The sequence below is a fragment of the Emydura macquarii genome, unplaced genomic scaffold (assembly GCF_026122565.2).
Source record: "Emydura macquarii macquarii isolate MOO-44397 ecotype Brisbane River unplaced genomic scaffold, CSIRO-AGI_Emac_v2 contig_1070, whole genome shotgun sequence".
NCBI lineage: Eukaryota > Metazoa > Chordata > Testudines > Chelidae > Emydura > Emydura macquarii.
Window position 1 is genome coordinate 1,037,053 of NW_027131207.1, and position 130,544 is coordinate 1,167,596.

The 130,544-nt window shown below is 41.6% G+C and overlaps 1 protein-coding gene and 2 long non-coding RNA genes across 4 annotated transcripts; 2 read left to right on the top strand and 1 right to left on the bottom strand.

Moving 5' to 3' along the window:
- The first annotated feature begins 5,698 nt into the window (after positions 1 to 5,698).
- On the top strand, positions 5,699 to 105,411 carry LOC137151453 (uncharacterized). The gene is made up of 4 exons (XR_010919269.1): positions 5,699 to 6,181; positions 80,471 to 80,513; positions 84,039 to 84,138; positions 105,288 to 105,411. It is a non-coding gene; the product is annotated as an uncharacterized lncRNA (long non-coding RNA).
- Positions 48,378 to 78,475, bottom strand: CRLF2 (cytokine receptor like factor 2). Of its 2 annotated transcripts, none has more exons than XM_067545718.1 (9): positions 78,147 to 78,475; positions 77,760 to 77,951; positions 66,477 to 66,588; positions 65,338 to 65,513; positions 63,842 to 63,981; positions 62,678 to 62,840; positions 56,397 to 56,511; positions 52,301 to 52,385; positions 48,378 to 48,560 (listed from the first exon to the last, which is right to left on the bottom strand). In XM_067545718.1, the coding sequence occupies exons 2-9, from the start codon at positions 77,833 to 77,835 to the stop codon at positions 48,453 to 48,455; spliced, it is 975 nt and encodes a 324-aa protein (XP_067401819.1). In that variant the 5' UTR covers positions 77,836 to 77,951; positions 78,147 to 78,475; the 3' UTR covers positions 48,378 to 48,452. The 2 variants fall into 2 exon arrangements, with proteins under 2 accessions (XP_067401819.1, XP_067401818.1); XM_067545717.1 differs by having other exon boundaries at positions 48,427 to 50,770.
- A 1,136-nt stretch (positions 105,412 to 106,547) lies between the features above and the next one.
- Positions 106,548 to 112,229, top strand: LOC137151451 (uncharacterized). Its single transcript, XR_010919268.1, has 2 exons — positions 106,548 to 106,664; positions 108,610 to 112,229. It is a non-coding gene; the product is annotated as an uncharacterized lncRNA (long non-coding RNA).
- Positions 112,230 to 130,544: the final 18,315 nt, after the last annotated feature.

Here is a 130,544-nt window from a genome sequence, read left to right on the forward strand (position 1 = left end):
ATTACATAATAACAAGAACAAAATCAGCAGCTTTTCTTATGTATAGAGGTGAAAACAGTTATTTGGCCTTTTATCCTGCTTGCACATTGCCTGGAAGCCAGTCATGATTTTTACAATTTTGTTCACTATATTCACTATAATTCACAACAGATTTTTGGAAGGTATCTATGAGAACTGGTAAAAAAAAATCAAAATTTTGATTTATTTTGCTAAATATTTTTTAAATAGTTGGCAAAATATATTTGTTGATTTTCAACCACGTTATAGAATGGTGATTTTTTTTTTTTAATTAGACATTTTGACTTTTATTTTTTGACCAGCTGTAATATTTCGACCTAAGGTTTTTCATGACTGATGTGTAGTGAATATTTCTTTGAAGATTTAACATTTGGGATTGAGTGTGATTGTGTACTGAAGTCACATGGTATGGCTTCTTTTCCCTCATTAGAGAACCTAACCAAACCTTTAGAAATGGAGGAAGTGCCTGAAGAAAACATATTAGGAAGGTAGAGAAAAAAAGGAGATAAAATGGGCTAGGAAATTTTGGGACATTTAAAATCTCTTGCTGTCCTGTTTTGCTCAAGACATAGTTAACAATATAACTGAGCCCCAGATTTAAAAGTAGCTGGGTTCCTTGCTCAGCAGGGGATGAGATAGTATTGCTAAGCCAAAGCATTAAAAAATCGTGAGTCAGGACACAAGAAAATAAGAGATTTGTCTAAATACTATTTTATCTTTAAAAAATAATAAATTTTAGGTTCATCTTATTTGTCTTCTGCTTTTTGAGCTGCTAAGGTATAGTCAAGTCATCTTTTCAAGCTTTTCTCCCGAATTATGAAGACCAGAAACTTACCTTTAAAAAAAAAAAAACCCTAGGGTTTTCTCATAATCCTATGAATCCAGTAGCTGGGGCTTAGATAAAAACACCAAATCATGTCAGACAAAATCATGGCAGTTGGTAGCATGGGGGGATATGTCTGCACCAGCCACATATGTGGCACATTGTATATGCCCTAGCAATAGCATCTCAGCACATCTGTGACTGGCTGGAAGGTTGGTGGGTGGAGCAAAGGCACCACCCACCCCTTGTCCCTTCTTGTTCATTCCCATCTATATGAGCAAGGGTGGGGATGCAGCAGCCCTGTAGCGGGTTGCTCTTTTTACTCTCACTCCCATGCAGCTACTACTTGTCTAGGTAGGCAGTACAGAGTGGAAACGGTGGGAGGGTCTCATATCCACTTCCTCCACTGTATGGGCACGTAGGATAGGTCACACTCTGCTCCTGCATTCACATGACTAAGAGTTATTTCCAGAACAAAAGTATGACACAAACTGATTACAGGAATGCTTTCAGAAAAGTGAGTGCAAACAGGAGACCAAACACAGTCCGATCAAATCATGAGTCTGCAATTTGAAAGTGATTGCTATCTTTGTGTCTGTCTGTCCGTATGTCTAGATACAGACCTCATTACCACAGTCTCTGACTGCTGCCTATGGGCTTGCAGTGCTTTTGGGGCCGGAGGGAAAAAACACTGCCTCATGACAGTCTCGTTGTAAATAAGTATAGCAAACAATTGTTATTTCAGGTGGTGAGATTTCCCCACAGAAAATAACTTTAATTAATTTATTTTTCTAATTTATAAAAATGTGCCCAGGGTGACCTCTAGGCACATGTGTAAAAACTGTAAAACGAGATTCATGAATGAATTAATGAATGGACACAATATCAACTAATTTGGAAAAAACCTCCCCAAATACAAGCAAAACGCAAGCCGCCCTCAGAAATAGCTTTCGTAAATAGATAGACCTGGCAACATGCCTTGAAATTCATCAGTCTTGGATGGCAGAGAGAATGGATTCCATTGTTGAGAGGTCACTGGCCGTAAACACTTCCACTCTTTTTTTTTAATTTGAAATTTATTTCAGCCATATGTTGTCACTTTTTTCTTCATTTAAGCTTACCTCCTTTTCTCAATAATTTAAATAGAAAATGATAACATTTTGAAAAGTTGATTGGGAGAAGTAGTGTGATCTAGTGGAAAATGTGCTGGGCACTTTTTGTACAGGGACAGCTCAGTGCATAAGAAACACACAGGATGAGAACAGAGAATGTGGGGATAAATATCCACTGGTGAAACTAAGGGAGGGACACAGCCTGACTCTAACTCATAATACTCTTAAGTAACCAAGTTAACCCCTTGATGACCACTTTACTATAGCACTGGACCGAGAAACAATATTCTGCTTTCACAGTTGTGTTTTCATCAGAGCCAAAACATGGGAAAGTGTGGGTACAGAGACATACCATGACAGGAGCTAGCTCCAGTCAGAACATAATCCCATGATGCTAGGTCCTGTACAAACACAAAGTAGAAGACAGTCACAACCATGAAAAGTTTACAACCCACATTACTTAAATTTTGAAGTGTATAGCCTTGTGATGGCCAACTGTGCTTGGAGAGAAAAAGTATTTTCTTGCATATCATTTCTTATTCTTAGCCACATGAAATTTGCTATTCGGTAAGAAACAGCTTAGACTTGCTCCACAGGATGTGTATTGAACTAACGCTGGGTGGAGCGTATGAGAGGACAAAGAGTCACTCGCCAAACAATTGAGGTCTAGGCTGTGGAATTACCTCTAAAAGCTATTTTGAAACTGGACTTGAAAAAAATTCTTTAAGGCCTGGACTGCACTGTTGCTAACACCAGTTTGTCAGCCCTGCTACACTGGTAATGTACAGCCCTGCTACACTGGTAATGGCTAATCTCCTAGCTGTTGCCAACATTTTAACACCATGTCATGGAGTCCTGCTCCAAGCAGGCCTAACAGACAATGTAAAATTGCCCGAGGCCTGTCTATACCAACTCCCAATGTTATTAACACTAGTGTAGCTGAACCAGTGTTAGCAACCGTGGTAGAAGGGATGTAAGAAAGAGAGTGGTTATGGGTGAAGTGATCCATGTGGACCCAGTCTATCTTCCATTGAAGTCTACTGCAAAACTCTTATTGACATCATTAAAATCAGGTACTGTATACTTTACTTATTGCACAGAGGTCTAAGAGCTTTAAATAAAAAGTGCTATAGACGTTTAAATTATTATTATTTGACCAGCATCTGTAGGTTTTCTATTAGTACTTCCTTGTTTTGCATTAGAAAATAATGTAGCATGGCATACGTTATAAATAACCGTACGTGAAAACTTGTTGGAATTTCAGCTGCTATATGAGCCAAATTTTCAATATTAATAAAGAAAAGTTTGTGTCTGGACTTCCCATATAAACCTCTATTTATAACCTTCTGAGAAAAAAATATGCTTTGGGGCTGAAACTTAGTATACAAGTTTGAACAGACCAGGTTCTGTTTAACCTGGAGAGTTTCTGCTGAGATGAATGCAGATCAGTGCAAAATTGATCTAAACTTTTAGAGTAGGAGGAAATCTGTTTTTCCCTACAATTCTGCAAGAATAGATTAGAGACAATTTTTTGCTGCCTGAAAACAAAAAAAAACAATGGGTTTTGGTAGTTCAATTTTTCTTCTATTTTAAAAAGCATATAAGAATTTTAAAACAAAGCTAACTTGACAAAATTTATAAACTATATATATGCAGTTGGTCAGGATTGTGTAATCATACATTTACCACATTGACAGCTAACTACTTATGCTATACTATCTCTTCAATCTTGTATTTAGCTGTGGCACTCTTAGTACCTTTCCCCGACCTGAAGAAGAGCTCTATGAAGCTTGAAAGCTTGTCTCTCTCACTAACAGAAGTTGGTCCAATAAAAGGTATTACCTCACCTACCTTGTCTCTCTAATATCCTGGGACCGACATTGCTTTAACAACACTGCATACAACATAGACAGCATGGCATAATAATTGTTCAGAGAGAAAGAGAGATTTTATCTGTTATTTATATTTATCCCCAAATAAACATTTTAAAAAATTTAGCAATATTTGGAACTTAGTCCAACTCCATATCTTTTGCTGTTCATTAATAATATCAAAATACTGATACTGACGGCCATATTTTTCAGCAGCTGAAAATTTTATTTGTGACACATGGAAAAAAAGCATCCTTAAACATTCACATGCATTTTTGCACATGTGATCTGAATTTGCATCTGCACATCAAGTAATTGCATGTTTAAAGGAAAGGTACTCTTGTGTGCACAAATGTGAGTATATACATGCACATTTTTGTATGCCTCTTTAAAAGAAAAAAACCTCTCACATAGTGGCTGCTGTGCGTGTGTAGTGAAGGTATCATAGTATTTAATTAATCAAGGGGTTGAACACAAGATTCTTCAAACATTTAACTGGGATTGGACTGGTGCACTGTTAATGCTTCTCAGTTTCCTGTGAACTTCCTCTGAAGCCAAATTGACTTAGAAAAAGAGGATCCAATTGGAGTACAAAGACATCTGTAATCTACTAACATGATATAACCTGAGAAATATGCTCTAAAACTATTTTAAAATAATATAGAGCAAAGAAATGCACCAGTAAGAGGATAGTATATTTCCAGTAACACCTGAGACTCAATCAATATGTTTACCACATGCCTTAATAGTAGTGGAGGAGATGCAGGACGTTTTCCCCATAGCAAAGCACTTCTTTGCTGTGCATCACACTGTAAACACTCTTCTAAAGTTAGTGTTTTGCATAGATAGTAATTTTTGTGCCACGTGTTTGTAAATATGGTGTATGCTACTAATGTGTTACAGAAATCTCAGCGTATTCTAGCTACCTTCTTCTATCTTGTTAGCATCTGTTTGTGGTAGGCTGAGATGATGAGGTGCTAATATGATACAGTGAAGGAAGTATAATCCCTGAACATTCTGTGTCACATTTGTGTAATATACTACACTAATCTGACCAGACTTTCATGTGCTAGTACTCTAGGAATGCTATTCCAGCTCCCCCCTCGTCAGTGCCTTTGAACGTTTGTGAATGATTTCCTGTACATATTCCATGTAAGACTGTGTACACATTCTTTTCCTAGTCAACAAAGGAGGGTTTTCTATGGCCATTTGTTTTCAGAGTAATGACATTCATGAACGAATTGTGCTAAAGAGGAAAATGTGTTCAGTTTTGGTCTTTTTTTTCTCGGGGTCAGAGGTAAAAGAAACAAAAGGTGCAGACTCTTCAATATACCCAAAAATCAATTCAAAAAGCTTTGTGCAGACATGGGAGCAGACATTTTTTTTAACGTTAGACATGAATCTACAGGTTGCAGAACAAAAACACTAAGATATCTGAATTGACCTTGGCACATTAATTATTCAAGAAGCTGTGTAGACTAGTGGATTGCTTAGCAAACCGAGCTCTGGGAAGACCTGGGCTCTAGTCCCAGCTCTGCTGTTGCCTTGACCATAAGCAATTCTTTGTGCTTCTCTTTCTCATTCCACCCTTTGTTTGTCTTGTCTATTTAGAATGTAAGGTCTTCAGGACAGTGCCTGTCTCTTACAGTGTGTCCGTACAGGCCTTAGCACAATGAAGCCTTGTTCTTGGTTGGGGCTTCCAGCTGTTACTATAATAGGAATAAATAACAATAGAGCCCTAAGGAGGCTGCATGAAAAGAAGTCAATAGAAGAAGGACTGTGAGGAGTGGCCAGTCAGGGCCCAGCAGGCCCATATAAAAAGAGCTGCAGGGCAGAGCAGGGTGAGTAGTTGCCTGGAGCTGGAGTAGGAAAGACTGTGTCTGGAGTAGGCTGCAACCCTCTAGCAACTTGGACAGAGCAGTGCAGGAAGGAACCTGGGGATCAGAGGAGTTCCAGATGGGCTACTGAGGGGGGTGCTGTGGCAGCAGGGAAGTGGTCCAGGGAAAAGCAGCAATAGTAGAGGCAGAGGGGTGCAGCAGGAGGATGCAATCCTCAGGGTCCCTGCGCTGGGACCTTGAGTGGTCCAGGTCTCCACCTCACCACTGAGGAAGTAGCAGGACAATTGACTGAAGTCGCCACTGGTGATGTGGCTGGATTAGGAGCTAAACTCCCCCAGAAGGGGAGAACACAGACAGTAACACGGCCAAAGGCTGAGCCACAAAGAGGATACTGCGGTTCCTGAAGCAGCAAGAGAGACTGCAGGCAGAGGGCGATCGAGTGCTGACATGCAGACTGTGGTGGGGGTCGATGGCCTCAAGTAATCCCCAAGATGACCAGCAGGAGGCACCAGCCTTACAGTGAGTGATGCGCAGTGTGACATATTGGTTAAGTGTAAGAGCCTCATTCAACAACCTTTACTCGGGAAATGAATCCCACCTAAGAGAGGTTAAAAGAGACAGGTTTAAAACTTTGGAAAGCTTCTGCTGATTCAGTGTAGTGCTTTGGGGAGCACAGCCTGCAGAAGGTGTTCTGTGTGCTCCTCCTATCTTGCACGGGGCCAGATGTAGTGGCTGTACCCACCCTTACCACTTTGGGGGAGCTTTCCTTGACTACTCTTCTACTTTTTATCTTTTTATGTGAACAACTGGAATATCATTTGCCTGCATCTCAGAGCTCGGCATCTGAGCCCCTGCCTTTGTGCTTAAACATTACAGAACAACCCGTTCCCAAGAGAAAGTCACATGTTTACTTTGGGCCTGAACCTGCAAGATTCTGAGCTCTTTCCATTGCCATTAAAATCAAGAAGGGGTCTGGCAAAGGAAATCTCAGTGAGGTTCCATTATTCCAACCTAGTTGGAGGATGCAGTTTGCCAGCAACAAGAAAGGGTGTGGCCTCCACCCCCTTCTCCCGGGATTTGATCTTGTGATGTGTTCAGTATCCTCAACTCTCATTGGCTTCAGTGGGAGTTGAAGGGACTCAGCATCTTCCAGGGGTGCTCAACATTTTGTAGCATCAAGTCCACTTTGTGAATACCAGGCCCTAGAGAGATTCCTCTCTTCTGTTGGCAGCATCCCTTCGGGGCTAAAAGGTAGCAACAAGGTACAGAGTGGTACAGAATGCAGGAGCCTTGCATGACAATGTGTGGGGAGGGGAAGAGGTGATGAGGGGCATAAGGGTGGCAAGTCTGGAGAAAGGTTGGAGCTGGGGAATCTGATGCTGGGGTAGGCTCTGTAGAGTTTCTCTACCTGTGCTTCATTGTCTGGGGAGGAAGATTTCTCCCTTTGCCCCTCATAGCTGCACAGGCTTCATTCCAGCTACTCAGGTAGACTCTGGGATGTGAATTTCAGCTATGCTGAATAATTCAAGGAAGTTTAACGAAGTACTTTTAAGTGTTTTGGGGGGAGGAGATTGTTTCTTTTGATGTATTGAAGGTCGTCTATTGGATACTGTGGAAATAACCACACATTCTGGAACACCAGATGGAAGTTATCTCAATATCTTTGATAGGTCACTGATAACTTAATTGTTAAGCAAAAAATAATTGTATATTCTGTGTATTTTAAGAACTTTGCTTTGAAATGAGTTTGCTTTAAAATTAAGTAACAGATGGACTATAGTATATGGAGGCAAAAGGACAAAATGTAGTTGCTGTGGTTAAACCCAGGTTCTCTCCTCTAATTCTTTCAGCAATGATTCAGTCCTTAACTAGACTTGCCATAACAAGCAGTGCACACCTTTAATAACTCTCCTCTCAGTTCCGCAATTCTGGTCACTGTGGGTCACCAATAGAATTAACATATAATATGTCCCAATTATTTAAAAAAACACACAGAAGGCCCATACATTATACCCAGCAGCTAGATCTGACTTCAAAGTACAACATTAATTAATTAATTAATGAATTAATTAATTATATCACTGTGTAGCATATTTGGTAGCTGTGGAGCACTTGCTTTGGTCATTGAAGAAACAGCATATTAATAGCTGGGCTACCTGAGGTGTTATCACTGAATAATATGTGGAGGGGACTGGTAACATTAAGGCCTATGTTTGAACTGTCTCAGAATATTGATATTGTTTAATGTACACACACCATTTCACATCTGAAATGTACAGTAAACTTTGTTTTAAAAGTGTTGTATGTATTAAAGTTATTATCCTCCAAAACTAATTATTTGATGTTACCTGTTGATAGAAGTGAGCAGTGGACACATTTTGCCAAGTCCTGTCTGTTGTTCCAATACCACCTACTGTATTATAAGTGAGAAAGTGGATGCAAAAAGATACACACCTGAAGTTTTATTATCCAAGCTAACTGGGGACAAAGGTTATGTGATCTGTTTAGATAACCAAGTGCCAAAGAAATAGCTATTTTAATATAACAAGTAGGAAGTTTTCAATGTATACTCTGTAAATACATGCAAGACTTTGGAAATAGGTCTTATGGGGTCATTCCTATAATAGAGCAATCTAGATAAGTGAGTTTGTGCAGTAAATGAAATACAATGTAAAGGGATTGGATTGTAATGTATACAGTCTTTATTGGCATAGATAATGTCTGCTTGAATGTCTATTGATAGCCCCACATTGCCTATAGAAAAAGGGACTCATAATTGAAATTTACTGAGAGACAGTTCAGATAAGACGTTACCATGGCTTCCCTTAGAAACAGCTATATTGTGAAAATAGATAACAAAAACAGCAGTGGAGTGAACAAAACACATTTGTATTGTTCAGGCACGATAAGAGCCAGCCAGAATTTGCCCTACTTTCCAATCACAAAAAGAATACAAAAATATTCTGACCTAAGACTTAACACCCAAATGGCCTCCACTTATTTCCCACTTGAAAGCTTCTTTGTTTTTGATTCGATACAACTCCAGTTGAAGTCACTTGAAAGATCCCATTGAAATCAGTGGGAGTTGGAACAGGTGTCCCTACTTACTTTCTCACCTGTCCTAAAACCAACAGAAACTTGAAATAATGTTGTAATTCTTCAAACAAGTTGTAAGCCCTACAAACACCTCCCCACCCCAAACCTGCATGTTTACCAGATATATATTTAAAGTCTTACTTATTTTACAGAGAACCTTTAATTCTTGCATTTTTTTCAAATAGGAATACAGATGGAAATAATATTTCGCACACACTCAAACACATGTGAACACACACACATATTCTACTAATTGGCATACTTTTCTCACTATAAGAATGAAGATCCTGTAAAGAACAAAAGTTTGTGTAAGTAGGGTATATAATACATATATTACAAGGCCATAACATTGAAACTAATTTGAGGTAACCCAACAAGTCACTCAGACCATTTTACCTCTCTATTGTACATAACATAAAAGTAAAATCACAACTTCTTTCTTAAAACTTACTATTTTTTTAAAAAGCATGAGAGAAATAATACAGAAATTAATGAAAGATTTTTGTCTCATGGATGCATAGAGAATTTTAAAAAACAAACAAACATAGGCTTTCCTTAGCATTAAGTAACATTATGAAACTAATCCTCATTTATCATGTGCCAGAAACAAGGGCTCAGATCAAATGGAAAATATTTTTAATACTAAACAGGACTCAAACTGAAAGGGAGTTTGGGATAGCAGTTCACTTCTTACAGAGGTCATAATATTTTTTTCATGTATAACATGAGTGTGGTCCTGTACCCATTGAATCTAATGGCAAAGTAACTTTAATGAAAACAGGATTAGTCTCTCTGTGAAAGTACAAACTGGCCTGGAATTCTCAGAACAGGTTTATATATGTAATTAGTAAATGCATTTTAAAGATTGTGAGGTAAGAAAAGATATGAAGCCAAGTAGTCCCTTTCAAAGACAGTCTTTACAAGTAAATTTTTTTCTCATTCAAATTTCATTATTTTTGTTGTCTTAAATGAAACGACGACAGAGAAAAGGTTGCTAACGAGAAATTAAGGGGAAAATCCTGCCCATCATACTCAGGCAGGACATACTCTGTTGACTTAAATCGATACTTACCTGAATAAAGCAATCAAGATTTGTCCCTGACACACAGACACACACACATCAATTTTGCCCCCCGCAACCTTATCTGGTTTCAAGACATTATCTGAGAATTTCTCAATCCAGACATGCTTGTGCTGACTTTTTTCTTCCCCTGTCCATCTATAAACATTTTATTTTATCCACTTACCTAATGATTCCATTGACAGGTGACTTCAAAAGATTAGTATCAGTCTTCCTGTTGTAGAAGATGCAAGGGGATCCGTCACCCTCGGCTAGCATGCCTGCCATGAGCCATTTATCGCAACAAAAGACACTGTGTTAACGACACAGCTCATCATCAGTCAGTCCTGATGCAGGAGATGTCAAATCCACTGCTGGAGAACAAGGATAATTTGGTCTTTGCTTTTTGAAATGGAGAGATGGCAGGGGCTGTGAACAAAGTCATTGGTAAATTGGTTGATGATTCCCTGCTTCTCTTCACAGAAAATCCCTATTGCTGACCTCTTTTTTTGGAAGTCACATTGGTTTTAATAGACTTGGATATTTTAGTTTACTTTTACATGTAAAATTTGAAGAATATATATAAAAAATTCCTTGTCTTACTAAGAGATGCTGCCTTAATGACGCTGAAGTTTAAAGAGCTGAGACTGGGGAAACTGAAGATACTTTTATAGAAGTCTCAAAAAGCATATAAGTCTTTCTGCTAATGACCTATTTCCTTTAATGTTTTGGTCTTTCTTTTTTTTAACTTTAACACTAATGTTAGCAAGAAAGCAGCTGTCTGTTCTACTTGGAGAATGTAAATTTTAACAAGTACTTGAGTTTCACTATTCTCTAACTAGAGGTAATTGTACAGAACTCTCAAGTACTTTTTGCCAGTCTTTTTCCTTAAGGACCTTTTTTTAAGGTTATTAGTGTCTAGGTATTGGTAACTCCTTTGTTAACTCACATGTGCTTTCTTAATTGGATTACTGAACAAAATGGAACCTTATTCTCCATAGACTGTTTTGTGCTTTTTTTTTTTTAATGCATCTTTTTAAAAAAAACAAAACAAAAAAAAGGCCTGGGGCCTGATGCAAATCTCTGTAAAGTCAATAGGAGTTTTTCCATTGACTTCAGTAGGCTTTGGATCAGGCCCTGGATGCGTTAAACTTCCAGAGTTAATGGACCCATGCACAATAAGAACCCATGATTTATAGATCGGTAGTTGAATTACAAAATTAGGGCACAAACCTGCAAATGCTTACACACATGCTTTATTTTAAGCATGAGAAGTGCTATTGATTTCATTGGGACTTAAAGTTATGCAAGTCTGTATTTGTATGAAGGATCAGGGCCCTAATAGAAAGGGGATAGATGTAATATATTTGCATTCTGCTAAAGCATTTGATATATGCAATGCAGTTGTAGCCTTGTCAGTCCCAGGATATCAGAGAAAAAAAGTCCAATAAAATATATCAGAGAAGCAAGATTCAATAAAAGATATTATCTCACCCACCTAGTCTCTCTATAGCATTTGGTATGGAGTCTCATGAAAACTAGCTCTCAAAATTAATTCAATTTGCTTTGAATAGACATGCTGTTCTGTGGTTTGAAGACTATTCAAAGAGTATGATAAGCAGTAAAGTATCCAATATCAAGCCAGATTCATGTGTCTAGCAAGGTACCAAAGGGATCTATATTAGGTGTTATTTATTTTAAGGGTTATTAAAGATATCTAGAAGAGGGATTCTTATAGTGAAAGCTTATTCATGAAATGTTAAAGACCACATTTTAATTAAATTAGTAGGTGATACTACATTGGAAAAAGTTGCAAACCATAGTTAGCACAGAAAAATAATAAATAGACACATAGAAAAAAAGGTTCAACTTGCAAAAATGTGATACACTTGCAGTAAAATATTGTAATGCACAATATAGATGTTCAAGAAACCAGTAATGCAGAGAGGCTTTGGAGTGACAGAAGATAGTAAAAAAGCTCTACGCCGCTTTGTGCTACATGCACAGAAAGTATCATATCATGAACCTTCTTTATATGTTTGTGTGAGGACACCTTAGACATTTTGAGCATTTACTGGGATCTCTCAATCAGAATAATATTGATTGATGCACTGGGTGCACTTCAGGGAAAAAGAACAAAAGTGTTGAGAGGGTTCGAGGGACTTGTTTACAAGAAAAGATTAAAAGTTAAATGTGTAAGCAATGACTATAGAAGACATGATAATGGTTCACCAACATCTGAAGGAGGGAGGAGTATTATTTTGGGTAGTAAAAAACAACAAAATTGTGGACAATGGACAGAACTAAAGAGAGAGAAAATTCGGGCTGAGAATCAAGAAAACATACCTGATGGCAACTCTTTTTTAGGCTGTAGTAACTGAAGAAATGTGGAAAAAATCCCCATCACTTGGACCTGTAAAAATTATAATCCTATATTGGCAGGAAGTTAGATTACATTACTCCGCTTTAAAAGTTTATTCTGTTTGAATGATTTTACCTCTTGAGAAAATCCCACCAGCACCAGTAATATCTCTCAACACAGAAGAAACTTTTTAAGTGTGACCATATTTTCTCCCATCTGTAACTTCTAAAATTATTTGACAGACATAACTCCAGGTTAAAATGGCCTATATAGTCTGGATTATAGACTCAGTCAGGAGGCAAGAGTTTCAATGTTGCACTAATTCTTTTTTCTTTAGTCAACTGCTTGATACCACACTAGGTTTTGTTAATCACTTCCCTTTGGAGTATATAGAAGTGTTCCTCATAGACACCCTTGGTAGCTTAGGGGCAATTCTTGGCATCACTGTTCCACGGCATTGGGTAAAACAGTACAGATTTTAACAGAAAAGGTTCATCTTTAATTCTGTGCAACACACAACAGCGAAGTCCCTCAGTGTTGCCCAGTCCTTCCAAAGGACAGTACAATTCCTGCAAGAGATCTGTCTCCAGCTACAGAGTGGATGTAGCTGATGTCGGTGCATGTTGGTCACATCCTATTTTAGAGCTGTGGGGGAAGTTCCTACCAGTTGGTGGGTAGACTGTATTGAAGAGAAAGTATTCTATGCTCGCTTGTGCCTTTCTCGTTGCAGTTGGAAATGGTATTGATGAAAGCAGTTGGGTAACTTGCTCAAACTGTGGAGGCTGCTCTGTTGTCTGAATCCATGAAGAAAAGTGAGCCGAAAATTGAAAATAAACTGGCCCCATCGTGCCATAACCGGGATGAAGGGCCTCAGCAGGGGGTAAAGGAGATGACAAGACAGATCAGCTTCTCACACAGGATTCAGACAAAAAAAAGGAAGACATGTTTCCACTGATTAGAAACGTGACATCAGCAAGAACAGGGTTTCTTTAATAAGCTGCAGTCTGAGGGTCTATATTGTTACCAGACGATAATGGAGTAGGCAAACCTGAGTTCTGTCTCTGCTGGTTCTGTAAAACTCCAAGTGGCCATGATAGGCTGCACAGAAACATTGGTGAAGTTCCTGGTTGTGGTGCATTGAGGCTTGTGTTGGAATTGCCAGGGATAAGTTTAAGTGTGTTGTGTGGTCTTGGTTCATGGCTAGGGCGCTCTGCAGCGTGAGCAAAGCGTATGAGCTGTCAGGATGGAAAAAGGCAGCTTAAAGCAAAGTGGGGTGAGATGTGCCTCTCTTCCTTAGGTAGCAGCTTGTTTTCTCTTTCACCGTTTGGGGTTCTTATGGGCGCTCTCATTCCGAATTCTAAGCCATCCAGTAGAGTTACATCGTAACTTCCCAGCAAGTGTATTTATATTTTTTATCTAATTTCTGTGGGTGTGTGCTGTCAACATCACACAAACGAAGAGCTTTCTGCTGAAACCTGTTATGTCCAAAGCGGTGCTAGCACCTGATGGTCATATGACCAACACATAAACCAACATTTATAGGCCTAGATTTATCTAACCTAATTTTAATTAAGCTAGATTTCTATTTTGCTGTCTAACATTTTCTGGTTTTCTTTCTCAGTATCTAATTTAGTTGATCTTCTTACCACTAGGCACTTCTAATGGATCCAGTACTATATTATGTATGATGCCAGATACCATGGTGATGGGTGCATATATATGCCAGTTCTTCTGTCTCTTTCACTTAGGAGCAGACGGAAGTTAAAAATCACAATACTCCTATCTGCACAAATGGACTGGAGCTGTAACAAATTAAATGAGTTTTGGAAACCAGAAGTAAAGCTACAACATAGGAAGTATAATGTGGAATGTTAATTTGTACTTTTCCCCCCACCCATGCTGAACTGTGTAAAACACAAAAAGTTAGGATTCCTTGTCCCTCTCCTCTCCTCTCCTCCCTTCCCACCGAACCCCCCTCCACACACACACATTGTTGTGCTCATTTAACTTCCTAAGAGGCTTTAATGAGAATTAGAGGCACGCATTTTAAGGCCAGAAAGTACCACTGGATCATGTAATCTGACTTCCTGTGTATCACAGGATTAAAGTTGTAAGAAGCTCATCATTTTTTTTTTCTGGAATTTTATGGGGAAATGTTAATGATTTTATTTTATACATGTTGCAACCCCTCTCAGGCTTCAGTCAAAGAATTCTTTTTGCTTAAAGACATATAAGCTCATGAATTCTCATGTTTTCAATTCAAAAGCTATCTTGGCTTTAAAAAACTGGCCTGTTTCACACACATTATCTAGGAAACAGATTCTATTTTGCTATTTTCCATTTTCAATGGAAAAGGGGGCAGGTCAAAATACTCAGGACAGGGAGTCTCCAGGATACTGGGCCCATCTTCAAGTTCAAAACAAAATACAATACATCCTTGAATTAAAAACAGTTTTGTATTTAGCTATGAATATTTCAGCACTTCCGGTGAGAAGAAATCCATGTTTGTAGAGCACTCTGAAATCCTCAGATGAAAGACAGTGTTTAAGTGCAAAGTTTCATGCTACCAATAAGGTGTTAAAAATATTGCCATTGAGGTCAATAGAAATAGGATCAAGCCTTATTATTATTTGAATGATCTGTTGGATTCCTAGAGGCAGGACTGTGGCTAGCAGGAGTGCTATTAGTGGCTTTTGTTAGAAAGAAGTTGCTGGATGCCTGAAGCAGTACTGCAAAGCATAGCCTCATATCTTTTGACTTTGTTTAATAAGGACTCATTTGTAACTTGCTCTGTGAAAATCCATGGTAGGAAAATATTTTTTGCAAGGTTCCTCTTGTGGAGTTTCCTCACACATTCTTTCTACAGGGATAAGAAGGATAGACTTCTCTCTCTTTAAAATAACTGGGGGGTGACATCCAGATCCCAAGGATTCACTGTGATGGGGGGGAATCTGCTGGAGGAATAGAGCCACCCATGTGGTGTCCCTCTACTTCTGCATTGGCTCCTGATCTTCACTGGAGCTATCTTGGCAGTGACTCTTCATCCTGTAGTTGTTCCAGGACCTGTTTTCAGAGGGGTTCCCCTAAGTGGAGAAGCTTCAAAAGAATTTTAACACAGCTTCATTTTAGAGCATTCTCTGTGGGACTGGGGAATGATGATGCGAATTCCCTTGATGCATCTGGCCCAGCTTTTTTCCCTTCCAAATCATGGAGACCAGACCTGTGGCAGGTCCTTCATGGTATCTAGGGCCCAGGGGAACTGTAGCAAACAAAGATAGTCGTCCCCCTTATCATGGGTGGAGGATGCCTTGCACACATAGATCTAGGGGGTACAATTCACCCAAACTTCCCCTACCAAAAAAGGGCTTGTTGTAAATGTTTTGCAAATGCTCTTGATTTTTTTTTTTAATTCTGTTTAAAAAAAAAAAGTTTCATTAAACATTTCCCCCCTTAATTTAACCATTGTTTTTCAAGGGAAATTTAACTTGAAAAAAAAAAACCCATGTATTTCTTATTAAATGGAAGCAAGTGCTCTGCAAAGAAAGATTCCTGTGTGAAAGTAATTCTTGCCCTGCTAGTAGAACTACATTGAGGATAAAAAATAAAAATTAAAAATTTAGCATTCCAAAACATGTGTTTTGTCAGAACAGAATGAAACTTGAATCTCGAGAATTTGTGGGTCAGATCCTCCAAATTAGTGTAGTCCTATTGACTTCTAGAAAGTTACACTGATCTACAAAGGAAAAGGATCTGGCCTTATATTCTGTTCTAAATACAGAATTCATAATTTTTTCCCATAGGTTCTGAATCTGGCAATATGAATGGGCGGTCCTAGTCCATTTCCAATATCCTGAGTCAACACATCCAAGGTAGGACCTGGAAAAAGAATAAGGGTAAAGGCATTACATTTCTGATAATAGGATGAAAAAAAACCCCAAGGGACATACATAGGTGTGCAAAGGAGAGGAAGGTTGGACAGAATCCAGTTTGTGAAAACTGTGCCCTAAGAGTTAAGGAGTACAGCCACTAGAACTTGTCCCTCTAGAGCACATGTAGTATTTTGTACTGATGGACATATTATTAGGACATTGCAGATAGACTGTGATTTCTTTACACACACACAGAAGTAATTTACTGCTTGATTGATCCCATTTCAATAAGGTAGTATAACCTAGTGGCTAAAGCATTGGAGTGGGACTCAAGACCTTGGTTTTGTTCCCCGTTCTGCTACTGGCCTTCTGGATGACCTTCGTCACATCACGTAATCTCTCTGTAAAATGGGGCTAATGATGTTTATCACCTTTGTAAAGTGTTTTGAGACATACTGATTATTATTATAGAGCAAAGTGGTACACAAAGTGAATTAGGCTGTCACAAATTGGCCATTAAGTTGTGTGTGCTTTGTTGCTTCAGTGGGCACTCTGAAAATGTTTCCTTTTACCTTTTAACTCCAGGATAAAATATTACTGGTACTAACAGTATTCCCCATGCTAAGAACAGGGAACATCTGTTTATGCTAGTAATAGCTTATCCCAAAGCTAGAAAGGTAAAAGAAAACTTATAAAAATTATTCACTGCTACTCACATGCCTCATAGGACAGGAAAAAATCATCATTATATTGGGGCAGATAATGATACCATTATTTACATGCGGTAATACTATATGTCACAGTTCAGGAAACCTACATCTGCATTCCCACTCCAAGCTCCAATAATTGCACCCACTCTCAGACTTCCAGTTCCCCAGCCATCTCCTCTCTAGGGCAGAAACCTGTCTGTCTCCCTTCTGACCTGGGTGTTGCCAGGCTGCACAATTCCCTGCTCCACTGTGAATTCCCCAGCAAGTCAGACTGCTTGTGCAGGCTTGCTCTGCTTTTCTCCTCTGAGCCTACAAACAGTGAAATAACGTATAAGTTACCACACAGCTCTTTCTAAGCAAGTACATTTATTGTTAAGGTAAAAGCATTACAGAGAAAACCTATTAAAACAACAACAAAAAAGCCTATATGCATACTAGTAAGCTTACCAAAGATCACCCTCTCCACCCCTCTACCCCCTGCATCTCCAACATGGGCTCTGGTCTGTGTCAATCCTTCCAACCCTTCCCTAGGGATTGTGACCCTCCCCTTGGACGGAAGGTCCCGTCCATTTGTTGGATTAGAACAAAGGCCCTGAGTCAGTTTAAACTAAAGTAACTTATTCAAAAGTCCTTCCTTCGTCTGTTGGCCTCTAGAGAATCCAGTCTGAACCCATATATGCAAGTCTCTCCAGGTGGTGGGACCTCTCTGCAGGTCTTACAACCAGAGTGAATTTGCCTAATTACCCCCACTCTTCTTAGCCCCTGGAGGACTCTGGTTCCTTTCCCCCATGACATTACATACAATCCCTGACCCAGGGTGATACTCTGAAAATACAGCATATTCCCGATTATCTGAATAGCGGGGGCGAGAGGGGGGGACGGGACAGGACGGATTTTATTTGGGTGATTAGGAGTTCAGATAACTGAGCCATTCAGCAACGGGATGACTTTCCCCATGTCCAGAGGCCTGCCCTCTTCCTCACAGTCCTGCCCAGGGGTCTCTGCTCCGCCCCACTCACTCACTCCTGTTGCAGCAGGACTGCACTGTCACAGGAACAGCAGGGTGGCTTCCCACTTGACTGGGGCTCATCCCAGCCAGGAGTTTCTGCTCTATTATCTGAACCTCTGCATTATTCAAATCCTTTCCTTGTCCCCCAGCGTGAGGTCGTGCTGCAGGGGGGTGCGTATCTGATGCTGTGGGCCAAGGAAAGGATTCGCATAATGCAGAGGTTCAGATAATAGGGTTTTGGATAAATGGAAGTATGTAGTCCCATTGACTTTGGTGGGACTTTAGGTCGAGTAAGTTACTGCTGGAGAAGGGGATTGTAGTCAATTTTCAGTATTTCACAAATGTGCCAATGTTCTAGACACATGTAAAAGTAATTGAACATAACAAGAACATTTCAGGCCATCGTTCAAAAACAATAATACACTCTCCCAAACCTCCACCCTCTCTCTCAGGAGAAGCTTGGGAGAAAAAAAAATGAACCTTCCAATGTGACTTGAAGGTCAACAGATTTGGGCTATGATTAACTGGCTATTACCCACACAGACAGCACCCCACTTCTGATCACTTCATAATTAAACCAAAGGATGTTAGCTCTGGTGCCTCAAATGATTTCAATGGCCGTAATGTCAGATCGGGCAAGAGGCAAGGAAGGCAAGGAACAGTACCACATTCTACCACAGCAAAGAAACTGCAACCATGAAGGAAATCCATGTGGTTAATATGGCAGAAGCCATAATGTTGAATGTCCTGATTTTATATGTGTAAAATCTGAACCATAATATGTCATTAGCATAGATTTATACATTTAACATCCTTGCACTTTTTTTTTCTTGAAGAAAAGTCTCTGATCTCACACTCTATGTAATCACTGAAACAAAACACAGCTATATTTTTTCAGTATTGCCAACTCTTGTGATGTTATTCAGAGCTTTATGATATCTGGAGTTTTTCTTAAGGCCCCAGTTTCTGGAGTCGAGTGATAATTGGAGAATTTCAGCTTTTGTTTTTTTAACAATGTAAGCCCTCTTGGCTGAGGAAAAAAGCTTGAAACTGTGAAGCCTGGAGGCTCAAAAACCAGAAGGCAAATAAACAGCAAAATAGTTTAAAAATCATGAGAGTTTAAAAAAAAAAAAAAAAATTATCTCATGATGTTTTGGAGCCTGATTCGTGTTTCTGAGCGCTTGGTGTTAACAATGCTATATTGAACCTGCAATGCTTCAGACTGACTGAATGCACAGTGGTTCATACCTGCAACTTTGTACCTCATTATGCTGTTCAAATGTTAGTAGAGTGTAGTGCAATAAGCTACTCCAAATGCTTCTACAATTATTATTTATAAAGAACATATTTTTCAAATTTACTTTTTTTCACGAGTCTTCACTGAGTATTAAGCCTATGGCAAGCTTAAGTGTTTTCTGTCCGATCCTCATTTCTCATGAAGAATGTAATTGGAGTTAATGGAGCTACACCCAGTATAAAACCAGTGTGAGAGCAGAAGCAGGTCCCTAAAGACCATTTTTTGGAATTGCCAATGCGTGTAGATGTGGAGTGGGAACCAGATCTGCATAATGTCTTAACTAATGAAAAGCATAATTCCTTCCCCCTTCCCATTCTGAACTATTGGCTTGTGTTTTCCCTTTTGTTTGTCCTGTCTTAATTAGACTATAATCCCATGAGGGTAAGGACTATGTCTCTTTCTAGTTGTGAAAAGCAGAGTGAGAATTTGCCATGCTCTGATTTAGAATAAGACTACGGTTCGTGATTTCACTCAGATATCACAAAAACATGCATATGGAATTTCACCAAAGTCAGTCATTCAACCAAACAACAATAAAATCATTTGTGTGCTGTGAATAAACCGGAAAAATATCAGCCCAAGTGGTGACCATTTCAGAAAATTATTAATGTCTGAAAATAGGCTTTTGTAAAGAAGATGCTTGTTTGGCCATAATTATAATAAAAGGAAACAGTCAACATCCTCATAAACTTATACAGACATTTTGGAAAATGACAATGGGGAAAAGAAAAGGAATAATTACATCATTATCACTCAGGTCTGATCCAGACAGGTGCAGAGCACTCTCAGTTGCCATTGACTTCAGTGCGAGTTGAGAGTGAAACACACAACATCCCACAAATTCTGCCTGTAGCAGCTGTTTGGGATTTCTTGCATGCTCTAAAGAGATCTTTAACAACCCCAAATCTCTTCTATTCCCCGCTCTTCCTTTCTTCTATCTCAGGGAACAGTTTAGATTCCATTTTCCTTTCCTGACCCGCTAGCATTTTTAACCTAATAATGATGTTTACTCTAGCACAACCTTTTTCATTAAGAACAATCTTCTCCTGTTAATTATTCTGAAAGGTTGATCAATCTTCAACTACTGTACCTCTAGCAACTGCTGTTTTGCTTTGAAACGTCTGAGAATTTGTCTACATGTAACTTTCCTGTCTGTTTTGGTGCTTCTTTATGATTGTTCGCATTTTGCTTCTTTTAAATCGAGATGATATTTTATAAGGTTCAGCTGGAAAATTCTCTCTGAATTATTTTTTTCCTTCTAGCATCATTTAGGATAATTGATACCAGATAGAATCTATTTCTCAAAGATAGCTACAATCAACTAAAATAAACTTCTAAACTGTACTATAAGGAAGTTAAAAGACCTGAGTTTCTGTTCTCAGTTACAGCAGACTAGATCTGTATGGAATAGCTCCATTTAAAGGAAGGGGTGTTACTCCAGCTGTGTTCTAGTGTAACTGAGAGCAGAGTTTAGTCCAAAGGCACGGAGCGTGGAAAGACCTATCAGCAAAGCTACTCAGTATGATTGTCCTTTATATTGAGATTGATTTCTCTTACTTTCTCAAGTCAAACAAATGTATCAGGAAACAGTAACAAAGTTCTGAAGATCAACAAACTGGAGCCTCAAAGATTTCCTGGTATTGGATGTGTGGTAGGTGATGACATGGCTATGTGCCACCATTGGAAAACCGTGCAGTGCATTGTACATTTTAATGTGCTAAACCCTAACTGATGAATGAGAAAGATTTCGCTTTTACTACCTCGCCTCCCACTGTCCTTTTGATCAAGTTACAGTCGGTGTTCATTAGCCTTTGCTATTAGTTTTAGCCCCCTAAAACAATTCAACTTTCCCAAATCAGTTAGAAAAATTCAAACTGGAAGTAAGATATAACTTTTTAACAGTGAGGGGAAATTAATCATTCATACCATTTATCAAAGGATGTTGTAACTTCAGTATCACATGGAGTCCTCAAATCAAGCTTGGATATTTTTCTACGAGTTGTTCTAGTTTAACCATACATTGCTAAGTTTGACACAGGAATTGCTGGGGAAATAGCATGGCCTGTGTTATGCAGCAGGTCAGACTAGATGCTCACAATACTCCCTTTTGGCCTTAAAAATGTATGAATCAACATTTGGTGAATTGGTTTATTTCAAAACTAAGTAAAACAATCAGGAGCAGGCACTTCCCAGACAAACAAAAGTGGTTACCCCACATGAATATCACAGCAGTAAATCCATTTAAAATGCATTTTGACACATAAGCCAAACCTAGAGAAAGAAAGCTTCCCTTTCATAAATAATCTCCACCCTACACATTAAAAAAAATGTAGCCACAGAGGAAAGTTTCCCTTTTTAACAATAAACTATTTAGTAAATGTGGGTCCTTGGCTTCTCACCTTTACAGCCAAATAATTAATTATGACCTTTTTAGTGCAGTTATTAAGGTTTCCACCCCCCACACTTCAAATTATTTTCCTTTTCTAACAGAGTACCTTCTGTGCTGTTGACTCACAGGGTGGAGTAGTTGTAACTTGTAAGAAGCATCTACTGATCAAAAGGCTGGGGAAAACGTAATGAAAAGGGGCAATGTGTCAGATGAAGGGAGGGAGAGGAATGAAAATTGAACAAGAAAATTATGACTTCTCTTTCTTTGTTGCTGTTGATGGACAGGCTTATTTTGTGGGTTGCTTTGCATGATAGACACATGGAATTTATCTAAATTTCTGACAGGATCAAATTGTGCAAGCCTCTTCTTCCTTATGTTACAATGTCACTTTTATCTCTGGTAGCACTATCACCTCTGGATCAGAAGGGCGTGGGTTGATCTCCTAATGCAAAACTCAGACCTGATATAAATGGGTTGCACTGATCTCAGGGGAGTTGCACATGCTTGCAACAGGACTGCATTTTGGCTTAGGTCTTCATGCAGTTTTGGCACTGTAGTACGGCAGTCGGGGGTGCAACACAACTGGAAGCCTTGCCCTGAAGATGATGTATTAAACTGAGGTTTTCTAGTGGCTATCATGGTGTAAATTAAAAGATCCCATGTCTGGTTTTAAAGAATGAAGAGGAACTGGTCAACATTTCCTCTCTCGATAAAACAAGAGATCCACGCAGAAATTCTGTCTGACAGTCTGAATTCCTACAGAAGTTCTGGAGAGAACACGATTGAGTGGTGGTTTTCCCCCAGATGAAAGGGTGTAGCATGTGTTGTCCCCTATGCTGGCTCAACTTGAGTGCCACTAGCCTAAAAAAGTTTTTGCTCTCAGAGAGAGCAAAGACTATGATTGCAACCAGCCCCTGTGCAAGGGCTAAGCTATTTGTGCCCTCCTCCAGCCCTGTTTGGTGACTCATCCAGGGCCAAGCACATTCTGGCCCTATATCTGGGTAATGATCAATCCTGCCTGCTTAGCTTGATGAAAAATTATTTTTAGTCCATGGAATCTGCATGATTTTTGCTGAGGCCCAAACACTCTTAAAATAATGATATTGTTATGAGGAAGAGATGTGAGATTCAGCTTTTTAACATTTGGTTATGGGGTTAAAACTGAGAGATAATGTCCTTGATAAGTTAATTTTAAAGTTATGTACTTGTCAGATGACTGATCAGATTCTTTCTTTCTTAGTAATTGTGAAAAAAGAATCGCCTTAGAAAGAAAATGAGGCAGAGATCTGCTGCCACCTTCTGGCAGTTTCTGGGAAGAAATGAAAATGTACAATGTCATGTGGATGTGCATGTGGATGTATATATATAGTTTGTAAGAAGTTTGTGAAAATAGTTTGTGAGAACTTTTGGATCTTTGGATGAAAGATCATATAAAATGTTAATGATAATATTAAGAAACAGTGATTCTTGTGTACATAATACATTTCATGCTGAAAAATCACAACATTCTATATAAACTAATAATGCCCATTATCATCTATTGTTGTTATTTATTAAGAAACCGCGGAATTTGTAGGTTGTAATATTTGGTGTGTCAGAGGTGGAAAAGGATGTGTGTCTAATGAGGTATTCCTGTCGATGGACTTTTTTAATGTAAAGCACTCAGAATACTGTGCAGCAAAGTGACAGCAATAATTTTTTTTTAAGCTTGGAATTACTCTGGTGTGTAAATGCTGATAATAACTAATTATAATACATAGTGGCAACATACACATGCATGCACTGCAGTCATCAGTAGGGATAACCTCCAAGACCTTCATTACCAAAAGCACAGATCTGTACCAACTGAGCTAATGGCTCCTTGCCTTTAAGAAAGTAGCAAACTGAGCAGTCATTTCGACCAGCCACAAGAAGGATAGTACTAAATACTCCTCTATTAGACATCTGTATTGTCACCCATTAAAAACGCATGAGTCAGGCCCCCCACAAAAATACCATACTAGCTTAAAACTCATAGAGGTTTCCTGGTGCACTGTCCCCTGGAGGGCATTGGTAACAGGGCAAGAGTGCTGGGGAAGGAGAGGATGGGCCAGTCATTCTGCCCTTATGTGGATCCAGCAGCTATTGGCCCCCTTGAAATGGAGGCACTGGCCGTATAGAGGCTAGGCAAAATGGCTCTGTGGCCTTGTAAAGAAGATTTTCTCCTTCCAGTCTCAGTGAAGAAATCCTGGGCAAGGCCTTGCTGTTTAGACTATGGGGTAATTTACACAATATGGTCCAAATTGCAACTGCCACATGTTCTACACTGCCAATATTAAGTGATAATTCAGCTGGGGTGATTGCTGTTTCCTAGTCACCCAAGTGGAAAAACATCTTTTGGAAACAAAATCTGTTTTCCTGGTACTGATAGAGAGTTTATTACGGAGGCACAGATGGGTCATGGCTCCATAGTTAAAGATCAGCTGAACTGATAGAGACCAAGATTTTCAGTAGTGACTAATGACTTCTATGGGCTTCAATTTTTGGCCACCATCTTGAAATATCTTACACGAGCCTAATTTTGGGAAAATGCTGAGTGCCCACCCACTGAAAATCAAGCCCCTTTAAGGTGTCTCAAAGTAAGCCACCCAAAAATCACTAGTCACCATTGAAAATCTCAACCTGAGTTTGTAATGAGGGTTAATCTTATAACAAAGACACAAGTAATGATTTCCTATCGTCTGTAATATATGAATGAAGGTAAAGTAAATATTACTATTACAGAGTTACAGATTCAATTTCCTATTTCTTTTCATTAGGACTATTATAGGGAAACATTTGGGTTACCACATGTTTTACTTAAAAAAAATAACCCTAAACATCAGCAACATTTCCTTTTGAGGAAACTAGACATGTAAATGATTTAAAGCCTGATTCACAAATTGGCCCCACCTTTACTTTCAAAAGCAACAGGGGGGTTTGTGGCAAAAGTACATTGCACATTACCAGATTTCCAGGATTCTGCATTTTCTTACTCCTTAAACTTCACATTAAATATGCATCAGTTCTCCTCACACAGTTCCAACTCTAGGGAGAGTACAATCCAAATGTATTTTACTTACATTATTTATTATTTTAATTAATTTAATTACAAAAAATAACAGTCTTTGCACATGTTTGAAAATGTCATGCTGTACTCCTAAATCTTGAGTAACTGTTCAATTTCTTGCAGGCCTCCTGCTAGAAAGTACTGTTTTTCTTTAAAAGTGAGAACACTATTATATCCGTCAGTGGAAAGTTTACACATTGTATTTCTTCTTTCATATGCTGTTAAACATGAGACTCTTTCATTTCCCCCTTTCTTCAGAAGGCAACAGACCCATCTGGTAATATTCTGCACATCAGCATTTCTTAAGGGCAGTGTGATTTTAAGTGCTGGTTTTGTTGAAGGCAACAAAAAAGAAACTGATGAACCTGGGTACGAGTACTATGTGCTATCCTGTTATTAAAGTTATTCTGTGCATATGTCATGCCAAAGATGGAGTTGTCTTTAAACTGCAGAAAATAAGTAAGCAATATCCCTGCTAATTACTGTCTAACTTTGTGTTAGACCAGCAAGCAGCGAAAAATATCCACAGTTTGGCTGTTCTCTGGCTTGCAGCAGTTACCTTTGATCTGAGGAGAGGAAAATTGATTTGGATAAAATGTGTCTCTCTACACTCCTGTGTTTGCCCAATTTTGAAACCAAAATTAAAATGAATCTTTTTTGAGGTTCTGAAATGCCTGGATAACGCTTTTACTTCTACTGTCTGATTGGGACTAGATCCACAGATGCTAAAATATGACAAGAAAGAACTTTCCAGCTTCCTCCCGACTAAGAGAGGTCCCAGCAAACCTCCTATTTTATTTGTATTTTAACAATGTGCCCAGGACAAAGCATGAGAGAGATGAGGGCAAAGCCTTCTTTGTTGGGGAATGTGGCCATGGAACACTATGCCAGATGAGATCAGGCAAGTCCAAAGGCTGATCATATTTAGGAAACATTGCAAAACCTTCCTCTTTGAGAAAGCTTTTCCATTACAATTGATTATAACAATACCTTTTATTTCCAAACCCCTCTTTCCAAAAGGCCACTATCCATAGCAGGGTCTTGACCCGCCAACAAAAAGAAGAACCAGAGACTTTATGGAGTCTGCTAGAGACTTTGCTATTGCAAGTGTTTGGAATGTGCTCAGATGCTGTGGTGATGGGTAGCAGTGTAACCTCAGACAGATAGAACAAAATAATATCGGAAAAGTTGTATCAGATTAGACCAGTGGTCTTTCTAGTCCACATCCTGTCTCTAACAGAGAACTAGATACTTCAGTCTTGATTAATATAATAATTGTGTCATCCGCAAATTTTGTCATCTCACTCTTCAGCTCCCTTTCCCTTTTACTAAAAACTTGTATTAAATAGCACTGGTTCTAGTCCAGTACCTTGGGGCACACCAATCTTAGTTCTTCACAATGTTGAACACGGACCATTTATTTCTATTCTTTGTTTCCTGTCACTTAGTTAGTTTCTGATCCATGATATACTTTACTCCTCACACCAAGATTATTTGGTTTCCTTAACAGCCTCATGTGAGGGAGTTAGTCAAATGCTTTTTGAAAATCCAAATAAATTGTATTTACCTGTTCTTCTTCATCCATTATTTTGTTGACATGCTCAGAGAATTATACAGTACATTTATAGAGTCGTTATTGTGTTCTATCTGACTGGTTCCCCTCCCACTTACACTAGCGTAATGCTATTGATGTTTTATGTGATTTCATATTTATACTGGTGTAAATGAGAGGATAGTTAAGATCTATGGGCCAAATTTATTCCTGGTGTAACTTCATTGACTTATAGAATTTCATAAGGAATGAACGTGACCAAATATATGTTATGGTATTTATAGGATGCCAGTCATAGGAGTTGAAGGGACCTCAATAGGTCTAGTCCAGTCCCAGGCACTCAAGGCAGGACTACATATAATGAGACCATTCCTGACAGGTGTTTGTCTAATCTGTTCTTAAAAATCTCCAATGATGGAAATTCCACAACGTCTCTAGGCAATTTGTTCCAGTACTCAACTACCCTGGCAGTTAGGAGGTTTTTCCTAATGTCTAGCCTAAACCTTCCTTGCTGCATTTTAAGGCCATTGCTTCTTGTCCTATCCTCAGAGGTTAAGGAGAACAATTTTTCTCCTTCCTCCTTGTAATAACCTCTTATGTACTTGAAAACTGTTATCATGTCACTTCTCAGTCTTCTCTTCTCCAGCCTAAATAACCCATTTTTTCAATCTTCCCTTATAGGTCATCTTTTCTAGACCTTTAATCGTTTTTGTTGCTCTTCTCTGGACTTTCTCCAATTTGTCCACATCTTTACTGACACATGGTGCTCAGAACTGGACACAGTAATCCAGTTCAGGCCTAATCAGTGTGGAATAGAGCAGAAGAATTACTTCTCATGTCTTGCTTACAACACTCCTGCTAATACATCCAAGAATGATGTTTGCTTTTTTTTTGCAAAAGTGTTACACTGTTGACTCATTTAGCTTGTGATCCGCTATGACCCCCAGATCCCTTTCCTCAGTATTCCTTCCTATACAGTCATTTCCCATTTTGTATGTGTGCAACTGATTGTTCATTCCTAAGTAGAGTACTTTGCATTTATCTTTATTGAATTTCATCCTATTTACTTCAGACCATTTCTCCAGTTTGTCGAGGCCATTTTGAATTTTAATCCAATACTCCAAAGTACTTGCAACCCCTCCCTGCTTGGTATCATCCACAAACTTTATAAGTGTACTTTCTATGCCATTTTCTAGATAATTGATCTAGATATTGAACAGAATCAGACCCAGAACTGACTCCTGCAGGACTCCACTCAATATGCCCTTCCAGCTTGACTATGAACCACTGATAACTACTCTATGGGAATGGTTTTAAAGCCAGTTATGTACCCACCTTATAGTTGCTCCATCTAGGTTGTATTTCCCTAGTTTGTTTATGAGAAGGTCATGCGAGACAGTATCAAAAGTCTTACTAAAGTCAAGATATACCACATCTACTGCTTCCCCCCATCCACAAGTCTTGTTATCCTGTCAAAGAATACTATTATGTTGATTTGACATGATTTGTTCTTGACAAATCCATGATGACTGTTACTTATCACCTTATTATCTTCTAGGTGTTTGCAAATTGATTGCTTAATTATTTGCTCTTTTATCTTTTCCAGGTACTGAAGTTAAGATGACTTGTCTGTAATTCCCTGGGTTGTCCTTATTTCCCTCTGGAATCATTCCTGTCTTCCATGACTTTTTGAAGATAATTTCTAATGATTCTGATATCTGCTCAGTCAGCTCCTTGAGTATTATAGGATGTATTTCATCAGGCCCTGGTGACATGAAAATATCTAACTTGTCTAATAATTTTTAATAAGTACTTTTTAATTTGTTCTTTCCTTATTTAACTGATCCTGCCTCATTTTCACTGGCATTCCCTATGTTAGACATCCAATTGCTACTCACCTTTTTGGTGAAAACTGAAACAAAAAAGTAATTCAGCAGTTCTGTCATTTCCACATTTTCTGTTATGGTGTTTCCCTACTAATTGAGTAATGGGCCTACCCTGTCCTTGGTTTTCCTCTTGCCTCTAATGTATTTATAGAATGTTTTCTTGTTACCCTTTTCATCTCTAACTAGTTTAATCTCATGTTGTGCCTTGGCCTTTCTAATTTTGTTCCTGTATGCTTGTGTTGTTTGTCTATATCCATCCTTCATAATTTGACCCAGTTTACACCTTTTTAGGACTCTTTTGGTCATATCTAAGCAGAAAATACTATTTATGAAAAGTATAAGGTATTTGAAATGGCTCCTAGATTTGGTTCTTTATTTTACTCAGGTTTTTTTTTACCCCATATTTCTTTTCTTCTTTCTTCATTTTCTAACTATTTTCTCCTCACTCTCCTCATGCTCCCTTATGTTCATCGTTTGGACTTTTTATTAAAGCTAGGCTGTTAGGAAAAGATGGGGTTTGGACTCCAGACAGACAGAGCTTATTCTGGTCTTATTTGATAAGGTGTTCACTTCATGTGCCAAAAATCAGTACAGAAAATGTTCTTGCTTCTGAAAGTTTCATCTTCATATTGAAAGGTTGTCTCAATGAGAGCAGTTGTATGGATGGTTTGCAGGCAGAGAAGTGATTTTTGGTATAGCCTAGTTGTATACCATTGAGAGCTTTAAAGATCAGTACCAGGACCTTGAATTGGACCTGGAAACCCTTCTTTTCTCTCCTGATGACATTACAAAGATTTCCAATTCCACCAGACTTTCCACTCTTCCTCTCCCACAAGATGTCTGTCCCCAGTCCCCCACCACATGATGTTAACAGTGTGCATGACAAGCCGTGTCCTGGCAGGGAGTGACAGATAATACTGGGTTGCAAGGGGACCACTCAAAATTTGGAACATTTATGTATGTTTTGGGTACTTTTCTGAACCTAACCCAAAATCCCAGACTGTGGAAGTTTATGTGTATCATACTCCTTTCCCTTAGATGAATGTAGATGTGTTAGCTAATACATTTGGTTTCTGAGGAAAATGGCATCAGTGAAGCTACTGTTCACATTCATCCTATTAGATAGGACTATATTTCAGAGAGAACTGTGCATTTTGCTTCTCCCAACCAGAAGGAAAAGGCCAGGGAGAGAGGAGGGGCAATGAACAGGGAGGGAAAAGCGATGACTCCACATAAATGAGTGGGGCTTTGCTTAAAATGAGATGAACCTTGGGGTAATATAATAATAGAATAGTAACTTAAATTGATAAAGTACTTTTCAGGATGATTTCAAAGCACAGTTATTAAAATCTAATGCCAAATTTAGCACTACAGTCAAAAGACAAAACAAAGAGTTCAACTACTTACTGAAAGATGCATAAAAATAATATAGGAGAGTAACTCTAAGCCATGAAATGTCTTTTCTTTATGTATGGAAATATGAAGCGATTCACAAGGCATACAGTCCTGGACTGTGTCATTTTATGAAAGTGCACATGAAGGAACTAGGCAATGCACATTGATGGGGCTGACAGTGGACAGAGAGGAAATTCATTACACATGTTATGGGAATGCCCTAAAGGCAGGCATATAAGAAAATATGTATGCAACACTGTGAATAGAAGTTTGAAGCTTAAAATAAAAATTATTCCAGAATTTGCCCTTTTGGGGATAAGTAGGGAGAAAGTCATCTTTTCTTATGGGATCACAAGTTATTGGGCTTGATGCAGGAATTACTGGGTGAAAGTCTGTGACTTGTTTATGCCAAAGTTCAGTGTAGATTACCACATTGGTCCCTCCTGGTCTTAAACTATATGCATCTATTAGAATAGTTACTGTTAAGACACTAAAAAGACCTTGTAGAGAGAATGGAAGAAATGAATGGCTGAGAAGGCAACACTATACAGTAAAGAAGCCTTAAATATCTGTCCTGTAGGAAGATGTTTCTTTTCGACAGGAAGAATGGGAAAAATTTGCAGCCAAAGGATTATATTGATTTACACAAGTTGACAGTCTGCAGGGCAGGCGAAATTTTAAGGCTCTAGGACTGCATGTGAGTGATTTAATATACCAGGCAATTGATACTGTAGACAATGTGATGAGATATGACTAAAACCCTTTCTTATAGGAAAGAGGGAAGTGAAAATTTTAGACCAATATTTTCAAACCTAGGGCACCTAAACAAAAGCCTGATTTTCAGAAATACTCACAAATTCTGCCAAAATCAATGGGAGCCAGAGGTGCTCAGACTCTTTAAAATCATGCCAGTTATATTCAGGTACCTACATTTCAGAGTCTAACTTTAGGCATTCAGTTTTGGAAAAAAATGTGATCATAGTTTTCTTTCTTCCTAAAGGGATCCACATGATAAGTGATTGATAAGTGTGGACCACATTAGTAAATGCCTGGATTCCAAAGAGACAGTGAGACAAATTCGGCCCTTCATTACACTGGTGCGTATCTCCTGTCCAAATTCTTCCCCATCTTACATCTGGGGCAGTCCCAGTGAAGTTGCAGGGCTGCGTGGAGTTCAAGTCAGAGCAGAATGTAGCTCTCTGGGTATATCTACACAGCAATAAAATACCTACAGCTGACCCGGCTCAGCTGACACGGACTCACAGATCTTGGGCTGTGGGACTATAAGCCCAGGCTCCAGCCCAAGCCTGAACATCTACACTGCAATTGGATAGCCTTGCATCCCAAGCTCAAATCAGCTGAGCTTGGCCAGTCACCAGTGGCATACTGGGGGGGCCATGCCCCTAGGCACTGGCCTGGGGAGGGGCGCCAGCCAGGCCTCCCCCTGTTGCAGGCAGCCAGGGCATCCTCCCGACCCCTCCACCTCTGCACTGGGCGTAAGGTGGGAGCCGCGGGGACCAGAGCCCGTCACCCCCACCCCAGGACGCCGGGCAGTGGGACACGGATGGGACACCGACCCGCAGACTCCCCCCTGCGGGCACTGCCACCAATGGGGGCAGAAGTAGGGGAGAGCAGGACACAGGCCCACAGACACCCTCCCATGGGGCGCTGCCAATGGGGGGTTGGGGGCACCAATGTAACTATGGTCCTCAGGCACCGGAGACCCACAGTACTCCACTGCCAGTCATGAGTGTTTTATTGCAATGTAGACATACCCTAAGTGTCTAGATTGTATGAATTTGGTGGTCTAAGGTATTTCTTATATGGTACCAATCAATTTGATACGGAACATGGACATACACCATTGCAATCTGCTTTCATATTGTGCTATTAACCTAGTAAAAACTGCGCGGATATTTGTGTATGACTCCATACTCTGCAAAAGCTTGTGCATTTTCTCTTTCTTTTGTAAATGGGTAGGAAATGAAATAATGAAATTTGATATAGAAGCCATGTTGACTTGACTTCCTTTTGGGGATTTTTACTCATCCTTGGTACCTACTTTGCAACCTCTTTTCTTGGCAGCAATTGTGTAATTTTGAGGAGCAAATAAAAGCCCCTTTCCAATGGAAAAGCATATCAACTTGCCAACTGGGAAGCCAATTGCATTAACTCCACCTTATTAGTATCAAATACTAGTTTGTTTATTTTTCAAACTATTCAGTGATTGAGATGGGTGCTAGAAACAACTCAACAACCCTGAGAAACAAAGCTGCATTTCTAGTGCACAGATTTCACACTTCAAACTCTGTTCAGCACTAGAATTCCAAACAAAGTCAGAAGGCAGGTCCCTTGAGAAGCAAACATCTTAAGGGAGAGGCCCTTCAAACAACAGTATGAACATGACCGCAGCATTAAGAAGAAAACCACAGCAAACCTAAATCATCTTCCCCACACACCAGGTAAATTAAATCTAATAGTAAATTATAGACTAATGCACTTAGTATAACAATGGTAAGAGACTGAAATACCACATCTGCTTCACAAATGATATCACTGAGCCCATCGGGTCACTCGCTCCATGCTCTTATCTTTGGCTTTCCCCTTTCTGAGCCAAGCTGCGCCTGAAGGTCGCCTGGTTGACTGATCAGATTTTAGCATTTCTCTAATCGGTTCTTCTAGGGACAGCAGCCCAAAAGCTACCAGTAATTTTTCTTTCTAGCTGTATCTTACAACATTTGTAAGCTTGCCCAGTTCTAATACATCTCTCTAACCTCCTACCCTCATCAGATCAGAGTTCCTTGGTGACGTCTATTACAATTAGCACTTCTGATCCAACCCTCCCTAAAGTAACAGAAAGTAATTCCGCCTGAAGTAACAGGGGTCTTCTATTGGGATCAGAAATGTTGGTCTGAGCCTAATGAACAGTAACGCTGGAGCATAATTTCTTCTGAACAGACTATTATTTAGCTCAATTTTTTTGTCACATCATCCATCACAAACATTGGTTTTAACTTGCTGTTGTGATTCAATTTCATTTAGTGCAGGGAGTCAGCTAATCACATGGCTATGTACATACAACAGAAGTTTTGTCTTTTTTGCCCATTGCTGAATGAACATTTTTCAACTTAAACTCAGTGACAGTCATTATGTAACCTCTTGACAAAAAATAATCACCCTCCCCACTGCAAATTAGAAAATGGTATCATTCAAAGTAAACATGCCGCTCAGCAAAAATTGTTAAATAGATTTGTTTATGTCTTATACGGCAAAACGTTATGTAAAACAGAAGTCTTCACATTATGAGGGGAGGGAAACACCACTCTGCACACTTTCATGCAATTTGATCTGAGCTGACTTGATAAATCAGGAAACTCAATAAAAGTTATTCACTTCACGCAGCATAAACAACATATTTAGTTTGCATCCTAGCATCTCATTTTCCAAGCTATCAGCATTTTAGCCCACCCTGGCCTTTGTCAAGCTTATATAGTCTTGAATCTATTTTGACAAAGGCAAGTGTTGGCCAAAGTGCTGAGAGCTCTCAATATGTGAATGCTAATATGCATAATAATGGTATTGTTTTCCAACATGGGCTGGGGAAGCATTATTATGTTTGATGAATAAGCAAATAAGTTACAAGTTGAAATGCAATTGTGCATGTTTTTTTTTTGTCAAGAGTATATCCATTTTCACCCAGGGAGTGATGTAATGAATGAGCTAAAAAAGATTGCCAGCAAAATAATGACATTCCTCAGGAGACCTAGGCTAGAATAGAGTAGGGATAACATTTTCCAAAATAACTAAGTGATGCAGGAGTCTAGATCCTATTTTCAAAAGGGACCGAGGTACTTGGGGGTCCAGAAAGGTAATTTTGGTGCCTAAAGATGTAGAGAGGCACCTAGAGTGATTTTCAAAAGTGCCTAAGCAGGTTAACTCACATAGTTGCTTTTGAATATCCTGCTAGCCACCTCTCTGCATCTTTAGGTGCCTAAGGGCCCTAACCTGAATACCTTTGAAAATCTGCCCATTGGTAGATGAGAAAGTTCTGCACAGTTACACTAGAGGGAGCTATTTGAAAACCAAAAAAACTGTTGCCAGGATGAATACAGTATTCAGAATAAGTTTCTTCCATTACTCTGACCTATAGCTCCTACTCCTCCCTCCCATGTTTTTAAAAGTAAAAGACATGCTATAGTTCAGACAGAAGTTTTTGGCATGACGCAGAAATTATTAAGTGAGGTTTCTGGGCTGGAGTTGTAGAGGAGATCAGACTAAGATTATCATAATCAGTGTGGTCTCTTCTGGCATTAAGATGTCTGAAGGCATTCATCTCTAGTTGGAAGCTTGCCAGTTATGGATCTGATCCAAAGCCCACTGATGTCAATGACAGTTTTGCTATTGATTACAATGAGCTTTGGATCTTTGACAATTTCAAGTAGCTTCTGCTGAGCAGTCATCCTGGGTAGGAAGGACTCTGTAAGGGAGATTGGCAGCAAATCAACCACAAGTGACAAAATGAGTCACTCAGAAAATAGCCAAATGTATTAGTTAAAGATATATTGATGATCAGTATATAATGGATCTCAAAGTGCCAGTGTACTTTACATAACTTTCACATTATAGGATGAACTGCCAGTGGCACCTATAGTTAAGATTGCTCAACAATTTCCATTTTAAGCCCCCGTTTCCAGTTGCTTGTAGCTTTACCAAATGTTAATTGCTCACCTCCTCAGTCTGAATTTTTTGGGAAATTTCAGCAAAGTGGTTCAGCCAGTTCCGAGAACAAGGTTAGAGAAAAAAATGGATTGTATTGCCAATGTTAAACAAAAATTACAACTGTTTCTTTGAAAAGCTGTAGCACCTCTATATTTTGGAGCAGGGACTTGAAATTTAGTTAGGGGATATCACTAGACCTAAGGAGGGGTCTTTTATTGTCCCCAAGAAAATTCACTCAGATTTGGCCAAGTTATAAGTCTTTGTAAATTTAAATTTCAATATGCTCAGGAGAGCTTTTTAGAAGTCTATTGCTAAAATCTCTGAACAATCCACGTGCACTGCACATGCTCCCTGAAGAGCTCTCTGCGAACTCACTACACTGAGCATGCTCAAACCCACAGAGTTTCCCACATGCAAACTGTGTTTAGTATGCTCCCAGTCCCAAAGAAAATGTAAAGATATTGTCTTTAACTACATGATCACATACTAATTTGTGCTACAGGACCCTTGCCTTATTCAACGTACAATGAATGAGGCAGGGGAATTCAAGAAGACAATGATATTTACTTTACTTGCTAAACTAGGACCAATGAGGTTCTAGTCCTGACTCTTACCATGGACCTTCTAGATGATACGAGGCAAGACTATCATAGAAATAGTGTTGAAAAGACAATTGTAATTTCCTGTCTTCTGAGTGCTGGACTTTGCGTCCTTAACATTCTTCTAACATAGCATTTTTTCATATTACATATTACATATTACATCCCAAAAACCTCTGTAAAATAAGAATTCTAAGCTTACAAAGTCAAACACTCAGAAGTTAGAAAATGACAGAATTAAGGTGGCATATTCTTTTTATCATCATCATTCAGTATGGGCCCCAGGCCTTATTTGTTGCAAACCACACGAAACTCGCACTGAATATACAATTATTAATTTTCTTCTGAGGTTTCTGTGATGCTCTCATGGTACCGTTTTAGTGCATTACATACATTACTGACTGTATCTTCACCTTTAAAATGAAGGGTGTTCTTTTCCCTATTGTACACAGGGGGAACTGAGGCACAGAGATCAAAGCCAAAATTGTCAACTAATTTTTGGGCACCCAATCTGAGAAATTTATGGCCTGATTTTACAAAGTACTTAGCATTACATAATACTTCATATGTTCAAGGCACAGTTGTAGCTGTGACTCAAGAGCTCAGCACTTCTGCAAATCAGACCACAAGTATCTCAAGTTTGGCCCAGAAAAAGAGGAACATACAATAGCCTCCTGTGAGAACTAAGATTTACGTGACTTACCCAGAATCACAAAGGAACTCTGTGGCAGAGTTCTTCCAGGCAGCATTTCAGTCCTTCAGGGCAACATTCAACTGCTTTAACCACATGACCATTTTTCTCTTCCTGAAGTTTCCTGTCTCATTCATTATTCACCTTCAAACTTCTGCAAGAAATGAAGCGAGGGTGCTACAAACAACAGTTTCTTTCACCGCACAAGCCTGATTCATTCCCTGAGCACCCTCTATTCCGTGCATTGAATGATGCAGGAGTCCTGTGGGAAAAAAAAGTATGTGATCGTGTAATTAAAGACTATAGCATAAGGCATACACACATGGGGGCAGAACTTTGCACCAGCACTCTTACTTTTGGAACTTCCTAACTTTTGAGTGTTTGCCTTTGCAACCTTAACATGCTTTCAGCAATAGTTTTTTGGAATTTATTTTTGGACTTTAAAAAAAACAATTTAAAAAAACAGAAAAAAAAATGACCTCTTCTTGCCCCAGCCAACCTCCCCCACCCTGTCTTGGTGACATTAGAATCACAGCATAATCCTCTAGAACTTGAAAGAAGGAGTAAATGGCAGCAGTAGAAAACATCTTCTGTTTGGACCTGCCACCGGGGGTGGATGGAGGCACACAATTTGCCAGGAAGTTTCACGGCTATTTGCTAGACAGCAAAGGAATGTTGAGACTCTGGAATAATGGGCTCTGTTCCAGGTCCTGGAGGGGAATGTTCTCTACTGGTTTCAGAGTTTTCTGCCCTGTCTCCCCCACCTCTCTCTGTCCCCTTCCACTCCAGCACCCTTCTCCAGTCCCTGTTTCCCTGCTCTTTCTGTCCTCCCTCCAAAGGTCCTGCCCCTTTTCCTCCCCCCATCCCTGCTCCCCCCCAACTGTTCCTGTCTTCCCCATCTTCCATGGTTCCTGCCCTTGTCCTCATCCTTGTTCTTCACCCTCCTCTCCATCTTCTGACCTCTCTTTTCTAGTCCACCATTCTTGGCTCCTCCTTCTAACAGCCTCCCTTCCAGATCCCTAGCCCCACTACCTTCCCAAATTCCCTCCTCCTGCATTGAAATCAGGCTGTCTCCGCCTGCTCTGACCTGCTCTTCCTCAGCAGGATGGTTATTGAGAGCACAGGAGAGATAGGCTCCCTTCTATCGGGTCTGATGCCTGACCCTACTTGGGCCTGCAGCAGTCAGGAAAAGCAATAGCAGTTAAGGTTGTGCTCAGCCCCTGGGATGGAGTATGCTCAGGTGCTCTATGGGGATGACACATGCTGTCTGGTCAGCATGCGGGAGCTGTGAGAGGATGGCATATGATCAGTGCAGACAGACTCTTTGGAGAATTTAGTTGCCATGTTAACAAGTCTCTAGTGAGCATGTGTAAACTGAGATTATTTTCAAGGCTTACAACTGGGCCAAATGTGGGCAAATTTTCACAGGAACAGGAGAAAGACACATCCCTGACATGAGGGTGAGCCTGGTGCTAAATTTTGAGCCTTTATATCAAAGCATGGAGGCACTAGATCTTCTCAATGAAATGGTTGTAAGAATTTTTTTAACATGGGCAAGTTTAGTATATTTTTCCCTAATCATCTTCTCAGAAATGTCTGACCCATTTTAGAGGAAACTTTAAAAAAAAATCAGCCATAAGCAGACACCCAGCATACAAAATTTCAAGTCAAACAGTTTCAGTTTGGCAAAGGTATAAGCAACTGAAAACCAGGTCTTATAATGGAAAGTTACAGGCAACCTTATCTAGAAGTGTTGCTACCTACACTGTCTATAATAATGTAACTCAAAGGTTATAAAGCCATTTGCGCTATTTTGTATGTACAGACAAAACTTCATTGGGAATTGAAGAAGGAGAAAGGACATTCGATTTTGTCTTTTATCTTTTTAGTTACGACCATGCCACGGCTGAGAAATGACATGATATAATTACATACTTGGGAGCCATATTTTGAATATTATAAAGTAGTCATGTGCCTTTCCGATTAGAACATAAGAATGACCACATTAGGTCAGACAAATGGTCTGTCTAGCCCAGTATCCTGTCATTCTGTCCATCTAGCTGGTGCCAGATATTTCAGAGGGAATTAACAGAACTGGGCAGTTATCAAGTGATTCATCCGCATCTCCTGACAGTTAGGTTGATGCCTGTCTCCTGTCTGTTGATGGCACGCTATTTGTTTCCACTTTGAAAATTTTTAATTTTAGTTTTGATTTTTACCCAGAACTCTGCTTTCAATTTCATATTACTCAGATAGTCAAAACAGTCATCTCAGAAACATCTTCAGGCTGGGGGCTATGTTGGCCCACCCTAGTAATTTGCTATTAATTATAGTCATTTCCTCTGTGTTTGACTTTATTTAAAGTTGTAGTGGAAATTTTCTTCCTCTGCTAGGCTTACTCTAGCTCCAGGATCCCTCCGGAGCATACTATTTATCATGCAACAAGACAGCGGAGGTTCCAGTGATTCTCTGCAACAAAAAGGATGGATTATAATTAAAGATGGGCCCAAATCAAAACCCTGGATCCAGTTTTGTGAAGGGCTTAGAAACCACATCCAGATCTAAATCCAGATTTCACAGCTGTCCCCTACCTCCATCTTGGGAGGAATCATTAACTCAGAACCTGAACTTGGGAGACACTAAAATCTGGATCTAAAATCTACAACTTTAGTCCATCTCTAATTTGAATATTAATATGATCATGTGCACATTTCTCTTAGGTATTTTATTTCTAACTTCATGTCCTGCTACCCAGCCTCATGTGAGCAAGACTCTCCATTCTTGCTTTTGGGGCTTTCTAAGCATCTTGTATAGGACAGTGGCATTAGAAGTTGTATTTCATATTAGGAATCTCAGTAAAATCCCAATTCCCCTGAAGACTGGACTCTCCAAGACACTTATAGACAATAATTTCACCTGGATTTTGTTTGTCCTGGAAAGTTGTGTAGTAGCTACATCAATCCAGCCAGTTATCCTAATGCCGTCCTGCTTCTCAGTAAATTTTCCCACAGTGCTATGTGCCTTTGTTCTGGGCATCCCATGGGATAGTTCTGCTTTCGCTACTTGGAAGTCCTTTACCAAGCTTTCATGCTAAGGACTTGCTGCAAATTACTAAAGTGTAGCCATATATTAAGTTAATACTAATAATTAACTTATACTTAGTGCACGCCTGATTACCTGCCTCTGCTTCTGTAAGAAATGGATACTCTTATGCTATCTGCATTTTCTTTTTTGTTTGGTTGGTTTTTGCACATTTTTAGTCAAGTTATAAGATGTTCCAGGTCTCTTGTGCAAGACGTGATTTTAGATGCCTAAATATGGACTGAGACTCTAACTTTAGATGTCCATCTTTAAAAAATTTGTGTAGAGATGTAAAAGCTTGGAAAGGAAATTTTATTCAGATGAAAACATTTTTAAATGAATCAATAAGTCCCACCGTGGCTATAATGTGTCAGGCCAGAAAAAAGATGTGTCTTGCACGACACAAGTCAAACATAACATGCAATGTCTCAACCTACTTTAAAAAAAAATCATATTTGATATGTTTTCATTTACTTTTATTTTTGTAATCTTTCAGAAAAATTATATTAAATGGTTATAATGTCATCCTATTTTGTGAGATCAAAGGAGTCTCTATTTAATATTTTCATAAGGGCAATTGTCCGTGTGGTCTGAGATTATCTTATTGGAACATCAAAGCTTGTTTTAAATTTCCACAAGTATCCCCCTTGGGCAAATACTATGTTCACATGGAAACTGTTGGCTGAGATTTGGGGCTGACTTTTATGTATGAAAGAGAGAATATATCCTATCTTCGGATGGGCTACCAGGGGATATTTTGAAGGAGGAAGTGAAGCCAAAGGAAAATGTGCACACAAAATATGAATGGTTACTTAGAAACTCCTAATATTTGTGTAAGCAGGGTCTGAATGTGCTCTTCCCTACCGAGCTAACTGGAGAGGGGAAAAGGTGTCAGGACCAGACTGTATTTACATGAACACATCCACTCTGAACAGATACCCAGTAGACAGAGCTGTATCGCGACACTAATAAACTTTTGCAGTGTTGGGTTACAAATCACTTTACAGATTTGCTTTGCTTGAATGCAGGGGTAATAACATGCCATTATTCTTATTGTCAGAGTAAAGGGCAACAGAATGGTGCTTAGCCTGTCCTGATTGAGGGGTTCGTCCTCAACTGAACTGAACTCGCTAAGCAAGGGATTCCGATGCAAGAGGCCCTGGGAAAGGGAAAGGGGGTGGGGAAAAGTGTCCCTGCCAGCCGGTGTGGCTCTGCCTAAGAGCTCTAGGCATGGTTTAACTGGCCCTTTCCCATTCCAAGAGAGAGCTAATTAAGGCTCCATTAAGAGTCTTTTGTTTTGTTAAGTCATCACTAGAGCTGAAATCACTTGTTGTGGGACAGCGTTTTCTGCCCAGCCTGCTTCAGCAATGAAGTTCCACAGTAAAAGCTGGCAATCCCTATGAGCTGGGTGGAACCTCAAAGGATTGACCAGCAGGGTTGCAGGTAGCAATATTGGTAAGAACTGGGACCTACAATTCCTCACCTGAAAAGATTGGGGTTGAGCAGGTACAATTGGCTTAGCTCCTTTTCTGAGTTGCCATTGTGACTTCTAGCCACAGGGTGGGAGGTGAGCTCAGCAAAGCAACTGCCAACCCAAAGACCTTCCCTTCTTATTATGATTGAAGCAGACCTATTTGGGGTTGAAGTGGGGGTTAAAGATCATCTCACTGGCTTTTCTCAACATCCTAAAAGAGGCCCTGATTTAGAAGACCATTGGAGTGCGAGTGGTGTCCTGCAAAGAAACTTAGGACATCAGGAATTGCCAGAAAGGATGCTAATGGTCTGTCTAGTTCAGTATTCTCTCAGAGTGGCCGATGACATATTTCAGGAAATGTAAAACCTTCTTAATGGACAATGAAGCAATAGTAAGAATGTGGGGGAAGTTCTCCCTAACTCAACATAGTCAGTCTTTGGCCTATGTCCTGAAGGATAAAGGTTAACACCCGCTGTACGATTTTACCTTGTCTAATGACCATTAATTAGTAAACAAACTAATGAGCTGCCCATCAATGATGAAACAGTGCAACGCACTGTTTGCCTGAGCTAACATCCTTTGCAGTCAATAAGAAGGCTCCCATTGACTTCAATGGCCTTTGAACCAGGATCTATACTACCTCTGCTTTAACCCCATTAAGTAAGATCAGTATTGATTGGATGTTCCATCCTGTCACTAACTAGAAGAATCACTGACAGGGTTCAGGGCAAATAGTCTTTGAGCCACAGCAAAGGTAAACCACACTCTGATGCCCCAGGAAATCTCTTCAGAGGCAATGTTTACATTATTGCCAATTCTCTTAATGTGCAGATGCAGTAAGCTGAATTTCTAAGCAAAATAACTTGAGACATTTATATAATGTTTTTTTCCCCAAACTACCTACAGGCACTCGACCCATATTGCTCAATTAGTAGGAGTACAGAAACACATCTGATACTACTAAGATTTATTTTGTGTTTGTGTGTGGTCTGATAGCTTAAACATATCTAAGGGGATATTTTCCACCTAAATTTGCTAAATCATTTTGTTCTTCAGATTTTGTTTTGCAAAGCTTCTGCCTAGATTTATTTTCATTCTTCAGAAGGCAAAGTTACAAACCTACACAAAGGCTGACATGGCGTTGATGCTGAAAGGAGTTGTATATGAATAGCATCAATAAAACTGTTATTCTGTCTTTTCACCTTACTTCACTTACAGCAAAATCTTGAGTCTAAAGTCATAGCATCAAGAAGATAATCTACTATTATTACACTCTATATAAGAGATGGATATTATTACTATAATAGTCCTGATTCTCTTTTGCTCTGCAACTTGTACCATCATTTACACCAGTGCAAACTGGGTGATAAATATCCAAATCAGAATGGTAGCAACTTACACACAATCCCTTTTAAATGAAATGTTTGCAAAATAATGCATGTTTGTCTTTGGGCACAATGTTCCCTATCCAGCTAAACAAGGCCACATGTGTCTAAACTCCAAAGGAGCTGGGTATTCTTTATGAAAGAAAAACAAAAAGGAACATGTATATCTTATTATATACCCTTTTTTTTTTTTTTTTTTTTTTTTTTTTTTAGTTTCTGCTTTGTTATTCTATAAGGATAACACTATAATTCTCTCCCCTAGACAGTGTTTGATGTTGAGTATGCAATTTAAATAACTTTCCTAATGATTATGGAGGATGCCTGTATAATATTGATTCTAAATTTTGAGACTATTTAGCTTAGTTAATGTATCTGTATGTAGTAAAGTTCACAACAACATTAGATAGTGGCTCCTTTAAGTGGGGTTTATAATCATCACTCAAGTAATTTGTCTTGCAAGTCAGAATGTTCTTCCTTCCTGAAAGAGGCATTTCATTTTTCTATGAATTTCTCTGTTACTGCATAAGCAACATTTGTTCAAAAGATTATGTAAGTTCTCTGTCTTTCAACTCCTTTGGTTTCTGAGCTTCAAAGAGCCACATCAAAATATCAAGAAACAGAACAAACATCAACTAGAGTTTCCTTCAGCATTCAACAGCTGTCAAATGTTATAGGCTGCCCAGTGGAATGCTGGGACGTGCAGGCAAATTCTTCCCTGACATACAGCAGAGCCTTGTTAATGCAGCAGGGAGAGGTATTCTTTGAACCTTGTATTATTTTTTAAATGATATTTTCACATTAAATTGGTTGGTGTAGTGAAAAACTGGCTTATATTTTTTTTTCAGAATAAAAATCCGCTCTTTGAAACGTTTTATTTGGCTACTGTGGTAAAACAAAAAGTGTCATAATACTTTGGGGTGATCACTTTCTCCAAACCTTGCTTGAGTTGCATTCATGATTACAGAAGTCCTATTGATTTCAATAGGAGCAGAAGCAGACTTTAACCCAGGGTGTTTTACAATAGTGGCCTTGAAAACAACCTTTTGCTGATTTCAGCCCAAACTGGAAAATGACCTTTCAGTCTGAGATTTAACTAAAATTAATGGAAAACACAAAGCTATCTTCCACTACTTGTTTTACCTCTCATCTTTAATAGACAACTTACCCATGCTACCCATTTCTGCCTGCCAGAGTGCTCAGCTTTTACAGACATTTCTGATGAGGAAATATCCATCAACAGATGGGCTTTCAGATCATTTTCATTGTTGATTGTGATCTGAAACCTCCTGCAAAATTGCATGCAAGAGAGTTTCTTTTAAGATGGTTGCACGCATATAGTTGCCATGAGAGATAATCGTGAGCATCTGCTAGACTCTTTATGCTAATGTTTACCACTGTAGTTTCTGCTGCAGTTCAAGTATTCTGAAGTGAAAAAAACCACAAGCATCAACTTTTTTATTAACAACAGCATCTGAGGAATATGATAAGGAACAAAGGCATGTGTCTTTAGTGGCTTTTTATTGTATTGTTCTTTTATGGTAGGTTGCACTCTGATCTGCCACCATGTTGTCTTCTGTTGTTCTGTCTGTTGTTTCTCATAAAGTAAGCAGGCTCAGGTAAGCCTGGCAGTCAGGTGGGAGATTACAGAGGTGCTGCAAGAATGGTATTAGTGATCCACTACTAACAGGAGTCATTGAGAGTTGACAATCTGCTCAGTCCTGTAAAGAGCATGAAAGTCAATGAGACGTACACACCTAAGTGCCTAAATCACTTTTGAAAATGGGACTTAGGCTTCTAAATCACGTGGGTGCTTTTCACAACTGTACTTTTAGGGCTAGAGCCACAATGGGGCTTAGACTCAGCATTGCGTCACCTGCCTCCGGTGCAATCCCCAGCCCTGAGTTAGAAGTCCAGGCTCCCTATACAATGCATGGGAGAATTAGGCACCTGAAAAGGGACCTGCAAAAGCAGACATGTTGAACCAGGAGCAACCTAAGCTAGCTAGTAGGAAACACCAAGATGAGAGATTGCTCCTAAATCCTGTCCCTCAAAGGGAGTTAATGACTACATCTGGGCCAGAGGGAGGTGCGTCCTTCTGCTTGGGATTCATACTGTGAACTCTCTCCTGGAATTATAAACTTTAGCCCAAGGGTCAGAATATTCACCAGGGATGTGGGAGACCCACCTTCTAATCCCATCTGGCAAAGGGAGGAATTGAACCCAGGAGTCCCACATTTAAGGTGAATGTCCTGACAAAGAGGCACCTCTTCTGGCACTGTTTTGGGGGGGCCTGATACAGTTAGCATCTTCTGGGAACATCTACGCTATTGGGCCGCACAACTGAGAGAAGCAAGGGAATGCCTACTTTGAGGATCCTGCGGGGCTTTAGGTATGAGACAGGCTTCTGGGCTGATGCCACTATTCACATGCTTACTGGCAGTTTTTGGATGCCATGGGGACTTGATTGGTAGAAACTTAAGTGCTTAGGGATTTGAATTGCCTCCATGTTTAGGCAGAAACTGAGCAGGGGTTTTGAGGATCTAAATTTTGGAACTGAGTGCCTACAGAGACAATTAAGTACCTAAATCCTATTGTGAATCTTGTCCTTAGTCTCTCTGTGTTCTGGTTCTCCAGGACAATGGTTAAAAGAGGTGTTGTGTGTCTTAATTAATCTTTCTCAGAAACTGTGGTGAAGGGGCCACATAAGAAGATAGGTCTGCTAATTTACCCCTCTCATGCTTAACTCCGAAGGGCATTATGAGGGTATTTACCACTCTTGGGGCACAGAAAGAGTCTTGTCTCTTTCCGTTAGTGGGGCTTTGCTCTATCACAGGATATGACAAGTGGCAGACACCGTGGGGAGAGAATACATTTTCAGTTTGCTCATTGGAGAATCCAATGTGCAGCTTTTCTAAACAATAGTGGAACTATATGATGACACTTAGCCCAACTCACTGTGATACATCACAGTGAGACATTTCTTTCCATCAGGTAAGTACTTTCTTTCCATCAGGTAAGCCTGGAGGTGGGTTGTTTGCTTTTTGTGTTAAGAAGCTTCAGATCCAGAGAGGCTGAAGCCCATCTCCCTATCCTAGACTTCCTTTAATCTTCTTTTCCCTCTTCCCTTTAACTGCCATTGTATCTCTTTGCCAGAAGTTGTGAATACTGCTTAAGAATAATGCTGCTAAGCTGTATCAACAAACCCCGTGTTCCAAGGGTACTTTTCACTGGAGATCTTTATAGGGAAGCACAAAGCAGGGAACCAGCATTGTCAAATAATATTTTAATTACTGGTGTACTTAGATGAGAAAAAACTGGGGAAAGAAAGAAAAGCAGCGTGAGCAAAGTTATCCATTGTACCAGTGGGTATGTACTACAAAATTATATAAGAGGTAAAGCCTCACCACTAATTCAGAATAGTATTGGATGGGTATTTTGTAACCTAGATAATAGAAAAGGTCTGATATTTGGTAATATTACACAGTGGCACTATAAGTCATGCTGAGAAATAAGAACAACAATCTGGGGGCATGTCTACACTACAAACTTAAGTCGACTTAAGTCAACTTACAGCCACGACAGTCATTACTGTGGATTTCCACATCTACATTACCTTCTTTTTGTTGGTGGTGCACGTCCTCTCCAGGAGCGTTTGCACCAACTTAAGAGAGGCAGTGGGTGGGGGGCTGAGAGCCTGGGCTTTCAGTTTGGTGTCTCTGTCTCCCAGGCTCTCAGCTCCCTGCTATGGGTCTAGGCAGTAGTGGGGCTCCCAGCTTGGAGCAAGGAACTGAGAGCCCCGGCAGTAGCCAGGTTCCCAATAGGAAGAGGGGAGGTGAGAGCCCAGATGACAGTGGGGCTCCCAGCAGGATCCCCTCACCTGCCTTGGCCTGACAGCCTTGGGGTTCAGAGCAGGGAGACTACCAGACTTTCTTGTCAGTTTCACAGCTGCCTCAGGCTCAGAGAAGCAGTGGGACTCACAGCTGCAGCTGTGAAATTGACAGGAAAGGCTGCTAGGCTCCCTGCTGTGATACTGAGCCAGCTGGGGCTGTCAGCCCCTGGTGAGAAGCCAGGGCTCCAGCTGTGAGTACAGAACCCAGCTGACAGCTGGGGGGGAGGAGGGGTGCATCTGTGAGCCCCATACAGGTCTCAGTGTCATAGTAGGGAGCCTACCAGCCTTTCTTGTCAATTTCATGGCTCCATCTGTGAGCCCCACTCCCCAGAGCTGAGCTGTGACATTGACAAGACTGACAGCCAACTGCCCAGGTAAGTGATGCAGTGTCCATGTAGCCTAACTATACAGACATAAGCCCTACGCCTCTCGTAGAGGTGGAGTTATGATGCCGGTGTAGTAGGGCGCTTCCATCAGCGGGAGGAAGGCTGTTGTATAGACAGTGACATAATTAGGTCGATATAAGATGCCTTGCAAACCCTGTAGTGTAGACCAGGCCTCAGCAATCCATTGTAAAATCAGTACGTTGGGATGATTATTCTTGTTACTTCACCACATTGCAAAAGAAACCATTTATTAGCTACTGGTTTTTAAGAGATAAAACCATGGTTTCAGATTACAGTAGCAGCTTATCATTTTCTATAAATCAGCTCTGCACTGTACTATCTGTAAGATACATACCACCTACGGCAACTCAGCCTCACAGATCCTCCATTGCACATCTGCGCAATGAGTTCAGGATCACTCCTGTTGAAACTAGAGACAACTCGGAGGGGGCAGCAAGATGTCTCTTCATGCAAGCCAGGCAGCACTTCCTCCTACTGATTGGTGATGGACCTGCTTGAGTGCATTCATAGGCTCTGAGACTTCATAACCAAATAAACCAGGAGAGGGTTGTACCAGAGGGGAAAAGACAGGAGATGAGGAATGAGGTATCAAATGGGCTTTTGTTCATTGGATGGTCACACTGGCAGATGAGGAAACTGAGGCAAAGATGCCATAGGGATGGATGCCCAACACATTGAGGGGGTTTAACTTATATTTGTACAAACATAGGTTTGATTTGTTGTTGTTGTATTTCCTTAATGTTTTGTTCCTTTCCCATTTAATATCATTTAATATAATTTTCCTTGTTTTATGCACAGACTCAGGCCTTAAGAGAAGCCTGTTAAGGGAGGCTAGGGGAGGTATTTATTTTTCCCAAGTTTCCCAAGAACTTTTCCCAAGTTCCCAAGAAGGGAACGCAACAACAAAATGCTAGGAAAGGGCCCACAGGGGAAACAAAGTTGTATTAAAGAGGCATCAGATCTTGGCAGTCATACTCTGTCACTGCTTAAAAAAATATCTAAAATATCAGTCAAGGCCTGATGTCTTGTGCAGTATATGTTGCAAGGCCTCCTAATTTATGCTACAGTGCAGCACAGAGTTCAGCTGTAGCCGGGGCACTGAGCAGCAAAACTAACATCATTTGGCAACTTCCATGTTCATAATCTGAAAAATGCAGCACGCAATGGAATTGTAACCAATGCAGAATATTTAATTGCACTGTTGGAGAGTCGGGAGTATCCATTTTAGACTTGCAGGAATACAAGAATACAGCTTTACTCCCGCAGGGCTTCCACCTCCTGTAAGCTTCCATGTACGTGCCACAAGACAACACTTTTTACCCTCCTATCTCTGACTGGGGCACAGTAGTCCTTTCTGTCCTGAATCACAAAGAATCTCTTTCTCCTTAGCTGTCACTGAGTGCAGGAACATGTGCAACAAACTTGCCATTTTTCCAATCAAACAGGAGTTCAAAAAGAAATAAACAGGCCTGGGAAAAGAAGGCCAAGTGGCAAAGGGACCAGTGAAGGAGTGTGATGGCAAGAAAATGGTCATGACTGTAGATTTTTGCCACTTAAGCAGAGAATTATGCAGCATCTTTTTTTAGCGACCTGATCATATTTGGGGTGACCTGATGTCCCAATTTTATAGGGACTATCCCGATGTTTGGGGCTTTTTCTTATATAGGTGTCCATTATCTCCCACCCCTATCCCAATATTTCACACTTGCTAGCTGGTCATCCTAATCACATTACACAAGTTGCTTTGAAAAGAGACACCACCGGTACGCTTTGGCAGCACATCATAGCACCATCAAAGGGATGAGTTCAGCTAAGAGCTCGCTTCCAGGTAGGAATTCGGGCAAGGGAATCCAAATGTGTGTCACATGAATAGCCAGGAAAAAGGGACAGCACTGCACTAGTTAAAATGACAGCTCTATTGCTTGTAATCCTTGATTTAAAAAAAAAAACCAAACACCAAAAACCCAACTTGATGTGATGTGCTATAAATTACCCCGAGGTGAAAAATCACTTGTACTGAAAAGGCCAGCATGTGTATGTATAAGAAAATCAGCTGGGTTAGGGTACATCTACACTGACGGCGGCAAAGTCGCTGCCGTCAGATCGACCTATTTGGATCGACTGAGCAGTCAGTGAAGACCTGCTCAACCGATCCAGAAGTTGCCAGAAGTCAACGCAGTAAAACCACCCCCTCAAGTGGCATAGTGCTGCATCGCTGGGAACTCGGTTCCCATCAGCGCAGTGCAGTGAAGATGCCATGCAGAAGGGAAGCACAGCAGTTGACGGGAGTTACGCAAGCTACTCTATGTAGCTTGCGTAACTCCCGTCAACTGCCGCCGAATCACCAGATAAGTGTATACTAGGTCTTAGTCTGGGGTGGCCCCTGTTCCCAGCCAGGACCAGATTTAGTGACAAGAGACCCAGGCGACCGCCTGGGGTGCCAGGCTTGAGAGGTGCCAGACTCGGGGTGCTGCTTTCATTGTTAGCGGCCAAAGGGAAAATAGAATGAAATAAAATGTTTCAGGTATCCCTTATGTGGGATCCCTTATTTTTCACTAACCTCCTAGAATGTTTTGGATCTTTGTAGAATCTTATGGAAGCTTCCTGACGTTCTAAGAACTACATTTTCCTTGAACCTCCTAGAATGTTGTCAGCAGTGCCCTCGCCAGTATATAAGGGGCAGGGCAACGCCAGTCAGTCAGTGAGATGTAAGAATGAACTGAAGTAAAGTGATAGCCCAACTGCAATATTGTGAGTCTTGTTTTATTGTGTAATTGTGAAAGCGTACTTGTGTTTCACACCTATTAAAACATTTTGGTATTGTACATTTTCTTATTTCCCCTCCCAAACTGTATATGTGACACATCTTGGGCTAGTCCTCAGGCACCTCAGAATGACTAATGCCTTCTCACATTGAACTGTAAGAATCAACTTCAACACCTGTAAGAAAAAAATATTTTTGTTTCTTAAATCATATTTTTAACAGCTTTATGTCTAGATGCGTGTGGAAGACAGAAATTCTGTTTCAAAAAGGATTTCGAGATTTAAAAATTTTGGTTTCATTCTGAATCAGAATAAACACCAATATTTATAACTAATGCAAAATGGAAAAATCCAAAAACAACAAATGGTTTCAAAATGTTTTGTTTCTATGATGACTTTTTATTTTATATTGTAACATATAATATAATACAACATAAAAAATTGAAAATGTAAAGTCATTTCAAAATTTAAAAAATGATTTTTTCCCCCCTGAAAATGTCAAAAGATGCCATTTTGACATTGTTGGGACATTTTTTTCCTGTTTTTTCTCCACAATAAAAACAATGAGAGTTTTTGCTGTATTCGGACTAACGAAGCTACCCCTCTGGAACTTTTCTCCACCATGAAATTTGAATAAAATCAACATTCCTATTTCAATGGCACTTCATTGTCTGACAGAAAATCACTCCACCAGTGTTTTTCTGACCAGCTCTCCGAATGTCCTTATTCATGTATAGATCTAACCACACAATGTATTTACGTTCTAGACCTTGCTTCCCATTTTATTGTTTTGAAGCAATATTGGGTCAGATCCTTAACTAGCGTACATTGACGTAGCTCTATTTCCATACAGTAATGTCAATTTACACTTACTGAGAAGGTAGCCCAACATATTAAACCTTGGTGTAACTACATTGCCTTAAATAGACTTATGCCAGGGATGAATTTCACCCTAGATGTTTGACTACAAAGTTTTCTTTAAAGAAGCATGCACATTAAATGATGTAGGAAGATGTACAAAACACAGTTGGGAAGAATCTAGTGGGTTTTTCCTGAGTTTAAAATCTAATGAAATGAAGTTAGAAAGCAAAAACATGATATATTCTAACGGAAGTTGGAACACATAAAAATAAAGGCTGTATATGTAATATGACCAGGAAGTCTTTAATAAAATCTACATTTGCTGAATATGCTGAAAGAAGGTGTAAAATATTGAGCAAAGATGAGACTTTCCCAGTCAAGTCAACCCACTACTAAGGGTAAATTACCCCTTTTGTCGAAAAATATGTGTCTGTCTACTATAGGAAGAGAAATATTTAAGGGCTAGATGCTAAGAGCCTGATCTTGCAACAAGTCCCACATGCACGGACTTCTTCCCCTGCATGGAGCCCTAGTGAATTTGAAAGATCTGCCCGAACAGAGCTCGTTGGAGGATCAGGACCCACTGTGACTGTACAGCCTCACTATAATATTCCTGAGAGCAGATTCTGCTCCACTGGGCATGGTGCAAATGTTTACTTCCCCCCTAGGAGCTGCTGGAAGCATTGTACTTCAGGTAGGCCGGATGGCTCCTGGCTTGCAGAGAGTGCACAGCTCTTGCCATCTCCTTTGGAAAGGTGCCATATGCACTTGGCCATGTTCTGTTACCAGCTGAGGAGGAGAAGGCAGGTTGGTGGTGCTGCTCTATCTCTTACATTTTCTGCCTACTTGGGGAGGATAGTGCTGTTGTTTTCACTAACTACACACAGTCTGTGCACTCCTTGAGCACCAAGACTGGGATTGTGCTCAGCTCTCAAAAGGTAAGCAGTGAATGAAAAGGACTCCTTGAATGCTCAGGTCCACATCATGCAGGACAGGGCTCGATTTAGGTACAGAGATAGACCCAAACTAGAGCCCCAAATCCAAATACACCTGAATTCCCATGCTCTTTTGTTTCTCTAAGGGCCCTGCATAGGTCATGCTTAAATTCTGGGAAAATTCCAATTCAGATCCACATTGGATTGTTTTCTATTAGGCAAGCCTAATCATTACTTTTCACTGTACTCAGCTGTTCCTTTAAACTCATCAGGATCCTCTGTACCTTTTAGCAACATCATATAGTCCTACTGTATCATAGAGTTTCACAAGATGACATACATGTCATCATTCATAAAAAACTTGAAACTCTCAAAAGAAACTGTATCACTGGCTGGTGGTGTCAGGCTGGTTTTATGAGCAGAACTCAGATAATCTCTTTCATTCATGTCTGACAATTCACAAAGCTTTTCATTAGCTTCCTTTTTAACATCCTTCTCCTCTTGCTCAGTTCTCTCCTCAATGATGCACTCATGTTCTACACATTCCATCTTTGTTTGGACCATTGCGTTGTCAGTTTTGTCAATCCATTCCTAGGAGAATGAAATGTTGTTGATGTCAGCACACTCCCTAATTTCATTTGAAAACAAACACAGCTACACTGACCTCGACCATTCCTCCAGTAACAACATCCTCCCAGGACCAACCACAATTGGGGGATGTTGGAGAGAAAGAAATAGCAGGGCAAGCAGGAAATAAGACGAAAGCAAAAAACATGAATGAACACAAAGAACAAAAACTGCAAGAAAATTACCACAGAGGACACCTTCAATGTTCAATGTACAGTGACAGGTGGCTTCAAAATACTCTTTTATCCCCTCCTATTTGTCAGGGTTTTGCAAATCGTTTGAGCCAAGTCCTGAGTCGCTTAAAACTCAAACTGACTTTAGTGGGAGATTTGACTGATTCAGGACTTCAGGATCAGGCCCTTTATTGTTATTTTGCATTGTATTATTAATTATTATTTTGTATCTTTTATGTTGGGCAAGACCATTTTTGACTGACATGTAAAACATTATTAGTGTTTTTCATTTTCATCACTGTTGTGAGGCTGGTCCACTAGCTATTATATGTGAGCCAGTGAATATTCACAACTATTTTGCCAGGCTGCTTTCAGATATAACATGGTCTAAGTGGTCGGGTGTTGGGCAGATTCCAGGATATTCAAATAACAAATGCTCTTCATGTAGAATGCATACATTTCCACTTAATGAGAAGCAAAGCCAATATGTATTCTCTGTCAAGCCATTTGAAGACTTGCTGTTTCACAGCAAGGTGTATGTTAAACCAGTGGTCCCAACCCCGTTTTAATGTGGTCACCAGTGCTGGCAGTACACTCACTGAGGCCTGGAGCTGAAACCAAAGCCTGAATCTCACAGCCCAGGGCTGAAGCTGAAGCCTGAGGGCTCAGCTTTGGCTGCCCCACCTGGGGCAGTGGGGCTTGGCTTTCAATCCCCCTTCCCAAGGTCATGTAGTAATTTTTTCTTTCAGAAGGGGGTCGCAGTGCAATGAAGTTTGAGAACCGCTATGTTAAAGGATTGGAGGGTATAGTAGTAAACCAGGCAGGCTGGGACGCCATGGCTAGTTTTATAAAGGACAAAGGCTTTTGTGACAGGAGAGCTGGAAAGAGGATAGTACAATGATCTGGCGTGCTGTGATCTCTGCTTTTCATGCTGACTACTATTGCCTCATTCTTACCCTGTCTGTCTGTATGTTTCCACATATCTTGTCTTCTACTTTCATTGTAAATTCCCCTGATCAGGAGCTGTCTTTGTACAGTCCCTAGCACATTGATACCTCTTCTATGATGGGGGCTCCTATGTGATACTACAATACAAATAAGTAATAATTATAATAATAACAATAATTAATAGTTCTTCTGTAAGACCAGGTGGTCAAGAAGTAGAGTGAGAGGCTGCTTTTGGATCAGAGAGCCCTTAGTTTAAACTTCAACAGAGACTGCAAAGGTAGGTTGCATTTTTTAAATTACATGCAAGATATGATTGTTGTGTTAGCATGAATGCAACCTCACCAAGGAAGTTCAGGAGTGCTTGGATATTTACCTGGAAGTTTCCATTGTGATCATTAAAGAGATCAGAAAACATATGCTTTGGATCTGGTATAGCAGGCATGACTGACTTCTGAAATCTGTAAATAAAACAAAACAAAGTAAGCAGTCAATTGCTCTAAACTCTGCCAGCTGGTGACAGTCCCCAAGGGATTATTCACTGGCTGGCAATTACCTAAGCACAGAATATCCTGCTATTCAGAGTGGCTTACACGGAATGGATAGAAGAAGAAAATCTGGGCCTATAACTTCTGTGGGCTTTTCAGTAACATGTATCTCCAATAACGTGACTGTGATTCAACTGCATGGGGTTTTTCAGACAAAAAAAGCTGATGCTGTGGTTTTGGCAGTTGGAAGCTTTTGTAAGGCTGCAATGAGTGGACTGTAGATTTAAAATGATGAGCACAAACATGTAAACCACAAATCTTAATGTTGGCATCGTCTTGTATGTGCTGACATTGCTTATCAGTGCCACAGAGACCAACGCCAAGATCACCAGGGCTTTGATCTTGTCCAGTACTGAGGCAGGCAGTTGACTGAGAAACAAAGGAGTGAAAGTCAGTTTACCAGCAATAGGAAAAAAAATCAGACTTAAAGATTTAATTTGGGCTCTGAATAGGAGCAGTAAATAGAGTGGAACAGACAGCATTTTGCCTTGAAAAACTGTCTTTTAATTTCCTCTGGAAAACTACTCTTGTCCTGACCTACGTAGGCTTCGTAGGACTAGAAGGGTCACTTCTGCACCACCACAATCACCCTATTAGTCCTTGAAAATGAAAGGAATAAAAGTCTGGGGAAGTATAAGGAAGGGAAGCTCTACGGTATGGCATACCTGGAAGCCTGAATTAAGGTATTGGCTTCCGACTCCTCAGCAGCTACTAAAGCTGACTTCATTATCAGGTAAATAACTGAGTCCTTAATAGTCTGATCTGGAAGTCATAGCCAGCGATAGCATGGGAGTTGAAGGTAGCTCCTTCCTGGCAGCCAGTGCTCAGACAGGATTCTACACCTGGTAACCTGAGCAACTTCAAGTTCACATCAAGAGGGGCTGCAAGGTCACTGTATGGAATTTCATAGTTACTCCGGGAAAGAGTTAGCTTTCAAGGACTACATTCCTCTCCCAGCTCCAACATTACTGGAAGGCTGGGCAGCAATTCAGCTGTGAGAGGCTGTCTTCTTTCTACTTTATTTTTCGGTCATATTGATATTTGGAAAGCGATGATTTGTGTTATATTAAATGGGCAGATGGGGCCCTTGACAGTCAAGCCTTCCAAAATAAAGCCGTTAACTGTCTTATTATTATTTGTTATACTGTATAGGCTAAGAGCCCCAGTATTGTACCGGGACCACACTGCATTAGGTGCTGTTCAAACACAGGACAGAAAGACAGTCTCTACAGTGCTCTCTCCTCTTCCTGGCTTCTTAGGGTGAGTCTACACTGCAATTAGACACCCCCCTCCTCCCCCCGGCTGACCAATGCCAACTGACTTGGGCTTGTGGGGCTGTTTGATTGCACTGTAGACTTCTGGGCTCCAGCTGCAGCCCCATCTCTGGGACCCTCCCACCTCCAGCCCAAGCCCAGAACTCTACACTGCAATGGTGTGTGGAAACCCAAGTGGGCACACTCGAAAGCATGAGAGTCCTGACTGGCTGCGTCCCGAGTGGTTCCAGAGCACTGTTCCTGGGGGACTCTGTCACAGCCTGCCAACATGTTTTCTTTCATGTAGCCTTCCCAGCCTCACCTCCCATGCTTCCATTCTTTCTTACTCTGCTGCTTTGTCGACACAAGACAGTTGTCCTACTTAAACTTAAAATCACTTTTTAAAAATAATTTGCTTAAACCAATGCATGGATTGGATGCTCTAAATTCAGTTTAAGGGCGGCTTATTTTGGCTTAATTTAAACTGATTTCTAACTGATTTGAGCTAGGCCAAAATAAAAATTTCCACGCTGGGCTTTGCACCAGTTTACCCTAATTGTGTTTAGTTAAAAACCAATGCAACTTCCTAGCAATGTGAGTACACAGTCAGGATTCTGGAAGCTTGTACGGCCTGCACTGAAACCTATGCTGCTCGGTCTACACCACTAGTTTTAGCAACCTAGTTAGATTAAAGCTAGCATGAGAATGCCTATCTGAGCTGCAAATCACACCTTTGATTGCAGTGTAGCCACAGGTTGAGTTACTTCACTAAACACACTTCTTCAAGGAGAATTTTAGTCTATGGTCATATATATATATTTGATGAAAGAGAAAAATGGAACTATTTGTATTCCTCAAGGTGCATACATTATTCACCTAAACACATGATCTTTTTGTTTTCTCCACCACCCTCTCCACCTGTACCCTGTCCTATATTTGTCACCCTGTATTGTGCTTGTCTTAATTTAAATTGTTAATTGCCATGCAGAATGCTCATGCTATAGAAATAAACAACAATAATGAATATTCTCAACTGCAGCTTCTTTAAACATGACTCAAGCTCCATAATAGCTATCACCCTTGCAACCCTTTTAATATTTAGTACTGTAACTCAAAAAAACAACAGCAACAGTCGGGACCTGGCAGATTGATCCCATTATGTTCTCCTTAGAATGGTAAGCCTGAAAGACCATTAGCAAGACAGAATGCTCATAAAATGAATTTTCTTTTGAGCTCTCACAGCGTTTCTAATTATGCTGCTTCCAACAGCCACTGAAGTGCCACAAATTTTCAGTTTTGGTTTCTCACTTTTCTTTCGTAATAGATCAGATGAGGCAGAAAGGCAAGGGAGGAGGGTTACTGAGAAGAATCTAGTACCAATGTTTTATAAATCCCAGCCAGGAGATGTTATTTTTAAACTATCTTTACAACTTATAAAATCGAGAGAAAAGCAAATGCAGATGTCTTGGGGCTTTGATCCCACATTTGTCATTCAAGCAGTAATGTAAGTAAAGATTATTAGAGTAATGCATTTTCCACCCAAGGGTCTCAAAGTGCTTTTCAGGTAGCATTTACAGAATCTTCACAACATCACGGGGAGGTTACAGAAGTCTTGTTAAGACCACTTAACCGGTGAGGAGACTGCCACCTACTTTACCTCTCCCACCCCTGTTCCTCTATCACCGTTTGAAACCCTCCCATTTAGTCACCATTTACACCTTTTCATCTTTTACCTGCCTCCTTCTCTTGGTCATCCGTTCCTCCACTACCTCTCCATCTTCCCCTTTATCATCTTTTTCACTCCTTCCCTTTACTTTTGACATGCTTTCCTCTTTTGTTACCCTGCCTTTCTCACTGTTCCCCTCCATCACCCTTCCAAGTGTCACTCTTCATATAGAAGGAGATTTTCACCTTCTGTTCTTAATTCTTCTAGTAGAAAGTATGGCTTGGTCTACACTTACCCCGGCGATTCGGCGGCAGTTGATGGGCGTTATGCAAAATATGCAAAGAACTTGCGTAACTCCCGTCGACTGCTGTGCTTCTCTTCTGCACGCCGCCTTCACTGCACTGCACTGACGGGAACCACGTTCCCGTTGACGCAGCGCTACACCACTTGCGGGGGTGGATTAACAGCATCAACTTCTGGATCGACTGACTGGGTCTTCACTGACCATTCAGTCGATCCAGATAAGTAGATCTGACGGCGGCGACTTTGCCGCCGTCCGTGTAGACATAGCCCTAGTGTCTGCAACTGAAGGCGCTCCCTGCTTCTATGGCAATGAGATCTCTGATTACACACACTCCAGATATGTGTTCTGTACAGGGCTGGCAACAGGAAACTAAAGAGTGAGTGACTGGGTCTGCAGATTGTAGGCTGAAGGTGCCAGAGATTTTTCAGTTGGATAATGATTCCAGAGCACCATAAAAAGCAATAGGAGAGTATAAGACTGGGAAGTATATTTAATTACTATTTGTATTCCAGTAACACCTGCAATGCACTAGGCACAGGGCACAACCACAAGGACACACAATCCCTGCCCCAAGAATTTGCAAACTAAGAGGTCAAAAACAAGTGATAGTAGGAGAGGGATCAAATCAAAATATGCATATTTTTACATATGTTGTATTATCATGACATAAATATCAGTAGTAACCAGTAAATATCACTTACCTTTGCCACTTGCACACAAAAATCAGGAGGAAGAACATTACTAGAAGGACTGCCAGCACAGATAGTAAAAGGATCACCTCATTTGACAGAGAGTTAATATCATCAGCACATGAATCTAGAAGTAATAAAAAAAATAACATTTGAAAAGTTCATGTTTGTTTATCATCAAATGTTTCTATAAATGTAAATTTATAAATGTATCTATTGCAGATGGTCCCTTTAAAATAATAGCAATGTAAGGAAGAAACAAAACAAACTAAAGTAAGTCTGCAAAAGAAAACCACGTTTTCTTCACTCTTGCAATGAAATGCCTTCTTGTGATGTTAGACAAGGTGGGTGACGTAATATCTTTCATTGGACCAACTTCTCTTGGTGAGAGAGACAAGCTTGCAAGCTTACACAACACTCTTCAGGTCTGGGAGACTAAGGCTATGTCTATACAACTTATGTCAGCAAAATTTATGTCATTCAGGGGTGTGAAAATTCCACCCCAGAATGAAATAAATTACACTGAAATAAGCACCTGTGTGGACAGTGCTATGTCAGAGAGAGAGCTTCTCCCACCAACATAGCTACCACCGCTTGTGGGGGGTGGATTGATTATGTTGATGGGAGAGCTCTTTCCTGTCGGCTTAAAGCGGCTATACAAGAGATTTTACAACGGCGGAGCTATATTGGTACAGCTGTGCCACTGTAAGGTCTCTAGTGTAGACATAGCCTAATTCAGTGTGTCACTGCTAAATACAAGGTGGAATAGATTGTTTAGCATAAGTAGTTAACACGTTTCAAGGTACCATTCAAGGTGAAATGGTCCATTAACATGCCTCCAATCATAGGGAGGAAAGGCAGGGGTGGAGAAAGTAGCTGGGGATGGAGGACAGTTGTTAGTGGGTTATAGATTGTTGTAATAATTCATAAATCCAGTTTCTCTATTCAGTCCATGATTTTTAGTGGTTAGCAAAGTTATGAATTTAAGCTTGGGATGTTATCCATCGGAAATAGCCTCATGTGTGATTAAAAGGAGCTCTTAGGGAGAAGAATCAATGGGTACTGACTCTAAGAATCCTTTGGGGGTATTCAATATCATGTTTAACAAATAGTATCGATTAAACAGTAATGCAGTAATTATAGACAACGATGCATGGCTGCATGTTTCTACTCGCAATTGCCAAAAAAATTACCAAGTTTTTACATATAATTCAGGCCTTTTATTTCTCAAAAACAAACCAACTAAAAAAATTCAGATGTTTCATACCTAAACCCGGAAAGGGTTAGGAAGAAGAGTAATGGCACATAGTCTAATGCAGCGGTTCTCAACCGGTGGTACTCGTACCACCGGTGGTATGCCGAAGAACGCTGGGTGGTACGCGATCTGTACCGCGCCGCCGAAGCCGCCGCCGCCGGAAGGGCCCTCCCACTCACCCTTGCGAAACTCTGCGGCCGAAAAGGGGAAACGGCGGAAGGGTTTCGGCGAAGGGCATTGTTCCGCCATAGCCCGCTGCGAAACCCCGCTGCCGCCGAAAGTCCCCCCCCGCTTTTTTTTCCCGAGTGGTATTCGGGTCAAGTGGTCAAGACCTGACTGTACCTGACCCAAGTACCACTCGGGAAAAAAAGGTTGAGAACCGCTGGTCTAATGCATTTACAATCCTCCTGGAATTCGCAGTTTTCCTTGTGGTTATAAGCCTTTATTGTGCCTACCTCACAACTTTAACTTGAGCAAATAGGGCTAGAGCCACTGAGGGACTTAGGTGTTGCAATATTCAGTGTCACAACATCTAGCTTTTAGCTGCCTAGAAAATCACAGGAACACACTGCAATTTACAAAGGCTGAGTTAGAGGCCTAGGTTCCCTATATAAGAAGTGGGGAGAAATATGTGCCTTAGGCCATGTCTGTACTGACGGCAGCAAATTCGCCGCCGCCAGATCAATCTTTCTGAATCGATTGAGCGGTCAGTTTAGACCCGCTCAATCGATTAGGAAGTTGATGCTGGTAAACCACCCCCTCAAGTAGCGTAGCGCGGCGTCGACGGGCACAGCGCAGCGTAGGCACCTCGCAGAAAGGAAGCACAGCAGTCGACGTGAGTTATGCAAGCTACTCTGCGTAGTTTGCGTAACTCCTGTCGACTGCTGTCGAATCTCCAGGTAAGTGTAGACCAGGGCTTAGACTGTGATTCACAAAAACTAGCATCCTAGGTAGGGAGCTGCCTCAGTTAGCTAGAGAGATGCTGGAAAGAGAGGTGTGTGGTAAGCTCCACTTTTCTCCTACAGCTAGGTGCCTAAATCCAGGCTGTGTCCACCTATCTCTGGTAGCAATTCTGTTGCAAGTCCTGGAGTTAGGCAAGTTTGGAGTCAGGCACCTAAGGACCTTTTTGCAAAGTTCACAGGAAAGAGGAGCAACTCCCTGATAACTTTTAGCCCAGTGGTTAGTGTATTCACTTGGGATATGGGAAACCACCAGTTCAAGTCCCCCCTCCACCTCATGAAGAGAAGGGATTTGAACAGAGATGTCTCACCACTCAGGTGAATGCCCTAACCACTGGCCCAGGGGATAGTTTGATGTGGGGATCTGGCTCTCTTAATCTCTCCTGTTGAAGCTGTTGTCAGTTAGGCCACACACCGAGAGAGCGAGAGACCAGACAAACATGAGAATGACTCTATAACCTGGCGGTTAAAGCATACGCCCAGAATGAGAGAGACTCAGGCTCCAGTCCCCTGCTCCAATGACTCTTTAAAGAGTTATCCACAGTGGAACAGCTTCAACAGGAGAACCACATATCAGAATATCGGATAGTTAAGTGTTTGGGGCAATCCCACTGAGAGGTAGCACAGGCCTGTTCAAATCCTTTTGCCACAGCAGGTGGAAGGGGAACTTGAACTCAGGGTCCCCCACATCTCAGGTGAGTACCGTAACCATTGGGCTAAAAGTTATGAGGGAGGTCCTCCCCGGGCTGTTGTGTGTGAACTTGCCTGATCCAGTAGGTAGTCTCTGAGCATGCCTACCAACTCTGGCCTTACACGTGAGTTAGTTGTCCAAATGTCTGTCTTCCCCTAGCTCATAAATTGCTCTGGCGCTTCAGCAACAGATAGATGTCCAGACTCCTTAAGTGAGGCAGCTGTGCATAACCTCAGAGGCAGAAACATAGGCACTGACAGAAAGTCTTACTGCAAAAACTTAGGCACCAAGTGAGCTTAGGTGCCTACAGGGTTCAGTGGGAGTTTTGTGAATCACAAAACTAAGACTCAGGATCCTAAACCCAAGACTTAGGCACCTAAGCACTTTTGTGAATCTAGTACATGAGCTCCTGCTCTACCCAAAGGCAACATAAGAAATATATATTGAAATTATTTATTTGTTCCTATTTGAATAACTGCATTGTGGGTAAAGTTCCATTTTCACACCCTACACAGTGACAGAGTTTTCCACCTGTCCATTTGGTGCATAACCAAAAAAGCCACAAGGAAAAGTGATGATCTCTCTAGAGAGTAATTGAATTCAGGTCTTGTGGAATGTAAAGAGACTGTTCTTGGCTTGCCTTTCAGATGTTATTTAGTTTGCAGGCACTGAAAACTTTGGCATGGTCCCAGAATGAAGTCCTGGTCCCATTGAAGACAATGGGAGTTTTGCCATTCACCTCAGTGAGGCCAGGATTCCAACCCTAGTGTTTCATGTGTCCACAGGTAAGTTACTATCCCCATGTGTCAAAGTACCCATATCTTTTGGGGGAGTTAGAAAGCCTAGTGGATGGCACCTTGTGGAGATCTAGTTTGAAGGTGTGAGGACCGCGTGACTGCTTGTGTTTCTGTAACTACAGCAGGTCTCTCTATTGATTCATGATACTCATTGGGAGTATTACTTTCCAGCAAAGGGATAAGGGATAATCCAAATCTCATTAAAGTTGAGGAAAAATGTCCTGTTACTTAACGTAGTCTGTCTTTGAGACTATACCTAGAAGAACGACGCACAGGATGGCACAGGGGGTCTTGTTAGATCCAATGCTGCTGCTTGATGTTCATGTTGCAGCTGTTGTTCATTGTGCTTGGTAAGGAATGTGCAAAAGAAAAGGTCAGAGACCACAGACCTAGCCATAGACTTGATTTTCTGGTGTGCACTCTAGAAGGCACTGCCTCTTGAGACCACCAGACACTGAAGCTGGTGCAGCAGGTGGTTAGTTGGTGCTGTTCCACCAGTGATCTGTGAGCTGCACTGTCTGCCTGTTACTTTGTAGGTGGAGTATGAAGTGTTGATTTTCTCTTACAAATCCTTAAAAGTGAGCTGGCTTTTTGTGAGACACTTTCTCTCCCCCTACACTGGTAGAGTTCTCTCATTTTAAACATGATGGGATTGCTGGCGGTGCATTTTCCGTGAAGGCCTCTCAACTCAACACTCAACTTCCCTTGGCCTGCCAGGACCTGGATCTGTTAACCATCCAGACATACTGTAAAGTCCCTGTTTCCTGAGGGTTTAGGGAATGGTTGGCTGATGGTTAAAGGTTTTTAGTCTTAATTGCTTGTAGGTATTTCAATTTTATTTTAATTGGAGGTTCTTGTGGTATTCAATTCTATTTTATTCCATTACTATATTGCATTATATTCTTTGTATTATTCTCATAATTATAGTGATTATTGGATGTATAAACTATAGGTAAATTTCCCAGCGCTACGGATAGGCACTTTGCATTTATTAATCAAAATAAGTAAATAAATAATTAATATTGAGGAACCCTGAAAAGTTCTATCAAATGGAGGTGTCAGCAGCATATATATCATACAAACTAACCAAACAAGGTAGACAAAACTGTGGGAGAAAGGCAAAATTATTATCTAGATCAAAAAACTTAAATCATACAGTGTTATGTATATGAGATCTCAATGGCAGAGAAAACATCTTTTCCTTTTTCATATATATCTCTGTCATTGAAAAATTGCACACAGCATTTGAAGAATAATCAGTGAATCAGCTTTGTGAAATTCAATAGAGCCTAGCACAGTTGTAAACTAATGAGGAGAGGCTGAGGGAACTAGGTTTGTTTAGTCTGCAAAAGAGAAGAATGAGGGGGGATTTGATAGCAGCCTTTAACTACCTGAAAGGGGGTTCCAGGGAGGATGGAGCTAGGCTGTTCTAAATGGTAGTAGATGACAGAACAAGAGCAACGGTCTCAAGTTGCAGTGGGGGAGGTCTAGGTTGGACATTAGGAAAAAGTTCTTCACTAGGAGGGTGGTGAAGCACTGGAATGGGTTACCTAGGGAGGTGGTGGAATCTCCATCTTTAGAGGTTTTTAAGCTGCAGCTTGACAAAGCCCTGGCTGGGATGATTTAGCTGAGGTTAGTCCTGCTTTGAGCTTGGACTAGATGACTTCCTGAGGTCCCTTCCAACTTTAATATTCTATAATTCTATGATTAATCTCATTTAGGATATCTAGGTGCTACTGTAATACAACTAATAAGGAAACTTTACAAAGCCTATTTGTTACTGGGTCAAATCATTATTTGCATGGGGCATCTAAAGGAACGTAGATATGAATTGAAGACATATGAGAGGGCACCAATCCAATTTGAACTCATGAATCAAGTTATGCTTCAAAAGACTATGAATTAACCTGATCCATCCATCATCATCATCATGGCAAATTCCAAAGGGACGTATCCTTTATAGATTGAGCACCACCCAGATATATCTTTATCTAGTCCTTTATGTGGTCTAGCTGGATAGTCAGTTTATGTCTACTGCTGGCAAATCTATCGTGCCAACGAAGTTTTTGGTGACCACATGATTGTCAGATGTGTAGCAGCATTCCTTGGTAAGCATGCTTTGTAATCATTGGCCTTCCATCCTAACAATACATCCGTACAAAGAAAGCCACTGATACCAAATTAGCGCTGATGGGGATGGTTGTTGGTTTCAGCTTCAAATATCCTCATTTCTGATCTTCTTCCATGTCATGACATCCCCACAGACGTCACTGAAGATCCTGCAACATGGCAGCAGCTACTGCTATATAAATATCCACATCTTTTTAGCATCCTCCAGCAATGTCTATGACTCTTCCCAACCATTTGACAAGTTCGAGGGAAAGTCTCCACTTCCTTGTTAATGTCTCAAATCAACAATGCACTTCCTGGCAAAGGCCAGAATATTCAGTGTGGCTTTGGACACGGTTGTTCCACTGTTGACTAAATCTTTACTTTGAATTAACCTAGTGCACTACTTAATAACCCCCTCCCAGCCTACCCTCCTTTGATATCATTTCCTGCTAAGAATATGAATGAAGCTTAGAATTTACCTAGTAAGTTGCCATTCCTCCAAACTGTTACTTCTCCCCATTCACTGACATAAGAAACTCTATTGCAGATGGGTGCAAGTCTTTCCAGTCTGAACCGGAAGGAATAGCACTTTTCTGGATCGAATCCTTGCTCTTCAGTTTTGCAACATTCAGATTTTCTAGACTGGACAGGAAAATATTTGATCATTAATTATTATTTCCAACATATATTTTCCCTCTCAGAGTATTATACTATATCACTGTAATAACAAAGGTAAGAGATGGGCTGACACAAAACCACAGATGAAAACACACCTTGAATTTTTAGGAGGTCTGGATCTTGAATGAATTTTCCTGGTTCAGACCCCTTTCTAGTATTAAACAATGTTACAGTTCAGACATATCGTTCTATGTTACATTTATGCCTCAATAATTATTTACAGTGAAACAAAGAAATTTAGTTTTGGTTCACAAAGTATACAGAAGTTACTTATGAGCCCAGAAAAATTAATTCCATGAAACGAAATTGAGAGCTGGTTAATATTTATGTTCTAGATAAATAAAATGCCCGGAGCATTGTCTCTTTCCCATCTCCTATTCTCTGTTGTCTTCTTTTTTTCTCCCATTTTTCGTCTTTGTTTCCCATTTATGACTCCCCTCCCCACTCCCATTCTTTCTGTTTTGCCTTTCCTCTATGTCTTCTTGTCTTGTGTGTATGCAGTAAAGTGTAAATCACTGGAACCATGGCCATTCACTGGAATGCTGATATTCAACACACATTAGATATCAGGATTCTAGCGAATTTTAAAGCTAAAAAAGATGGGGTTTTTACTGGGTGTAACTGGTGTAACTAACACTTATGAGGTAACCTGAGGTAAAAACACAGTGAAGTCCGGGGAGGGGGGGAGTAGAAGACTGTTTACCTTGACAACTTTACCTCACTTTAATTTAAAGTCCCTGTCTTTGGCCTGTTTTTACCGCAAGATAGCACATGTGTATTAGTTATCCCAAAGGAAAAAATGCACTTTTTTGCAGTGAAGACTAGCCCTTATTCTGCTGCCAGCCCATCAAGTGTATGTTAATAGGATGAGATGGGTCTGCTGGGAAAACCCATGCTTTTTGTTCTGTGGAGGAGCCACTCCCATCTCTTTCCTGTGTTAAGTGAGAATTGCAAACTGCACCCACCTGCCATTCTTTGTCATACTTGCTTTTATACTGAAGTTCAAGCATCAAGCACCTCACTGATGTCTTTGGTGTATTATATTCTATAGTAATTCTATCACTTTTCCAATGAAAGGTTACGTTTTCAGGTGGATTGGGTTTTACTGAGGAGAAAATAGATATAAAAATGAACCACTATGACTCACTTCAAACTATCACTCCCACCCCCTACCCCCAAGACTTCCTGGAAATTCTTTAGACTGTCATGTAATTCAGTCCGCTTAGAAGGTTCACTTCCCCAGCTGACCTGTTTTCTGAACATCATAATGTAATTCAGACCTGTGGCATCATTCATTTGTGCTATTCTAAACTGCCATATTGTTTCAACCATTATGGGCACAATATTTTGAACCATTTGGTTGTTTATCTCTCAGCAGTGGAAGCTGAATCTTTATGGGAGTTGGTGCATATCACCCCTTCCTGAAGTACATTAGTGCACCCTCTCTTTTGAGACATGCTACCCGTAAAGAAATCTAACTATTTCACTCCCATTGCTGTGGTATCGGAGCACCTGATAAATATTACTGAAGTTTCACAACAACCCTGTGAGGAATGAAGTATTATCATCTGTGTTTTAGGGATGGGAAACTGAGGCACAGAGCTCCAGAGTGACTTGCCCAAAGTCTCACAGGAAGCTTGTGGCAAAGCTGGGGATTAAACCAGAGTTCCTGAACACCTCTCCAGTGCCTTAGCCATAAGACTAGCCTTCCTCCCAGGAAGCTTCCGTAACATGCTCAAAGTTTAGAAGACATGCTCAATGATGCTCTGTAACTAAGATTTATTTTATTTTATTAAGTAATAATTCCTTCTATTCTGTCGGTTTCTTTACAATAATTGTCTTTATATATTGAATCCATAATATATATCTACTTACATAAAACCTATAGAGATGTAAAAGAAATAGAAATGCCTCACTCTTACTCTTCCAATGCTTTCTCACTGTAACCTGTTGTCATTTTGGCATTATGATATAATATATTTGCCCTTCCGCAATGAAAATGGAAGCATGGCTTTTTGAAACATGAGAGAATTTTCCAGTTGTTGTTACGTGAATGTTTACATATTCTATATTGTAAGCAATATTAAATACTTCAAAATCCAAACATATCTACATTTTTGAGTGTTTAAAATCCATATTTGGATCTGAATTTTGGGGCCTGACCCCATCTCTTCTCAGTGATCCCACAGTCTTTATTCAAAATGAGTAGCTCCAGTGAAGACAATGCAACCACTGAAGTGAACACGTGTTGAAGCAGCCTCAGTATACCCAAAAGAGAGAATAATATTCTATTTTGTTCATCCTGATAATGCTTTATACACTGGACTAATTCTCCATCTTCCTCAATGATATTTTATACTCTGCAGTAGTTCTCTCTTTTCATCTCAGACTAAATACAAAAGATCATTGAAGACACTACCATTACCAAGGAATTTGGTAGTGTCATTGCACACTCACTTACTGAAGAAATCAGATTTCAGTGCTTGATTGAAAAGCAATTCACTTCCATTCTTGTCCTTTATAGAGACGTTAAGAGTGATTCCCTCTGTCTTAAAGAGACAGCCAGAATTGTAACCTTGGTCAAGTATATAGTTGGGGCATTGCTTCCAAACTCTATTTTGACGATCTGTGCCAAATCTATAAGTAAAAACAAAATAAAATTAGTTAACACAGTTATTATGTTATCTATTGAATTATGTTATCTATCTATTATGTTATCTATTTTTGTCACTTTAGCTTATTAAAATACTTCTCCCACACGATATTTGCATGGAAGATTTATAGGTGGAATTTTCAAAGTGGAGAAGAGGAGTTCAGTACCCAACTCCCATTGCCTTTCCAGTCATCTGTTCATTACAATTTGAAAATTTCAGGTTCCTTTAATATTGTTTTTTCTAAGAAGGGAAGGGTTTCTGTTTCTGACATTCACTGTTGGATGAGATATCCTATTTCCACATCATACTACTGGAAATGCTGTCTCATATACCCACTAACAATTGCGTAAACCTCATACTGTCTGACTTGTCACTAACCCAGGAGCAATAAATGTTACATTTCCACTTGCAGAATCAACTGATTGCTTCACAGCTCTTAATTAACCAGCAGCTAAAGCAGTGTGAGTGTGTGAAAAATGGCTCCAAATGTTGTGACACACTAGTTGGCATCAGAAGAATGACAAGACTGAGGGTGTAACCACTTGCATGCTGCTACGTATTTGGTCGATCTGCTGATTTATTTGGAAAATATGGTTGTGGTGTGAAGTGAACATAAACAAGTCCGCATGTTGGAATGAATCAAATGTAAGCATCTCTTTCATTTGCAGGCATAGCTCAGACAACTTGGACTGAGTGAGATGTTTGAGGGAATACCTACATTGCAATTAAACACCCACAGCTAGCCCATTTCGGCTGACTGAGGCTTGGAGGGCTTGGACTGCGAGGCTGTAAAATTGTGGTGTAGACAGGCTACTGGGGCTCTGGCAGCCAAAGTCAGCTAACATGGGTTAGCTGCAGATGTTTAATTACAGTGTAGACATACCTTTAGAATCACTAAGCTAAACAATTAAACAGGAGGAAAAGGATAGCCATTGCCAGTACTTACTTGTAAAAAAAAGTCACATTCCTGTCAGGGAAATAGTCTTTAGCTGCCCATGTGATCTGCATCTGTTCACCATTGAAATTGACTGTTGTGATTTTGAAGGTTTCTTTCAGACCTGTCATGTTGCAATGACAAACAAAATAATTTCAACCCCAGAAATCAAGGATATGACCACCCATTCGTTAAGAGATTAGTAATTCCAATTTAAATACTCCATATTCACAGATGACAGAAAAACTGAGAAATGATGTGAAGACTTGCAAGGCAGGGAAATAAGACTAGAGAACCTAGAGAGGTTAGAAATATGGGTAGAAAATAATAAAATGGCATTGAGATTGGAAAAATGAAAAACAAGGCCACTGCAGAAATATAATCTGAAACAATGGGAGGGAGAAACCTGGGGCACAGTACCAAATTAATTACACCTAGGGACTATTAGGTCTGGTCTAAACTAAAAAGTTAGGCCGAGCCAGTTATGTCGCTCACAGTGTGAAATATCCACACCTCTGAGCAATGTAGTTAAGCTGACCTAACCCCTGGTGTATATGGCACTAGGCTGATGGAAGAATTTTTCCATTGACATAGCTCTTGCCTCTTGGGGACGTTGATCACCTACACCGATGGGAGAATCCCTTCTGTTGGCATAGGTAGTGTCTGCACTGAAGCGTTACAGCAGCACATCTGCAGAGATGCAACTCTGTCACTGTAGCATTTAAAGTGTAGACAAACTCATGGTGAACAACAATAGTTAGGAGTCTGCAATGCAGTGTGGCAGCACGATAGATCCGTATATATGTGCAGAGACATCACTCACAGCAGAGCAAGGAAATGTCATTCCCTCATTATACAGCTCTGGCATGAGCACCCTGGAATATTTCGTTTTGTTCAGTGCAGCTCAATACCAGAAAGATGCCAACAGATTAGGAGGAATTCAAAAGTAGCACTAAAAAAATATTAATTATTTGGGAAAGAAGAACTATGGTCCTGATTTCTTCACTCACACCAGCTTTGAACAAGTGTAACTCTGGATTTACTCCAAACAGGCAGCAGTCTGAGAGAAATATCAGATGTTAATTTGGGTAGCTTGTGGGCCTGGACTGAAATTCAGATTTGAATAGGTCTTCATATCGAGCCAACTTTCTGATATTTGGCTTCAGCCGAATAATATTTCAAATAACCTGCTTGAGGTGGAATCATTAGAAAGAGGTGCTGCCTCCATATAGCATATGCAGCATTACTGATTTGGCAATTTTTTATCCCTCTCCTTCGGAATTACTTTGGATAGTGGCCAGATTTGGATCAGCGAAAGAGAAGGAATGTTATGGTTTCTCCTTATGGCACTGGTCACTTCTCCCTACCTCCTTATGTCCTGGTCAACTCAGAGCATCTGACTATCCTCACATTCTCTTCTCTCTCCCATCCTCCTACTCCCCCTTACCAGACATCCCTCTTGCTCAGATTCCAGGCACCCGACAAAAGCCAATGCTGTTTCGAGTTAGTCAGGATTGATCAGAATACCACAGTGGTACATTAAGTGTATTCCTCATAGCTTGATTCAGGAAATAGATAAACAGCTACAAATGTCTGAAGGATTTCAGGAACCAGAGGAATTCTTCTGGGTTATACAAGAATAATAACTATAGGTAGTGGAATGAAACCAAGAGTAAGAAAATGTATGCTGAATATCTGAAACAAATCTCCTAAAAATGAGATTTGTAGACTGGAGGTTCCAGTTCAGAGTCATTTTAAAATATTTATCACAGAATACAAGAAAATCACTACAGGGAACAATTCTGCAGTAGCAGAATACAGATGATTGGGCCTGATCCTTATTAACCTAAAGGCCACTTTACACTTCTCTGGCAGTGTAAAAGGGCCTTAACATAGGCATAAATTATATTGACACCCACTATATTTATATGACTAGACAAGTGTAAATTAGCCTTACTGTACATGAGAATAAGCCTAATTACCTGGTAGTCTGTTGCGTCTTTGCTTTACACAGCATTAAGAATATGATGAAAGCATCCGGACAGAGATGAGTTCAAAGTAACTGTGTTTACTAACTATATACAAGTATACAAGGCCTAGCTACATATATACACTGCTACTCAGTTACAATCAGGTGGCTTCTAGTCAGAACATTTTCGATTAAATTAAATATTGTCAAAACTGAAACGTTTCATGTAAAACTTCATTGGGAAGTTGGGTGGAGAGGAGGTTGGGGTGGAAGACAGAAAGAGATTCTCATCCTCTGTAGTCTGGTGGTTAGGTCTGTGGCTTGTGAGACCCAGATTCAAGTCCTTCCTCTGACTGATTCAGAATGATTAGGGATGAAAATCTCTGCTTTGACTCAAGCAGAGCAGGGACTTCAAGTGGGTGCCTTAACCACCAGGCTATAGATACACACACACACACACACACAACTGAAGTCAAAAAGTTTAGGTTTGGATCTGAAAACAGACACTTCATCACAAGTCCATTTTTTGCATAAATGTTCAAAGGGTTTTGTGTTCATTGCAGGGAGGAGCAAAATCACATTTAAAACCTCTAAAGCTGCTGAAAAATAGAATTTTCATCCTCCAGTCCACTCTATCTGCAACGGAAGACCCACTAGATGGCTCACGGACTATTTAAAGGGATATTACCCAATTCCTATACCAAGGGTCCCCAAACTTTCAGCTGCCAGGTTCAGTCTTCCTCTTATGGTGGGCCAGAGCGGCTCCCCGTGGCCAGGGTGCTGTGGGGAGAGGGGCCGGGGGAAGGGGCAGGGATGGGAGGGAAGAGCGGCCGCCATGCAGCGCTGCTTGGGGCCGGCAGCAGCACAGCTCTGGCCAGTGCACTGGTAGGTCCACGTGGGAGAGGGGCAGGGGCAGGAGGGGGGAGCAGCCGCCGCCCAGTGTTACCAGATTTGCCCTTCACCTTAGGGTATGCTCATTTATTAGGGTTACCTTCCCGGAAGGAGGTGTGATTCTATTAATGTACTGCTTGTGTTACTTGTGTGTTCATGTGGCTACAAGCCCACTCCCAATGGAGATATCCTGCAGGACCTAAGGTTTCCAGCGCTGGGTTTCTCCAGCACCAGATTCAAATAAACCCCCCACAGATACACACACATTCTAGATTAACTGAGTGCGTCTGAGCGGACCGGGCTATCAGCACTCTCAGCTGATCCCTTATGTGTCCCTGAACTCAGCAGGCTGGGTGACACCACACTTTCAGTGGCCACCTTTATATGCCCCTTTGCACCGCACCAGAAGAGAGCACACTTCTTGAGCAGGCTGAGTCCAAACAGCACTTTTTGGCTGCCCCCCTTATTTGCCCCCGGACTCAATCAGGCTGGGTCAAACAACACTTTGAGCCACACCCTTATTTGCCCCTGGACTCCATCGGCTAGGCAGAGCAGCACTTCTCAGCTGTCCCCTTTACACCATAATTGTTCTAGCAATAACCCCCTTGGTGAGCAAACCCCATAGGATTTTTGGGCACTCCAGAGATCTTTGGCTTAGGTAAGAGAAGCATTACTGTAGAGCAAGAAAGGGACCAAGAACACAAAGGAGTTTGGAGAGAAAGTGGCAACCAGCTTGATTATAACAGTTGTTTTATTGCTAGGTATATAAAACTTACGATACTAATAGTAATACCATACAACGAGAAAAAAACAATCAAATGCTTACAATACTACACAATTACAGTTGGGGTATTGGAAAAAGCTATTCCAGGTTTGATTACAAAAGTAGAAAGTTATATCTGGACTAAGACGGAGACAGAGAAAAAGTGTGTTGGGGAAAGAAAGGGGGGGGGGGGCGGTCTCACCACTCCATGTAGCTCAGAGGTTCCCAGAAAACAGGATGGTCAGCTTAGGGTCTGGAGCGCTTTGAGTCAGGCATAGTCCCCAGCATGATCAGTCAGGAAGAGGGGAAGTTACAGTGGAACTGATGCAGCATTTTGGATCCAAGCATAAGAACAGGGGTTTGAACTTTGATAGGGGGTTTTGTAGACACCTGGTTTGTTTATGGATAAACAACGTCTGGACAAAAGGAGCTGATCATTCCTGGCTATGGACAATGTTCCTTGAGAGAGCTCACAATGCAACCAGGATTCAGTGTTTTGCATATCAATGACTAGAATGGTCTGATAACTGCAGAGCTGGATGTGTACAGGTGTTAGTTCATTTACATCAAGAGCAGAGATCTCCCAACATGCAGTGCATCCCTGCTTTGGCAATCCCAGAGTTCAGTGCGTTCCCGGCTTTACCAATCCCAGAGTTCAGTGCGTGTTCCATCTTCGATGTAGATGAGGCTTCTGTTCTCCAGTGAGGTGCTAATTGAGATGCCTCCGTTTTACATCTTTGATGTAGATGAGGCATGGGAAGTTGTATCACCCTTGATGGGAGGGTTTTAGTTGTGTCCACTGCCTTTTCCTATTGAGATGCCTTTGGTTTCGGGTTTAAGCAGCCTTTGGTTTCTGATTGAAGCAGGGGCTGCGGGGGGGATTCAGGAGAGCCAGAGAGAGAGTCGGGGTTTTGTGCCCTGATTTCCCAAGAACACAGAGCTGCTAGGTAACACCAGCACTGCTTGGGGCCAGGAGCAGGGCGCTGGGCCCATGTGGAAGAGGGGTGAGGGGAAGAAGCGGGGCCAGGAGGGGGGAGCGAGCTGGTCAAAATGTGTCGACAGGCCGTATGCAGTCCATGGGCCGTAGTTTGGGGACCCCAGTTCTATACCCTACATATTCCATTACATCTTTGATTTTTATGGGCCAGATTCACATATCCTTCTAATAACCTTACACTGTGAGGAGGATAATTGAAATCCATGTGATGCTTGCAGAGTAGGGTAATACTTTATGTGAGCAAAAGTATCACTATCTGTCCCTAAAAGTCAAAGATTCTGTGAACAATTAAACAAAGTCGTAGTGTGCTTTTACTTACTTTTCCCTCGCATTTCTTCTATTAAATAAAGCTCCCTTATTATTTCATTGTAAAAAATAGAAATATCATATATATCATGTATACAGAGCACTGTACATCTTGAAGTCCCTTTCCACACATTAACTCATTAATCTCATTAAGAATAGCCCTTAGAGGTAAGCAAATAAATATTATTATGGACAATTTTTCATTCTCTAAAACAAGTAGGAATCATTAACTTTCATGTGTTAGAGTCATAAAAAGCAAACTGAATATTTGCATAATGCACTGTGTTAGAAATAATCAAACACGTTGTCCCGGGGGTGGATTGCGGAGACGGAATCTTTCATTGCCTGCTCGTTCCACCTCGACGCTGTGGGTGAGTAACAAGGGTGTTACTTTACAATTCTTTTATGCATAACAGTATGTAAATGTCTACATTTCCAGCAACTCCCCATAGACCCTTATTTGGTTACACTGACACCTATAAAATGAATATTAACAACTACATAATGAATTCAATTATACCCGTCCCTGTTTGTTGTTTACAGGATTACCATACAGAAGTCAGGCACATCACCTTAAAACCTATACATTTTACACTAACATTCTTTGAAGTAAAGGCATGCTGGGGGAGAAGGAAAATAATGCTTTCTTCCCACCAAAAGACCTTGCACAGAAATGGCAATAGACTCATCTCCTGCGCAGATGGCCAGGAAGGGAGGAGAAGAAGAGAGATAACAGACTCTAACTAAAATTCACAACAATTAACAGAAACAAGGTTTGCCCTTGCCTTGACTCCATTCCCTGTAATTTAGGCCTGATCACTTGTCCAGCTTTTAACTCTTTACTCTCCTACACACTGAGTTATAGATAAGCATAATGGCAGGCAGTAAAGAACTATTCCTATCATTATGGAGCATTTGTATGTTGGGTCCAAAATGACTCTGGAATACCTTGAATCCCATATGCTCTCTGCTGGATATGTGTCCTTGTCAAGGCAAATTACTTCTTCCAGACATATTTTGGCCTATGTCATCACTTTTGATTTAGATAATAATTATCTTAACATATATTATGTATATGTTTACATCTAACTTTTTCCATGTCTAGTGAAGCTTTTGTTACGGAAGATATTATGTACAGGCCTTATCCAGAGTATACTGAAGTGAATAGAAAGACTTCTATGGGCTTCAATGGGCTTGTATCAGGTCTTTACTTACCATAATATTTAGGAACAAATATCCATATAGTCGTTCAGTTTAATTCACTATCATCGACAGTGCTGCCTACCTTCCAATCTCAGAGCACTATTAAAATATTTATCTGTACTAGCGTATGTCTTAAAAAGCTCTGTAAATCTTTCCCACATATATTTCACAATTTTCTTTGAATATAGTCCCTCTCTGGCCTCATGTTTGTTTAGTTTGTTTGTTTGTTTTTTGGGGGGGTTGGTGCAATTTATATTTATAACATTGAAAAACGTCTCAGCCGAGTGTAAAAAGCACAAAAAAACACCAATTGTTATAGATCCTTTAAAATTCAAGTCATTTTTCATTCTTGGCTTGAAACAGCAGCAAAATGTCATTTCATTATGAAAAAATGTTTTATGCATCTAAAGAGTGGCCCGTTTGAACGTGGAACTAATTAATCAAAATTCACAATTTTACTCAGAGAGGTAAATGTCAATTACTGAGAAATATCCAGCTACTGAGAAAGACCAAGCTTCAGATACAAAAAGCCATTATAAGGCCTGTTGGTCTGTATGCATGTGAGACCTGGACATTTACTCAGAAGGAAGACATTCAGCTAAAATGCCTTTGAAAATAAAGTGCTGAGATGAATTTTGGGGCCGGTAAGGGAGAATGATGTGTGGAGAAGATCTACTAGGGAGCTGTGAGAGGTCCGTGAAGAACCCAGTATAGTAAATGTAGTGAAATCCCATTGACTCCAGGGGGCAGGACACGTAGCTAGGACAACAGATGACCGAGTGCCTAAGTGCTCCCTGGAAGGACGTCATATGGTATCCAATCTCATGGCCTACCAAGGAGAAGATGGTGGGATAAAATTGAGCAAGACCTAAGACTAAAAAACTCTTCATCTGAATTACCATCAGTGGGGAAAATATGCTTTTGGCAGAAAGAGGTGTCAAAATACCTGCCATGAACTCCTTGTGTGACCTTGAGCGAATCACTTACTCTCTGTGCTCCAGTTTCCCATCTGTAAAATGGAGATAAGCATACTTTTCTACCTCACATGTGTGTTGTGAGGATAAATCCATAAATAATGGTGAGGTACTCATTTATTATGGTGATGGGGGGTCTATATAAATTTAGAGGGAAAGAGAGGGAGAGAAGCTTACAAGCTAACTAGACAACATACAGTTAAAGGGGAAAGACGAGAGTTGACAGGGCTCAGGAAAGAAGCATGTTTGCAGGAGGGGAAGTTCATTATAAATTGTTCTACAAGAAAGACGTTAGAGACTATGAATTTTAACTCTCACCGAGTTCCAAGTGGTTAAATGCTATTACATTGAACTATTTATTGAACTAACTTCTGGTGGTGAAAGAGACAAGCTTTTCAGCTGCACAGAGTTCCTAGGATCAACAGTTAAAACAACACAACTTTATGTCTCTTTAGTCTTTCTGATTAATTCTTCAGAATGTAACGACCAACACACTTTTTAACCCACCTTCCTTATAGCACACTTTACTTACACTTTTCTTAGATTGATATGGAAGCTGTTGGAAACAGTGTGAATAATACTGAACGGTATTGGAACTGTGAGACATAGCACAGTACTTTTTTTTTTAAGAGAAGTACAAGTATGGATTTCTTTATGTACACCTGAGAAATATTGTTCATGGCCAGATGTGGACATTTTGATGTTAATTCCCCTTTAAACATGTGGTAACTATCAGTACATATCTGGGAGCTTTCTCATCATTTTACTTATGAAAAGATGCCAAATTGGCATTTAATCCTTGGTTTTATTGGTGAGATTACCAATGAAGATGCCAACTCTAGCGCAGATAATGATAGCTTTTTGTGATGTGGACATGTGCATTGAGAACTGGATTGGAAAATGTAACTCATTTCACTTAGAGCACCTCACAGGCATCATCTGCTAAGGGCATTTGATTACTGCTGACCTCCTCTCCATACTAACCAGTGACTGAGAGGCAAAAGGGTCTGTAATCTCATTATCAATTTCCTGAACCAGCCTTTATGGATTATGGATTAGAACTCTGGGATTTTAACATCTGTATTTGACATCTAGCAAACATGGTAATTGATGTGTACACCTTATAAATACATTAACAATGAACAGTGACTAATGAATAAAAAGAGAGTGGGGGTCGTAATAAATTATCTGGTGATGGTAAGAACCCTCTGATGTACTATAATTTCTAAGAGCATCATAACAGATAACAGATGACCTAATTTAAAGATTTTAAAATAATGTATTTCATTACACAGAACTGATATAATTTTAAATACATTTTGTTTGATTATTACAGTATGCATTTCTGGTGGGTAAATGAACTTCAGATTCTGCACTTTTTTGTTTTGCTTTAGTAATTCATATAATTCACAGCCCTCTCTAATATAGTAAGTGTTCCAGAGAAGGGACCAGAGACCAGATCCTCAGACTCCCACTGAAATCAATGGGAGTTAAATACCTTTGAGGAGCTGAACCCATGCTCTTTCCTTAAGTTTCTGGGCAGTATAGTATGCCTCTTTACAAAATATTAATATAAAATTATATTCTATTCTATTCCATTTATTAAAGATTTTTAAAAGATCTTTTAAAGGTTGACTCAGATCAGCATCAAACAGTTTGGATTCTTCTCCATAGCTTACCTGAACATTGGCAACCCCCTCTGATGCCCCACACTTCCTGCCCCTTTTGCTGCAGGATGCTTATTTTCTTCTAGGGGGAGCAATGCAGTTTTGGAAAAAGAACCATCTTCTGCCTGTCGAAAGTGGCTTTCATGGGAGTGAAGTCAGAGAGTTTTAACTTTTTTGGGGGGGCAGAGCCCAGTGATAAAACAGGGGATATTTTCCCCCCTTTCATAGGCTTTCTGATTCCAAGGAAGGTAAATGGGATGGTCTCAAGCATTGAAGTATCCACACAGTCAGGATCATTACGAGCCAGTCTGGTGCCTCAGCTCATAATAATTGTAGCCCCTATCTTGTCCACTGCCCCATAGTTGCAGAAGGTCAGGGAGATCATATGACACCCCAAAGAGAGAGGGAAGAAGCAGGGTTATTAATTAATAATAATTATCAACATTATTTATGATTGTAGCATGGATGGAAGCCAAGGCCTTATTGTGTTAGGGTCTGTACAACCTTACAGCAAAGAGACAGTCTCTGCCCTGAAGAGCTGTTCTGAATCCGTGTTCTCAGTGGACCTGGCCAAGAAGTCAGTCGGGAGCATGCTGCGCTGTTGGAAGGGGCACAGCAAGGTCAAACTCCTCCAGCTCTGGGAAGAACTCTATTTTTGTTCTCTGAGGGAAAATTCCTGCTAGAACTCCATCAGGATTGATGGTGCACCACATACCCCTCAAAGACAGGGTCTTATTGGCAGAGTCAAACACCGAATGCACCAAAGTGTGTAGAAGCATAAATACATGAAATATATGATCTCTGCACATGCAGTAATTTGCCTGATAGGAAAATTAAGAAGAAAATGTGACTATTAGTTGAGCCTTTCCCCCCTCCCCCCAAATTTATGCAAGCAGAATGTTGAACAATTATGTGAGCAGCAGCACCGTGAACCACAAGTTATGTTTCTTTCTTATTGAACTAAAAGGAACAGTGTAACAAGCCAAAATGTAATGGAACAAACAAAAAAACACATATTTGCAGAGATAACAGAGTGGAACACAAATGTTCTGGAACTGTGGCAACCTCAACAAAACAGAATAAAAAAAGAGAAACCACTTCTGATTTCCCCACACTGATTAACACCTAATAAGCAACCACACGTAGTGCTTCCACATACAGTAGCTCCTAGACAGCTCTACTGAACCAACCTGAGACTGATACCCTGCAACTGATCCTGCAGCACCTGCTTGCACTGAATATTATCCATGACAGCAATCTCATCTAAGTCAGAAATAGTGCTAGTCAGTGTAAGCGTGGCTGAAATGAGCTCATATGACTCAGAATAAAAGGTAAATGAATCTCTTTGTTAAAAAATGAGAGTAAGTGAGAGGGAGAGAGAGAATACATCTCCCTGAAGGAGTTGTATTCCTCATTCTACTGGGCTTTGTAGCAAGTGGAAGTGGCACACCATTGGTAGGATCAGCAGGCTCTGCAGTAACTAGGCGCTATCCAGCTGAGTCTCCACAGCTTCGCCTCTTGTGCAGTCATTTATGTGTCTGCAAACTAGATCTAACATGCTGTCACATGTGAATGATAAAGTGTTCCATCCACTTTGCAGAGGTGTAAATAGCTACACAAGGTAATTAGCACTGGCAAATCAGGCCTTGTGTCCCTGAGTTGCCAGAAGCCTATGTTTCATACATATAGTATAATAGAGAATAGATTTATAGAAAATGGTAAACTGTTGCAATAATCTTAAAGCATGATTTTTTCTCATGAAATTTAGAAATGAAAAACAATAACTTAGTGTTAAGTTAACAAAAATGAAGGTTAAATTATCACCCATGTGTGCTGAGGTTTTTTTTTAATAGATTTCTGAGTCAATTAGTTTATTTCTTAGCATGAATAATTATGATACTGTGTAATATAACTAAAGTCTCAGAGACAGATATTCTAATGTCCAGGTCACCAAATATCCAATCTGTTACTGTGGATTAATAATAGGTAAAGTTTTTCCCTCTGGGAAATGGATAATTAAGTATATAATTTTTCAGTATCTACTGGTCAATGGGTAACTCGGTATTTTCCCCCATACTGTTTGTTCTGAGAGAATATTAATTATCTAAATCCCTGGTTTTTAACATGGATGTCCAGCCAGAAGATTGCAGCTCTATCTTTTGTACATGATCCCTGCTAGCATAATTCATACCTCTGACAATAAGTACCACTCTTCAGAGTTTTGAAAGGCCCTCCCCTTATCTTCAAACACAACTTTACAAAGGTCTTTCCTGATTTTCAACTAGAAGAAACCATTTTAAAAATTTCTCTTATGTCACTATAGATTTTTAAAGAAACAGGGGTCAAATTCATGCCTGGTGTAACTCCACTGAAGTCACTGTGAAGTTACACCAGTGATGAAGTAAGCCATGTTTTTTTGAAAAGGTATTATATCTGACAATACATAAAGCAAATAAAACACCCACATAAATAATGTTAATCTGCACATCAGATTTTAAAATTAATATCTGGAGATTTCAACTTACTTTGTGCAAGTGGTTGAGAAGCCAGTAGGTTTCCCAAGATAAAGATTGCTACACAGGCTTGTAGGACTAGCTCCATGCTTGCAAATATTCAATAGTATATGATCAGATTACCACTGGAAGCCTTTATAGCATTTCTTCATGAGTAATCTTAATCTCTGGATTTAACCACTTTATATTGGAGACTGAAAGGAACTAGAGGAAATGACAACAGGAAACAAAAAATTAATTTTCATGTAGCTACAAATATATGAATGAAATCCATTAATACAGGACAGCAGCACATCACACATCTGCCTATGTTATTCACATTATGTGATACCACTGTTAGGAAGAAGAAAACCATTTGGAAATGCAAAAATATCAGATTTTGACATGATAGTAACTTGCCTTTCTTTCACTTTTCACATGCAGTCCTTTCAGACAGTGTGGGCTGTACTGGAAGCCCCTTGAATTCAACAGAAAGTCTCCCTCTGATTTCCATGGGTTCTCAGATACACCCCTAAGGAAGGTGTCTCCTTGAGACAATCTGACTGAGTAAAACAAGCTGACTCCACAGAGATGCAGCAATAGCCAGCAGGGAAACAATTAACCACCCTTTCAGGTAGCTTGGTAATTATCTGTTTTTATATATTTTTCACAGATAAATGATCTTCGGTCCACGAATTAAGATTCAGGCTGTGAGCCATGAGATCTGTTTTGCAGCTACAATGCAGCCGCCTGTGAATCAAGGACTAGATCAGATAGTGGTCAGCTTTTTGTTTGCGAAGGTATAAATGATTAACTCATTCTCATCTTCTTGATCTTTGCTCCCTTTGCCCCGAGATTATGCTACAGCCAAGTTAGTCTGGGCCCTCCTCTCAAGCCTAACATCCTAATGCCTATCCCTATGTTAGGCCTAAGAGGAGGATTCAAACTAACCTGGCTCTGGCACAGCCTCATCAGGCCCAAAGGGAGGAAAGACCAAGAGCAAATTAATCATTTATAGCCATGGATGCTGAAGGCGGCTGAGCTGAGCGAGGCTATAGGCTGCTAAGTGACAGCTGCTAAAGAATCACCTAGAGAGGGACAGCATCTTCTCCCCTAGGGCCTGATCCAGTGTTCATTAAGTCAAGAGAAAGGCTCCCTTTGACTTCAGTGCACTTTGGCTCAGGCCCAACAAACAACTCCTGGCCCTCTGCCAGCAGTTGTCTCCTCCACCCAGGATTAGCTGCTTTCAGAATTTCTCACCTACCTCATCCTCCAGCATCTGCAGCTGCTTTCACCAGCTTCCTTCCTCTCCTTTTCATTCCCCTACCTCATCTTCAGTTTGAAAAGGTCCTTTGATATTTCAGCAAAGTAAATTGCCTCAGACAACGTACTTGTTCCTTCTTCTAGGGACCTAAATTAACAACAGCCTGTGCATAACTTCTTTTTCTTATTGTTTCTAGTTTGCATTGCTACACATTCCATGGAACAGTTGACAGAAATACAAATGTCAAGTTCACACTGGTAGTTCCCATCTGCATTGAAGAACACTGTATTTTTATAACCAGCACAGTGCTGTCAGTGTGCTCCGCACTATACAAAGTAGAGGGAGACTCACTAGTAGAGAATAGTAAGGTCAGATGCTTGGCTGTTGTAAATCAGTTTAGCTCAATTGAAGACAATGGAGACAATTTGCACTAGGCTGGCCTGCAGTTTGTAATATGCTGTGAAAGATATGTCCTGAGGGCTCTAGTGTGCCTGGAAGGAACCACCCCTCATTGCGGGCAGAGGGGGAGCTCTAGGAGGCATAGACACAATGCCTCCAGAAGCTCCTGAAATTGAAGCTTCCACTCATCACTTAAGAAAGTGTAGTCTACCTGGTGCAGATACATGGTGTGTGTCTCTCCATCTCCCAGCTATTCTCCACCACCTTTGGAGTGGAGTGTGTCCTTACCTCTGCATTGTCGTTTTGTTGAGGAAAGTGTCTAGACTGTGATTGTGCCCATCCGAGCATGGTTAAGATGCAGTGGGTGGAGACAGGAAGGCAGGAGATATATCATTCATGAATATCTAGTGAATAAGACTTGTTGTGACAATATTTTCTGCACACTCAGAGGGAGGGGAACTAAAGAGTTTGATCAATGTTAGTCAACCCAAGTAGAGTACAATGAGGAAATAATATGAGTTTGTACCCATTCAGATTTTAAATTCAGAAAGAAGACTTATGATCAGCTAATCTGTTCTCCTGTATAACACAGGCCATAGAATCTGATCCCATAAATCCTGCATTGCAACTCAGCCATGGGAGTAATCAATGAGTGAAAACTAATATTGTGCATTGGGAGTATGGATCTTTCCTTCCCTGGGCAGAATTGCAACTTTCAGATCCAAGCAGTGGGGTGGGGAGGGATCAGATTACGTCTGCCCATTAATGGCAAATGCCATTCTGGTGTCTATTAATAGGTATTTGATCTTCTCTGCTCAGTATTGATGAGGGTTCAGCTGAGGTGCTGTGTCCAGTTCTAGGCACACACTCTAAGAAAGATGTGGACAAATTGGAGAGAGTCCCTTAAAAAGAAACAAAAATAATAAAAGGTTTAGAAAACCTGGCCCATGAGGAAATGTTGAAAGAACTGAGTATGTTTAGTCAGCCACTGTCAGAAGATGGGATATAGAGCTAATTGGACCATTGATCTGACCCAGGATGGCCGTTCTTATGTACATTTCTATGTTTTTATGATCTGCAGAAATCAAAAGATTGATCTCCCTTATACAGGATTTTGCTCGGAGGTAAGAGATAAGTGTTTATTCTTGAGCAAATGATTTTTTTATTTTTGATGTGTGTGCAAAACGTTATCTGTTTAACTTTTAGCTGCCAGCAAGCATAATTTTATGCTGTTGTAGATTCTGCGCATGACTTCAGAACTTGCACTTATCGTTGTAGACCACTGGAAGTTTCCTGTTATCTCTCAATCACTTGTATCATATCACTATAATCTGCATGACAAAACAGACCTTTCTGACTGGATCTTTCATTCGTTGGCAAGCATTTAGCATCACCCAAATCTTTTGACTCAGTTAGTTTCTTTGTCAGCAAGTATGATCCACAACAAGCAACAGCTGAAATTCTATGAATGCATCTAAGGCCAGAACTACACTACAATCTACACCCCTGAGCAACACAGTTATACCAGCCTAACACCTCTTGTAGACAGCACTATGTTGACGGGAGAGCTTCTCCCATCGACAAAGCTACCGCCTCTTGCGAAGGTGGATTAACTATGCCAATGCAGAAGCTCTCCTATCAGCGTAGTAGCATCTTCAGTGAAGCGATATAGAGAAGCAGCTGCACCTGTGCAGCTGCGCCACTGCAGTTTTTTAAGTATAGACCTGCCCTAAGAAACTGCAGGGATGTAAATCACATATAATGGCTTGAGTCTCCATCAACTTGCACCTGGTGCAATCATTGACACCCGTGCAAAGTGAATGTAAAATGCTACCATTCTGATCTGGCAGCATTCTATGCCCAATTTCCACGCAGTTTGCACTGGGTTCAATGACTATCCCAGCACAGAGCAATGATGAATCAGGCACGATATGTACCGTATTGTTAAGTAAAGCTATATTACACACAAAAAACTACATTACAAGGACATCATTAAGGTTGCAAAGTCAAGCACTCAAAAATTAGGAAATGCCAGAATTAAGGTTCCTGTGAAACTTTAATTCAGGCCCCTCGTATGTATGCATTATGATACAGTCTTCGATTACATGATCACATGCTATTTTTTCCAGCTACAGGACTCCTGTCTCATTCAGTGCACAGATGGACAGCGTTCACTTAATCAGAAGCTATTCAATATTTTGCTTTCACAAAATATTCAATGTGTGGCTCCAGGCCTTATTTTCTGCACACTGTTCAAACCCTGCTCTGAATATAGAATTACTCATTTCCTCATGGGCTTTTCTATGGCACTTATCATTATTCAAGTGCTTCAAAACATTAATTCATTTATTTTCACAACGCCCCATGAGGTGAGGGCAGTGGAGTATATAATCCCTATTTTACAGCGGCGGAACTGAGGCACACAGAGATTCAGGTCAACAGTATACACTAATGCTAGGTGTCCAACTTGAGTTGTCTAGGACCTGATTTTTCAGACTACTTAGTATTATATAGCATTTTGTTTGTTCAAGCACAGCTACCACTGATTTCAGTTGCTGTTGTGAGTGCTCATCTTTTTTGCAAATCAGATCCCAGGTGTCTCAAGTTGGGTATGCAGAAAATGGGGAACACACAGTGGCCATCTGTAAAGTCTTTGGTTTAAGTGACTTGCCCAGCATCACACAGGAACTCTGCGTAAGAGACAGGGATAGAATCCAATTCCCACGGCAGCATTCCACTGTCTTAGCCATGAACCCATTCCTTCTCTTTCTGCAGTCCCTCTTTTCATTCACAAGCTTGATCCTTCTGTCCCATCTCTGCCAACACTGTCCCTGTCCTAGTTCTGTCTCTCCACCCCTGGCTCCTTGTCCCATCCTTACCTATCCAGCTATAGTCTCTACTCTTCAACTTTCTTTCACCCAGTCCCAGTCTCCTCGCTGTGGCTGTATCATTCTTCTGGCTGCTTATCTGATTTGTTTCTTTCCTTTCAAACCCATTGGCTCCCAGTCTCCCAGGCTCTTCATCTAATCTGAGTCTTTCCATATTCTCCCTGACTCCTTGTCCCAATCACTTTCTCAGCCCCCTACCCATCTCCTTTTCAGAACTGTCTTTCCCCTCAACCCCCCAATCGGGCTTTCCACCTCTCTGGTTCCTAGTCTCAGTCTCCTTGTCTAGCCAACCCCAGTCAATCTCCCTCTCCCCAGCTGCTCATCTGAACTCAAAATCAACTCACCCAGTCAACTGGCTCCTAGTCCCTCTCCCATTTCCTCACCAGCGCTCAGTCTCAGTCTCCTCCCTCATGGCTCCCAAATTCCTTGCCCAACCATCAGGGTCATTGAGGGCACAGAAGAAACAGGCTTCCTCAGGTCCAATGTCCAGCTCCATTCCTGCCTGAAGCATCTGGGAGTAGCAATTAGAGGGAAAGTCCTTCTGAGCCCTGTGATACTATGTCACTCTCAGTGTCGCTCTATGCATATGCACAGTCTGATCAGAACTAGGAGCAGTGAGGGGATGAAGACTGGTCAGTATTAGGAACTGTATGAGGCTTAAGCTTGCTCAGTCCTGATGACATCATCAGAGATTTTAGCTGCTAAAATTTAAGAAGTCTATTGAACATGTGCACACTGTGATTTTTCAAAGGTTTATAGGTTAGCCAGATTTGGGCAGATTTTCACAGTGATGGCAAAAGGCACATCCCTGACACAAAGGCTGTCTACCCCCACCGCCACCAAATTGCTAGTCCCTATTACAAAGCATGGCAGGGGGAGGTGGTGTGAGCACCTCAAAAAAAGTCACTAGAATTTTTTATCATGGGGAAAGCAAAGTAGGTTTCCCTAGCCTCATTTTCAGAAATAGCTGAACTGTTTTGGCTGAAATTTCCCAGAATAATGACACTTGAGACAGACATCCAGTATGTAACATTTCACCCCAAATGCTTGAAGTTTCAGTTATAAATAACTGAATATAAGTGCTAATTCTGGATATTGTCAGGCAATCTTAATAAAAGACCTCTAATAATTCTTGTCAAAGTTCTACCAGGCAAGACATGTTTCATTTTTTACTGTATTACATTATTAAAATTCTCTTTTACCAGGTGCCATTTTTACTAATCATGTCATAATAAGCAAAAAAAAAAAAATGTTTCTGGAGAGCAGAACATAAGAGTGATCATAAATTTAGGGATACAACTGAATTAAAATCCCAGAACTGAACACTCATAACCTTTGGAAGCCAGAGTCATTCTTTGGAGCCAGACAAATTCTGTGTCTGTCCTCTTTGTCTAAAACTGGCAGAGCCAAAACCTTGAATGCAAATACTACACATATTTGGGGTATTTGAAATCCAGATCAAAATGTTGCAGTTCAATCTGATCTCTAGATAAAAAATGCACAATCAACATATTAAATACATCTGACAATGTTGTTTGAACCACAAGGCCATCTTAGCAATTAACCTATGAGAAACAATGAGTAATTGTATAAGTGTATTTATGATGGCCTTTTAATTAAAGAATCGTGGTTGGAGATTAAGAGTACCTACTGAGTCACCCAGGTGCTCTGTCTGCTGAAGCAGTTTGTTTCATACAGTACAATCGCGAGTATTTTGATATAGTTTTAAAGCTTCCAATTCTCTGCCTTATTCTCTTCCAGAATAAAGGAATTCAAATAGCTTCACTTGCTCTGTTTTTTTGGAAAAGATGTAGCTTCCTTCTGACCCCATGTAAGAACCATGTGACACACAGGAGGGCTGGTAAGAGAGACTGGACTTTTATTCACTTTTGCAAGGAACAGTGTAAATGGTTAGAAGGAATGCAGCTCAAAATGGAGACTGATATGTTTAAATTGGATTAGGTTATAAATCCCCAAGCCATATAATTATGGCAAAGCAGCTTCATAACAATTTTTGTTTTGCGGTTGAGCGGCAGAGAACATGAGTAGGAAATAGTGGAGGGAAAGTATGACGGACTATGTGGGAGATGAAAGGAAACCAAAGTATGTGAAAGATCAGCTGCAGCCAGGGAGAAATGTTGTACCAGCACTAATTTAATCCATCTTCACCAGAACCTTACCCCACATCTTAAAAACTAAGAGGAGAAAATACATAATATGAAACTGGTACCCAGTGTTTCCACTATCAAAAGGAAAGAACATGTGATAGAACAAGATATAACAACAGTAACTTCTCTTTCTTCCATTCCACACCTATCTGAGCCCATGGGGGCTCTGATTCCTATCTCCTCTGAGTCATCCCCTGCCCTGAACAGTGATAAAGATTCAACAAAGGTGCATTTAAGAGCAACATTTCTTATCTGAGTGTTCAGGTTGTTATTTCAGGATACATAAAACAACACTGATTAGATCTAAAGGGGGTTGTGGAATTTATAATTCATATTAGAAAGAGACTCAGAGATTAGAAGACGGGGTGTGGTTAAATAGCTATTCGAATGTGGCGAAGGCCTGCCACTTTACAAAGCTAATGTATTCCAGAGACGATATTCATTGACTGAAGCCCTGTTATTAAAATTTTGGTTTGTCTTGTAGACAATGAGATGAATCAAATTGATTTTGAGAATATACATTTTTGCCCCACGCCTGGGAAAACTGTTGTGGCCCATCCATGCCCAGGGCAGCCACCTGAAAATGCCAAGATCAGGGCAGGCTGCAAACGGAGAGCAGATTCTCCCAGTGCTGGTGGGTGGCACTGAAGCCAGACTTCCCAACCAGCCACAAACTGCACTTCTGAATCCTCACAGAAGCCAGTACACAAATACACACAGCCCCCTTTACTGTATTTCAGCTTCTGGCTCCCAAATCAGCACTAGGTCCAGTAAAGAGACCAGTTATTTAAACTCTATGCTCTTTACTAAATAGATTTCCTGTGACCCCAAAGGGTCAGCCACAGTACCAGTTCAATATAAGTTTGGATCTTACCTAAAATACCACGCTGCCAGCCAATCTTTAGTTAGTAACTAAAACTAAAGGTTTATTGTAAAAAGAAAGAAATAAACCATAAGAGAAATGTTAAAGAGTCAAAGCAAATCAGATACATACAAATGATTGAAAGTCCATATACATCAGATTTCAAGTAGAATTGTGGAGTTGCAGGCTTGTACAAGTTCCTCTGGTACACATCCAGTACCTGGATGGGTTTAAGTCCTTTGGTTCAGTTGCAAAGTGAATTGATCCAGAGGTAGGTGTGTGTCTGCAGCTGGACAGGAACAAAGACAAAATGATTTCTGTGGTTTGATCCTATATACGCTCTGTCTCTGGCCATGCGGCCTGTGGAAACTAACAGGAGCTAAAATGGAGTCCAGAGTCACATGGGCCAATCCTGGTAACTCTTCAGGTATGCCTTTAGCTCCTTCCTGGGCTCTTTGCTTCTGTAAAGGTTTTGATGGGCCATTAAGCGGGCTATTGTCCTGCCGATTCTCCGTCTGGGGTGTATCCCAGCTAGCACAATTTGAAATACAGGTACATCAAATATGTCCATAACTTCCATTACAGATATAACACGAACATAAGTATTGTTATCTGACTTTGCACATTATAACCTCTCTAACAGTACTTGACATGGCATATCTCACATGAATTATTATGATTTTGACACACTGATGTTAACCAATATGACAAATGCCCCCCTCTCCCCCCGCATCTAACCAGTGTGACAACTGTAAACATCAGGCATAGTTGTGTTAGGCCATGTCTACACTACAGAGTGAAGTCAACTTACTTAAAGTTGACTTTTACCCTCTGATTTTTAAAAGTCGCTGGCGCATGTACACACTACACTGTTTGCACCGGTCTCGTGCATCCACACTCACCACGCTTGTGTAGACATTCAAAGCAATGTACTGTAGGTTGCTATCCCACAATGCAACTAGCCGTGGTGACTGTTGGGATGAGTGTCATTGTCCCATGATGCAACGCTCCTTCCCCCTCCCTTCTTCCCCCAAACAAACAGGAAACCGATTTTCGCACCGTTTGTTTACGCCGCGCACTCGCCATTGCTGCGGAGACATGGAGCCAGCTCATCTCTGCACTATTATCGTGAGCATCTCAAATACATCGCGGCTTATCCTTGAGTATTTTCGAAGTAGAGCAAGAAGCCGAAGCACAGACAACAGCGATGCCACCGAGGCTGCCCTGCTACAAGCCATCGAGCAGAACAATTCCCGCTTGCTGCAGGCTGTAACGCATCATCTGCAGTCCGTGGAGCACTGGTTCTGGTCCCGGGAAACATGCACAGACTGGTGGGACTGCATCGTTATGCAGCTATGGGATGATGACGAGTGGCTGCAAAACTTTCGTATGCAAAAGGCCACTTTCCTTGAACTTTGCTCGGAGCTGGCCCAGTCCCTGAAGTGCATGAATACTCACTTGAGACAAGCTCTGATGGTGGAGAAGAGAGTCACCATCACTCTTTGGAAGCTGGCAATCCTGACTGTAACCGCTCAGTTGGGAATCCATTCGGAGTCGGTAAATCTACAGTGGGTGCTGCCGTGATTCAAGTGTGCAGGGCCATCAATAGACTTTTGCTACGAAGGCTAGTGACTTTGGGAAATGTGCAGGACATAATGGACAGGTCTGCCGCGATGGGGGTTCCCAAACTGCGGGGGAGCCATTGATGGGACGCATATCCCTATCTTAGCGCCTGCCCACCTAGCAACCGAGTACATAAACCACAAGGGGTACTTTTCCATGGTCCTGCAGGGCCTTGTGGATCATTGGGGTCATTTCACCGACATCTATGTGGGGTGGTCTGGGAAGGTGCATGACGCCACGTATTTTGTAATTTGGGGCTGTTCTCTAATATGCAGGCGGGCATTTTCTTCCTTGACCAAAAAATTCACATCGGGGGTGTGGAAATGCCAGTAGTAATCCTGTGGGATCCTGCTTACCCCTTGCTCCCTTGGCTAATGAAGCCGTACATCGGGCACCTTGACAGCGACAGGGAGTGTTTTAATAACAGGGTAACCACTTGCAGAATGGTTGTAGAATGTGCCTTTTGGTGTTTAAAGGCCAGATGGAGTAGTCTCCTCACTAGGCTGGACATGAGTGAAAAGAACCTCCCTTCTGTGATATCTGCGTGCTGTGTTCTTCATGTGTGTGAAGCAAATGGGGAGAGGTTCCCCCAGGGTTGGGCTGTGGAGGCAGAAAGACTGGCTGCCAATTATGAGCAGCCAGATGCCAGCAGTAGGCTGAGAGCTAACCGTGGAACGCTTTGCATTAGGGAAGCTTTGAAAACCAGGTTCTGCAATGAGATGCAGGACTGATTTCTGTTCCTGTATGTTGTTTGCCTTTGGTAAGCATCCCCCCAATCGATATATGTACCCTCCAAATCCCTCCGAAACAAGATATGATTTAATAAAGAAACATGTTGAAATGATGTAAACTTTTATTTATGAACATTCAAGTCATGGGGGTAGGAGGGAAGTGTTCATTCACAGTCTCAAGGGGTAGCGTGATTACTTGCAGGCCAGCTGTCACATATTACAGCCTGGCCATTCTCCTCTGAAACCTCTTGGGGGTCAGGGAGGGGCAGGGTAGCAAAGCCGTAGGTGGAGGAGCATTATGGAGGGGTTGCAGTGGGACTCTGTCCAGCCTCCACTCCTCCTGAAGTTCCACAAGCCACCGGAGCATGTCTGCCTGGTCACGCATGATTCGCAGCATCTCCTGCATGGAACTGCGATCATGCTTCTGCATTTCTATGCGACTCTCCACGTCCATATTCTGGGACAAGGTCAACCGCCGTGCTTGGAGCTCTGTCTCTGCAGCCGCGGAGGCATTCATGAACTCGCCAAACATGTCATCTCTTGGGTTTTTTTTCCCTCTTTCTAATCTGTGATGGTCTTTCCACAGCATTTCTTGAGGGTTGGGCCAAGGCCGAGGTGTCTACAGACCAAAAAGAAATTCACAAGGTTGCCATTGTTAGCAGATGGAAGAAAATGATACAACTGCAACAATGTATACAATAGTCCCCATGCAGTGCACAGGGCAAACCCAGACCCTCATTCCATTCCTAACATCCCAGAAGGGTCGGCTCGCTGTGCTGTTACAGAGATGGTAAGCAAGTGGATCTGTGGACAGTGCGCGGGGGTTTATAGTCTCTTCTGAAACCAAATAAACATAATTTAAGTGACTTGGTAGGACACTACAATGGGGAATACTGAGGCACAGAGCATCTGCTGTATAGCTCGGATATTTTAAGCATGCATGGTCTTCCCTAGATGACCATGAGCGATATCAGTTTCCTGGGGGTAACACACGAGGAAAGGGAAGATTTTCTGCACACAGCAGGGTAACAGCCTGGCCCTTATGCTGCTATGCTGTGTTCCGCCATGATGCCAGCTCCCTTGATTGCAGCGTGGCGCGGCAAAGTATCCTACTGGGGAGGAAGGAACAAGGCAGCCTTCCCCCGAAACCTTTTGCGAATGATAACAGATTGCCTACATGAAAGTTTCCATGAGATATCAACTGATGATTATCGGAGCATATCTCATCACATAAATAATCTGTTCTGGGGGTAACCCCCCAGTAATGTCCGCTAAACGCCTGAAATCCCCTTCCTGCCCCTCCCCCGCCCCCATTTAAAAGGACTGAACTGCTAAGAAGAAAAAAAACTCACCAGATGTGCCTTCCCCGGGATCATTATTGCTGTCCTGTGTGCTGCTGGACTACTCTGGGGTCAGGAATAGGTCCTGACTGTCTGGGAGAAAGGACACCCCGTTCTCCTACACTCTGCTCTCCTGAGCCTCCTCTTCCTCGTCCACGGAGTCCTCATCATTGTCCATGGACTGTGATCTAGCAGAGGTATCGATGCTGTGTGGCGGCACCATGGTGGGGTCGCCACTGAGAACTGCATGGACCTCATCATAGAAGTGGCATGTTTTTGGCGAGGAGCCAGAACGGCTGTTAGCTTCCCTGGCTTTCTGATATGACTGACGCAGCTCCTTGATCTTCACGTGGCACTCCTGCGCATCCCTGTTGTGTCCCTTCTCCAGCATGCCATGGGATATCTTCCCGTAAACATCTAAATTCCTTTTGCTGGCTCTGAGCTGAGACTCGGCTCTGAGCTGAGACTGAGCTGAGAACGGACTCCTTGCCCCACAGATCGATGAGATCTAAGACCACTGGTCGACTTCATGCTGGAGCACATTTGGGCCTTTCAGTAGCCATGAGGAGTACAGCGACAAAGCTCTCTCCACGCTGGCTGCACAGGAAATGAAAATTCATGAGGGGAGGAGCCATTTCCGGGTAGCGTGACCACATAACAGCAGAGCGCGAATGTCCAGAGTGGTCACAACATTGTGGGATAACTCCCGGAGGCCATTAACATCGAATTACGTTACGCTCTGTCTACACTGACACAAAATCGACCCAATTAATTTGAATTAGGCGCTACGCCACTCGCGGAGATGGTTTTATTACGTCAACTTTTGCTGCGATTTAAGTCGACGGAACTGCTGTGCCAGTGTAGATGCAGGCTTTCGGAGATCGACGTAAGTGACGTTACTTCGACCTCCATTGCCAGTGTAAACTAGGCATTAGTTAACCATTATTATTATTTATTATTGTTTTATTTCAAGCCCTGGAGTTCTCACTGAAGTTCGGTTTTTCACAGATTTAATTCATCCAGAATTCCCACCTTATCAGCTAATGTAAAGGCTGAGTTTAATGAGAGTTTTGCTTGAGTAATATCTACATAAAAATGGAGCAAGGACTTCAAGATTCAGCTCAACAATAATGTTATGGTCCTCTTTTGTTTCCCACAAAGAGAGAGTAGACTGTATAGTGAGCTCTGTCATTGTGGCAGGTGAATGCAACAGAACTACTAATGCTGTCATTTAATTATCTACTATTCACATTTCGTTCTTTTACTCATTCTCATTACCCAGCCATGGACTCACCAACTTTGAACCCTGGAGAATATATATGCCTCATCTGTTTTCCTGGAAAGATCAGTCTCTGCCAGTAAAGGCTGTTTCTTGCCCTGCCCCACCCAGAAGCATAGAGCCAGAGCCCCAGAGTGTTGATTGCTGTTTGCCCGAGCCAAGAGGCTGCGAGCTATAGACTGCTTGTTGCTCCAGTCTGAACTATAGACTGCTTGTTGCTCTGCCCCAGCCCACAGAGTCAGTGAGCCTGACTATGGTTGCCTGCAGTAGTGAGGCAGAGTGGCCTCCCTCCTCACTCAAGCATGAGGGACCAGTACAGTGATCTTGGGAAGCAGCATGACAGAGATCCGGGGGGGTGTAAGTCTGGGCCACAGTTTGCTCTTGTATCTATACAGAATAGATTTTTATCCCTACTATATTACATGAGCGGAAGGCGGACAGGAGAGGGAAGGGATGAGCCCTAAAGGAGTAGTTTGTTTGCATGTGATAGTGATAGAGGCAGGGGTGGCTATCAGGAGAAAAGAGGATGGGAAAGAGTAAGAGGAAAGGGGGCACCCAACCTACATGTGGGGAAATTCACTAATCTGATTGGTTGTTTGGAGGCTCAGTCATACGGCTGCACCCATGATGGGAAGGAAACTCCATGAAGTTCACCCTGGAATTTCCAGTGGACTTTCTTTCCTCCTGTGGGCCCTACTTCTAGAGAAACTTATCAAGGAATACATAAGGTAGTTTTAAAATCTTTTCCGGAGAAGCCTCTGCCTATTCAGTTACATGTGAGATATTGAAACTAAGATAAGAAAACTAAGATATTTTCCCCATGATTTGTTTCACTTGCGGTGACATTTTCATTCACTACAACAAAACAGATTTTTTTGATGCTGAATTCTTAGTTTGACTCCTGAGTCAAAGTATGTTAATGAAACAAATTGTGGCCTAGACAGTCCTTCCTGCCTGATAGAGAAAAAGGCCAAGAGACAGATGGTGCTCATTGCAATGTCGACATTGGTAACGGCAAGAACAGAAATCATTCCAGTTGCTCTAGCAGCTGCTATAACCAAGGCATTTTTCCTCCCTCAAACCAGCAGTTCACTTTAAATATTGGAGGTGAAATCCTGGCTCTATTGTAGTCAATGAAAGTCTTACCATTGTCTTCAGTAGAGCCAGGATTTCATCCTTGGAGCTTTTGAAATGATGGAGTTGCCCTAGCAGCTCCATAGTTAAGATGGTGTTGAAAGTTGCGCTTGAGAAAGACTAAAATCCCTGTTCTTCACACTTTAATGAGTGAATTTATTCTCCACACACTATAAGCCTGATTTTCAAAGATCTTGGCTTCCATTTAGGCACCTAAATGAAGTGGCCACCGTGAAACTGCCAAATTCATGGGTATTGATCAGTGATGAAAATCTGGTCATCGCTCTTCGTAGGCCAGCTGAATTTCTCAGAGTATTTTGACAGTTAGTTATTTTGGTCAAAGACTTGCAACAAAGAACATTTTTTAAATGAGTCAAGGACAGGTCAATTTAAAACATTTTAACTGAAACAGAAAAAGTTCTTCATCCTATTCCACATGAGCTATGTCAGCCCTGCAAAGATTCCTGATGGAGCTCTCAAGTTCTTCCCTCTCCTTCTCCTCACTGATGCTACACAGCTGCCTCCCGGAGTGTTCAGCTCTACTGTTCCCATCCACCTAGCACCCGATCTCTTGAGGGCTAGCAGCATCATGAAGCATGAGGATGGACTCAAGTGACTGCCGTGTGGAGTAAAATGCAGGTGGAGGAGAAGACAGAAGAGCACAAGTTCTTCCCTGCCTTCTGTACCTGAGGCTTTGGCTATTGTTTGTTGGGGAGGGGAGCTCCTAGGGTGTGAGCCATAGCAGGAAGAGGAAAATTAGAGTAGGGCCAGCTTCCTTCACAACCTAGTAGTTCCTAATGTTTGCCTCCTTGCATATCAGTCATGCCAGCTACATTCTCTGGCTACAGACTGCATGTATCAACTGGTTCCTGGCCTGGCTAGAGTTGTAAGAAGCGGGAGACCATGTAAACTCCGTCCTCCTTTCCTTGACTTAGACTGAAAATGTACCATGAAGGCAAGGATGGAAAGGGAACTTGGAGTGAGCAAAGAGGTCTGCCATAGTAGCTGGACAGAAGTGGGAGCAGAGGAGATTGGTGATTGTTATGAGAGAGAGAAAGTGAGGACACCTGGGAACTTAGCCATTCTGTATCATTGCCAAGTTGCTTATCTGTTGTTTGTCTATTTCTGTGTGTCTGTCTTGTCTTTTTAGATTTTCAGATCTTTGGGGCAGGAACTGTCTTCTCTTCTATGATCCCAGTCCAGCATTTGGCTGCATGTGGGTTTACCCCTGTACTCATACTGAGCTATTTTAAGTCAACAGGAATCTACATAAGTGTCAGGGGGTATGTTCACATGAAGTCAATTGAAGGATCAAGACCTATGTCAGTACAGCACCTAGCACAATGGGATCCTGATCCTAGCTAGAGCCTCTAGAATCTATCTCAATACATAATCTTTATACCCACTTTTGTACTCAAGGTTCTGCATGATAAAACTCTGAGTGTATCTTGATAATGTGAAAACATGGAATCTCTCTCTACCTCCATTCTACAGAGAACCACTAATTTCTTGTGTTTTACTGTGAAAAAAAGGATCAGGGTTGGCTTGAGGGATGAATTAAATTTTGCACAGGGTTGAAGTAGCTTCTAATATTTCCCACCTCTACCCGTGATGCCAACAGCTGATGAAATGTGTGTTTGTGTGTGTGTATGTCATTATTAATAAAATCTTTGATCCCTGTCAGTCTCCCATGTCCATATGACAGAAATAAAAAATGGTTAGCAGCTATGAAACTCGGGGTTGCCCGATTCCAAAATGTCACTTACATAGTTTCAATTTCTCCCTTTAAAATGCTGTTACTAAAACAAAACAAAATAAAACAAAAACTCAACAACAATGAAATGATCAATGAAATTAACTGAAGTGAACAAAAATTTATTGAAAAAGTTCCCCAACTATGGTAGTTAGAGCAATTTGACAATTGGACATTATAATTTTATAATCTCTATTCTAAAAGTTGTTTTATCAAAAAAGAGAAGTCCCAATAAGCTCATTGACATTGCTAGTTTCCCTTTCTAGGGCCATGGCTGTTTGTTTTGGGCTTTTTTCAACTGCTGATACAGTCTTTGGCTGTGGCACTCCTTTAGTAACAATGATACTTATTCAACACAGAAGAAAACCAAAGCAGTAGAGAGGGATTTAATGGGATCATATGCATATGCATTTATCACAGTTGAGGCTTATGCAGTCAGTTCAGTTCCTGCATGCAGCCTTACCCCACATCTGCCAATTTTGCATGGAAAAGTTGATTATGTGGTAGAGATATGTCTTCCAAAAGTCATATAAATAGGTTCCTCTCTTGATTAGGATGCTAACACTGGGACCTTAGCAAACTTCTTCAGGAACTATGGCAAGGACTCACTGTCATAACAAATATTTTTTTTTTTGATTTGGGAGACACTGTTGTCTACTCTGTTTCTGCATTTTTCAGCTAAGTTTCATCAGCAGGAACTGGTCTCCTGTTTGGTTTTGAAAACTGTTGGAGCAGAGTATTGCAACAATCGGGTGCTGACAATATAACAAAACAGTCTTTAAAAATGAATCACTACTTTAAATAAAACATATTGAGGATGCAGCCCCAGTGGTGAGATCCCTGGAGCCCCGTGCACATGCTGCGGTATATGAGGCACTGCGGCCCTACGCCCCTTCAGTCCTTTCCTTCTGCCAACTCTGGCAGCAGGGACGGGGAGTGGGTTGTGGAATGGACATGAGCAACACATCTCGAAGAATGGAACACATCTCCAGTGGTGGGGCGATCGAAAGGTTCAGCAGCATGCTGAACCAGTGCTGTCTCGACCAGGCTGGAGCGATCAGTATGACATCTGCTCTGTCCCTCTTTTCAGCTGGACCTTGAGTAGGAGCAGAATGAGCGGGAACACATACATGAGGCTCCCCTTCCAATCCATGAGGAACGCATCTGAAATTGACCTGGTCTCTTGACCCTGGAGAGAGCAGAACCGTGGACACTTGCTATTCCAGGATAACACGAACAGGTCCACTTGGGAAACACCCCACTTCCGGAAGACCATACATGCCATGTCTGAGTGTACCGACCAGAAACAACCTGCTGAGTCAATCCACCTCGTCATTCCTCACTCCCAGAAGGTGAGAGGCCCTCAGGTGGAAATCGTGCCTCACGACAAAGTCCCACCGATGGATAGCTTCCTCGCAGAGCGCTGAGAAGCGTGCTCCCCCCTGCCTCTTTATGTAAAACATGGCTGCAGTGTTGTCCGTCAGCACCTGCACCACTGTGCCTGTCAGGAATCAGAGGAACACCTTGCATGCTAGGCGGATGACCCTCAGCTCCTTCACATTGATGTGCAGGTGCCTCTCCTCCCTTGACCAGACCCCCTGAGTTCCTAGACTGGCACTGATATGAGCCCTCCAACCTACGACCAAAGCGTCGGAAATTAGTGTGACCGATGGGACCAGTTCCTCAAACGAAACTCCCTTCAGCACTGCCCGGGGAGTCCGCCACCAATCTAGGGAGGCTAGGATGGACGGGGTCACTGTGACTACCCAGTCCAGTGGGGGTCTGTTCGGAACATATACCGAGGCTAACCAAGCCTGAAGCAGTCTGAGTCTCAGGCGAGCAAGTCTCACTACGTACGTGCAGGCCACCATGTGACCTAACAGCTGTAGGCAGTGCCTGGCTGTTGTCGTGGGGCATTGGTGCAGCTGGGAGATGATAGAAACCATCGCCTCAAAATGTGGCTGAGGCAGGAAGGCTCTGGCCTGGGAAGTGTCCAGGGTAGCCCCAATGAACTCTATTTGTTGCACTGGACTTTTGTTTGTTTATGAGTAGCCCCAGCCTGTGGCACATGGAGCAAGTGAGGGTCACGCTGTCCTGCACTTGGGACCTGGACCTGCCCCTGATCAACCAATCATCCAAGTAAGAAGAAATCTGCACACCCTTTTGTCTTAGGTGGGCTGCCACTACTGCCATGCACTTGGTAAACACCCTCGGGGCTGAAGATAGGCCAAAGGGCAGGGCTGTAAACAGGTAGTGGGAGCCAGCCACCATGAAGCGAAAGAAACGCAAATATGGCAGGTGACCAGCTTGGCTTAACAAAGAAATCTTCAGTGAGCACAAAAAGGACAACACAAACACAAAACACAAAAAGGAAGCTTATAAGAAGTGGAAGCTTGGTCAGATGACTAGGGAGGATTATAAAAATACTGCTCGAACTTGCACGAACAAAATCAGGAAGGCCAAAGCGCAATTGGAGTTGCAGCTAGCAAGGGACATGAAGGGTAACAAGAAGGGTTTTCTACAGGTATGCTAGCAACAAGAAGAAGGCCAGGGAAAGTATGGGCCCCTTTTACTGAATGGGGGAGGCAACCTAGTGACAGATGATGTGTAAAAAGCTCAATGCTTTTTTTGCCTCTGTCTTCACAGTCAAGGTCAGCTTCCAGACTACTGCACTGGGCAGCACAGAATGGGGAGGAGGTGAACATCCCTCAGTGCTGAAGGAACAGGTTCAGGACTATTTAGAAAGATTAGACACACACAAGTCCATGGGGCCAGATACAATACATTGAGGGTGCTGAAAGAGTTGGCTGATGTTATTGCAGAGACACTGGCCCTTATTTTTGAAAACTTGTGGTGATTGGGGAGGTCCTGGACAACTGGAAAAAGGCAAATATGGTGCTCATCTTCAAAAAGAGAAGAAGAAAGATCTTGGGAACTACAGATTGGTCAGCCTCACCTCAGTCTCTGGAAAAATCATGGAGCAGATCCTCAAGGAATCAATTTTGAGGCACTTGGAAGAGAGGAAGGTGATCAGGAACAGACAACATAGATTCACCAAGAGCAAGTCATGCCTGACCAACCTGATTGCCTTCTATGATGAGATGATTGACTCTGTGGATGTGGGGAAAGTGGTAGACGTGCTATATCCTGGCTTTAGAAAAGCTTTTGATACGGTCTCCCACAGTATTCTTATCAGCAAGTTAAAGAAGAATAGGTTGGATGAATGGACTATAAGGTGGATAGAAAGCTGGCTGGAACATCGGTCTCAACAGGTAGTGATCAATGGCTCATTATCTAGTTGGCAGCCGGTAACAGGTGATGTGACCCAGGGGTTGATCCTGGGGCCAGTTTTGTTCAACATCTTCTGGAGAATGTAATGGATTGCACCCTCAGTAAGTTTGCAGATGACACCATGCTGGGGGGAGTGGTAGATAAGCTGGAGTGTAGAGATAGTATACAGAGTGACCTAGACAAATTGGAGAATTGGGCCAAAAGAAATCTGATGAGGTTCAACAAGGAGAAGAGCAGAGTCCTGCACTTAGGATGAAACACTCCCATGCACTGCTACAGACTGAGGACCGACTGGCTAGGCAGCAGTTCTGCAGAAAAGGGGTTACAGTGGACAAGAAGCTAGATATGAGTCAACAGTGTGTCCTTATTGCCAAGAAGGTTAACAGCATATTGGGCTGCATTGGTAGGAGCATTGCCAGAAGATTGGGGGAAGTTATTATTCCCCTCTATTCGGCACTGGTGAGGCCACGCTTGGAGTATTGTGTCTAGTTTTGGGCCCCCCGCTACAGAAAGGAAGTGGACAAATTAGAAAGAGTCCAGCACAAAAATGCAATAAAAATAATTAGGGGGCTGGAGCACATGACTTAGGAGGAGAGGTTGAGAGAACTGGACTTGTTTAGTTTGCAGAAGAGAAGAGTGAGGGGGGATTTGATAGCCGCCTTCAACTACCTGAAGGTGGGTTCCAGGAAAAATGGTGCTAGGCTGTTCTCATGGCAGATGACAGAACAAGGAGCAATGGTTTCAAGTTGCAGTGGCTGAGGTCTAGGTTAGAAATTAGGAAAAACTTTTTCACTAGGAGGGTGGTGAAGCACTGGAATGGGTTACCTAGGGTGGTGGTGGAATCTCCATCCTTAGAGGTTTTTAAGACCCGGCTTGACAAAGCCCTGGCTGGGATGATGTAATTGGGGTAGGTCCTGCTTTAAGCAGGGGGTTGGACTAGATGACCTCCTGCATTCCCTTCCAACCATAATCTTCTATGATACTATGATTCTACTTCCACACTTAAAGTTAGGTATGTGCTTAAGCACCTTGCGGAGTCAGGGCCATGGAGACTATGCTCAGGGATCATTTAAATCCCCACTGAAAATTCAGTTGCTCATAAGGTATGTCAACCAGCACCATTTGCTGTACAATTTAGGACAGGAAGTGAAGAACTATAGAATCAGAGGAATATAGAACTAGAAGGAACCTCAAGAGGTCACCAAGTTAACTCCCTGCACTGAGGCTGGACCAAGTAAACCTTGACCATTTCTGATTGGTATTTGTCCAACCTGTTCTTAAAAACCTCCAGTGATGGGGATTCTACAGCCTTCCTTGGAAGCCTATTCCATAACTTAACTACCTTTATAGTTAGAAACTTCTTTCTAAAATCTAATGTAAATCTCCTTTGCCGCATATTAAGCCTATTACTTCATATCCTGTCTTCAGTGAACATGGAGAACAATTGATCACTGTCCTCTTTATAACAGACCTCAACATATCTGAAGACTGTTATGAGATGCCCGCTCAGTATCCTTTTCTCAAAGCTAAACATATCCAGTTTTTTAACCTTTTCTTGTAGCACAAGTTCTCTGAACCTTTTATCATTTTTATTGCTTTCCTCTGATTCTTTCCAATTCATCCACATCTTTCCTAAATTGTGGAACCCAGAATTGGACACAGTACTCCAACTGAGACTTCACCAGCGCCACATAGAGTGGGACAATTGCCTCCAATATCTTACATATGACATTCACGTTAATATACCCCAGAATGATACTGGATTTTTTCACAACAGCATCATACCTAGCTAGTTATTCCTCATTTTGTAGCTGTGTATTTGCTTTTTTCCTTCCAAAGTGAAATACTTTGCATGTGTATTTGTTTGTATAAGATAGATGATAGATAGATGATAGATAGATAGATAGATCCAATAACCTCTAATATTGTAGGTGTTTAAACTTGTATATTGGAGAATTCAGTGTCATTTAAGGATTCACCAGATGAAGGTCAGAGACTCAACAGGAGTACAAGAAATTACTGGCAAAATGCCATATTCATTTTTCCATGATGCCCTTATTTTTATGGAGCCTGATCCTACAAATCTTTAATCACATAAGCAGCATCATTGGTTTCATTTATAAGGATTATTCATGCAGTAAGCATTAGCAGGATCAGGCACAAAGGAAAATGTCTGGAGGGGTTGATCAGAATTGAAATATTCAGCCTATTGAAAAAGTCATATTTTTTTCATTTTTGTGAAAACAAGAGTATAAAGTGGTAAGAAATAATTCTATGGAATTTCTTATATATAAAAAGGAATGAAACCTGAAGATGGAAGGATGGAGAGATTTTTTAATAGTTTTAGGCTTGATTTTTCAGCTCCCATGAAATGCTGAGTTTAGGAGACCTAAACTATGTTATTTAAGCTGTCTGTCTTCAATTCTGCCCCAGGTGTTGGTAACATATGTTCTGAAATGTTTCAGTACTTAACTGATGAAAGATGAAGCACTGTTTTCAGACAGTGTAAATGTATTTGGAACATCGGTGGACTCCCAGAGATGTGGAAGCAATCTAATTCTTAATCTTTTTTTTTTTTTTAAATCCCACCTAGGTTCTTATTATCCTAAAGCCTAAATTCAGTTGTAAGTAAGGCTGAAGGAAACAATGAGTCAATTTTGCTTACCATCTTTTCAGACAAAGACTACATATCCAACTCTGAGTGCTTTTAGTGGCCAACTTATTTTATCAGCTGAACTTAGAATTTCACACTGTCACTATATATTACAGTGTAGACCTGTCTGTAATTTTTCAACAGAAAAGCTTTCCAAACGAAAAATGTGGTTTTGTTGAAAATGACATTTTTCACAGAAAAATGTCATTTTAAATTATTTTTTTCTACAAGGGATTACTGAATGAAATTAAACAAATTTTCATTTCATTTTCAATTTACATTTTAAAATTTTGGTTTGGTTTGGTTTGGTTTGGTTTACAAAAACATTACAATTTTGAAAATTTAAAATATCTGATTTTTCCCTGTTTTTGCCCTTTCCCCTCCTGCCTCCCTATCTTTTCCCACTGAATGCAATAGAGTGAATAATTTCTAGAGCCTCAATCCTTCATACACATAAACAGGTGCTTACATTTACTACTGCAATTAGTTTTATTGATTTCAGTCTGACTACTTGTAGTTATAAAATTACTCTCATGTGTATTTTCAGGATCAGTGCCCTATTGTTTAAAAAGCTATGGAGCAACAAAAGGAAAAGTGAAACATTAACTTTGCCATTCTGTGAATTTTCAAAAGTTGAAGAAGTTTTAGCAGAGTTACAGATTATGTTTCCTTTTTGCTATTCTATAAGTTTTCCAAAGCTGGAGAAGGTTTGGAAAGTTAGACTGGAAAAAGAAAAAAACAAAACAAACAAAAAATTCACCTTGGACACTATTTATTTTAATCATACTCACTAGCAAAAATTTAAAAAATAATTAAAAAAAAAAAGGAGGGGACTGGGAAATTTCAAAATTCAATTTTTTTTCTAAAAGTATTAGGGGGGAATTACATGAACCCTACAAAATGGAAACAAATTCAAATATTTGAAATTTTATGTGGAAATTCTGTTCTCATTTTTCAACCAGCTCTATTACACTGTCTTTTGATGATTTTGATGATGATACAAAGGTTACCTACTAATGTTTAGGCTCTTGCTACAAGTGTGATAAAGTATCAGGCAGCATAAAGGGGAAATAAATTCTGACTTTGAAAAAAATGTCTGCAGTGAAGCTAAACATATAAGTAGGCTTAGCAAAATTTGTTTTTTACGTATTTATAATTTTAATGAATAATATCAGTATATCTTTAAAGCATTTTTAAATTTATTTAAATTTTCACAGTTGTGGGAAATTGGGGGAGGAGGGGACAGATTAATTATTTAATGACAATAGATGCTGAGATTCCAAGAAGGTAAGCTTTATAATTGTTAAAACACAAACTGTCAACACCACCTGTCAAAACACACAAAGTAAATATCCTTAAATCAAACTCTAGTAGGTACTCAAGTAGAATTCTTCTCTTTTTGCTTGTCTATTTTGATTATTATCAAAGGAAATACTTTTTCATCATTTTGTGGGTGTACAATGAAATCAACATTTACCGATAAAAATCTAATCCTTCCAAACTTACATATAAGATGCTGTCTTCAGCTTCACCATACTGGGCTGTGATAATACTGGATCTCTTAAAGTAATCAGGGTCTGTGGCCTAGCTAGCACTCACTTGAAGGGGAAATCCATCTGCTACAGGAACAATAATGCCTGTGAGGCAGTAGGCAGCACTGTTCTCTCTGAATCACTGATTTCAATAGGCTTTGGCTCAAGGCCTAACTAGTAAGTACCCTAGTATGATTCTTCGGGTCACTCTGCTGCTAGAGTTTCTGGGCCTGCTTCTCTCTTGCCCTGTGTAGCCATTTATGCCAATGGTCAGTGAGTTGAAAGTGGGCATATGGTGCTAGCAAACCCAAAAGGTAGTGATTTACACTTTGCTTTGCACTGTGTAAATGACTACACCAGGTGCAGGGCAAGAGAGAATCAGGCCTGGCTGAGACTGCTGGGAGGGGAAGCCGGTTCATTAGAGCACTTTGTACGCTATACTGTATGCTGAAAGTATTCTTTGAGGCAGAGTAGCATGCATTGTATAAATATTCTAATGAGAGGTGGAGCAAGAAAACACTGCTAATTGATGGCATTAGTTCCATACTAGTAAGCAGATGAACCATAAAGTCACCACCGTGGCCAAAAGAGCATGCTCACCATATGCTAGGTAAACCCTGCCTGGTGGAAAAGGGATTAATTGTCTTTCTCTGGAATATCTAATGAGAGTACATAACTGTGACCCTAAGAGCCCGATTATGACAACTGACGAAGGGCACAGTCACACTGTTGTCAGTATATTTAGCCAAGCAATGTCTTGTGAAGTATCATATAAAAAAATGGTGACACTCTGGTCATGACTATAGTTCTCTGATGTATGCACGGGTTGTGTATGAAGAGTTATATATGTGCTGGAATATATTCTTATTACATGTTTTGGAGGCAATCAATAAACAAACATGCTTTAGACAAAGGAATGTGGATTTGTCTGCCTGGCTTCATTACGGACAGCGGACAATGAAAGAATATTTATATATAAAGTAAACAAAGCTATCAAACTCACAAGCAGTAGAGGAAACACCCAGTGAGCACACCAGGGGACCTCCCCACTGGGAGGTCTTCCTGGCTCTTGATGCAAAAAGAAAGGACTTTGGGAATGTAAGAGGAGCACAGAGACGTTCTTCTTGCCCATCACTTAGGGGACAGAGGGGACATCACCCTCTGATTCTGTGAACATTGGATCCTCCTACCGGAAGGGCTGGAGCTGCAGGTAGCTTGATTCAGGTAACAAAGCTGCTTAGCCAAAGATTGTAACTTACTAGGAACAGTAGGACGTGTTTTATTTTGTTTTATTTGTAACCATTTTCGGTTTCTGTTATCTCCGCTTAGTATCTTGCAAATCTCTGTTCTTTATTAATAAACATATTCTTAGTTTTACTATATACTATCTCAGTGCTGTGTTTAAGGTACAGCTTGTCCTCAGCAAGCCAACAGGATGGTGTGGACAATGTCTCTTTGGAGGCAGCGAACTTAATCATTTCTGTAACTGTCCAGCGAGAGGTACTGGGCACTGCAGAGAGACGTCCCAAGGGAACTCGGGAAGTAGGGTTCACTGAATGTTACCTGCAGTGCAAGGTTAAGACTGGCAGAGCTGCATAGAGTTTGCTGGTGAGGCAGACAAACTGGTGTGTTAGGGAGATGACATGCAGTTTAAGCTCCAGCAGAGCTCTCCTTTGCTGTTGCAGAGCGATAACGCAGTGGTTTACCATTCTCGGTGCTCTGAGCAGAGTCTCACAATAATGCAGTTTAAAATGCCCGAAAAGATTAGGATATGCAGCAAGCATAATGATAAAAGCCCCACATGACGTTGTAAAACTCAACTTTTCTCTCTTATGTGACATGAAATCATTATCTTTCAGTGAAACTCTGCACTGGATTTAAGAAAGATACTTTCAAGCAATCTTGTCTTTGCTGCCTGGAACCTTGGCTGAAGACTTTTTGCATTTTAATAATTCCTGCCTGGTATAACAATGAAAAACTGAATTTAAATAACCAAGAGAGATAAGGAGATAAAATGAGATGAGAGTGGGAGTTATTTTCTGTTAGTAAATATCTTCAGGGCCTTACCTTCTAAGGCAGTGGCTTCCATGAAAGTAGTAGATAACAGACTTTACCCCACAGAATGTGTTTGAACATTACAAGAAGATGCCGTTGCATAGATCCATTAGATTTTAACAGACAGTTGTTCACAGACTACAAAAATAAGTGCTTACTTTTTTAGAGGTTTACGCTGTGCTTCTCTCAATATAATGGATTTTAGCCTTTTTCTGTTAGCAAATCATTTGAAAATCAATCCTAATTTCTGTGATTATATTAGCTATATATAAGTATTAGCTAAATAGTTTGGACAAAATGTTGAGTCTAGGGGATGATCACAAACTGTTCAATTTGAATATTCACTATTTGCTACTTATTTTGCATTTTTGGTCACCTAAGTCCCAGGGTATTTTTTCTGTTCCCTGATTGGTTGACTAACACTTTTTAAACAGGAAAATGATTAATAATATATATAAATATGCTGTTCATATGCAATTTCCATTGTTTGCCTACAGATACAGGTATTTGGATTAAGAAGAGCCATTCATTCCTCATTCAGACAAACAAAAACCTGTTTGCAAACAGGGAATAAAAGGGGTATGAATGGGTTCAAGCTGAACAGCCATTTAAGATTTGAACAAATGTTAGAACACTTTTCTTCTGCAGTATTTCACCATCAGTAGTAATAAATGTGATGGGGGTTCCAATTATTTTTAGGGTAGAGCCCCAAGGTCTCACTCAGATAGGATCAAGGCCCATTGTGCTATGCTTTGTACAAACAGAGAGAAAGAGCCATTCCCTTGCCCGAAGAGCTTACAGTCTGAAGCCCTAATCCTTCAAGGATTTATGCATGTGCTTATCTTTAAGCATATGAATAGTCCTGTTGAGTACAATGGACTACACACACACGTTCACATATTCTTGCATAGGGCCTATGTTTATAAAAAGAGACTGCTGATAAGGACGAAGTAGTTCACAGATTAGAATTTAGAACAGAACTCAGAATTTTAAGGGTTGAGCTATGTCTTATCTCTGGTAAAATGTGAGCTTTGGTAGGAGATGCAGTTTGCTTTGGTTTTTACTTTATTCCCTGCTAGCTCTAGAAGGAGGGTAAGAATTACTTTGGGTAAGAATTACTTTCAGTAAGAACCTTACATTTTTTGCATAGTATTTGTTCCTATTTGAACATATTTTTTTAATGAAAAAAAATGTTATTCAAATGTAATGGATTGAATTATGGGGGCAAATATTTTATGAAACTCAAAAAGCTCAATTATTTCCTGCCCGTTACTGAGAATCACAGTCCCTTCATAACAGGAGGTAATTAATGGCCCTGCACACTTGCATCACAGCAACCCTCACAGTGGACTTTCCAACTCTACATTGATTTGCGACTGACCAGTAGCAGCCTGGAGTTGTCAGCTTCCACACAGCGATCACCACTCACCATAGTGAGGGCAGCTCTCGTTCTGGTGTCCTTGCTCTGCAGTGTTGCAGTGAGCTCCACGTACAGTTCCAGGAAGGTGAATTTGTGCATTTAAAAGTTCTGCAGCCACTGCTCATCGTCCCATACATGCATCATGATGTGATCCCATCACTCAGTGCTTGTTTCCCAAGCCCAGTACCGACAGTCCACCGTGGCAAGCTGCTGTGTGAATGCCAGGAGCAATCTTGAATTATTTATATCCATGGCAAACAACAGCTCTGGCATCACTGATTCACTCTCTGTCTCACAGCTCCTGAAATACTGCAGGACCAGTTGTGTTGTGTTCATAAGTCTCACCACCACCATGGACAGCAGCCCAGGATCCATGCTGTCAGGCAGGAATGGTGGGTGCACAGTTTACAGGGGCTGTTCAAAAACAGTGCAAAATGAAGTCAGAAACCCATGGACTCATGGGACAGAAAGAACTGCATCATGGGATGGCGAGCATGTCCCATGATGCACCGCAATCCATTCCCCTAGCTCCCAGCGGCAGAGGGTTGCAAGTTGCCCAGTGGGATAGCTACCCACAATGCAATGCTCTCTCTGTTGATGCAAAAGCAACAACTGTGGACACAGTCCGCTGACAAAAGGAGTGATGTGTGGATGTGCTCAACCGATGTTATTAAAGCGACTTATGATCGTCAACATAACTTAAGTCGACTTAACTCTGTAGTGTAGACATGGCCTTAATCTATAGCCAATGACAGGCCAGCCTGCTCAGCTGTAAAAGACCATCACTACCAGTCGAACAAGAGGTTTTTGTGTGTGGATGGGACTTGGGTTGGGGTGACATTTGAGTGAGAGCCCTAATTAACTCTGAAGTGAAAAGAAGTCCACCGAGACTGTGGGGCAGATTCACCCCTGCACTAGCTCAAGTCTGGCACAGCCACTAGAGTGAAGATAGCTTGGACCTCCCTTATTCAGGAGAAGCCAAGGGCCAGAGCAACCCTTAGTATTTGTTAGAGCTGCCCTACATTTCACTTCTGCTTCAGTAACCTCTGTGGGGGCTTATCTCTGATGTGCAGTCCTCCCTTGGCAATGCTTCTTCCTACTTAACTTTGATCCACCCTTTTCTTCCTCTTTCCTGCACATTCCCTTCCTCCATTCTGCCCCATTACCAGACCTTTAACACCCCCTGAACCTGGAGCTGCTGTGGGGGTAGCACAGTGTTAGAATCTCCTGCACCGTGGATATTTCCTGAGTTCGGGGGAGGTGGCCCAAAATGACTCCAGAGGACACATCTTCTGAAAAGTGTGGCATGGCTTGCACACATGCAAAACTGACTGGAGATGAGGTATGTGCGAGATCAGATAATGCAGTACTCAAAGGGGAAACTACTAAACAGATGAAAAAAAATACCTACAGGCACCTGCTTGTGCCAGAATCCACCTGTTCACTTGCTTGACAATACTCATTATGTCATAGCTTTGGTATCTATGGCATGTCATCTCTTGCAAGCTGATTGAAAAAGGAAATGGGGCCCACCTTAAAACTGCACTAAATTTAATTGAATTTCAAGTTTTATTTTGAACAAACCATAGAAATGTTGAGTGTGGGGAAATATACACAATATTTTCTAATATGCAGTGGTACAGTCAGACACACATGGTTTCCATTAAACTTAGTCCATTTCCTGACCTGATGGCTACCTAGTGGACACTTACAGCAGGCCTGGTGCTGGACACCGGGTCAAGTGAGGCTGCCTACAGGGAGCTGGAAGGTGGCCACTTTCACTCAGGCGCCTCACTGGCGGCGAGTTCCCGGGACTTGGCCGCCATCCACTAGATAGTAGAAAGTATTCAAGGTCGTAAACAAGATAGTTGTGTGAGCTAAGAAGCTACCAGTAATATGTAAGCTGTTCCCGTGTGAAGTAGGTGAAATCATATAATAGCCAATCAGCAATTGTGTGACCATTGTATGCAAAGATGATAAAAAGGTATATAAGCTGGAGAACAAGATGGAATAAACGATTCTGCTTGCAATCATATTGGTTGTTGTGCTTTATCCGTCCCGCATCCTCTGCCATCAGCAGTGGAATCCTCCCTCGTCCTCTGCTATCAGCATTGGAACCCAACAAATGGTGACCCCGACGTGATAGCAATTCAAGTGGATTGGATTGTGCGTCGGGCAGGGAGAAGAAACGCGGGAGTTATAGCCGCTGCAGGAGGTACTGCGCTGGACGCAGCTCCTGGTCGTCCAAGAGGGACGTGTATGAGCTCACAGGAGATACTGCGGTGAAGGCAGCTCCTGGTTGCCCAGAGGCAGGCGTGGTCGCCCAGAGAGGAGGCGTGGTCGCCCAGAGGCAGGTGTGGTCGCCCAGAGAGGCAGGCGTGGTCGCCCAGAGGCAGGCGTGGTCGCCCAGAGCGTGGTGCGTGGTCGCCCAGAGGCAGGCGTGGTCGCCCAGAGGCAGACGTGTTCGCCCAGAGACGTGGTCGTCCGAGAGAGACGTGGTCGTCCAGAGGCGTGGTCGTCCGAGAGGGACGTGTTTGAGCTCAAAGGTGAGCGGCTAATTAATTAAGTATGGGAAACGCTGCATCAGCTGAAGAAAAAACGGTGCTTGAATTTTTTATATGTATCGCGGAGCGCCAAGGGGAAAAGGTGTCCCCGGATAAATTATCTTGCTTATTGAAGTGGGAACTAAGAAGGGGATTTTTTGTAAAATCAAGTACTGTATTTGATAAGACTGTCTGGGAATACTTGGGCTCCGACCTATGGGAGTCGGTAGCCCATGGCAACAAGGAAGCCTTTGCCTTAAGTCAGACCTGGAATAAGGCAAGGAGGATGGTGAAGAACCTTGCGGCTGAAGCGGGGGTACAAGCGGCAGTGAGAGAAATATTTCAAGTGGGAAATGAGACGCCTCATGTATTGCCAGTAGGGAACGAAGTGAGTGTGGAGACCTGGACCGCAGTTCCATACCTCCGCGAGGAGATTGGTCGGTGACGGCCAAAGCGTGTGATAAATACTGGCACATAGGAAAATAAGACTCCTAAAGAGACCTCTACCATGGGAAATGAAAGAAATACTAAGTGGCAGGTTTCTCTGAAGAAGTACAGAAGTACTGAGTGGCAGTCAGACTTCTCTTATGTGGTATAATAAGTGTGTGAAAAGGATCTTAAAAACTGTTTGTAATTAGGTGCTACCTTAAGTGTTTCAAGAGAGAGAGAGGAGATTTTTTTTTCCTTTCTTTTTCTTCTCTGTTTCTCTCTCCTTATCTCTCTCTCCGTTTCTCTTCTCTTGTTTCTAAAAACCTTTGAGAGAGGGGGAGGGAGTGGGTAAACATAATGGGAAATTGTAAAAAATAAGGATCGGGCCCTTAAGCATTTTGGTTCGAACAACATGGTTTATGGCCAAAAGGAGAAAGGGGGGCCAAAGATAAAATGCAAACAGGGTGAAAACTCTAAAGAAAGACTGCATAAGTCCCGGGTAAGGAGTCTAAAGGACTCCAAAAAGGAAAAAGTGAAAATTTAGATAAAGAGTATATAGAGAGGTTGAGGCCGGGGTTGGGGAGTAGGACGTGGTACCTTTTTGGCCCCAGGAGATTCCTCCTGCCACTATTGTGGACAGTTGGGACACTGGAAAGCAGAATGTCCAAGACGATCTGGCCAGTCGGAGTGGACATTTGGGCCACCACCACCTCCTCCCCGAGACCAGACTCAACCTTTATATTAGGACAGCCTGGGAAATGGTAACTTTATTAATGCACCCTTTTTGTTAATAGATTAATCAGGTTTTTATGTGTTTTGTTTTATTGATGGAAAACCAGTAAAATGTTTTATAAACACTTTCTAGACACTGAAGTCAGCAGATCCACCTTAAAAGTTTAGGAGTTTTCTCTATTCCCTTATCAAGGAAGAATGTAAACCAATTAATGCCGCATCTAGTGTCTAAACCACTATCTGTTTCTTTGAGATCTATTTCTAATTAGCATGCTTTTCTTTTAAGTTTTTATTTTTCAGTTAACCTGGTAGGTAGACATTTATATTGTAAAATTTGATTGTACTATTTATTGTTTACCAGATGGGATTAATTTGTTATTTTCCTTGTGAAAATGAAAATTCTATTTTGGCTGTATTTCTTGAATAGGGACAGGATTTTGAAATATCCAGCATACAAAAGGAATATGTCCTGTAATTACATCTCTCCTTAAACAAGGAATTATTGTGCCTATTTGAATCCTCTAAAACACCCCAATTTTTCCTGTTAGAAAACCTGGAAAATATTTATTGCTTTGTGTAAGATTGTGTGGGGATAAGTATAAGATCATTGCCTGTTACAGTAATGCCATGGACCCTGTAGCTGCAGGGCTTCCACCTTGTCTCCGTGCCATTGCAGCTGTAGCTGCCTTGGGTAAAACCTCGGAAACTTTGATTTTTGGTTCTCCACTTATTATTTTTGTACCTCATATTTGTTTAACAAAATATAAAATTCTTTTGTTGTTTGCAGGTCATATTATACTCACCCGATGTCCAGTTTTTGATCCTGCCTCATTGTTATCCACCCTTTGTAGAACCCAAAATTGATTTTCTATGTTATTGGCTCCTGTCAAAGAAATTTTAAAGGTATTCTTGTGGCTGATTATGCTGTTTGTTCTTAACATGAGGTAATTAAAAGTAACCCTTTCCCTTCTGTGAACCCTGATCAAGAAGCTAATTTTTTTCCTGTAACTACAGTTTGTATCCTGACCGAAGGTAAATTTGTTAATGATTCCCATTATGCCTTTGGTGTTGTCCATAATTATGGTTAACTCTAAAAACAAAAAGGCTTCCCCACTTTGGGAGGCTTCCATATTAAATGAATTTTATGTTGCTGCTTTATAAATGTTGTATAGTTATTTTTTATTATTGTTGTTGTTAAATGTTTAGTTTATTGGTATGTTGTAATAGACTCTGCTGTTAAGGCTGCAGTCCTTTCTGCATTTTAGGCCATATTTATGTTGTTTTGTGTTTATATTGGTCCAGTCTAATATGTATTAGTAATTGTATGTTTATTTTTGAATGGGTAAAAGTTTACCCATGTGCAAAGGCTGACACTATTATAGTCAGCAAAAGGCTTGTGAAGGAATTTATCCCTTGCTTTGGGATCCCTCTGTCTACCAACAGTAACAGGTCAAGTTATAAAAGAAGTTTGCAAGGCTCTTGATATCCAACAGAACTTTTATTGCCCACATCACCCTCAGTCTGCAGGGGCAGTGAAAAGACAGAATGGTGTTCTGAAAAAATAAACTAGCCAAAATTTGTCATGAAACCAGCCTCAAATGGCCAGATGCCCTGCCTTTAGCCCTTATAAGTATAAAATCATCATGTAATAGAAAGACTGAACTCTTACCACACAAAATCCTAATGGGCTGACCCGTGAGGCTTTCTAGCTCTCTACCAGTATCAACTCACCTAATGGATATTAATTTAGCTGATGAAATTGATTTGACTTATTGTCAAGCATTAATGAAGTGTGTTAAGGCTTTTCGTTCACAGGTCCAAGAAGCCCTTCCCCAAGACCCTCAAAAAGCATGTCATGATCTACAGCCCAGTGATTGGATTCACGTAAAAGTCCACCAAGAAAGACAGCCCTGAAACTGCGTTGGAAAGGCCCACTCCAGGTATTTCTCACCACCAACACTGTTGTAAAGTGCCAAGGTTACCAGTCCTGAATACATGCCTGACACTGTAAAAGAACCTCTGCACCTGTAATGACAAGGTCAGTGGAACAGGGTGCAAGTGCTTGTAACCTCTCCCCTGCTCAAGAAAAGGATTTGCCACTCCAGAGCGAAAAGGATTTAAAACCACTCCAGAGCGAAGAGGATTTGAAACCACTCCAGAGCGAAGAGGATTTGAAACCACTCCAGAGCGAAGAGGATATACCACGATGTCATCCCTACCACCAAAGACTTAAAAACTCCCCAGATCACTGGTTCCCTAAATGGGTATGGCTAGTGATCTTTTGGATGTTCTGTATTGGCCTTATCTGGATGACTTTATTTTGATCCAAGTTCCTGATTAACGGTACACCTGTCGAGGAAATCCCCAAGGTCCATGGGGAAGAAGACCAACAACCTGATGACTTTGAGGTACAATTACAACCCAAGCAACTAAACCATAAAAGACAATGCTTCTTGGACTATACAGACACATCTTTATAATTAATTAATCAATTACAAACAGATTTCAATGTGTCTAACTGTTGGATTTGCAGTCAAGTTCCCTTGCATTTTGAAGAAGGTATACCCATGGTTCTGATTGTGTTAAACACCATGTAGTAAAAGATTAAGAAGTTAACACTACAAAGTTTGGAGGGACAGTTAAAAGTGTGAAAAGTGTTATAGGAAAAACAAAAAAAAAAAAAAAAAAAAAAAAAATTTTTGAATTTTTTTTTTGCAGCCTTCTGAAGAAAAAACAGGCCCTTCTTCCAAATAATTGGTCTGTAAATATGTAAATAATCAATTGTAATTAATTGCTGCAGGCTAATAGACAATCTGATTTAAATCATTTGAATATGGACAATTCAGTCAAAATTACTAAAAGAACTACTAATTTAATGCACATGACATTTTACAAATCGCATCATTATTCCATACCATTTTCCAAGATGATATTTCATGGGGTTTCACAGATTTATTTTATGCCTTAATTTTATGGCTACCAAATTTATTCTGGCTTAAGTAATTGTTTGTGTGTATAATTTGTTTTATTGTTATTTTTACCTGTTGTTGTTTTTAGTGTTTGGGTACTTTGCCCTCTGTTTGCTCTGTTTTTAGTTGGTTTGTTAAGGCCAGAGTGCCTGTCGTGCAAATGTTAACTTAAGCTGAAATTATTAAATTTAAGCAAAAGCTAGCTCAGGTTTATAAGTGAGCCACACTGGTATTACAGTATGGCTCAAAGGGGAGATTGAAGGAAAATAATTGTCTGCTTGATTATAGTCACTTTATCTTAGTTTTTTGAGTGTTCTGCCTTTTGCTGAAATCACCCCCCTTCCTTTTCCCATAGTGTTTGATTTTTTGCCAGGGTCAGAGACAGGGTAAGGAGAGGGCCAACTAGTTTTAAGTAGTCATATAGCCTTCTGAGGGAGAGATCAGACAACTTTAATAGAAAAGTAGAAATTTTTTGTTCATATGTTATCTGTTATGTATATTTTTTAAAATAGAAATGTATAAGTTAATGGTAATAGTAGTAATATTTTGAATATACCTATAAGTATCAAAAATTTATGTATATGTAATTTTTTTGTCTTGTTTGTATAAATATGTAAAAAAGCATGTCTTCAGGGTCTCACGCTGACCACATGCTGGGAAGTGTAAAAGTAAGGGGGAGCTGTGGGGGTATATTATCCATATGCTGACCTAACGGCTGCAGAATCATGCAGCTATCGATTTTTTTTGTTGGCACAGGGACACAGTTGTGAGGATTTTGAAGGCATGTGTTGTATGAATTTATTAGATCATTTATATTTTGTTTATGCTTTATTGCAATGCCTTGCTGATAATATGCATAAGATCACGCGAAATGTTAATCCCTTTTGGGAGTGGCTTAGTAGCTTTGGCTGGCCCTTTTGGCTTGTTTTTTTTTTTTTTATATAGGCATTATTGTTGTGGGGATTGTATTTCTTTTGTTTATTTGTGTCCCCTGTTTTATTCGCTTATTGCAAGGTAGTCTGGAGTGTTTTGTTGAGCGCCTATTTAAAAGAAAGGGGGGAGATGTGGGAGTGTATTATTCGTACCCTGACCTGATGGCTACCTAGTGGACACTTACAGCAGGCCTGGTGCTGGACACCGGGTCAAGTGAGGCTGCCTACAGGGAGCTGGAAGGTGGCCACTTTCACTCAGGCGCCTCACTGGCGGCGAGTTCCCGGGACTTGGCCGCCATCCACTAGATAGTAGAAAGTATTCAAGGTCGTAAACAAGATAGTTGTGTGAGCTAAGAAGCTACCAGTAATATGTAAGCTGTTCCCGTGTGAAGTAGGTGAAATCATATAATAGCCAATCAGCAATTGTGTGACCATTGTATGCAAAGATGATAAAAAGGTATATAAGCTGGAGAATAAGATGGAATAAACGATTCTGCTTGCAATCATATTGGTTGTTGTGCTTTATCCATCCTGCATCCTCTGCCATCAGCAGTGGAATCCTCCCTCGTCCTCTGCTATCAGCATTGGAACCCAACAGCCCCCATGAAACCACGTTTACAGAGTAGCTTTCAGCAGAAGAACCTCACGTGGCTCACTGGTGTGGTGAAAGAATCTATTTGGGCCAGCACGTGCTGCATTAGCAACTATGGAAATAACGGTTCTGATTCTCCACTGCCTTGCACCTCATATAGTCAATTACATCTGTGCAAGGTGGGAGTAAATTGCTACCAGATCAGGATGTCCTCACTTTACATCCATTTTGGATGGGTGTAAATGACAGAACAGGGTGCAAGGCTGAGGAAAATCAAGCTCTGTTCATCTTTTCTCCATTACCTGCTCCCTACCCACAAGTGTGGGTCCCTGTAACCACAACGGGCAAGTTCTCCCTGTCTTCTCATTCTCCCCTCAAAGGAGAGTGTTATTCTTACACTGGAGAAAGAGATAGAGCATGGGCATCCTGCCAGTGATGAACTAGTCACACAGAAAGCAGACCCTTCTCCATCACTATCTGGCATCCCTCTCTTCTCTAGCAGTACAGCTCCCTTAAGGGCTAACATGCCCCTGGCACGCCTGCACCCTATCACCAATCCTAGATGGGATATAAGAAGCAATAAAGGAGTTAATTCTTCATGCATTAAGTTTGGTGGCATTAATCCATCAGGAGGCAAAGGTGCACAGCGGCAACTGACAAACGGTGCTAGTTGCTTCTGATAGAGTTAATTTAGCAGGGTGCCATGGGAACACAAAGCATATACAGGAAGAAAAATAACAGAACAAGATGTATTTTTCTCTATTCTGTTATCTCTTGTCCCATTATCTCTTCCATCAAGTGGGTATGTTGCAGATAACACTGAGAACATTAAGTTACACCCAGATACTATTATCTAGGCTTACTTATTTCAACCTCATTGCACTATTCAGTGAGGACCTTTTGGGCAAGTATTTTTACCTACTTTGCCCTGAATCATGGATGCTTACACAATAAGACATCTTTGCAGTGCCAACGTATATTCTGATTTGGTTCACAGTCTATGGGACTCTACATAGATTTGTTGTAAACAGACACCAGGTCCCCTGCATGAACTAGTCCAATGTCCATCCTCTTCCATGGAAGAAGAATGAATAATGGTGAACTTGTTGTATTCATTTCACAGCCTTCACTTTCTCTGCTTTCCTCAAACATGCAAGAGCAGGAGTTGATATTCTATATGAGCTATTATACTTCTCCACAAATGGGACAGAGTAGGAAAAAAATGCCAATGTTCACCTAGTAGAATTGTTTTATAGTCTTCCAGTTAGCTTTACCCTCCTAAGACCCATCCCCTCACATGCAGAGAAACCAGTGAGTCTGTCCCCCAAGTCCCACAGATCCCAGTCTTCCTCTAAATTATCAAGTCTACAGAATTCTAAGCTACTGAGAAGCTAGATGGACCATTGGTCAGTTCTGGCATGATGATTCCTAAGAGAATCCAACCAATTATTTGATTTAGTTACACCAGGCACCATCTATTTCTGGTGAAAAACAAATCTTTATTTTTAATACTATTTTTGAGTGATGTTCACAAGACAGAATCAACATAAAAGCTATCATATAGTGGTAAAGTCAGATCCTGCTCACACAGAACTTAATAGGTGCTCATAAGATGATATAGCCTGCCAGAGTTTTTCAGTCATCCTGAGGTGTATAGGTGGTAGTTGCCTAACTACTCTGCCCACCCATGACTGGAGTCTGACTCTGCCCAGCTATGTATAGCAGCCAGGTTTTGGATTATGTTGCCCGGAGATAATTCATTCCCCATGTCCAGTGAGGGAAAAGATTCAGTGTAGTTAGCAAGATCTTTGCCATGGACTTCAATGGGCGATGGACTGGGTGGGCTCTGATATTGCAATGTTAACATGATATTTTGTATTGATTGTATTAGGACAAGTTCCAAAGTCATTTTTCTATGAAGGGGAGACTGCACACATCCTTTAGCATCTGTGTAACCACAAGAATGAACATACGCTAACAGATCTCTTTTGAAATCATGTACAATAAACACATATTGGTTATGAACTGTTTGTGTTTATCTCACTTCGGTTTCTTCTTAGATAAGATATTTCACACCTTTTCTTCCCCTGTAATATATTCGCTTATTTATGCTGTTTAGATAGTCCTTAACGCCACATGAAGAAAAGTATAATTTCCTTTTCACAGGGGTTTAGAGTTGGTTTGTGAGTCACTGAGGTCTTTTAGTTATTGTGTTAGTGACTCAAATATCAGCATCACTTTCCACAATGCTTCAAAGAAAGAACCTTATTAATCAGTTTAGTCACTGAAATGTTCTCCTTGTAAAATGTGCATGAATAGCTTAAGGAAATAAAGATTTCCACTGATTACATTATAACTGGCCTGTCGCCAGCATTGCACATATTTATATAGTCAGAGCTAGGCTCAGAAACCCCAGCTAGAATTCAACCCAAATACTGCATCTTTTGGAGATTTTTTTTTCTTTGCTGATAAGGTACCAAATTCAGCTTTAAATCTTCAGTTTCATACAGCAGGTCCAGATAAATCTCTTGCCTTTAGTTGTTTCTGCCAGATGATTCTGACAATTGAATCATAGAAATGTAGGGTTGGAAGGGCCCTCAAGGTCACCTAGTCAATCTTCCTGTGCTGAGGCCGGGCCAAGTATACCTAGGCCATCCCTGACAGGCATTTATCTAACCTGTTCTTAAAAACCTCCAAAGAGGGATTCTACAAGCTCCCTTGGTAAGCCATTCCAGTACTTAACTGCCTTTATAGTTAGAAAGTTTTTATTAATACCTAACCTAAATCTCCCTTGCTGCAGATTAAGCCCCTTATTTCTTGTCCTATCTTCACTGTACACATAGAACAATTGATCACCATCCTCTTTATAACAATCCTCAACATATTCAAAGACTGTTATCTGGTCCCCCCTCAGTCTTCTTCTCTCTAGACTAAACATACCCCGGTTTTTTAAACTTTTCTCATACATCGCATTTTCTAAATCTTTTTTTATTTTTGTCAATCACCTCTGGATTCCCCAGTTTGTCCCTATTTTTCTTATAGTGTGGTGCCCAGAACTCCAGCTCAGGCCCTTCCACTGCCAAAGAAAGCAGAACAATTACCTCCCATCTCTTCCATATAACACTTCTGTTAATATATCCCAAAATGATATTAGCCGCTTTTGCAACTGTATCACACCATTAGCTCACATGTGATCTAATCCCCAGACTCTTTTCAGCAGTGCTACCACCTAGTCAGTTATTCCCCATTTTGTATATGTGCATGTGAGAACTGCCTGGTTAGTTCTAAAGTTTGATTTCCACCATTAGAACCAGGCTGGCCTGGGCTACTGTGCTTCACATCCGAAGTTCCATGCCTGAATGAGTTAGTCACTGTGTCATAATTCAAGGCAACTTCACCTGTATTCACCCTTCATGGTCCACCAAGGGCATCTATTCGCGGCTCCTGCTTCATTAGTCATCTCTTGGGCCGAGACCTGTGTCTCCCTCCCTCCTGACCACAGTATTTCCAAGCTGCACAGTTCCTTTCAAGCCCTGTCAAGAGGTTTTCCTGTGATTATATATTCATAACTTTCTTAGCTCAGAACAAACACCCCCATGAATCTGTGAGTTACTTGTCATGCTGTCTGGAGTGGCTGTGAGGGCTTACCTCAAGGCACACACCCCAATCTGCTGATATATTCTATAGTTAGATTTCAACAAGGCAGTAATAAATGTGAACTCCTAGATCACTATACCAGTCTTACCACAGAGTCACAGACAGTCCCTTTAGGCACTCCAGCCATTCTTGCCACCCAGCCAAACTGGACTTTGTGATAAAAGATCACTCAAACCAGTCACTTACCCCTGATCAATTGGTACTCTAGAACTTACACCAAAGACAACACTAGCCAATTCTATAGTGAACTAACTAAAGGTTTATTAGCTAAGAAAAGGAAATGAGAGTTATTGAGAGGTAAAAGCAGGTGAAATATATGTACAGGTGAGTCATGGCCTATAATTCCATATGCTAGCAGATATGTATTAACCTGTCCGTTTCCCCAAAGTCTGTCAGGGCTATTCAGAATAACTCTAAGGATCTCCATCTTCTTGTTCAGTTATTCTACCCTGTTAGAATCCAAACACTCCTGAGATGAAGATGCTTTCTTTGAATCCATTCTTATAGCTTCTTCCTCACAGAAAACAAACTGATGGGGTCACTACCCATGTGGGCTTTTCCTTTGATGACGGACAGTGAGGAATGCATTTAGAGTCTTTGACCTCCAATCATCACACACAATGACCGCTTGCTTTGAAATTAGCACTTTTCTGTTAAAGTTCTTCATTTGCATTCCACAAAGCTTCTTTATCCTTTGATGGGTTTGATCTTTTAGTTATAGGGGTATACACATGTAAATGTTCACTGTTACATTATAACAGGATACAGATAAGTGAAAACAATGCATTAGTTTTCATGACGTTTAAACACCAAATATACTTTTATACATTTAACAATTACTTTGATCTATACCAAAACACAAGTGAATTGACCTGGGGCTTTCTTCTGAGCTGGCACCTGGTCTGGCAGCGTCACATTACTCCTTTATGCCACTTAGGCCTTTTGATCCTAGGAATAGATCATTCATAGAGAAAGGTCCCCCCGCCAGGGCAAAGCTTCAAAAGATCAGGTCCAGAGGAGGACCTTTGCATTCCCGTTCTCCTAAATATTTCCTAGGAAACTGACTCAATAAATTCTTGCATTAGTCTGTTGTCTAAATGAGTACTTTGAAGCTCATAATATTACCTAAGCTTTGCATTAGTAATGTCTCCTAGACCAGTGGTTCTTAATCTTTTTGAGTAAAAGCCCCACTAGTTAACACTAGATAAAACACACGCCCCACCCCAACCCTCCCGATCCACCCCATCACCAGCCTTAAACACATATAATGATAATAATAATAACACTAAATTACATAAATAATAATAATAAATTACTCTTACTTGAGTAAGAAGCTATGACTTCCGTGGTGCAGCCTCCACTGCACGCTCCTTGTGGCCCTGCCTCTTTCAGTCCCTTATAGACAGAGGGTAATGGTGGCAATGGGCGCTGGTGGGTTGGCCAGGGCTGCTCCAGGCCCCCACGAGCGTGGGGCTGCTCCACTCCGGCCATGCACCCAGCCAGCGCGAGGCTTGGGGGGGAAGGGGGACTATTCCTCCCCTCCAGTTGGCACAGGTCTCGGGGGAGCTGCTCTTCCTTTCCGGTCGGCACGGGGCTTGGGACAGCTGTACCTGCCAATGTGGGACTCGGGGGGATCAATGACCTCAATATTACTGAAGCCTTACAAACCCCCTGTAATCTTTGGTTTCCTCCCAGGGGGACATACACCGTAAGTTGGGAACCATTGTCCTAGACAAGTTACGTATGATCCCAAAATAGTACATAACATTTGCATTTTCAATACAGTGAGTTCCTGAAATGCTTAAACAATTCACTCATGAGTTAACATAATTCAACAAGGTTTGTCCAGGAGACTGCCACACCTGTCACACTGTACAGATAATCTTGTTCATTTTAGGTTTAAATTGAAGATGTTTTGGTTTGTAAAAAAACAGATTTTCAGCGATGGCGAAATATTTTGAGTGCAAAAATGCCGCCGTCTTTTCTGCATTGACCTTAGCAGAAGTCATAAATGGCACTTGTTTTATGCCAGTAATGGGCAGTTTTCAATAGCAGCCAGCAGTACCTTGCCTCGAAACATGGCTGAGGCAGGCAGGCTCTGGCCTGGGAAGCGTCCAGGGTGGCCCCAATGAATTCTATGTGTTGCACTGGGGTTAGTGTGGACTTCTGCTCGTTTATGAGCAGTCCCAGCCTGCTGCACATGGAGCAAGTGAGGGTCACGCTCCCCTGCACTTGGAACCTGGACCTGCCCCTGATCAACCAATTGTCCAGGTAAGGAAAAATTTACACACCCTTTCGTCTCAGTTGGGCAGCCACTACCACCATGCATTTGGTGAATACCCTTGGAGCCGAAGAGAGGCCAAAGGGTAGGACTGTAAACTGGTAGTGGGAGCCAGCCACCATGAAATGGAGAAAATACCTGTAGCTGGGGAGGATAGACACATGGAAGTATGTGTCCTTGAGGTCGAGGGCAGCACACCAGTCTCCTGGATCCAGGGAAGGGATTATGGAGGCTAGGGAGACCATGCAAAACCTGAGTCATTTGACATATTTGTTTAGATGACGCAGGTCAAATATGGGTCTCAGACCCCTCTTCATCTTGGGGATGAGGAAGTATCTCAAATGGAACCCTTTTCCCCCTTCTGCCTTGAAGGACCATTTCCACCGCTCCTATGTTGAGGAGGGTGTACACCTCCTGCAAGAGGAGTTGCTTGTGAGAGGGACAGAGTGGGAGGGTTGTTGGTGGGGGGTGGCTGTAAACTGTAGGGCATAGCCCCCTGAGACTATCCCAAGGACCCAATGGTCTGAAATGATCTTTGCCCATTCGGGATAGAAGGGCCTTAACCTGTTTAGGAAGGGGCGGGGCAGATCCAGGAGAGCAGTCGGGTCCCCACCTTCGGGCACACCATCAAAATTGTCTCCTCTGGTTGCCCGACCTCTGGGGAGGGGGGCCCTGTTGGGGAGCTGAGGATGATCTGGGGGGATGGTTTCTCCTCCTAACCCCCCTATTCCTATCCCTATTTCTATAGGGTCGAAAAGGCCTGGGCAGAGGCCTTGGCTGTTGCTGCGCCTGGGGCCATGACTGACGCCTGGAAAACTGGTGCGTGTACAGGCCCAGGGAGTGAAGCGTGGCCCTGGAGTCCTCCAGACCGTGCAGCTTCGCATTGGTCTGGTTAGAGAATAGGGCCAACCCATCAAAGGGGAGGTCCTAAATCGACTGCTGCAACTCCTGGGACAGGCCCGAGAATTGCAGCCACGAGCACCTTCTCATGAAGATGGCGGAGGCTGTGGCCCTGCCTGCCGAGTCAGCAACATTACAGGACATCTGGAGCTCTGCCCTAGCCACTGTGGTTCCTTCCTCCACGATGGTGTTAAAGTCTGCGGCATGGTCCTGGGGCAGGGCCTCAGCGAATCGCCTGAGAGAGTCCCACACATTGAAATTGTATCTAGCCAGGAGGGTCTGATGGTTGGCAATCCTGAATTTCAGGCTTCCCGTGGAATAAACCTTTCTCCCAAACAAATCCAGCTTTTTATTGTCTTTGTTCTTGGGAGTGGAACCTGGCTGACCTTGCCTGTCTCTCTGATTAGCTGCATCTACCACCAGGGCGGTTCCAGGAGCGGGGTTAGTGAACAAATACTCAAACCCTTTGGCCAGAACATAATACTTTTTCTTGGCCACCTTTGACATAGGGATAACCGAGGAAGGGGTTTGCCACAGGACCTTTACAATTTTAAGGACCCTTTCATGCACTGGGAGGGCCACTCTTGCTGGGACGGCCGCCGCCAGCACATTAAAGAGGCTATCTTCGGCCTCATCTAACTCCTTCACTTCCAGCCCCAAGTTGGAGGCCACCCTCTTCAGCAGCTCCTGGTGCGCCCTGAAATCCTCCAGTGGCGCCGAGTGGTCACGGGAGACTGCCTCATCAAGTGAGGAGGAAGAAGACTGCCGAGGCACGTCCTGCTGGTGCGCCCCCTCCTGGCGAAGGGTTGCACCTGTTGAGAGTCCCTCCATGGGGCCTGACTCCTCGTCCAAGGAGTGGTGTCTATGGGCCTTCTTCTGTGCCTGAGGCATGGAGTGCACCCCCAACGACAGGATAGATTGGGGCCCTGGCCCCATCTGGGTACCCCATGGTGCCCAATAAGGCCATTGTTGCATCCATTGACCCTGGGACAAACCTGGGACTGACTGCTCCACAGGCTGTGATGCTTTGTGGGGGCGTCGGCTCTCCCGATGACTATCCTCCATGGGAGACCTCACGTCACTGGGCCAGCGGTGCCATGCATGTCCTCGGTCCCAGGCTCCCTTCCGTGACATGGACCACCCTCTCGACACCTCCGACCTGGAGGACGACGAGGTCTGCCTCCATCGCTGCGAGCGGTGCCAACAAACGGAGGTGCACTCTGAAGAGCTAGAGGTACCGGAGCATCGTCTTGGTACCGAAGATTTCCGGTGCCGCTTACCTTGTGGTTCTGCAGACCCTTTTGGTGACCGAGGTCGGCGCCGCCCCAAACTCCTTGACGCCGAGCCAGACTCCAGTAACCGGGTTCCGCGTTGTGGACTACGCGGTGCCGGGTCCTCTGATGGCAACTGGGTTCTGCGCCACCTCGGTGCGGGGGAACTCCTCGGTGCCGGGGATCTGGAACGGGAGCTGTCCGAGCACCGCCTGGCAGACCTCGACTGGTGCCACTTCCTGGCATGTGCTGCCTCTGGTGCAGGGGATCAACGTCGGCACCGAGAGGGAGACTTCGTGTCCTGTGTCGAAGCTGGTCGGCTCGATGACGCCAACCTGAAGTGACGGCTGGGGGAACGTCTCTGCTCTACCCCTGGAGGCCATCCAGCAGGAGATCTTCCTCCCATACCAGGGATCTCCACCAGGGATCTCTTCCCTTCAAGGGAACCCAGTGCGGGTTTCCCCCGTGACACCGGCCCTTTCTCCCTCGGCAGAGGAGGGGCAGAGGTGGCGTAGGCGAGGCCAACAAGGCTCTTACCACCTGAAAAGCCTCCGGTGTCAACGGCGTCGGCAGGGGCACTCTCCCACTCCCAGGAGCCGGGGGAGGCTCCCTGCTCGGAGATGCAGGCACTGGAGAAGACTCAATGGGTTGGGTCTGGTGCATCTCCATGCTCGACCCTGCCCATACCGATGGTGCAGGGGAGTGTCTGCACTCCACACGCTGCTTCTTCCTTTTCGGTGCCGGCGATGTTGTGCGGTGCCAAGTCGAGGCCGGTGCTGGCAGTGCACTCTGCACGGAGGTCACACTCGGTGCCAAGGTGGACCGGGCCAGCTAGGACAATGGGCGAAGTGCTGCCTCCATCAGCAGGACTTTCAACTGAATTTCTTGGTCCTTTCGGGTCCTCGGTTTAAAAGCCCTGCAGATCTTACACTTTTCTTTCCTATGGGCTTCCCCCAAGCACTTAAGGCAGCGGTTGTGGGGGTTGCTGAGCGGGAAAGCCTTCCCGCAGGAGACACACGGCTTGAATCCCAGCGACCAGGGCATGTCCCAGCTGCTCTAAGTCCCCGCAGGGACTTGCCTTATCTCTAACTACTCTAAATACACTTAACAACTACTTAATTAACTAAAACTAACTTAGAATATCAAACAAGTCCAAACAAGGGGAATAGTACCTGCTGAGAGCAAGGCTAGTTCCAGCAACCTTCACGGGCAGAAAGAAGGGACTGAGGGGGTGTAGGGCCAGCAGCGCCTCATATACCGTGGCATGTGTGCTGGGTTCCAAGGGGTGCCGGAGCCAGCCCTACAGGATCTGCTAAGGGGAAAAAAGTTCTGGGAACTGTGCACAGAGGCGTGCACATACCTGTAGTGGAATGGACATGAGCAAGCACTCGAAGAAGAAGGAAGGATAACTTTGGAGAGACATGAGCAGGGACAGGAAACTGATTCAATACTATTTCCTCCTGTGAGGTGGGAGGGTCCCAGAGCTCGGGCTGCCGAAGTCTACACTGCAGTGAAACAGCTCACAGGAGGTACCGAAGATTTCCGGTGCCGCTTGCCTTGTGGTCATACAGACCTAAGCCCCACCAGCCTGCATCAGCTGGCATGGGCCAGCCACAGGTGTTTAATGGCAGTGTAGACATACTTCAGAGTTGGTTATACAAACAGCTGGGGATTCCCCTAGTGTCGGAAAACCCTCACATGATATATGGCTGATCTAGCCAAGCCTATGTTACCTCCACTCTTAGCCCCTGGTGCACAGCCTATTTTGTCAGTGTTAGCTGGAAGACTGTGGCTACAGCACTGATGTATTTTGGAAATCCCCAATTAGGCTGCTCTTATTTACACCAGGAGCCAGTCCAGCTCATGGCTGCCCCACGAATCGGAATCACAAGGTGAGAAGCACTGTCTGTCCGGACCTAAAGACTGGACCCAGAAAATGTAGCGTGATTGTTCCTACAGGTATGTATGCATGGAGTAGGGTGTGTCGGTGCATAATCACAGAACACTGATAGATGAAATGCACATATGTGAGAAAAGAGTGCACAACTGAATTATAAATTGTGTTCACACACTTGTCACCTAAAGTAATGTTGGCGACACATGGTTATGTCACGTTCAAAGCATGTACAGTGAAGCTGAAATGATAAACATGTACACGTATGCTTCTAGCAAAAAGTATAGTCTAAACATATGCCCAGAGTATATAACCGAGACTCTTGAAGGTTTATTGGCATTTCTGAATCAAAAAGTAGCTGAAGAAAACAATAAAAAATGTACGTGTGAGGTGCTAAAAAAAGATGCAGTTTGCACATTATGTGTAGTCATTTACATCTGTGCACAATGGGCGTAAAACTCCATCAAACCAGCATTCTTCACTCGCGTACCCCCACGCTAGCATTACTGAGATTGTCCCGGTCTTGTCACCTTCAGTGGGAGAAGGAGTTCCAATAGCCCTCATAAGGCTTCTAAAAGAGAGATAGATGTGTTTGGAGTAGGCTGCTGTACACACACACACACACACACACACACACACACTTCATGGGGTTAAGTTCCCTGCTAATTGCAGGGGTGGGGAGGTGTCCACCCATCTCTACTCCATGCATGAGCTGTCCATAAGGGATGCCTTCAGAATGTACCATCCCTTAAAGAGTCTTCCCTGGGTGACTCAGAGTCACCCAGGGAAGAATTTACTCCCTTGCTGGGACATTGCGGGGACATGTGCGCTGCCCATGGCCAATGCATTCCCTGATGTCATTACCCTGAGCCTGACTGCTCTATATGGCTGCTCAAGTCAGACTCTATCCCTGGGAAGGAGAAAGAGTTGGGAAGCTAAATAGCCTATAAAAGTTTCCCCCAGGCCTCTACCTTCAGAAATCTAGTAGGTTCCTCATTACCACAGAGCTCAGACAGCCCGTGAACTCCAGGGGAGTGTGCAGTGCTGAAGCTGCTGCACCCAGGTTTGGGATTACTGCATTTACTAGCTATGTAACGTAGTTTGACTAGTGAGCATGAATTTGTATCTTGTCGACTGTGTCTTCAGTGCCCCCCTACAAGAGTGTTAACTAATATGGACACATAGGCTGTCTTGAGAATCAGTGGCATTTGTGAGGTGACTGACTGACACCTAGTGTTTGAAATCTATTCACAGGGATAAAAACGCTTTTAAAAAACAGCCAGAAAGGTCCTCTTGGGCAGTGGAGTAGAGGAAAAAAGACTCAATTGCCCCAGCAAAGCACATCGCTGCCTTAAAGGAAGTGCAGCGGTGCCACAGGAAAAGGTTTGTCCCTCAGAAGTGCACCAGGCTTCCCTCTGTGGTTGGTTAACTCTGCTGGACAGGGGTGAAGTGCTGAGGCAGCAGAGGATTTGTCCCTACCACCTCCCCACTCCTTCCTGCCCCTTTTAGGCTGGCTAGCAACCCCTGAGGCACTAAAACAGAGTACCTCATCAGTCATGGTGCAGTGGGTGTGCTCCCCAATGCTCCTAAAAGTATTGTGTGTGTCCCTAGAAAGCACAATAACTCCTTCTGTTCTTGCTGAAGCAGCATGGTTCCACCTCAGCCTTACCACAGGCCTGTGCGCAAGGAATGGGGTAGGGCAGAAGTTGTCCTAATACGAACTTACTGAACAAGGAACTAGACAGAGGAAAATCTCTACACTCCAAAGAACCAAAGGCTAATAAATATTAACTGAAAAAAACAAACAGCAACAAAGAACCCTCCTGCTTTAGTGAAACAATCACTGTTTCATTGTTATTTACAGTGTTGTTGTAGCCACGTTGGTCCCAGGATATATGAGACAAGGGGAATGCGAGAGCTAACACTATTTCCTATCTGGGCAGAGTGGTTTTAATCATATATTATTTCTTGGATAATATGATATAATATATTTTTCTTCAATGTCAGACATGTTTAGCAGCTTGTAATTTTGTTTGCATTCTTGTATGCTACCACTAAGTCCATTGTCAGGATGGTCCAGTCTTACCTGGATTCTCCATCACATGCAGTCTTTAAATCAAAGCTGGCTGGCTCTCTAAAAGATATGCTTTAGCTCAGACTGATGTTAAGGGCTTGATGCTGAAAACGTGTTGGGTAAAATTTTGGGTGAAGTGCATTGGCTTGGACTAAATGATTAGAATAGTCCCTGCTGGATTTAAAATCTGTGAATCTTTATAGACTCAAGGACACATTCTTTTTTCTCCAAGATAATCATTTTACAAATGATTTTTGTTCAGATTGTGTGTTTTGGATGTTCTGTGCTTAGGTGAACATGGGATATGGAAGCTATTTTAAGATTATATGGTGGACATAATTGTAGAGAAATGTAAACCTAGATAGTTTTGATTCACTGGTGTTCACCATTTTTCTGGCTTTATTTTATTTTGCTACAAGTGAACCCCCAAATTAAAAATAAAACAACTGAAAGCAAAGGCTTTCATACTTGTGACCAAAAGGCATAACTAGATTTGCAGAACCCTGAGACCTAGTGACCAGCAAGCTGTCAGGTGTTGTAAGAACTGAAACTATGGCTACAGGCTTTGGGAAAGTTTTGCTTTGAAAGTCCTGGCCTTGGTTTTTCTGCTAAGATAGCCAAAATGGGTATCTGTCTTACTGCACACTCATGCTCTACAAGTTTTTCTCACAAAGCTTTTTGTAACTTCATATTTACCTGCAATATTGTGCATTTTTCTGACAGGCAACATGTCCCTTTTTATCTTTCAGTATCAAGCAGATCTAGTTTTACTAAGCACAAGATTTCAGCTTAGCACTGAGTATTTAAAGGTATGAGTGGAATCACACATGATAGAGATAAAAAGGACTGTGTGCTAAGGACATAGCATATAAACTTGGTCTTATGGGGTTTTACCTTTGACTTCAATGCTATTTCCCCCAAAACCATGTCTCTTTTTAATTTAAATATCACTGAACATGTATGTTCATGCATTTGAAATGGTGAAGTCACATTATATCTGTTGTACTTCACTTTCCTGAAAATCTCTGCTTGTTGGAGTAGTAGTGACTAAATTAGCACAGGAAATGAAGTCAAGATGGGCCTGAACCAGAACCTTGAAACTAAATACCATTATACTTTGCAGTGGAAGAGCCAAAATTTGGACTCAAATATTGTGATTCAAGCCCATCTCTGCTCAAGATCAATGTTGTCCACAATATTGTTAGATGCAACTAAACACCCTATCCTATATTTTTCAAACAGCCATCCTATCAAACATTACAAATGTAAAAGTTCACAGAAATTGATTAATTTAATTGAAAATTAATTTAGTTCTATAAGTACATTTAGTCCTGGCTTATGCACAGTTTTTGTATTGGTATAACTATGTTGGTTAGGGGTGCAATTCTGTACTATATAGTCATATTTGAATTACTCCTAGTGCGGACTGTTATACTGACATTAAGGTTCCTTATACTGGAAAATCTTATTCCCTTTCAGGAAGGAGAATAAGCTATCCCAGTATAAGACACCTTTATATCAGTATAACATGCATCCACACGAGGATGGGGCATGTACCACTTTAAGTATACCATTATATTGCAATACAACTTTTGTATGTAGACCAGCCCTTAATTAAGGCAACATGAAAGCTTTAAAAATAGCAGTATCAGTTATAGCAAGTTGTATGTCCAGTAGGGGGCAGCAATGGACCACTAGTGGTAGCTGAACTTTGTGACTTTGTCCTGACCCACATCTACTTCAGATTTGGAGGCAATCTATACCTTCAAGTCAGTGGCACAGCTATGGGCACTCACATGGCCCCCCAGTATGCCAACATTTTTATGGCTGACCTAGAACACCGCGTCCTCAAAACTCATCCCTAAGCAGCTCTCCTTTACCTACGCTACATTGATGACATTTTCATCATCTGGTCCCACAGGGAAGAGTCCCTCGAAGAATTCCACCAGGATTTCAATAATTTCCACCCCACCACTAACCTCAGTCTGGACCAGTCCACACAAGAAATCCACTTCCTGGACACTACAATACAAATAAAGGATGGTCACATTAATACCACTCTATACCGAAAACCAACTGACCTCAATACATATCTTCATGCCTCCAGCTTCCACCCTGGACACATTACACGATCCATTGCCTACAGCCAAGCCCTAAGATACAACCGGATTTGCTCCGATCCCTCAGACAGAGACAAACACCTACAGGATCTCCATAAAACATTCTTAAAACTACAATACCCACCTGGAGAAGTGAAGAAACAAATTGACAGAGCCAGACGGGTACCCAGACGTCACCTACTACAGGACAGACCCAACAAAGAAAACAACAGAACACCACTGGCCGTCACCTACAGCCCCCAGCTAAAATCTCTCCAACACATCATTAAGGATGTACAACTTATCCTAGCAGATGACCCCTCATTCGCTCAAGCCATGGGAGGCAGACCTATCCTTGCTTACAGACAGCCCCCCAACCTGAAGCAAATACTCACCAGCAACCGTACACCACACAACAAGAACACTAACCTAGGAACCTACCCCTGCAACAAACCCCATTGCCAGCTCTGCCCACACATCGACTCTAGTGACACCATCACAGGTCCTAACCACATCAGCCACACCATAAGAAGCTCATTCACCTGCACATCTACTAATTTAATATATGCCATCATGTGCCAGCAATGCCCTTCTGCCATGTACATTGGCCAAACTGGACTGTCACTGCGCAAAAGAATAAATGGACACAAATCAGACATAAAAAGTGGTAACATCCATAAACCAGTCGGAGAACACTTCAATCTCCCAGGACACTCTGTAGCTGACTTGAACGTTGCCATACTTCTACAAAAAAACTTCAAAAACAAACTTCAGCGAGAAACTGCAGAGCTGGAACTCATATGCAAACTTGACACAATCAAACTTGGTCTGAATAGGGACTTGGAATGGCTATCTCATTACAAGAAGTAATTGTCACTGTTCACACATTCTCATCTTCTAATCAATGGTTGTGAATAGGCCTCATCTACTCTAAGTGTATTACTGCATCTGAAGAAGAGAGCTGAAATCTCTCGAAAGCTTATGTCTACAAATATTAAATCTGTTAGTCTTTAAAGTGCCACAGAACTCTCGTTGTTTTTACTCTAACTGAATGGATTTTGCTAACATCTACCCTCCCCATTGTTGTTCCTTACCCTTGGATGTATATATACACCCCCTATCTGATTTCTATTTCTTGCATCTGACGAAGTGGGTTGCAGCCCATGAAAGCTTATGTCTGCAGAAATTAAATTTGTTAGTCTTTAAAGTGCTACAGGACTCTCATTGTTTGAGTTCAGAACCGTCCATTTTCAGGTTTAGGGATTTATTTACTGGCAGTGCCTAACACAGTCTTACCTTCAGGCAGTTGCGTAGTCATCAGAGTAACTTGTTCCTGCTGAAGCTGCACTGTGCTATATGGTATCCCCAAGGTCACTGCTTTTCTGGGTGTGTGTATATCACTATGGCCCCCATTCAACAAGACACGTAAGCTTGGTATTAACCCTATGGTAGGCACATACTTAAGTGTCTTCCTGAATCAGAGCCCAGGCGATGAAAAATGTAAAATGACAGTTCCTAATATTTCACAGGACTTTATAATGTTAAAGAATTTTTGCATCTAATGCCCAGTATCATTAACGCGAATGATGTATCTGCATATATGAAGGGGCGTATATATCCTGGTATGCTGTGCCGCTTGAGGACTAGATTGTGGAATCCTTACTCGTGCAGGTGAGCACTTTACTCACAGGAACATACCCACTGACTTGACTGAGACTACATATGTACCTAAGTGCTCACCAGTGTGAGTGAACGTTGTACAGTATAGCTCTAAATAAATACTATGTTATAATAATGTGTACAATTAAATATATTCCTGAAACAAATATAGCTCTTGAGAAACCTTTCTAGTCCCATAAAGTAGCAATACTAGAACTGAATGTGATTCTTTGGTTGATGTTATTTAAGCAAAAAATGGAGATTTGGTGATACCAAAATGTTTTGCAAACTCATATTCCATTGTTCTTTTTAAAAAAAATAATTTAAAAATGTGTATATTTTGTCTGATGTTTTCAAAATGAAACATTTTGATTTTTTGGTTTGAAATTATTTTTCATTTCAAAATTTCCTTCAGCCATTTAAAAATGCATTAAATCAAATGAAATATTTCATTTTTGTCAAAGAAACTTTTGTTCAACTTGAAATGAAATTCTTTTTCACTTATCAATTTGCCAAACATTTAAAAAATTTTAACTTTTGATCTAACCCAAAATGATGGGTTTTTTGTTTACTTTTTGAAATGACTACTTTCAGGTATTTAAAGTATATCGAGTATATAATGGGCATTTTAAAACTATACAAGTATAAATTGGCCTAGTTGAGCAGATAAATTATACTGTTTTATTACCTTCCAAGTTATTTAAACCTGTGTTAAAAGTGTTGGATAGAAATTGAAATTCTCTATGTTCAGAATGGGTCCAATGAGCAATGAAACAGGTAAAATCTAAATAGCAGTGAGGAAATAGCACTCATGCAGTCCTACCAATGTTCCTCAGCCTTGACCTGGGCTTTTTGGCTGAGAATGCCATAAAAAGTGCTGATGCAACTGCGTTTTTGACGAAAAGCTAAATCTCTCATAATGCAGGCTGGTGCTCTACAAATTTTCCTCATAAAGCTTTTTTGCACCTAAATCTTTATCTGTGGTGTACCTGATAGCATGGTCTCAGGCTTCTTTTGAATGGAAACTGCCACTGGGGCTATACTGCGTGTGACTGTGTGAGGTGAACAAAATAGGCCTAAAATGAGACCATTAAAGACAGTAACTGATTTTACTAACTGGTTGTTCAGTTTATTTTCAGGTAACGACGACACATTATTTTCATTTGTAAGTATCATGTGTCACTTTAAATCAGCTGTGGGCTCAGAGGCCTGCAGGCCAAAAAATGTTATTCCATGTTTCACTGTTGCCTCATTCACCATTTGAAGTCTGGACTTCAGAAGTCCTTGGTTAATGTGTAGCATTTGTTTACTTCGGCTGGTATTTTAATACTTCCACCTTATGACTTCCATATCTTCAACTGCGGAGAGAGGCTGTGAATTAAGGTACCTTTTTTCTAAAATGCCTCCTGTGGTGTTTTAGTTAGAGAAATGATTCTTAACTTCCTTCTCTTCCATGCTGCCATGTAACACTGCTAGTGCAGAATGACTGCCCTGTCCATCCATTGAGTTAGCTACATTCCAGAGCTATCACTAGAACTACAGTCAATGGAGTACTTTGGGTGTCTGTCCTTCTGAGTGAAAGATAAATGTGTTAGCAGTGGTGCCTTTCATTTACTACTCAGAAACAAAAGGAATTGCGATGACAGTCTAAAACAGGATCTGATGTGCAGTAACTAGCCTGCATTTCCCCCCTTGAGAGAGTGTGATGGGTGCAGGATCAAAGTTGCAGGTGGCAGAGCACTGGTGTTGTTAGGCAAGGCCATGCTTATCTTACATAAAAACTCCATGCCACAAAGATTAATAACAATAGATGGATGCTGTAGGTCATTTGGCTATCCCTGCAGTCACTATGGGCCTGATCCAATGCCTGCTGAAGTCAATGGGAGCTTTTCATTGACTTCATTAGGAATTGGATCAGGCCCGATGGCCTTCAGAAGCCATTCTTAGTACTCTTTGTGGAGAAAGACTGCAGCCTTCTCTATGACTGTTCACACAAACAGTTACCTAACCCTGTTCCCTTTACAAGTCCCGGGTACTTTGTTCCATCCCAAGGATCAGCCAGTAACTGCTCAGCTAACAGTTCAGATAGCCCACTCACTATGTCTTCCTCAGAATAAACTCTCATTGCTGGCAAGTGTATGGAAATGGAGAGAGAGATCTCTAAAAGAGATAGTAAAAAATAAACAATCCTAGCTGGACAGTACAGAACTCTCACTCAGCTATAAAATATTGAAAAATAACCTACATCATAACAAAAAATATTCCTCTTTCTCCTCTTACTCTCTAAAGCTGTCTCCCTTTGCTAGCACACTGTCCTGGTAAAGCCCTCAGAAAATTGTATAACTAGACACTCCTTGTCCCAAAATCTGCTCAGCTTTGATGTATTTAAGTGGG

Bases quoted from the DNA above. Each gene is read 5' to 3' on its own strand.
- CRLF2 (XM_067545717.1), bottom strand. From the start codon at position 77,835: ATGGAGCTAGTCCTACAAGCCTGTGTAGCAATCTTTATCTTGGGAAAC. The intron at 56,512-62,677 runs GTAAATTCTAAG...TATTACTTCTAG, and splicing joins GAGGAATGGCAACTTACTAG to ATTCATGTGCTGATGATATT. The intron at 50,771-52,300 runs GTAAATATCCAA...TCATTCTCCTAG, and splicing joins ATCACAATGGAAACTTCCAG to GAATGGATTGACAAAACTGA.